A 144,179-nucleotide genomic window follows, 5' to 3' on the forward strand; every position below is an offset into this window, starting at 1 on the left:
AGCCTGCATAATAAAGGTCCATATACAAGTGGCAATATAAAGTGACGTTCTTTCATACTAAGATTTTGTGTATCCAACCCTAAAAGCGCATGACAACCTCTGCTTCCCTCTGTGAAGGGTCTATCTTCTACTTTATGTCTTTTACTTTATGCAAGAGTCAAGGTGATCTTCACCTTTCCCTTTTTCATTTTTATCCTTTGGCAAGCACCTCGTATTGGAAAGATCCTGATGCATATATCCAATTGGATGTTCGTTAGCATGAACTATTATTGTTGACATTACCCTTGAGGTAAAACGTTGGGAGGCAACATTATAAGCCCCTATCTTTCTCAGTGTCCGATTAAAATGTTGGGAGGTCACGTGAGTGTTAGCAATTGTAGAAGACTATATGATAGTTGAGTATGTGGACTTGCTAAAAGGCTCAATTCTTGACTCTTTCTGACATTATGATAAATTGCAATTGCTTCAATGACTGAGATTATAGTTTGTTAGTTCCCAATGAAGTTTATGTTCCATATTTGACATTGTGAATAGATTGTTACTTGAGCATAAGAAATCATATGACAAAATCTACATATGTTGCTGTTATAAGAATGATCATGATGCCCTCATGTCCGTATTTTATTTTTATCGACACCTCTATCTCTAAACATGTGGACATATTTTTCGATTTCGGCTTCCGCTTGAGGCCAAGCGGAGTCTAAGCTTGGGGGAGTTGATACGTCCATTTTGCATCATGCTTTTATATCAATATTTATTGCATTATGGGTTGTTATTACATGTTATGTCACAATACTTATGGCTATTCTCTCTTATTTTACAAGGTTTACCATAAAGAGGGGGAATGCCTGCAGCTGGGATTCTGGCTGGAAAAGGAGCAAATATTGGAAACCTATTCTGCACAGCTCCAAAAGTCCCGCAACTCCATGAAAGTCATTTTTGGATTTAATAAGAATTATTGAGCGAAGAAAGCACAAGAGGGGGCCCACACCCTGGCCAGGAGGGTGGGGGGCGCGCCCCTTGTCTCCTGGGCCCCCTGGTGGCCCTCCGGTGCCCATCTTCTGCTATATGAGGTCTTTCATCCTGGAAAAAAATCAGGAGGAAGCTTACGGGACGAAACTCCGCCACCACGAGGCGGAACCTTGGCGGAACCAATCTAGGACTCCGGTAGAGCTGTTCTGCCGGGAAAACTTCCCTCCGGGCGGGGGAAATTATCACCATCGTCATCACCAATGATCCTCTCATCGGGAGGGGGTCAATCTCCATCAACATCTTCACCAGCACCATCTCCTCTCAAAACCCTAGTTCATCTCTTGTATCCAATCTTGTATCAAAACCACAAATTGGTACTTGTGGGTTGCTAGTAGTGTTGATTACTCCTTGTAGTTGATGCTAATTGGTTTACTTGGTGAAAGATCATATGTTCAGATCCTTAATGCATATTATTACTCCTCTAATTATGAACATGAATATGCTTTGTGAGTAGTTACGTTTGTTCCTGAGGACATGGGTGAAGTCTTACTATTAGTAGTCATGTGAATTTGGTATTCGTTCGATATTTTGATGAGATGTATGTTGTCTTTCCTCTAGTGGTGTTATGTGAACATCGACTACATGACACTTCACCATTATTTAGGCCTAGAGTAAGGCATTAGGAAGTAATAAGTAGATGATGGGTTGCTAGAGTGACAGAAGCTTAAACCCTAGTTTATGCGTTGCTTCGTTAGGGGCTGATTTGGATCCATATGTCTAATGTTGTGGTTAGGTTTACCTTAATACTTCTTTTGTAGTTGCAGATGCTTGCAATAGGGGTTAATCATAAGTGGGTTTCTTGTCCACGTAAGGGCAGTACCCAAGCACCGGTCCACCCACATATCAAATTATCAAAGTACCGAACGCGAATCATATGAGCGTGATGAAAACTAGCTTGACGATAATTCCCATGTGTCCTCGGGAGCTCTTTTCTCATTATAAGAAATTGTCCAAGCTTGTCCTTTGCTACAAAAAGGATTGGGCCACCTTGCTGCACTTTATTTACTTTCATTGCTTGTTACTCGTTACAATTTATCTTATCACAAAACTATCTATTACCTACAATTTCAGTGCTTGCAGAGAAAACCTTATTGAAAACCACTTGTCATTTCCTTGTGCTCCTCGTTGGGTTCGACACTCTTACTTATCGAAAGGACTACGATAGATCCCCTACACTTGCGGGTCATCAATCATTCCCGAAGGTTTCATCCCGTTTGGACTCCGTTTGATATTCCTTTTCTTCGAAACACTGAAATAGGCCAAAAAAACAGCAATTCGGGCTGGGCCTCCGGTTAGTAGGTTAGTCCAAAAAATGATATAAAAGTGTAAAGTAAAGCCGATAAACATCCAAAACAGGTAATATAATAGCATGGAACAATCAATAATTATAGATACGTTGGAGACGTATCATCCCTCCATAAAAAATATAAGAGTGTTTAGATCACTCCAAACGTTCTTATATTTTTTTATTATGGAGGGAGTAGTATAAAAGACCATGCATTTCACAATAAACTATAGTGTAAAGGAATTCCTGGCAAAAAGAAATTCTTTGGGATATTTCTTTCCCAAAAGTTCCTTTGAAATAGTGTTAACGAATCCTTACAGAAATATCGTTCAAAAAAGGAATCTTAGGGACTATCTAGTTCCGAGGATTCTAAAAATGTACTGACAAGAAAAACATAGTATTCCAATGTCATGTCCATTTGAATTCTGTAGGATTTTGGTTTGCTTGATTGCTTAAAAATACAAAAAAAATTTCCAATAAGTTTGAGTGGACACCAAGAGGTTCTTTTATTCAAAGGAATTCCATAGGATTTGTAGAGGATTAGAATCTTTAGAGGTTTTTTTCTATGTTGGTTGTTTGATTTGTGAGATTAAATCATGTAAGACTTCTTCATGTGGAATCATTTGTACTACGTTTCATAGAAAATCTAGCATCCACTCCAACCTTTTTTATATAATTTCTTTGTTTTTCCTATGTCATCAAACACTCTTTACTAATCACGTAGGATTCAAGTGGCAATGCCATGCCAATCCTGTATTTTTCCTGTTCCTGCATTTTGAAATACCTGCGAGATGTGGCCCTAAACTTCCTATGAAATGTAGCGAAGAGGAATCCTCAGGGGGGAAATCTTACAATATCTAATCATGTGAATAGAACAAGCAACATACATTAAATCCTAAGGGTTCCTATCCTCAAAAATTCATGTGAAGATCCTTTGAATTGAAAGGCATTTAGAGACATGGAGTTCTTTGCGAGGATCCCCTCCTCTCCCCCGAATAATTTCTTTGCACTATGTTTTTATAAGAAATTTCCAATGATTCAAACCTTCAAAAAACAACCCTATGTGTTAACCTACACTGTTAAACAAATTTCAATGCACTTTCTTGTAGGATTCATGCGAGCAAGAAATTACAATGTGCTTTTTTTATCGCGTGCATCCAGTAAGCATTTTTTTCCTGTGGACTAATAAACTTAACGTTCCTATAGTTCTAAAAACGTGCATGATATTAAAATTATGTGTGTTTTCTATCACGTAAATCCAATAGGCTTCTTGTTTTCTCCCTGAACTAATATAAACTTAACAGTTCTACGTTTATACGGACGTGCATGATATTACTATTTTTTAATCACTGTGAGCATGATATTTTTTTATTAAGCTTAACATTCCTATATTTCTCGTAATATTGTAGAGAGATCATACACTAGATCATATTTTCTTTGCAATGGTTGTTTACATCCCTTATGAAGTTTTTTATCATGAATGCATGGAAATTTTCGTGGATACGAATTAGGAATGTAACAAGTTTCTTTCACGAACGTGCGTCTAAATGCATGTCGGTGTGTATTTCGATAAAAACTTGTTTCTTACACCCTATCATTTTCCTCGCGGGAAATTATTCTCATCTTCTTCTACTATGCGTGTCTTCCTCCTTGGACATAATTTTCTTTACAATCATGACTTCTCTAGTTCTTATATCCATATATGGTGGGATGTAGATGCCCCCTTCCTCGATGGTGATCTACCTTCCGACGATCTTTCAGACTCACTTCTGTTCTTCGGTACATGAGAATGTGTTTTTGCTTCGTTTCCACCATTGGCATAGGGTTCTTTCTCCAGCTCTTCTAAGCCCAGTGTGCGCACAAGAACTCAATCTCCAACCATAAGCCCCAATAATAAAGCTCTAATGGCACATGTCCAGATATAGTACTCTTAACTCTAACACCGAACCTTCGACATGGATTCTGGCATTGTCTTTACAATCAAGTTATGCCTTCTCATCAACCTCCTTCCACACCTTCGCATTTGATACGTCTCCAATGTATCTATAATTTTTGATTGTTCCATGCTATTATATTATCTGTTTTGGATATTTTATATGCATTAATATGCTATTTTATATTATTTTTGGGACTAACCTATTAACCTAGAGCCCAGTGCCAGTTTCTGTTTTTTTCCTGTTTTAGAGTTTCGCAGAAAAGGAATACCAAACGGAGTCCAAACGAAATGAAACTTTCGCGATGATCTTTCTTGGACCAGAAGCAAACCAGGAGACTTGGAGATGAAGTCGGAGACCCAACGAGACGGCCACGAGGGTGGTGGGCACGCCCCTACCTCGTGGGCCCCTCAAAGCTCTCATGACCTAATTCTTTCGCCTATATATACTCTTATACCCCAAAACCATCAGGGGGGGCAGGAAAACACTTTTCCACCATCGCAACCTTCTGTACCCATGAGATCCCATCTAGGGGCCTTTTCCGGCATCCTGCCGGAGGGGGATTCGATCATGGAGGGCTTCTACATCCACAACATTGCCCTTCCGATGAAGCGTGAGTAGTTTACCACAGACCTACGAGGCCATAGATAGTAGTTAGATGGATTCTTCTCTCTCTTTGATTCTCAATATCATGTTCTCCTCGATGTTCTTGGAGACTTATTCGATGTAATATTCTTTTGCGGTGTGTTTGCCGAGATCCAATGAATTGTGGATTTATGATCAGATTATCTATGAATATTATTTGAGTCTTCTCTGAATTCTTATATGCATGATTTCATATCTTTGCAAGTCTCTTTGAATTGTCGGTTTAGTTTGTCCTACTAGATTGGTTTTTCTTGCAATAGGAGAAGTGCTTAGTTTTGGGTTCAATCTTGCGGTGTCCTTTCCCAGTGACAGTAGGGGCAGGAAGGCACATATTGTATTGTTGCCATCGAGGATAAAAAGATGGGGTTTTCATCATATTACTTGAGTTAATTCCTCTACAACATGTCATATTACTTTATGCGTTACTCTGTTCTTTATGAACTTAATACTCTAGATGCAGACAGGAGTCGGTCGATGTGTAGAGTAATAGTAGTGGATGCAGAATCGTTTTGGTCTACTTGGCACGGATATGGTGCCTATGTTCATGATCATTGCCTTAGATATCGTCATAATTATGCGCTTTTCTATCAATTGTTCGGCAGTAATTTGTTCACCCGCCGTTATTATTTGCTATCTTGAGAGAAGCCACTAGTAAAACCTATGACCCCCGGGTCTCTTTTCCATCATATAAGTTTTATTTTCCATCATTTCCGATCTACTATTTTGCAATCTTTTAATTTTCGATCTATAAACCAAAAATACCAAAAATATTTACTTTACCGTTTATCAATCTCTATCAGATCTCACTTTTGCAAGTAACCATGAAGGGATTGACAACCCTTTTATCGCGTTGGGTGTAAGTTGCTGATTGTTTGTGCAAGTATTCGATGACTTGTGTGTTGTCTCCTACTATATTGATAACTTGGTTCTTAAACTGAGGGAAATACCTACTCTACTTTGTTGTATCACCCTATCCTCTTCAAGGGAAAACCAACGCAAACTCAAGAGGTAGCAACATTCGATCTCGATATTGGAGCAGTCTTAAGGAGGAAGAAAAAGAAACCTGTAGAGGAGGAGGGTCGAAGATGATGGCATACATGTTGTTTGACTCTCCTAATCGGACTACACTTGTGGTTCGTGTCACGAAGGCAATACTTTTCATATATGTGCATGCGTTGTATGGACAGTTGCGTAAGGAGTTGACTAGCATGCAACACCTCTCTAGACTTAGGTCGTGACACTGGGTTGGTTGGAAGTGTGCGATGATACCATTAGGAATCATTAAAACTTCGGGGAAAAATTCTTCTAATGCTTAAAGGGCCCGCTAAGTTCATAATATATTTGTCATAGTGTTTAGAGAACTTACCATCATGCTAGACACAACTACTATGGTTAAGAGAGCTGGAAAAAAACTACTATGATGAAGATGATTCATCTTGCGGTTGGTTGTAAAAGATACCAATTGATGTTAAAACCATGGTATCCGACCATAGCTTTTGAAGTCCTCATCAGTGCAAGGAAGGGGATTTGCCTACTTTTCTTTTGGCTTTTGATTTTCAATCTTTTATATCTTCTGAACAAGAAGTCTAAACTAAGTTTTCTTTGTGCATTCACATTTCTTGTAAAAAAGACTTTCAAATAAAATCCATTTTGAAGAGTTTCTTAGACTCCGTTAAGTTTCAACTCCGGAAACTTGGTGCGAGTGAAAGAAAAAATTGCAAGTTTCAAAAACTAAAAACTAAAAACGGGGTGTGAAAACCCTAAAGCAGAATCCAATGACCTTGCGGATCATGGGGTAATTGGGTGCCTGGGATGGCTGGGCAACTGTGTGCTCCTACAAATTTCTGATCAATGCAAAATACGATTGCCAATCAAACAACGGGCCGAGCTATAAAACATTTTTAGTTTCCTATGTCGATTTGTAAAGTCTTGATGTTTTCATTCTAAGCACTCCCTCTGTTTAAATAAATGTTGTAGTTTTACTTCAAATACCGTCTGCATTTAATTGAGCAACGGCTAGAAACACATCGTGCCTGAGCGAACGTTAACTAACTCTTTGTACTATAATTCTAGATGATGTAATTGCCGTTCGACCACATACCCTGTGAAGTTGACTTTTGCTCTGTGCCTCTGTGTATACTGGATGAGATCCCTTTCATCTCGCCACGCAAAAACAACAACAAAATCCCTTTGATGTCACGGCTGACACATGGCACTAAACTGATGGTAACACGAGCCCCAAATAGCATGAGTACCTTTCAATCCGCTCCAGCTGCTATCTGTAAACTGGACTTTACTTGCTCTCCTCAACTTTCTACTACTAAGAGTGGTGTTGCCTATTTAGTCCCTGAGCTTGTGTCGACGTTACAAAAAGGCCCACCCAGTTAACTTTTAAACGGATAATAACCCGGTACTAGTAGAATAATCGCCGCCGCTAGCTTTGACCATTACGCCCGCCGGCCGCCGGGAGCTTTCGTCGGTTAGGTGGACGGGACCTGGACCTGGACCTGGCGGAGTTAACACGACGAAACTGCCGTGGTACTAGTAGTGGCACAAGGAAAATCTAAAGTGACATAAGGAAAATTGGCAAAATCTATAGTGGCAAAAACAAAAATTTCCCATACACGAACTGCCAACTTCGTTAAAACGCCATGCGTCAGAGTAATTAAACTTTTCCCCCCTGAAACCGTAAATAAAAAAAATCGTCACGTAGTAGTGCTACAGGTATTATGGGCCACTCTCTTAGCAGGAGGATATGCCATTTCGCAGCAACAAGAAAAGCAGGAGGATATGCCGCTTCCCAGGTGCTTTTATCATTGCAAAATTAACAGAACCTAAGCTAGATTAGCATGAATTAACAACCGATCCACTGATTCCAGGCTATAGTTTCACCGAACCTAGGCGCATCCCCTCCGGCCGTGCCGTGACCGGCGTCAGCAGAAAGAGCGTGGCCCCCGATAATTGGAGGGAGCAAAGGCAAAGCAGAGCAGAGCCGGGAACCCGGGGAGGATGGCCACCTACTGCTGCTGCTGCTAATCTCCTGTGCTGGGGCCTCACCAGCTCCATCATCATGCGTCGCCATGTGCTCGCCGCTTAAACTAAGCGCCCCACATGCGATTAAACTAGGTTAGTCTCCTTAATCGGCCCCGTCTGCTCTCCTTTTTCGTTTCTGATTATTATTAAGGGCATCTTTGCCCGGGGAATATTTGGGAGCCGCATGGCATGATTGCCACTTGCCAGGCTAGTCTCTAGGGCAAATCAGCGGTCTACTGGCACCATTTTTTTTCCTATTTGATCGAGGAAACTTGGCAGTAGGTTGTTGGGTCAAAGGAGGGTTGGAGTGCTGTACTAGTTTGGAAGTCGATTCACGGGGTGTTCCTATAATACAGGGAAATTCACAGATGGCTGTGTTTTCTCAGTTTTCATAAAAACATTTCCTGAAAACGGTTTTTGACAGTGGCAACACAATTAAATAAGAGGGAGAGCACTATGATGATCCCAGAAAAAAACAATGCTAAGCACGTGAACCTATGCAAAATGCCTATCAACCAATGCATGAAGAATTTTAATGATTAGAAAAATTAAACGAGAGAAGCTTAGCAACAAAAATTAAGCACCTATGCATTGCAGAGATTAGTTATACTCGGCTTTTTAATGCACTTAACACCTCACATAAGCACCAATGCATTGGAAGAGGCCCGAAGCGGCACTTTTATGTGAAATACCATCTTCTTGTAGATGGAGAAAAGGTTGGGCAAATTATATTGGGCCTGTAGAAAAAATTGCGCTTACGAAACTTTTGGAGCTTCTTCTTCCGGCCAACTTCTTGCAAACCAAACATTTTTAGGATACGGGTGTAAAAGAAATCAAGTTTACAAAAATGTTGGAGCTTTTCTTTTTTGCCAACTTCTTGTAAATCAGATTTTTTTTTACTGAAAAGGCACACCTTGCATTACGAATATCCAAATAGCATTGTTAGAGAACTTCACATATGATTCCCTTATGTAATTTATGAAAAAAAAAATCCTTGTTCCAACTCGGGCCTGAAATTCGGTTGGCAAGATTTTTCAACAAAAAGGTGTATGTTGTTTACATAGTTAATTCAATGTTAGTGAAGCTGAGGTTGAGCATAACAGTTAGATTTGATTAAAAAGTGTAGGTTGTTTACATAGTTAATGAAGGTGTAGGTTGTTTACATAGTTAACAGCATGATGCACGAGCTTGAGTAGGTTCTTTTTAGGACGAACTCCTACAAAATGGTCAATTTTATCAAGTACTCCTTTCGGTCCTTTTTACTCCGCGTTTTAGATTTGTGTTAAGCCGAAGTTTGCAAAGTTTGCCAAATTTATATTAAAAAATAGCAACATCTACAATACCAATTATATATACTATGAAACTCAAATTCACAACGAATCTAACAATGTTGATTTAGCATTATGAATGTTGATATTATTTTCTAAAAAATTGGTCAAAGTAGAGATACTTAACTTCACATAAAACTTATATGCAAACTAAAAAAGGCGACACTACACGCCCGTCGGCAGATAATATAAGAAGATCCGCCGCCTTCGTGGCCATTGGATAGAGCCGTGGATGCCGTCCGATCTACCTACACGATAAGTCATCTTTAGACCCTTTAGTTTAACAGCAACTCAACTATAGTTTGGGTGCATCACCCTAATCGAAAGCACAAAGCAGGCTGCCGCTCATGGGCTCCCGTATCGGGTGAGCGTCTCCGGCGGCGCCGCCCGATCTCCTTCCTCCGGTGCTCTCTCCTGCCGCTGGGACCAGATCCGGAACCACCACGGCACCCTCTCTCTTCTGCCCCTCAAAGGTCCGCCCCCCGCGACGGTTGCGTCGCTGTCTGCTCCGGCGCTCGTGACGGCCCAATGCTCACGGCGGCCGCGCCGTCTTCGGCGTCCTCTCCGACTCCGGCCATCACGCTCGCTGCGGCCTCCCTCACCGCACGCAAGGCCGATCCGACCATTCAAGGATGCTTCGCCGCCTCGCGCAAGCTCCCGTGCACGCCCTCGATGCCGGCCAGTCTGCCTCCTCTGCCAACCGTCCCTGTCCTCCTTGTCGGCGCCTCTTCCGGCCTCCTTTGCTCGTCGCCAAGCTCCCAACCCCCCCGGCCTAATCTGGGTCGGGGGCCTGTGTCCCCGCCGCCGGAGCCACATTTGTGTTTTGAGGACGTCGTCGTGGAGGTGCCGGAGACCATTGATGGGTCACCGACAGCGCTGCCCTGCCTGGACGGTGGCCGGCCGCCTGATGCCCTGTTGAGCTCCAGCCCCATGGTCTTTGATGCAGACGCAGACGCAGACTTCCTCGTCGGGCCGGATGCGTCATGCGTGGGGCTCATGAAGGACGCTGCACGGTGGAAGCTTGTCCAGTCCCGCTGAGGGAGTCCCGGACTAGGGGGTGTCCGGATAGCCGAACTATCATCATCGGCCGGACTCCAAGACTATGAAGATACAAGATTGAAGACTTCGTCCCGTGTCCGGATGGGACTTTCCTTGGTGTGGAAGGCAAGCTTGGTGATACGGATATGTAGATCTCCTAGCATTGTAACCGACTCTGTGTAACCCTAGCCCTCTCCGGTGTCTATATAAACCGGATGGCTTTAGTCCATAGGACGAACAACAATCATACCATAGGCTAGCTTCTAGGGTTTAGCCTCCTTGATCTCGTGGTAGATCTACTCTTGTAACCCACATCATCAATATTAATCAAGCAGGACGTAGGGTTTTACCTCCATCAAGAGGGCCCGAACCTGGGTAAAAACATCGTGTCCCTCGTCTCCTGTTACCATTCGCCTAGACACACAGTTCGGGACCCCCTACCCGAGATCCGCCGGTTTTGACACCGACATTGGTGCTTTCATTGAGAGTTCCTCTGTGTCGTCACCGATAGGCTCGATGGCTTCTTCGATCATCAACGACGATCCAGTCCAGGGTGAGGCCTTCCTCCCCGGACAGATCTTCGTATTCGGCGGCTTCGCGCTGCGGGCCAATTCGCTTGGCCAGCTGGAGCAGATCGAAAGCTACGCCCCTGGCCGTCAGGTCAGATTTGGAAGTTTGAACTTCACGGCTGACATCCGTGGGGACTTGATCCTCGACGGATTTGAGCCACAGCCGAGCGTGCCATACTGTCACGATGGGCATGATTTAGCTCTGCAGTCGGACAGTACCCTGGAGGCCGCACTCGAACCCGCTCCGATCTTCGACTCGGAGCCGGCTGCGCAGACCAAGGATGGATGGCTAGACACCGCCTCGGGGGCTGCAACCTCTATGGCGATAGAGCCGAACACCGATCTTGTCCCCCATGAAGCTCGTGACTCCGAGGTGCCGGACTCCTTGCCGGACTCCGGACCTCCCGCGCCCCCTCCAGTCGAATCCGATTGGGCGCCGATCATGGAGTTCACCGCGGCGAACATCTTTCAACACTCACCTTTTGGCGACATCTTGAGTTCTCTAAAGTACCTCTCGTTATCAGGAGAGGCCTAACCGGACTGCGGCTAGGACGGATGGGATGTGGACGATGAAGAAATTCAGAGCCCACCCACCACCCACTTGGTAGCCACTGTCGACGATCTAACCGACATGCTAGATTACGACTCTGAGGACATTGACGGTATGGACGACGATGCCGGACACGACCAAGAACCAGCGCCCACCGGGCACTGGAAAGCCACCTCTTCATATGACATATACATGGTAGATATCCCAAAGGATGGGAACGGCGAAGGAATAGCGGAGGATGACCCCTCCAAGAAACAGCCCAAGCGCCAGCAAGAATGAGGATGCCGGCACCGGAGACAATAATACACCGGATAGCGCCGAAGACAACCCACTCCAGCAAGATCCAGCACAGGAGGAGGGGGACGCCAGCCCTCATGAGAGAGCGGCCGAAGAAGAGGTAGAGGACTACATGCCTCCCTCCGGAGACGAGGCAAGCCTCGACGACGACGAATTCGTCGTACCTGAGGATCCCGTCGAACAGGAGCGTTTCAAACGCAGGCTTATGGCCACGGCAAACAGCCTCAAGAAAAAGCAGCAGCAGCTTAGAGATGATCAAGATCTGCTAGCCGATAGATGGACCGAAGTCCTCGCGGCCGAAGAGCATGAACTCGAACGCCCCTCCAAAAGCTACCCCAAACGTAAGTTGCTCCCCCGATTAGAGGTGGAGGCATATGATCCCGCTTCACCAGGAGAGAATACGGTTGATCGACCACCCCGTGGTCGCGACGGAGAGGCCTCAAGGCCCTTCACTAGACCCGTACCCCGGCATCGCTCGAAAAGCACAAGGCCACAGGGGAACACTCTGGACCTGCGAGACATATTGCAGGATAAGGCAAGACAATCAAGATCGATCTATGGATCACGTGGGCGCCCCACGATACGTGACGATCACCGTCACCCCGGACACAGTAAGTCCAGCCGGGCCGAACACAACAGACAAAGCTCTTTTGAGCTCCGTCGCGATATCGCCCAGTACAAAGGCGCCGCACACCCACTGTGCTTCACAGATGAGGTAATGGATCATCAAATCCCAGAAGGGTTTAAACCCGTCAATATTGCATCTTATGATGGCACAACAGACCCCGCGGTCTGGATCGAGGACTATCTCCTCCACATCCACATGGCCCGCGGAGACGATCTCCACGCCATCAAATATCTCCCACTCAAACTTAAAGGACCAGCCCGGCACTGGCTTAACAGCTTGCCAGCAGAGTCAATCGGGAGTTGGGAGGACCTGGAAGCCGCATTCCTCGATAACTTCCAAGGCACGTACGTGCGACCACCAGATGCAGATGACCTAAGCCACATAATTCAGCAGCCAGACGAATCGGCCAGACAATTCTGGACACGGTTCTTAACCAAGAAAAACCAAATCGTCGACTGTCCGGATGCCGAGGCCCTCGTGGCCTTCAAGCATAACATCCGCGACGAGTGGCTTGCCCGGCACCTGGGACAGGAAAAGCCGAAATCCATGGCAGCCCTTATATCACTCATGACCCACTTATGTGCGGGTGAGGACAGCTGGCTAGCACGCAGCAACAACCTCAACAAAAATTCTGGCAGTCCGGATATCAAGGACCGTAGTGGCAGGTCGCGTCGCAACAAAAACAAACGCCGCATTAACGGCGATAACAGTGAGGATACGGCAGTCAATGCCGGATTCAGAGGCTCTAAACCCGGTCAACGGAAAAAGCCATTCAAAAGAACAACTCAGGGTCCGTCCAATTTGGACCGAATTCTCGACCGCTTGTGCCAGATACATGGCACCCCTGAAAAGTCAGCTAACCACACCAATAGGGACTGTTGGGTGTTCAAGCAGGCAGGCAAGTTAATTGCCAAAAACAGCGACAAGGGGCTACATAGCAACAACGAGGAAGATACCCGACCGCCGAACAATAGAGGACAAAAGGGTTTCCCCTTATAGGTGCGGACGGTGAACATGATATATGCCACGCACATACCCAAAAGGGAGCGGAAGCGTGCACTCAGGGATGTATACGCGATGGAACCAGTTGCCCCGAAGTTCAATCCATGGTCCTCTTGCCCGATCACCTTTGACCGAAGGGACCACCCCACCAGCATTCGCCATGGTGGGTTCGCCGCATTGGTTCTAGACCCAATCATCGATGGATTTCATCTCACCAGAGTCCTGATGGACGGCGGTAGCAGCCTAAACCTCCTTTATCAGGACACGGTGCGCAAAATGGGCATAGACCCCTCAAGGATTAAACCTACCAAGACGACCTTCAAAGGCGTCATACCAGGTGTAGAAGCCAATTGTACAGGCTCAGTTACACTGGAAGTGGTCTTCGGATCCCCGGATAACTTCCGAAGCGAGGAGTTAATCTTCGACATAGTCCCATTCCGCAGCGGCTATCATGCCTTGCTCGGACGTACCGCGTTCGCAAAGTTCAACGCGGTGCCGCACTACGCATACCTCAAGATCAAGATGCCAGGCCCTAGAGGAGTCATCACGGTCAACGGAAACACCGAACGCTCCCTCCGAACGGAGGAACATACAGCGGCTCTCGTGACAGAAGTACAAAGCAGCCTTTTAAGGCAATTCTCGAGTCCGGCTGCCAAGCGGCCGGACACAGCTAAGCGTGCCCGGAGTAACCTACAACACGACCACCTGGCACGTTCCGAGCACGCGTAGCAATGCGGCCCCAACCCCAGCCCCTGTAAAACATTAAGACAGACCCTTCGCGTACTCCATTACGCTCTGAAGATACCATGGGCATGGGGCAAGGGGCTCGACCACGATAAGCCCAGACTGCGGCTCAACCACACCAGGGGCTCTTAAGAGTGTCGTTTCTTTTTCTTTTCCTTTTATTTTTTACCTACAGGACTCCGTTCGTCAGAGGCCCTGTCCGGCAGCAGACATGTCGAACCCACGATGCAACAGCCAGGGAAGGAGAAAGGCTACAACGAAAATCCAGGTGGTCTCCATCATGAGCATTAAATCTGTTTTATACATTATGTCGTAGCCTACCCCTAGAGGGGGACATGGTAAATAGTCCCATCCCTTGCTTACCGCACCACTTGTATCGTCCTGCACTTACAGCAGTTTTTATTGAATAAAGCAATGCAACACATTTTTGCTTCTAATTGCATTTCTTTCTTACACATATGTTCATCTATGACATGTTGCATCCGTACGTTTTGGTACGGCTAAATACACCAGGGGCTTATGTTTCCCGCGTTATGGTGTGATAAGTCCGAACACTTTCACAAGTGCGGCACCCCGAACTTATAGCATTATATGCATCGGCTCCGAATCATGTTCTTGGGTCAATAGTTGGGTTTGCCCGGCTCCCATGTTTTGGTACCTTACGTTCCGTTTTATCGGCTAAGGTAGCACTGGGAGAACCACTGCGATTGCGCCCCAGTTGAGCTGGTTAACGCCTCAGTGGAGAAAGCTAAAACTGACCGTCATGATGAGGCGAGAGCTGGTCGCTGTTCGAGAGGTTCTTTGCGAGTCCGTAAAGACTTATGACGCTTCGAGCGAGGAGCTGGATTCTGTCCGGCCAAGGCGTGGATAGCGCCCCAAATTTGGCCTTCCGAAAACTAGGGGCTTCGCCGAAATTTAAAATTATAGAATTCTATGCCTAAGTGAGAGTGTTCAAGCATTATAAGTCCGGTTGCCTTGTTCATTGTGTTGAGCGCCTCCCTCGATGGACCCAAATATGGGAACAAGAGTGCCCAAATTTATCCCGAACACCCCAGCACTCGTGGCATGGGGGCTGAAGCCGACGACTTGCCATCTCTCATATTTGATAAACAGCCGCACAGAAGGTAATATTTTAAATTAACAAGTGTTGCTTCGCGCATATGAACTTAGTTTTCAGCGCACAGGATAACAAAACGCGATTCTACTCAAAAACTTCTTCTTTGGAGCACTCACCCGCAATAATGCGGGCGCCCTTCAGCACACTCCTATAATACATCTCGGGCGTGCGATGCTCCTTGCCCTCTGGTGGGGGGTCCGTCACAAGCTTCTGGGCATCCATCTTGCCCCAGTGCACCTTTGCGCGGGCAAGGGCCCGACGCGCACCCTCGATACAGGTGGAGTGCTTGATAACTTCAACCCACGGGCACGCGTCCACCAGCCGCCACACCAGGCGGAAGTAGCTCCCAGGCATAGCCTCCTTAGGCCACAGCCGAACTATGAGGCCCTTCATGGCCTGTTCGGCCACCTTGTGGAGCTCGACCAGCTGCTTCAGCTGGTCGCTAAGGGGCACCGGATGTCCGGCCTCAGCATACTGAGACCAGAATACCTTCTCCATTGAGCTCCCCTCCTCGGCCCGGTAGAATGCGGAAGCATCGGACACGCTACGGGGAAGATCTGCGAACGCTCCTGGAGAGCTCCGAATTCGGGTAAGCGACAGGTAATTAACACTCACATGCTTACTTTGCATGAAAAATGCCTTACCCGCTGCTATTTTCTTCACTGCCTCTATCTCTTGGAGGGCCTTGTAGGCTTCGGCCTTAGCGGCTTTGGCACTCTCAAGAGCCGTTGCAAGCTCAGACTCTCGAGTCTTCGAGTCACGCTCCAGGCTCTCGTGTTTCTTCACGAGATCTTGGAGCTCTTGTTGTACCTCCGCCACCCGCGCCACCTGTTTCTCTCGCTCGGTGCGCTCCGCAGCCGCATTGCGTTCGACCGCGGCCACCGCCTCCTTCAGGGTCGCCACCTCGTTAGTGGCCCTTGCAATACCCCAGTTATCCTTGTCATTTTTCTTGCAACCAAATCCTTTTCTGTAAGGTACAATTTTCATAAGGTATTACTCACCTTCTTTTTCCTCGAGCTGCTTCTTGGCATGGCCGAGCTCGTTCTCGGACCGCTCGAGGTTTTCCTTCAAAGTATTAACCTCCGCAGTCAGTGCGGCAGAGGTCAGCAGCACAGCCTGCAATCCCATATTGACATATTTTCATGACTCTTGCGTTTATCTTTCTAAAGATCCTCAGTCCGGCTTTTCTTTCCGAACACCGAACCGAGCTTCAGGGGCTACTGTCTATGCGGTACCATTTTACATATATTGAAATTCTTACCTCAAAGCCTGTTCGAAGGCTGCTGCAGGCTTCGGTCAGCCGCTCTTGGCGAGCTGAACCTTCTGAATCACCGCACTCATAACAGTACGGTGTTCCTCTTTGATGGAGGCGCCGTTGAGCGCCTCCAGCAAATTATCCGGCACCTCCGGTTGGACGGAGGCAGCCGGCGTCGCGGTCTTGCCCTTCTTACGAAGGGGTCGCCCGCCGGACTCCGGAGCCACTATGGGTTCTGGGGCTGAGTTCGGTGCAAAGTCCGGGAGGTTGTCCTGCGACACCTCCGGGGCCCTCTCCTCCTGGTGTGTCCCTTCCTGGGATCCCACCTCGGCATCGTCCGTATCACGGGGGTGGAGGCAGTCGGAAGAGAATCCATATCCGACGCCCCTAAGGACCCGCTCGACGAAGTGGGGAGATCATCCTTAGGCGGACTGCAGGGTTGTATGCGGCATTAGAAAGACATAACATGGCGGAAAACAAAAACCTTAAAGTTATTCGGGAGTCCGGATACTTACGATCTCGCCAGAGGCTTGGCCCTTGGAGGCCAGTCCTCGTCGTCGTCACTGGCGTTGGCGGAACAGTCCGGGGGAAGAGTTTTTCCCCTCTTGGACCCTTCGGCCTCCCTTGTTGGGGAGGCCTTCCTTTTCTTCCCTCCCCCCGCTGGGGGAGAGGCTTTCTTCTTCTCCTCCTCGCCTTGGTGGGAGGAGTCGGCCTCGGATTCATCGTCCGATAGCACCTGAAAATGGGAACTCTTCCGAGTCCCCGTGGCCTTCTTCTTGGCCTTCTTCTCCGGCACCACGTGGGGTGCCGGAGCCAGCATCCCCGTTAGGCGGGCGTCGGCTGGGTCCTCTGGCAATGGGGCTGGACAGATAGCCTGTGCGGCCTTCTTCAGCCAGTCCTGTCAAAGGAAAGGGAGTTTAGATCCCGCATAGAGTCAAACTATGAATAACAAGCGTCCCGTAAAGGACAATATCACTTACCTCGTCAGCTGGACGCTGCGAGCTGAATCCGCGATCTTCGGTAGAGGATGCGGGAGCCTCGGCGCCTTTGAACGGCACCTTCCAGACCTCTTCGTATGTAGTGTCGAAGATCCCATTCAAAGTCTGGTGTTGCGCCGGATCGAACTCCCACATATTGAAGCCCCGTCGTTGGCATGGGAGAATCTGGCGGATGAGCATGACCTGGACTACGTTGACAAGCTTGAGCTTCTTGTCCACCAGCTTTTTGACGCAGGCTTGGAGTCCGGCCAGCTCCTCCGAATCGCCCCAAATCCGGCCGCTCTCTTTCCAGGAAGTGAGCCGTGTGGGGATGCCGGATCTGAATTAGGGGGCCGCTGCCCATTCGGGATCACGCGGCTCGGTGATGTAGAACCACCCCGATTGCCACCCCTTGATGGTTTCCACAAAGGTGCCCTCCAGCCATGTAACGTGGGACATCCTGCCCACCATGGCGCCTCCGCACTCCGCTTGGCTGCCCTTCACAACCTTCGGCTTGACACTGAAGGTCTTGAGCCACAAGCCGAAGTGGGGCTGGATGCAGAGGAAGGCCTCGCACACGACGATAAACGCCGAGATGTTGAGAATAAAATTCGGCGCCAGATCATGGAAATCTAGGCCGTAGTAGAACATGAGCCCCCGGACAAAGGGATGAAGTGGGAAGCCCAGTCCGCGGAGGAAATGGGGAAGGAATACTACCCTCTCATGGGGCCTGGGGGTGGGGATGAGCTCTCCCTGGTCGGGGAGCCGATGCGCGATGTGTTGGACAAGTATCCGGCGCTGCGCAGCTTCTGGATATGCCCCTCCATGACGGAGGAGGCCATCCATTTGCCTCCTGCTCCGGACATATTTGGAGAAGGTTGAGGTGAGATGTGCGGGCTTGGGCGCTAGAGCTCGAGTTCGCAGAGATGGATAAGCCAAGGAGGAAGAAGGCGCAGGTAAAAAGGTTGGATCTTTATCCCCTTATATGGGCGGACAGAAACACGCGTCCCCACCGGCCTGGTAAAACTCGCTTATCTCCCAAGCGTCACAATCAATGGCGCGGTTGGGTTACCCACGTCCGTATTGATGGGAATCCCGGAATAAGGGGAACACGATCTCTGCTTCGACAAGACGTGCCAAGGAAACCGCCTCGCTAAACGCGCTGAGGTGGAACAATAAAAACAATTTGAGTAAATGCTTGGAAGTGGTGTGACGTTACACCATAGAATACGTCAGCAGATTGATCTTGTGTAATATTATTCTCTCTACGGTGGTATGTGAAATTTATTTTTGCAGAGCCGGACACTATCCTGGTGTTCACAATCTTCTATAAATCATTCGGAGGAGGAACCCGCCTTGCAATGCCGAAGACAATATGAGCGCCGGAGTCGTCGTCATTGAAGCCTGGTTCAGGGGCTACTGAGGGAGTCCCGGACTAGGGGGTGTCCGGATAGCCGAACTATCATCATCGGCCGGACTCCAAGACTATGAAGATACAAGATTGAAGACTTCGTCCCATGTCCGGATGGGACTTTCCTTGGCGTGGAAGGCAAGCTTGGCGACTCTGTGTAGATCTCCTACCATTGTAACCGACTCTGTGTAACCCTAGCCCTCTCCGGTGTCTATATAAACCGGATGGCTTTAGTCCATAGGACGAACAACAATCATACCATAGGCTAGCTTCTAGGGTTTAGCCTCCTTGATCTCGTGGTAGATCTACTCTTGTAACCCACATCATCAATATTAATCAAGCAGGACGTAGGGTTTTACCTCCATCAAGAGGGCCCGAACCTGGGTAAAAACATCTTGTCCCTCGTCTCCTGTTACCATCTTCATGGCATGACTTCCTCACAGATGGAGGAGGCAATTAAGCCGCTTCGCGAGGTCGCTGACTCCTTGCAAGGCTGGATGGTGCGTATTGGGAGCTTTCTGGAGCGCGCGGAGGCTGCTCTACAAAGGCTCCCTCTTGCACAGGCTCCCGTGGTTGAGTCTTCTGTTGGCTTCATGGATGAGGCGGGTGCAGAGCTCTTTGGTAGCTTCTCGCCCCGTGTTGGGTCTAGTTCGACGCCCCTTGTGTTGCCGAACTCCGTGGGTGAGGCATCCGCTGAGGTTGTGTCTCCGGTGCTACAGATCATGCCCGAGTTGCAGGTGTTGTGTGGGGAACATGTTTCGCCTATGTCGATGGAGCAGCTCAAGTTGGACTCTTTCCAGGCTTCGAAGGTGGACCATGTGTCCTCACCACCCCCCGTGGAGCTTTGTCAGGCTTCGGAGGTGGACCTGGTGCCCTCACCACCACCCGTGGATCTTTGTCAGGGGTCAGACAACCTACCTATCGGCGTCTTGGAGCACGGAGTTTTAGATGTTGCTGCCCTTCCCTCGTCTACAACCCTCGGGCAGGTGATGCCTGTGAGTGGCATGACCATTGAGCCAATTGTGTTGGCACCTACTCCAAATCCAAATGCTCTTTTCGCGAAGGAACTTTGTGATTTGCTAGCCAGTGTGGAGGTTGCTAGACCTGGTTTGGGCAGGTCGATTGCTTGCCTCCTGACGGGGACACCAATAAGGGGCAAACAAAAAAGGTGGGCAAAGCCAAAAATGATGCCAAAAGCAAGGTGCCTATCGCTGCTTGATGGATGATCTTCTGTCTCTCGGCTTGTCCTCTTTGTTTGGGTTGTCGTTGTGGGTTGGGAGGTGCTTGATGTCTTGTGTCGAGGTGTTCTTGTGGGGAGTCACTCGGCGTAGTAGCAGTGAAGGGGTTTGTGGATATTGTGTATTTGGAGAGTTTGGCAGGCCGCCTGTGTGGTTGCGGGGTTTCATGTCGTGGGAGTAGTCTGTTCGTGCTTCGTTTGTATTGGTTTTCGCCCGGTTATCCGTAAATTAACTGGGCAATTCTCTTCTTCTTAATTAATCGATGAGGCAAAACTTTTGCCTCCGTTTCGAAAAAAATAAGTCATCTTTGCAACAAGTGCGTTGTTGCAATATTTTCTGCAGCCGAGGTCTTGTTACGGATTTTTTTTGCAACAAAAGGTCTTGTTTCAGAATTATTTTCAAAATAGAGGTCTTGTTGCAGAATCATTTTTATGAGTTTTTCTGCAACAAAGGTCTTGTTGTAGAATTTTTTCGCAATAAAGGTCTTGTTGCAGAATCAATTTTACAAGTTTTTCTGTGAATAGAGGGCTCGTTGTAGAATTTTTTGCAACAAAGGTCTTGTTGCAGAATCATTTTTATGATTTTTTCTGCAACAAAGGTCTCGTTGTAGAACATTTTCGCAACAAAGGACTTGTTACAGAACCATTTTTATGAGTTTTTATGCTGCAATAGGGCCCTTTTGCAAAAGAGCCTTGTTGTAGTTGCAAGAGGCCCTTTGTTGAAAAAATAAATATCTTTTATCTTCTCCTTCTACCATGGCTAGAGCTTGGGTTATTTCTAGAGCCTCGACATTTTTGTTGAAGGTAAGCTTTTGCGGACTAAAAATAACCGGAGAGATTACAAACCGCTTTGTACAAGCAGGGAGACAGGATGACACACTGGACATCATGGCCAGCGATGGGTCCCAAAGCCGTGGTGCCACGTGCCCCCCTCGCTGCAGCTCTCCTGGTCCGCGGCAAATGTAACGCGATCAGTCTGCCCTGCAGAGACCCGTGTGAACGGGGCGCCTATAGCCGAACACATTACTCACACGAGCTCAACCACGGTGGCTTCGCAAATCCCTTTTGTCCTGCCCGCGTGCCCAGAATACCCATGCACTTTCGTCCGTTTTAACGTGCGGTGACTGTGGTTTCTCGTCGAAAGCACCGCGACTTTCCGTTGCAAAGTGCGGAGGCCACAAAAATTTCGAGGCAAGCCAAGCACGCAGAACTCGTTGCGTCAGGAGTGACGGTCACGCGGAACACGCTGACTCGCTTGCCGAAGCTGCGATCGAGCAGATGGATTTGCAGTGCTACTCCAGATTACACCGTCAGATTCAGATAGCAGTACAGGCTGCTGTGCTTAGCCAGCGATGCGGGCGGAATTATCAGGAGGATCAATGACGGTTAAGGCAAGGACGTACGTACGTTGGGAGAGCGACTGGACTCCTAATCCGTACTTTACTTAACCCCCCAAAATGGTGTAGCTAATCCTTGCCACTTGTAAGCACGACCCCTGAAAAACGGCGCACGTAGCACTAGACAATGGTGCCGCTGACGTGTTCACAGCCTGGTGCGTGTCGGGCCTGTGACTGCGACAGGAGAACGCTGCAAGCTTTATTTTCTAAACTTGCTGGGCTGGATCTGTATGGACTTGGCCCACGGTGATAAAAATGAGCACTCCTACTCGATCTTGCGAACGTTATTTCGGGACCGGCAAGAACGGGTATACACATCGGCGCAACCGCTCGCTCGGACAGCGCACGACAACGAACACGCGAGGAAATCAATGGAGCGACGGTGGTGGAAGAACAGACTGCGAAGTTGCGCGCCATGTTTTTATAGACTCGGAATCTTGGCAAGAAGTAGAATATCCAGAGAGGAAAGTCGGCAAATCGTTACACAAGCTGACACGCAGCACCACTTCAGACACACAATCTTTTAACTAAAGAAGAAGATGGGCAGTTTGGAGCAATACCCGCGCTAAAACCGGAATACAAGCATGCAATATGCAATTTATAAGAGCATCTCCGGCAGCTGCCTGGGGACGAGCCGGCGCTAGTTCGGGCTCTGGGGTTCGGTTCGTTCCCAGTCACACGTCCACGGTCGCCGCGGGTTCAACGAAGTTCGTCTGGGTTTTTTTTAAACTGGGCAACTTTTCCATGAACTCTACCATTTTTCATCCGAATTTATACAAAAGCGTAAAACATGCGTGAACCAACTTAAAAACGAACTTAAAGCGCCTAGCTAGTGCCGCCACCGTCGCCGTCGCCACCTTCCACATGCCGAGAAGTCTGTAGAAGCGGGTGTAGTCGCCTCCGTCGTCGTCATCGTAGTCATCGCGCGCCTCGCCCTTGGCGTCCCTGCTGCACCCCTCGCCCGGGTCGGCGACAGTGCACGACGGCCCGGCCTCGACCTCGTCGTCGCTGTCGATGACGATAACGCCGCCCTCCTCGGCGCGGTTGCGGGCCTGGGTCTCCACGTAAGCCCGACGTTGTTGGTGCACCTGCTCGCGGACGTAGTCCTCCCTCGCCCATTTGAGGGCAGACTCGTCGTCGGGTGCCACCATGCCGGCGTGCTCCGGCTTCACGGGGGCCATGTCCGGCTCGGGCTTCGGCCGGACAAGGCGAAGGGAGCGCCTCGACGGTGCAGCCGACGACTCGTTGATGATGAGGGCGTCGCTCAGCGCGCGACGCTCGAGCGGTGTCTCCTCCGGCTCGGGCTTGACGGGGTGGATGGCCGGCGAGCCGGAGCCCGACGAGGAGGACGACCCCGGCTCCATTGGCCGCGGTATCTCTCGGCCATTTGGCTCGTCGACGATGGTGAAAGTGCTAGTTATCGACTAGAGGGGGTGAATAGGCGATTTTTATCAAAGTCTTCAAAACGTGGAAGTCTCAAAGACAAACAATTGAAATGACCTAACTGATATGCAGCGGAAGACAAACTACAACAAGCAAACCATAGTCAAGTATGCAATAATGTGAAAGTACAAAGACTAATAGAAGCTTGGCAGTAAGGATCAGGATGGAAGATAGTATGAAGCCAATCAACGATAGTAGTCAAGCAATGAAGTCAAACAGGTATGACAAATAGGCAATGCCTTCACGAAGACAAACTTAAAGTAAAGGGAGTTAGAGGATAGAACCAGTCACTTGTTGAGGACACATGATTTGTTGGACCAGTTCCAGTTGCTGTGACAACTGTACGTCTGGTTAGGGAGGCTGAGATTTAACTCAGAAGACCGCGTCTTCACCTTATTCCTCTTGAGCTAAGGACACACAGTCCTCGCCCAATCACTTTGGTAAGTCTTCAAGGTAGACTTCCGAACCTTCACAGACTTCGTTCACCGGCGATCCACAATGACTCTTGGATGCTCAGAACGCGACGCCTAACCGGTTGGAGGATACACAGTCCTCAAGTGTAATAAGTCTTCAGGTCACTCAGACAGAAAGACTTCAGTGATGCCTAACACTCTTTGGCTCTGGGTGTTTGGGCTTTGTCCTCGCAAGGATTTCTCTCTCTCAAAGGCTTCAAGGTTGGTTGCTCTCAAAACGACAAAAGCCGTGAGCTAACTCTGAGCAGCCACCAATTTATGGTGTAGGGGGTGGGCTATTTATAGCCACAAGGCAACCCGACCTGATATGTCCGAAATGACCCTGGGTCACTAAGGAACTAACACGTGTTCCAACGGTCAGATTTCAAACACACACGGCAACTTTACTTGGGCTACAAGCAAAGCTGACTCATCCAGCTCTGGATAAGATTTGTTCTCATTGTCTTCGCTCGAAGACATAGGATTTGGGTTGAGCATCACTTCAGTCATTCTGACTTTGTTCACTTGGACCCCACTTAACAGTACGGTGGTTCCTATGACTCAACAAAGAAGAAAGGAAACAACGAAACAATACAGTCTTCGCGCTCCATAGTCTTCACTCATTGTCTTCTCATGTCATAGTCTTCAATATGAATATCTTCACATACCACCATTGTCATCAATGTCTTCATACATTTTTAGGGGTCATCTCCGGTAGGTAAACCGAATCAATGAGGGAAACTACCTGTGTTATCCTGCAATTCTTACAAACGCATTAGTCCCTGAACCAACTTTGTCGTCAATACTCCAAAACCAACTAGGGGTGGCACTAGATGCACTTACAATCTCCCCCTTTTTGGTGATTGATGACAAACTGGTTGAAGTTTTCAACGGGAATGTAGTATGTGAAATTGTAAAGGATAAGGTATTGTCTTCATAAGTGGCAAGGGCTCCCCCTGAAGATGTGCATATAAGTAATTTGCTTTTGGAATGCAAATGCACATGGCAGGTTGTACATGTGGAGATCCTCTTCAACTTATGAAGATAATTCATCATGCATGAAATGATATGACTAAGAGAATGACATGCATAATGAAAAATGGACGTCTACAGAATGATCTAAGTGCGGATGTTATCATCGCACATGGAAAAGCAAATAAGTAGCAGACGACCATCGAGTTTAAGTGTTACAACTCAATGAACGAAATGTATCAAGAGCAAGAGTTGTAAACACTAGGCAAAATATAAAGCAACCGTCCATATGAACCCGCTTGAAGACTATCAAACTCATATGCTTCTCCCCCTTTTGTCAGTAATGACCAAAAAGATTTGAAGACATAGAGCATCTACTCGTCCTCATGAGGACTAGGTGAAGCAGCAGGGTTGTCGTTGTTGTTTGGCAGCGTAGACGAACTTGGCGCAGTGTCGATGCGTGCAGAAGTAGGGGGCGGTGAAGTTGCATCGTCTTCATCATCGATCACTTTGGCATTCACAGTTGTCGCGGAGGAAGAATAGTCAGAGTCTTCAAGGGATGGAGTTCGTCGTAGGACAGCATTCCGGAGAGGAGTGGAGTCAAACTTGAATCTTTCAGTGAAGCCATCATCTTGAAGATCTGCTTCAGCACTGAGCAATGTCAAACTCTTCCATGATCGCCGACAGGTCTCATGAGTGACAAAGGCATTCTTGGTGGCAAGATTTTGAATGCGATTGACGTCCACCAAGAGGCTTTGCATCTGTCGCTTGAGCCAAAAGTGATGCTTGTCTTGTTTCTGATGCAGTGCCACAAGAAGTTCTCGGTCATTTAGGACACGAGAGCGCTTCTTAGGCCTTTGGGAAATTGTGCTCTCAGTAGCTTCAGTTGGCGCACGATGAGGCAGACGAGTGTTCCCAGCCATTGGATAGACACGAGTTACTGCTTGGACTCCTTCCATGGGCTGAGTGAAGCTTTGGTGTTCAGCATTTTGAAGACAAAGAGGCTTCTTAGCTGGCTCAGGGTATATGGCTTCAACTGACATATCAACCTCTGGTAGAAAGATCAAATGATTGCGAGCAGATGGCTGATAGTTGATAGCTGAGTGTAGCTTGATGAGGCGCATGACCCATGGAGCATAGAATTTCAGGCCAAAAAGGTCAGATCCAAATGCAGCCAGTTGCCGGAGGAAGAAATCCTGTGCATTGAAGCTGATGCCATTGAGGATGTAAAAGACCAATGTCTTCATGGCTCCTTCAAGTTTTGCAGCTGATGAATGCCCTTTGATTGGCCATAGAGTCCGCCTGATGATGTGATACATGGTGCGCGACAGATACTCAAGGTCATCAACAAAGAACTCCTTTGGGTATTCAGCGTCATGTGGCAAAGGCTTCATCATGCTCAACATCTGGCTCATGTTGGGTTCTGGCTTGTGGAAGATGCTCTCCAGTGCATTGCGGTGGAGTTGACAATTAGGTTCGTACAGCTCTTCGGGAGTGCATAGCCCTGTAAGCTCAATGATGTCAAGAGCTTTGGCTTCATGATGAACATTTCATGTCATCCACTCGAGAACCCATGTCTTTGTATCCCTGTTGTAGCCACGAATGTGGAGGGTAGCATAGAATTGAAGCAAAAGTTCCTCATTCCAATGTTCTTTGTCTGTCACAAAGCTGAGCAGACCTGCATCACGAAAGCAGTCAAGTGCTTCTTCTAAGCATGGCAATCCAGTAATGGCTTCAATGTCGAGGCGCATATGAGGGAAAATGCGCCCTTGATCATACAGAATGCAGGAGTAATAGCTTCACTGCTGATGGCTCCAGAAATGATCAGATGATATTCTTGGCCTTGAGTAGGGGTTCTTTGAGCTGTCAAAGAAGGTGTTGTGGCTTTTGAAGCCATTTGCATTGAAGGACCCAGTAGAGGTGGCAGTACCTGGGAACCTTGGCAGTCTTGGCTTTGGTTTCTGGACCTGAGGCCTATGCTCAATGTGATAATCAAACTGAGGACCAGAGACATTAGGCGGAGGGACCAGAACGGGCCATCAGATAGTGATTAGCTGGCCATGGTTGTATGCTTGCTCAATTGTATGGGGCCTTGGTGGCGGAACAGGAGCAGTGGCAACAACAGTGGTTTCAGGCTGCACAACAGAAGCTTCAGGAGCAGTTGCAGCATTGACTTCGGGCATGTTGCTTGGTGCAGGCTCCACACTTGCTTCAGCCATGACTACGTCATGGGCTTTATTTGTGTTGGTGGTGGCAGCCTCAGGATTTTCAACCTCCACTTAACGAGCTGGAGGGTCTGGCACTGACACGTTCACTTCAGGAACAGCTTCTTCAGTAATGGGGGGAGTAGGGACACGTTCTTCTTCATGTTCGTCGCCGGCTGATGCAGTCGGATTGTCTTCACCAGCTTTGGCTTCAGACACGGAGACATTCACAGTTGGAGTGGCTTCTGGAAACACTTGACGTGCAACAGATTGGTGGTTCACTTCTCCTTCCGGAACGCTCGGAAGAGGGACTTGAGGCCTTGGTCCTTTGCGAAGCCTTTGTAATACAGGCGACGCCTTTGGAGATGGAGTTGGCCGGGCCTCATCCTCTTCTACTTGCACAGGTGGTGTGACTTGTTGTTGTTGGGGAGTACTGGGGGAGTCTTGTTGTTGTGGGCGATCAGCCCATGATGCATCCTGAGCAATTGGCGTCAGAGGACGACCAATGCTGATGAGTTCGCTGTTCGTGAGAACAGGAGATGATACCAAGTTGTGTTCAATCTGAGGAAGAACTTCATCATCTTCAACATTGTCATGGTGACCAATGTCTTCAGCAGCGATGGGATCAACTGTTGGAATGTCTTCAGCATCATAAGCCTCTGTGGAAGCAGGCTTATGAACAATCATCCGTCGTTCTTGGTGTTCAGATGCAGGGCGAACTACTGAGATAGGTTCAACAACTAGGGGCTCTGTGGGAGCAGCCCGATTCTTCTTGGTTTTGCGCTTCTTCTTGGAGGGAGCATCATCAGAGGCTTCTGTGTTTTTCCTTTTTCTGGCTTCAGCCTCGGCAGCCCTCGTCTTCTTCTGGTCTGAAGTGGTTGACATGACCTTTGGCTTCGAGCCAGTCATGCTGCTTGGGAAGACTATGCGTGGTGCATCCTGCCTTGAAGGAGCAGGTTGGACAGTTAATAGCTTCTTCTTCTTTGCAGCCATTCTAGGGTCAATGCCAGGATGACCAAGAGCCTTGCGCTTCTCAGACTCATTGTAGGCTAGCACACACTTGTCAGCCAGATTCTTCATGCGCTCACGAGAGCCTCGAGCTTCTTCGCGCTTCTTGTGAAAAGCTTCTTTGAGCTCGTGCAGCATGATCTTGAAGTTTTTGACATCTTGCACGCTGAGCTTGGCCACATGCTTCTTGAACTGAGCTTTCTCATAGTCGATCTTGTGCTTCAGTTCAACAATGCGCTGAGCAAGAGCTAGCTCAGAAGCAATGGCGCCATTGAAGGAGACGCTGAGGCCAATTGGAAGTTGCAGATCATCAAAGCTGAGATTTGGGGTGTCAAACTACTCATCAATGAAGTTATGGATGATTGCCACATCAAAGAGAGGCAAATTATTTAAGATCTCTGCTTCTTCCTTGCTCTTGATCAGTTGCTTAAGAGCATCATCTGCAAGATCGTCATCGCTGGACAGATCAATGTGCTCTTCACACAGAATGGCAGCAGGAGTTAATGTCTGATCAGTATTTCTGACGATTTTCTTTTTCTTCTCCGTCTTCTTGGAGATACGTGATAGATCTTCAGACTGCAACTGTCTTCAGGAGGTGCAGTGATCGGTGGCTTTGCACGTGAAGCTTTTGGAGGTGCAGCTGATTGTGAAGCCTTAGCCTTCTTTAGCTTCTGCGGCTTTGGAGGAGGAGCTGGGGCTTCATCAGTGTCAGCATCATTATCAGAATGATCCACTCTGGCATCTTGGACCAAGATGTAAGTGATGAGGCCATCAAGGTTCGAAAAGGGGCCGATGACATTGGGTTCTGCATCACGTGAGCCGTCAGCACGGGGAGCAGAGGGACCAGGGTTGAAGTCTAATCCAAATGACTTCTTGTTTTCCTTGGCCGATGCCTTTGCATACTGGAAGTTGCGCTTGAAGAGATTGTCGTCACGACACCAGAGCAATGATGATGGGTCGGCATTTTCAGGCTGAGGTCCACGGACCATACAAGGATAGAAATCATGTGCAATAGCTTCAGCTCTGTTCTTGGGTGGAAGGCCTCGATAGAGAATATCACCCCAAGGACTTTTGATAGCATTTTTCTCAGCGTACTCCTGGGTCATGAACTTGTACTTGAACCATTGTTCAGCCCAATATCGTCGAATCCATTGGATTCGTGTCTTGCGCTGATTGTAATCCTCTTCAGGATCTGTCTTGTAAATTTCTGCGAGGTCATTAGGCAAATCTTTTGATGTTCCCCCTCGACGTTGTCTGCCACCCTTCCTTACTGATTTCTCTGCAGTCATGAACTTCAAACTGAATGGCTTCAATACGTTCAAAGGCTTCAAAGGCTTTCGCTTGTTGGACAAACAGGAACTAGCTTCAGGAGAGTTAATGTGTTGCTGTAAGAATTCTGCAAACGAATGCAGACTATGAGAACCAAGGGATTCTCCCACGGACATGTACCTGTGACAGCATTAGAGATGCGAGGGAAGGGGAAGAGGTCATATGCATTCTCAGAAGATTTTGAAGATAAATCAGTTTGAAGACATTGACCTCATGATGCGAAGACATTCACTTATATGTTGAGAGTTGGTTCCAGATTTGTACGAATCCGCGAATAAGTACAAGTGAGGAATCTAACTAGATATGAAGCTTAAGTGAATATACTAGGCAGTATGAGATGCAGATAGAATAGATCTAACATTGTATAGGCAGAAACCAATTTTGGTAAATAGGATGAATCATTGAGGATCAAAAAGATGGTAAAAATAGAGTTATATTTACCACACGAAGAACTGCTAGATGGGATGAATAGGAGACCGAGCAGTTCAATCCACCGTGCCCTAACTTGGCGACGGAGGACACCTACGGCGGCGGCGGAGAGGACGATGTCCGCGGCCGGCGTGAGGACGGCGTCGGAGAAGTCACGGCAGCTAAGCGCTTCGTCGCCAGCGTCGTCACGAGCTAGCGGTGGCGCTAGGGTTTTGACGAGGTGGAGAGGTGGAAGAAGGTTTTCTTGACCGCAGGGGACATGTATTTATAAGAAGGTGTGCGGCATAGCGCAATTACGCAGGTGCCCCTGCCTGTTCACATCTGAGGGACACGTGGCAAGCATGCAACATACTCAGAGTTGTCCCACGTTCCCACGCCCGCCAGGTTTGTCGGATGGTTGTTCCGGCTTCTCCGGATTTCAAACAATAAGGATGAATCATTTAAAAACAGACTTAATGTTTGTCTCTGTGCCTTCTGCTGACAAGGATGCAGAGAAGACATTCGACAGTTTCAATAGAATGCATATGATTTGGACAGATAGAGTTTGAGATAGAAAGCATGGAGAGATTAGGGTCCGATCACATTCACTTAGTTCAAAAGATTCAACAAGGAAGACATAGCTATAAGTGAATGCTGTAGAGGACAGAATACTAGTATGTATATCAGAAAGCAATCAAATCATGAAGATAAGTTGAAATATGAAGACAAACCAAATGCGAAGACATTGCAACAATAACGCCATGAGTGAAACACTTCAAACCAAGAAATTTGGTGGTGGCGTTACCCACCGTATAGGAAGTATTAGACCCAGACACGGCGCACAATTATCGTGGCGCTCCGAAGTCAAATTCCACGTTAATGTATTCACACTCAGAATGTAAGTCTTCATTGTTTGAAGATATACTTTACTTCGTGTGTTGCACATCTAAGTCATCAACATGCATAAGTGTTAGGATGTGTGCCTGATTACAGGACATTTGAGGATTCCAAGATATTTAGCTCACACCGTAACTTGCAAAACCTTTTCTCATCCAAGGGCTTTGTGAAGATATCTGCCAGTTGCTCTTCAGTGTTGACGTGAATGATGTCAATATCTTTCTTCATGACATGATCTCTGAGAAAGTGATGACGAATTTCAATGTGCTTTGTCTTCGAGTGCTGGACTGGATTGTTGGCAATCTTGATGGCGCTTTCGTTGTCGCAGAAGAGAGGTACTTGTTTCAGATTGATGCCATAGTCCTTGAGAGTTTGCTTCATCCACAGAAGCTGAGCGCAGCAAGATCCAGCAGCAATGTATTCAGATTCAGCAGTTGAGAGTGATACACAGTTTTGCTTCTTTGAAGACCAACAGACAAGTGATCGTCCCAGAAAGTGACATGTGCCTGATGTAGACTTGCGATCCACCTTGTCTCCAGCATAATCAGCATCCGAGAATCCAACCAGATCAAATCTTGAGCCCTTTGGATACCATAATCCGAGTGTTGGGGTGTAAGCCAAATATCTAAGAATTCGCTTCACAGCTAAGTGATGCGATTCCTTTGGTGCCGCTTGGAATCGAGCACACATGCAAACACTAAGCATAATATCTGGCCTAGATGCACATAGGTAAAGTAAAGAACCAATCATGGAGCGGTATACCTTTTGATCGAACTCTTTACCATTGTCGTCGGGACCAAGATGGTGTTTGGCTGGCATTGGCGTCGTGTAACCTTTGCAATCTTGCATTCCTAATTTCTTCAGACAGTCTTTGAGATATTTTCTTGAGATATGAAGATGCCATTCCTTTGCTGACGAATTTGAAGACCAAGGAAGAACTTCAGCTCACCCATCATGGACATCTGATATTGCTCTTGCATCATGTATCCAAACTCATCACTATACTTCTGGTTGGTGCAGCCGAAGATAATGTCATCCACATATATTTGGCACACAAACAGTTCACCATCATATGTCTTCGTGAAGAGTGTGGGATCGAGGGATCCAGGTTTGAAGCCTTTGCTCTTCAGGAAGTCTTTGATCGTATCATACCAAGCGCGAGGAGCTTGTTTGAGGCCATACAGTGCTTTGTTTAGCTTGTACACCATATCAGGATGTTTTGGATCTTCAAAGCCAGGTGGTTGAGCAACGTACACTTCTTCTTCAATCTTGCCGTTGAGGAATGCACTCTTCACATCCATTTGATATAGTAAGATGTTGTGGTGGTTAGCATAGGCTAGCAGTATGCGAATAGCTTCAAGCCTAGCCACAGGAGCAAATGTTTCATCGAAGTCAATTCCTTCAACTTGAGTATATCCTTGAGCCACAAGACGTGCTTTGTTTCTGACGACTTGACCATGCTCATCTTGCTTGTTTCGATATATCCATTTTGTGCCAATAATGTTATGCTTGCGAGGGTCAGGACGCTTGACAAGTTCCCAAACATTGTTCAACTTGAAATGTTGAAGTTCTTCTTGCATGGCTTGAATCCATTCAGGTTCCATAAAGGCTTCAGCAACTTTCTTGGGTTCTGATATTGACACAAACGAAAAGTGCCCACAGAAATTTGCTAACTGTGTTGCTCTTGAGCGAGTAAGTGGACCAGGTGCATTGATGCTATCAATTATCTTCTCAATTTGTACTTCATTTGCAACACGAGGATGAACTGGACGAAGACCTTGCTCTTGCTGATCATTGTCATCATTGGGAGGATTGTCTTCGGTCTGAGCATTGTCTTCAGGTTGGTTTGGTGCAGAAATGATAAGTTCCTCTTCAGGCTGTGCTTCAGAAGGCATGATTTCACCAGTTCCCATCAGCTTGATAGATTCGCTGGGCGGAGCTTCATCTAGTGTACTTGGCAGGAGCTCTCTTTGTGAACCATTGGTTTCATCAAATCGCACGTCCACAGTTTCAACGATTTTGTAGTGATAGAGGTTGAAGACTCTGTAAGAGTGCGAGTCCTTTCCATAACCGAGCATGAAGCCTTCGTGAGCTTTAGGTGCAAATTTTGACTTGTGATGGGGATCCTTGATCCAGCACCTAGCACCAAATACTCTGAAGTAGCTGACATTTGGCTTCTTGCCAGTAAGGAGCTCATAGGATGTTTTGCTCAGAAGCTTATGGATGTAAACACGGTTGATGATGTGACATGCTGTATCAATAGCTTCAGGCCAGAACTTTCTTGGTGTCTTGTACTCGTCGAGCATTGTTCGAGCCATCTCAATGAGGGTTCTGTTCTTGCGCTCTACAATGCCATTTTGCTGAGGTGTGTATGGAGCAGAAAACTCATGAGTGATTCCCATTGTATCCAGATAAAGATCAAGCCCGGTGTTCTTGAATTCAGTGCCGTTATCACTTCTGATATGCTTGATCTTGACGCCATAATTGTTCATGGCACGATTGGCGAAGCGTCTGAAGACATCTTGTACTTCAGTCTTGTAGAGAATTATGTGCACCCATGTATATCTTGAGTAGTCATCAACAATGACGAAGCCATAGAGACAAGCTGTTGTTGTGAGGGTAGAGTAGTGAGTAGGGCCAAATAAGTCCATGTGTAACAGCTCGAAGGGTTGAGATGTCGTCATGATTGTCTTCGAGGGGTGCTTTGCCCTAGTCATCTTTCCAGCTTCGCAGGCACCACACAAATGATCCTTCTTGAACTTGACACCCTCGATGCCTATGACATGCTTCTTCTTGACGAGTGTGTGTAAGTTCCTCATGCCAGCATGCCCCAGCCTCCGATGCCAGAGCCAGCATTCTGAAGCTTTTGCAAGAAGACATACGGCAAGCTGTGGACCTGCTGAGAAATCTACCATGTATAGATCATCTTTCCGATACCCTTCAAAGACTAGAGACTTGTCAGATTCCATTAGTACAAGGCAACGATATTTTCCGAATAGCACAATCATGTTCAAGTCACAAAGCATTGAGACAGACATTAAGTTGAACCCAAGGGATTCAACAAGCATCACTTTATCCATGTGTTGATCCTTTGAGATTGCAACTCTACCTAGACCCAATACCTTGCTTTTACCAGTGTCAACAAATGTGATGTGACTCTTGTCTGATGGACGTAAGGTTGATTCCATGAGAAGACTTCGATCACCAGTCATATGATTAGTGCATCCGCTGTCCATAATCCATTCTGAAGCATGAGGTGTCATACCCTATAGTGCAGTTAGGAGGATAGGCTTCACAAAGTATGTTGTGAAGCATAAGCATTTGACGCACACAAGGATTATCACAGCTTAGATCAAGGTTAGAACTCATAGTATGACTGGTAAGCGATTCATATGTGAAATACATAGTAAGACCATTTTATCATGCGTCCCTTAATGTGTTTTAGGTCCCCAGCAATAGTATCGGACGCCTTTGATTGCTGGCTGGAGACCTTATTCTGCAAAAGAGAGTTAATTCTTCTTCACCACCCACATCTTCAGGGGTGGCTTAGAAGCAATGAGTCTAAGTGCAGCATCTGAGAACTTTGGCTTTGAAGCCCTAGCAAATAGCCTTGCAGGAGATGAATGATACTCATATGAATAAGCAGAAAAATTCTTAGTTCTATGAACATAGCAGTTTGAGGACACACGCTCATATTCATAAGTCTGAGTATGATTTCCCTGCAAAACATTGGCGTTAGGGTGACTCAGGTGAGTCCTGTATGAAGCCTTTGGACCATATGACGCCTTAGGTCTGGGGTTTGTCTTCTTCCCTGGTGGTGTCATGATGACATTCACTGGAAGATTCTCAAGACAGCTTTTGGGAACCCAGATCTTCTTCATAGGTGGTCCATTCCTGCAGTTAGTACCAATATACCTGGCAAACACTTCACCATTCTGATTTTTGAACAGTTTATAGTTTGCATCAAAGGATTCATCAATGATAATAGGATTAGCACAGGTAAAGCCAGATAAGGTGGATGGATCCACTGAAGGTTCCTTTGCAGCAACCCATGTGGTTTTGGGATACTGCTCAGGCTTCCAGTAGGAACCATCAGCATTCATTTTCCTCTCGAACCCAACACCCTCTTTCCTAGGGTTTCGGTTCAGAATCTGCTTTTTGAGGACATCGCAAAGTGTCTGATGTCCTTTCAGACTTTTATACATCCCTGTTTCAAGCAATGTCTTCAACCTAGCATTTTCATCAGTAATAGTAGTGGTATCCTCAGTAGAGGGGTAAGTTTCCACATCAGTAGTTGAATACAAAGCAACAGTAGCAGCAGTGGAACATTCAGCAACAGAGGGGAGCGTTATCACGCTCAATGCATTTTAGACATGGTGGTTCAAATCCATCCTGAGCGGAACTGATCTGTTGAGCGCGAAGTGACTCATTCTCCTTTTGAAGATCTTCATGAGCCGCTTTCAATTTCTCAAGCTCTTGCTTCCTTTGAAGATAATCATAGGAGAGCTTTTCATAAGTGGTTGAGAGCGTCTCATGAAGACTTTCAAGTTCTTGGTACTTAGCATGAAGATTTTTTATGTCTTCAACTAAGGACTGTGAACGTGTCATTTCCGCGTCCAACAGGTCATCGCTTTTGTCTAACAGTTTTTGAGTATGTTCCATAGCCTTTTGTTGTTCAGTAGCAATTTTAGCAAGTGTTTTGTAGCTGGGTTTGGATTCACAATCAGAGTCATCTTCACTTGATGTTTGAAAGTAAGCATCACGTGATTTTACCTTGGCACCACGTGCCATGAAGCAGTAGGTGGGAGCAGGATCGTCCATGTCATCAGCTTCAGCGTTGGTGTGGAAGTCATTGTCTTCAGTGTTGAAGATGGACTTGGCAACATAGGCTGTGGCTAGAGCCAGACTTGCAACGCCAGGGTCGGACTCTTCTTCAGACTCCACCTCCGCCTCCTCAGAAGCAGACTCCTCCTCTGAATCCATTTCCTTGCCAACAAAAGCACGAGCCTTGCCAGATGAGCTCTTCTTATGTGATGAAGACCTTGATGAGGACTTGGAAGAAGACTTTGAAGATTTCTTCTTCTTCTTGTCATCAGAATCATATTCCTTGCTCTTCTTCTTCTTCTTCTCATTGTCCCACTGTGGACACTCAGAGATATAGTGTCCAGGTTTCTTGCACTTGTGACATGTTCTCTTCTTGTTGTCATGAGTGGAAGCTTCATCATTTCTTGAGCTAGATCGTGAAGACTTTCTGAAGCCCTTCTTCTTGGTGAACTTCTGGAACTTCTTCACAAGCATAGCAAGTTCCTTTCCAATGTCTTCAGGATCATCAGAACCGCAGTTAGATTCTTCTTCAGATGAGGAAACAACTTTTGCCTTCAAAGCGCGAGTTCGGCCATAATTGGGACCATAGATATCTCTTTTCTCAGAAAGCTGGAACTCATGTGTGTTGAGCCTCTCAAGTATATCAGACGGATCGAGTGTCTTGAAGTCAGGGCGTTCTTGTATCATGAGGGCAAGGGTGTCAAAGGAGCTGTCAAGTGATCTCAGTAGTGTCTTGACGATTTCATGCTTGGTAATCTCAGTGGCGCCAAGAGCCTGAAGCTCATTTGTGATGTCGGTGAGGCGATCAAACGTGAGCTGGACATTTTCATTGTCGTTTCTCTTGAAGCGGTTGAAGAGGTTGCGAAGAACACTGATCCTTTGATCTCTCTGAGTTGAGACGCCTTCGTTGACCTTGGATAGCCAGTCCCAGACTAGCTTTGACGTTTCCAGAGCACTCACACGGCCATACTGTCCTTTGGTCAGATGACCACAGATGATGTTCTTTGCAGTGGAGTCCAGTTGAATGAACTTCTTGACATCAGTAGGGGTGACACCTTCACCAGTTTTGGGAACGCCGTTCTTGACGACATACCAGAGGTCGACATCAATGGCTTCAAGATGCATGCGCATCTTATTCTTCCAGTAGGGATATTCAGTTCCATCGAACACGGGACAAGCAGCGGAGACTTTGATTATCCCTGCAGTCGACATAGCTAAACTCCAGGTGGTTAAACCGAATCACACAGAACAAGGGAGTACCTTGCTCTGATACCAATTGAAAGTGCTAGTTATCGACTAGAGGGGGGGTGAATAGGCGATTTTTATCAAAGTCTTCAAAACGTGGAAGTTTCGAAGACAAACAATAGAAATGACCTAATTGATATGCAGCGGAAGATAAACTACAACAAGCAAACCATAGTCAAGTATGCAATAATGTGAAAGTACAAAGACTAATAGCAGCTTGGTAGTAAGGATCAGGATGGAAGATAGTATGAAGCCAATCAACGATAGTAGTCAAGCAATGAAGTCAAACAGGTATGACAAATAGGCAATGACTTCACGAAGACAAACTTAAGGTAAAGGGAGTTAGAGGATAGAACCAGTCACTTGTTGAAGACACAGGATTTGTTGGACCAGTTCCAGTTGCTGTGACAACTGTACGTCTGGTTAGGGAGGCTGAGATTCAACTCAGAAGACCGCGTCTTCACCTTATTCCCCTTGAGCTAAGGACACACAGTCCTCGCCCAATCACTCTGGTAAGTCTTCAAGGTAGACTTCCGAACCTTCACAGACTTCGTTCACCGGCGATCCACAATGACTCTTGGATGCTCAGAACGCGACGCCTAACCGGCTGGAGGATACACAGTCCTCAAGTGTAATAAGTCTTCAGGTCACTCAGACAGAAAGACTTCAGTGATGCCTAACACTCTTTGGCTCTGGGTGTTTGGGCTTTGTCCTCGCAAGGATTTCTCTCTCTCAAAGGCTTCGAGGTGGGTTGCTCTCAAAACGACAAAAGCCGTAAACTAACTCTGAGCAGCCACCAATTTATGGTGTAGGGGGTGGGCTATTTATAGCCACAAGGCAACCCGACCTGATATGTCCGAAATGACCCTGGGTCACTAAGGAACTGACACGTGTTCCAACGGTCAGATTTCAAACACACACGACAACTTTACTTGGGCTACAAGCAAAGCTGACTCATCCAGCTCTGGATAAGATTTGCTCTCATTGTCTTCGCTCGAAGACATAGGATTTGGGTTGAGCATCACTTCAGTCATTCTGACTTTGTTCACTTGGACCCCACTTAACAGTACGGTGGTTCCTATGACTCAACAAAGAAGAAAAGGAAACAACGAAACAACACAGTCTTCGCGCTCCATAGTCTCCACTCATTGTTTTCTCAGGTCATAGTCTTCAATATGAATATCTTCACATACCATCATTGTCATCAATGTCTTCATACATTTTTAGGGGTCATCTCCGGTAGATAAACCGAATCAATGAGGGACACTATCTGCGTTATCCTGCAATTCTTACAAACGCATTAGTCCCCGAACCAACTTTGTCGTCAATACTCCAAAACCAACTAGGGGTGGCACTAGATGCACTTACAGGTGGAAGGCACTGGGGGAGAGCTCGTCGGCGGGAAGAAGGCTTTCGCGGGAGGGGAGAGGGGGAGGGTGTAGTGCTCACCGACGGGGAGGGGCGCCTTTTATAGCCGAAGAGGGGGTGGCGGTGGGCGGCATGCGGGCGGACGCGTGGCGCATGCGAGCGGACGCGCGTCGGCGGCGTCTTCACTGCGCGACATCAATGGAGGTTGACCGGCGCGGCAGCCTTCACATTGATTCTCACGGGAACCGAGGCGATGAGGTCGACGAAGCAGCCGTCTCGCTGACTCAGCGGGCCCGCGGCTGCTTCGCGCCAAATCGCTCGCCCCGGCGCCCCCGAGCGCCACCCGGCGCATCGGTTTTGGCCTGGGTCCGCCGGCGCTGATTTCGGCCCAAGCCGGTGAAAATCGGGCTCTTGGGGGCGTGACTGAGCCGTTTTTTCGGCGCCGACGAAAAAAAACGCCTGGGAAGGCCGTTCTGGGGGCGCGGCTGGAGATGCTCTAATGGGTTAAGAATACGAGCACGTACCCATCACGAAGATCATATGCAGCATGTATTCCCTCCGTTTTTATTTAGTCCGCGTATTAGCTTTGGTCAAAGTTAAGCTTTGTAAACTTTGACGAAGTTTCTAAACAAAAATATTAACCTATACAATAACAAATCAACACTGTTAGATTTGTTATAGAATGTACTTTCACATAATATAAATTCGTTATGATAAATGTTTATATTGTTTTCTATATAGTCGGTTAAGTTTGACTTCAGTCAACTTTAATATGCAGAGTAAATAAAAAGGAAGGGAGTACTATGTAAGAGTGGCGTTGGACGTAGGCCACGGTAGGGGTGCGTCACAGGGGTGTGGCCGTGTAGGTCCCACCTTGGCTTTGGTGTCCCCCGAAACGCGCAGCGTGGGTCCTCTCAGGTTTGACCGGCCGACCCGGACTGCGGGGCAGGCTGACGAAAACTTTTTTGTTTCTCCACCTGCAGATTCGTGTGTGATTGGACGGGGCAGGAACCGTTGTGGTACAGCTTGCAACCAAAACTCTCTCGCCAACCCGTGACGTTGCTGGGTCGGTCAAAACTCAAGAGTGAGTAATTAATTATTACGGTCTCGCTTCCGAATTCCCAGGTCTCCTGTGGTGCGTGCTCGACTACTCCTACTCGAGTGCTGGTGTTGGCTACGTCTTTGACCCTGGTTTCTGCCCGTGACAGACGTAGGACGACCGTATGGCTTGGTTTGGCTGGCTTCGTGTGAGCCACAAATGATTTTTCCGTTGGAAAAATAACCAGCAATAATTCAGCAAGTTGAGAACGCGAGAGGGCAAAACATTCTGTCCCATGTGAAGGATGCCAGCAGAATCCGAGGGCGGTAGATGGCAATGCATGCACATTGTGGCCTCCTCCTCCAAATCACGCGCCGTCCCTTGACTTTTGTTCCGGTCGTTGTACATTCGCGGGGATTCTCGGATCCGAACCACCTGCTAATTATGTTTCTTCTGGTGTGTTGTTTTTTTGGTGCTGTCTGGTCCGGTGTATGCACACCACATCTAGAAAGAGTGGTGAGAGATTTGGTTGGGGATGACACGGTGGCGCTTGGAGGTTCAGGTTTGGGTTGGCCCATCAAGGGTCCAACCCAATCATAACATACTACTACCACCGACCTTGTGGGAAGGAACAGCAGTATCCATACTGAAACTTTGTTACGTGTCCAACATTTTTTCACTTCATTGCTAAAGCTTGAGCCTCGCGTTTACAAAGAGAAGAAAACGAAGCACATTTTAGACTAGCACCAGTGCACCACGTACCAGAGCCAAGCTTTCGTACACTCCAACGCTAGTGCTAAACTAGTCGAAACCATCGAGCTTTACGGCGCCGATCGGCCACAAAGATGAATTTTTTTTGGCATCTTTCCGCGACGGCGCCTTTCCCGTTAGGGGCGTATGGGCAGGCTCGGCTCACTTGGACATCCACGAGAGTCCTTTTCTCGCATGATTATACTGCTCGAAAGCAAATGTTGTTTGCAATTGTTAACCAACCAAAAGAGCATTTGGCGTGCAAAAAGGCGCTGATCACGGGCCTGCGCCGAAGATCCTCTCGCTGTTCTGGCTTCTCCAACTCTTCGTTCGTAGCAAACGGCGGAAGAACGGAGTAGTCCAAGCTGCTGCTGCTGCTGTGTTCGTCATCGAGAGGGAACGTGCCAAAAACAAATGTACAACTAGTGGTACGGCCAGGATTTCAGTTGTGCAAGGACACGAACGATTGAAGGGATGGGAGGTGTGCAGCAGAGCAGCGGAAGCAGGCACAATGGCACTGTGGAGCAGGGTGGCCGGCGGGCGTCACGGGATCGGCATAGCTTTCCCTTCACGCCTTCTCGGGCCCGGGTTGGGGCAGTCGGGGACACCCGCATCGGCATCTGGGCGTCCTGCACCTCGCTTCCTCCGGCAAAATTGATAATTTTAATACGTGAACGTAACCAATTCACAAATGAACTGCCCATAAGGCTAGTCATAGTGCATACTAGTAAGGCTAGCCACAATGGTGAGTAACATACACTAGTAACATACACATATCCCTAGACTATGTTACTACCTTCATAGTGGGTAGTAACATAAGTGTGGTAACATGCAAAGTTTCATTTATTAGGTTATAGACTCATATTGCATTGGGACATGTGATGTTACAGTAACTAGTTAAGTTACTATAACTACCTCTCTCCTTATTAACTCACTGTCACATAAACAAATTTGCTGAGTTGGACTCGATGTTACTGCTGAAGTTACTCCCACTATGGCTAGTCTAACTTAGACTAGTAACATGCATATGTTATTAGTCTATGTTACTACCATCATAGTGGGTAGTAACATAAGTGTAGTGTCATGCAATCCTTTATTTATTATGTTGTAGACTCATTTTGCATTGGGGCGCGTTATGTTATGGTAACATATTATGTTACCACAAGCATCTCTCTCCTCATTAATTTGATGCCACATAAGCATATATGTCTTGGGATGTGCTATATTACTACCTAAGTTACTCTCACTATGTCTAGCCTAAAACTATTTCACGTGACTGATTTTTTTGAGTGGCGCCCGACACGCAGGCGCCACACCCTACGGTGTAGCACCTAGCTTTGGGGCGTTGCACCTCTGTCCATCGTGGGAGCCCCTGGGCCTGCACCCAGCAGTGCAGCGCCTCCGAGCTAGGCGCCACACATGTAATGTGCAGCGCCTAGCCCTTAGGCGCTGCACTGTGACTTAGATGCAGCCACCCGTTCTCCTTCCCCCCACCCCACCCCACCCCATTCGTCCAGTTAGAAGTTACAGAAGCAGCGGCGCCGGTGGCTTCCTCCTCCCCCCTCTCAATCCGTTCTCCCAAATCCTTCAGATCTGACGATTTGGTCCGCAGATTTCTTCACCAATCCATCCTAGAAGGTACTCTCCTCTGATCCCCTTCTTTCTATCCATAGAATGTATGCTATTTTGAAGATTTGGGGAACCCTTGTTTGATTTGATTAGATTAGAATATTGCATGTATTAGAATCTTGCATGTATTAATACCTAATCTTGCAACCCTAGTTTACTTTATTTTATTGAAAAGATATGATTTGGATACATAGATTGACATGTTATTTCTATGGAAAAGATATTTGTATGAAGTAGGTCTAGTTTAGTTTATTTGTATTGAAATAATACTCGTATTGACAAGAATGCTTTGGATACATATGCTTTGAATCTTGCATATAGTAGGCCTACTTTAGTTTATTTGTATTGAAAAGATAGTCGTGTTAACAAGAATGCTTTGTTTGAAATTGTTAGGATGGTTTGGCTTCTCGATGATCAGTGGGACCATCAACACCGGTCGTACGCCTTGTCGGTGGAGCAGCGGGTAATAATGAAAGTGGCCGGTATTATGAATTTCGTGTTTATTTCAAACACAAATGCCCCATATGTAATTTTCTGATTTGCTTGTTTGTAGGAGCTTCAACCTCTGAAGATTCGGTCTCACGGGGTCAATCTTGGGGGGATGCGTTATGATGAGCGATACACACCGTATGTAAGGGAGACATGACTCCTCCCTTTCATTCAATTGGTCAGCCGGTCGACGCCACCTCTCAATGCTGCAGCAATCACCGCGCTTACCGATCGTTGGAGGCCGAAGACACACAGTTTCCATCTTCGGATCCGGGAGATGACCGTGACGCTCCAGGATATTGCTAGGATCGCCGGTCTTCCTATCGAGGGTAATCCTCTATGTATGAGCACCGATTCTGATGGGTGGCGCGAGCAGATGCATGCCCTCATCGGTATGGTTCCTCCGGAGCCTCGGAAACTAGAAGCAGAAGACAAGAAGAAGGAAAGAGTCGCATTTGGTGCTCCTTTCACCTGGATTGCATGGAACTTTGGTAATTGCCCCGAGGATGCTAATGAGGATGAGGTCAAGACATATGCTCGTGTCTACATGTGGTACGTTATATCCATGACTATGTTGGCTGATGGCACAAGCAAGAATGCTCCATGGATGTGGCTGAAGGCGTTGACCGTCTTCGATAGCAATTGGAGTTGGGGTTCGGTGACACTGGCTTACTTGTATAGACAGGTAGAAAGTTGTTTCTTTTTCACTTCATTGCTACATTATCAATGCGATCTTCTTGTTAGTTTAACCATGTTCTCTTTTATCTGTGATTTGATGAAGCCTGTTGTAGGAAATCAGAAGGTATTGGTGGTTGTATGATCACGCTATCTATATGGAGCTGGGAGCGATTTCCGGTTGGACGACCAAAGACCGTGAAGTATGAGGATTGGAACGACCATGACGACTCACTACGGTACCCCACTTGGGCTTACAAGTGGGATGTGGTAAATGAGACGACGGATGACCCCTTGGTCATGTACAAGTTGTACAAGAGCGAGCTGGACATGATCACGGCTGAGCAGGTGACTCGACATTGTATACGTGATTCTCATGCTTCTATCGTAACTCAAAATCAATTTTGCATTCTATGCTATGTTGCAGGTGGAATGGGAGCCGTGCGGAAGAGGGTATAGTTTTGGTAACCCTAGAGAGTTCAAGCTGAATCCGACGTGCACTGGGATAGGAATCTTTGGCATATGCGGTGCCCACTCATATGCAACTGGGTGGTTGAGCTTCACCTGCCACATCGGGTGTACCGCCAGTTCGGTTTGTTCCAGCCACACCCGCGGAGTGGGAGGACACGGACAAGTTGCTACACGTGTAAGATATAATTAACCTTGAGCACTTAGCAGCTTCTCGGCGGTTTCGATGGTGCTAATATTCTGTTTCTAACTTTCAGGTTGGATAGGAGAAGGCGGCGGAAGGTCAAGGATTGGGACAGGCATCACAGTTCGCGCTTAGTGTTGAGCAAACTAAGGCTGGAAAACGAGCCCACCTTCATGAGCACTGCCCGATCGCGTTCAACAACTATCTCACATGGTTTCTTGCAAGTACCCGTGTGGAGGTATGCAAGTTGGCGTATGCTGAGGAGATTTTCAAAGATCCCACCATCTTTGATGAGCTAACCCAGCACCAGTACAACAAATCAAGGAGGAAATACATAGTACTTCACGACACATAGTAGTTAACAACCAAATCGAGAAGGAGTCCAAAATACCTAGTAGTTCATGACACATAGGAGTTCACAATAAAATCGAAGAGCATAGTTTAGAGGATAACACGGTCATAGTGCACAATCCTTATGAAGATGACATAGCTCTATTGCGTAGAGCAAGGCCCCTTTCCCTTCTTCTTCTTCCTCTCTTCTTCCTCTTCCTCCTCCCTTTTCCTTATGTGGTGAGCCTCCTTAACCACCCTCTCCATGAATATATTGTTCTCCCTATCTTTTTTCCAGCTTCGAATGCCCAAAGTTTCAAGGTTCTTTCTTGAAAATCCTTGAGATGCTTCTTCTGTGCCTCCTCACATTTCGTGTGAAATGCTCTCTCCCTAGCGCGACACTCAAAATTTGCTCTCTCTCTTTCCTTCCTCTTCTCTTCGAGATCCTCTTCCTTCTTCTTATTTAGTGCGGCTGCATCCTCCTCTCTCAGCTTCTTCGCAGCCTTCTCCCACCATCCCGCCATCTCATCTTTGCCATCCTCCTTCATTGTTGGTTTGTTGGGTTGAGAAGCCGCCATACCTACAATGAGTGAAACATAATAGTTAGTAATGACAATAAGAACAAATGGAAGAACATGTACATTGCAACCTATTAGTGAATAAGGACAACAAGAACATATGAAAAACAAGAACATATGAAACATTATAGTTAGTGAGCAACATACGGAAATGGTCCATCGAGGTATCCAAACATTCCTCTATAACGACCTTGCCCTTGACCACCACCACGGCCAAGTCCACCACCAAGGCCAAGACCATCACCAAGGCCAAGACCATCACCACGACCAAGACCACCACCACATGCTCTACCACCACCACGGCCTAGACCACCACCACGAGCTCTACCACCACCACAGCCTCTTGTAAGTCCTAGTTGCCTCCCTCTTTGTTGCCTAGATCCTCTTTGGCTACCACTTGGTTGGCTACCACTTGGTTGCCTTGGCACTTGTTGGCTACCACTTGGTTGTCTTGGCACTTGTTGGCTACCACTTGGTTGGTTACCTTGTGTAGCTCCTTGTTGGCTTGTGCTTGCATCATTTTTCTTGGACCTTTTTCTTGGCTTTGTACATTTTCTTCTGTTGTGGCCATGACCTTTGCATTCCCCACAACAGGAGCTCTCACGAGGCTCTTGGAATTGGTCGTTGCCCACTTCGCGGCGGCCACCATGGGCCCATCCGTCCATGTCGCCTCTAAGACGCTTTGTCTTACGTCTACCCCGTTTAACAACCTTCAACTTCGGATCCAGCCATAGTTGAACTCCATGGTACTCCGGCCATTGTGATTGGTCAAAGTATGGGTGAAAGCAGGGAGCTCATGTTTTCTTAACCATCATGATTGAGAACTCTGACTCCCTCACGGTGAGGGAGTGATTAACGTCCACATTCCTAACACGACCGGCGGTATACATGTGTGAGCATGGGAGATGAAGCAACATGGCCTCCCGCAAGAGCAATCACACCGTGGTAACGAGACCTTGAAAGCCCGACCTCCATGTTGGCGGCCATCATTTGTGGTTCCTCCTGGCTCTTTCACTTCATACTTCCACTCTTCCTTGTCATATAGTATAGCTTCTTGTGAGTCCGCCTTCCATAATTGAAATTCCAACCATTCATCAACCTTGTGTGGGAACTTGTACTTGTACTTGCGCTTGTTCTCACCCGCTATCTATGCATCCATTTCCATAGAGTACTTTAGAAAGCATGCATTCATCTTGTCAAATGTGTATTGAACTATTGCCGTCACGGGTAATCCACGTGCACCTTTGAGCACCTTATTGAAGCATTCAGCCATATTGCTTGTCATTTGACCGTATCTCCGGCCATCTTCATCAAAAGCACGTGCCCACTTGTTCCGGTATTCAATGTGCCTATTGAGAAAGTCTTGACCCCCAAGATCAAGTTTTTTGTGTGCGAGCAATTTGTTGAACAAAGTGGCGAACCGCTTGTCAAAGAAAGCGAGACAACAATCTTGAAGATCATTGACCAACTCCTTAAGGCCACATGCCCTATAGAAATTCAAACAAAAGTGCCTCATGCACCATCGATGGTGCAATGGAGCATGCCCCGGAATGCCTCCACCGCGTTAAGAATTCCTGGATGCCGATCCGATATGACACAAATTTCCCTCTGAGCGGGTAACACCTTCGTCCTCAAAAGCCCCAGAAACCAATCCCAGTTGTCATTGTTCTCTACCTCAACCAAAGCAAATGCCAATGGCAACACCCGGTTATTGGCATCACTTGCTATCGCAACCAACAAGGTGCCCTTGTATTGTCCGGTCAAGAACGTGCCATCAATGACAATGACCGGCCTACAGTGTTTGAAAGCCCTCACACATTGCTCGAACGCCCAAAATGCACGGGCAAATACGCGGACTTTCCTTCCGTCATGAAGCATTGGTTTTTCCCCATGAGGCTCGACCACATGAACCATGCCCGGGTTTGTGGCGGCCATGGCTAACAACAACCTAGCGATTTAGTTGTATGCTTCCTCCCAACTACCATCCAACATCTTAAATGCAGCTTGCTTCGCCTTCCATTCCTTGTCCTACTTCACCTTGTAATGAAAGATGGCTTTCACAAGGTCATTGACATGTTGGATGCTCATTGTCGGAAGTGTGGATACTGAGTTGGAGAGCCTGTAAGCGATGAACTCAGATGTGAGTTGTCTGTGGTCTTGGAACAGAACCTTGCCATCCACCCTTTTGCCTCGACACATGTGAGTTGGCACACAACTCACTACGTGCCAAGTGGGACCTCCTTTCCATGGTTTGCACGCACAATCCACAGACATATTTCATCTTCACATGCACATGCAACCGTGTAGCGCACTGATAACTGATACATCTCCGTCGTATCTATAATTTTTGATTGTTCCATGCTAATATTATTCAACTTTCATATTTGGCAACTTTTTATACTATTTTTGGGACTAACATATTGATCCAGTGCCCAGTGCTAGTTCCTGTTTGTTGCATGTTTTATGTTTTGCAGAAACCCAATATCAAACAGAATCCAAACGGGATAAAAGCGGACGGAGAATTATTTTGGAATATTTGGGATTTTTCGAAGGAAGAATCAACGCGAAACGGTGTCTGAGGTGGCCATGAGACAGGGGGGCGTGCCCACACCCCCTGGGCACGCCTGGCACTCTTGTGGGCCACCCGTAAGGCGGTTGATGCCCTTCTTTTGCCGCAATGAAGCTAATTTTATGAGAAAAATCTGGGCGAAAGATTCACCCCAATCGGAGTTACGGATCTCCGGATATTAAAGAAACGGTGAAGGGGTAGAATCTGGAAACGCAGAAACAGAGAGATAGATCCAATCTCGGAGGGGCTCTCGCCCCTCCCATGCCATGGGAGCCAAGGACCAGAGGGGAAACCCTTCTCCCATCTAGGGAGAAGGTCAAGGAAGAAGAAGAAGAAGAAGGGGGGCTCTCTCCCCCTTGCTTCCGGTGGTGCCGGAACGCTGTTGGGGCCATCATCATCACCGCGATCTTCACCAACAACTTCACCGCCTTCATCACCAACTCTTCCCCCTCCATGCAGCGGTGTAACCTCTCTCTTACCCTCTGTAATATCTACTTGAACATGGTGCTCAATGCTATATATTATTTCCCAATGATGTATGGCTATCTTATGATGTTCGAGTAGATCTGTTTTGTCCTATGGGTTAATTGATGATCGTGATTGGTTTGAGTTGCATGTTTTATTATTGGTGCTGTCCTATGGTGCTCTCCATGTCGCGCAGGTGTGAGGGATCCCCGTTGTAGGGTTTCCAATATGTTTATGATTTGCTTATGGTGGGTGGCGTGAGTGAACAGAAGCACAAACCCGAGTAAGTAGGTTGTTTGCGTATGGGATAAAGAGGACTTGATACTTTAATGCTATGGTTGGGTTTTACCTTAATGAATCTTTAGTAGTTGCGGATGCTTGCTAGAGTTCCAATCGTAAGTGCATATGATCCAAGTAGAGAAAGTATGTTAGCTTATGCCTCTCCCTCAAATAGAATTGCAATAGTGATTACCGGTCTACTTATCGATTGCCCAGGGACAAATAACTTTCTCGTGACAAAAAGCTCTCTACTAATATTTAATTTATTGCATCTTTATCTAAACATCCCCTAGTTTATATTTACGTGCTCTTTGTTATCTTGCAAAGCTATCAAACAACACCTACAAAGTACTTATAGTTTCATACTTGTTCTAGGTAAAGCGAACGTCAAGCGTGCATAGAGTCGTATCAGTGGCTGATAGGACTTGAATGAGTATTTGTTCTACCTTTAGCTCCTCGTTGGGTTCGACACTCTTACTTATCGAAAGAGGCTACAACTATCCCGTATACTTGTGGGTCATCAAGACCTTTTTCTGGCGCCGTTGCCGGGGAGTCATAGCGTGGGGTGAATATTCTCGTGTGTGCTTGTTTGTTTTATCACTAAGTAATTTTTATTTGTTCTTAGTTGTTCTTTATCTTTAGTTATGGATATGGAACACGAAATACCAAAAAAATTAGGTGTACTTGCTTCTCATGGAGATGGGGAACCTCCTAAAACCCTCGATGCTCGCTATGTTCGGGATATTATGTACTACTTTGATAATTGCTACGTCTTGAGCTAGCGTTGGTTTTCCCCGAAGAGGAGAGGGTGATGCAGCAAGTGTAGCGTAAGTATTTCCCTCAGTTTTTGAGAACCAAGGTATCAATCCAGTAGGAGGCTCCTCCAAAGTCCCACGCACCTACACAAACAAACTGAGAACTCGCAACCAATGCAATAAAGGGGTTGTCAATCCCTTCACGGCCACTTGCGAAAGTGAGATCTGATAGAGATAGTATGATAAGATAAATATATTTTTGGTATTTTATAATATAGATGCAAAAAGTAAGGATGCAAATAAAAGTAGATTGAAAGAAAATATGATAAGAGGTAGACCCGGGGGCCATAGGTTTCACTAGAGGCTTCTCTCAAGAGCATAAATATTACGGTGGGTGAACAAATTACTATCGAGCAATTGATAGAAAAGCGAATAATTATGACGTTATATAGGCATCACATGCATAATAAGTAGACCGACTCCTGCCCGCATCTACTACTATTACTCCACACATCGACCGCTATCTAGCATGCATCTAGAGTATTAAGTTCATAAGAACAGAGCAACACATTAAGCAAGATGATATGATGTAGAGGGATAAACTCATGCAATATGATATAAACCCCATCTTGTTATCCTTGATGGCAACAATACAATACGTGTCTTGCAACCCTTTCTGTTACTGGGTAAGAACACCGCAAGATTGAACCCAAAGCTAAGCACTTCTCCCATGGCAAGAAAGATCAATCTAGTAGGCCAAACCAAACCGATATTTCGAAGAGACTTGCAAAGATAACTCAATCATACATAAAAGAATTCAGAGAAGATTCAATTAATATCCATAGATAAATCTGATCATAAACTCACAATTCATCGGATCTCGGCAAACACACTGCAAAAAGAGATTACATTGAATAGATCTCCACAAGAGAGGGGGAGAACATTGTATTGAGATCCAAAAAGAGAGAAGAAGCCATCTAGCTAATAACTATGGACCCATAGGTCTATGGTAAACTACTCACAACTCATAGGAGGGGCAAGGATGTTGATGTAGAGGCCCTCCGTGGTCGATTCCCCCTCCGGCAGAGTGCCAGCGAAGGTTCCAAGATGGGATCTCGCGGATACAAAAGGTTACGGTGGTGGAAATTGTGTTTCGTGGTGCCCCCGGATGTTTTCGGGGTCCGTAGGTATATATAGGAGGAAAAGGTACGTTGGTGGACGCCCGAGGGTCCCACGAGACAGGGGGCGCCCTATAGGGGTGGGGGGCGCCCTCCTATCTCGTGGAGGCTCCGGTTGTTTCTTGACTTGCACTCCAAGCTCTCCGGATCTTGTTCGTTCCAAAAATCACGTTCCCGAAGGTTTCATTCCGTTTGGACTATGTTTGATATTCCTTTTCTTTGAAATACTGAAATAGGCAAAAAAACAGCAACATGGGCTGGGCCTCCGGTTAGTAGGTTAGTCCCAAAAATGATAATAATGTATAAAATAAATCCCATAAACATCCAAAACAGGTAATATAATATCATGGAACAATCAAAAATTATAGATACGTCGGAGACGTATCAATAATCCTGAGAAAACCCCATTCAATTATGTTATGGGAAACACGTTGGATCAACATGAATACTTTAGGGATTATCGCTTGACACAACAAGGGAAACTATTATGGGATCAAATTTCTATGTTCTGTTGGTATGCCTGGGATCTATGCTTGAGATATGATATTACTTGTTGCTCTAGGATGAAGGCTCCACACCTTCCCTTTTTATGCAAATTTAATGATAATGAAACCTTAGCTTCTTATGCTATAGGTATATATGATTACTATGATGTTGAACAAATTGAAGAATTTGTTGCTTTTAAGGCTGCTTATGAAATTGAATCTTTGATTGAAAAGTATGAAGCTTTAGATGATGATGTTTATAGGCCTGAAAATTATGCTATATTGAGATATTGCTATGAAAATTATGAATACAATTACAATATTAATGCATTTATTGAGAAAGTCTCCGCTGTCCAAGAAGAGACTAATATTTTGTAGGAAGCTATGGAAGAAGAAATTGATGAAACTGTGAGCTCATTGGATGAAAAAGATGATGAGGAGAGCGAAGAACAAAAGGAGGAAGAGAGGATTGATCATCCATGCCCACCTTCTAATGAGAGTAACTCTTCAACTCATATATTGTTTAGTTCCCCTTCGTGCTTACCGAAGGATGATTGCTATGATCCCGTTGATTCTCTTGAAATATCCCTTTTTGATGATGCTTGCTATGCTTGTGGCCAAGATGCCAATATGAATTATGCTTATGGAGATGAACTTGCTATAGTTCCTTATGTTAAACATGAAATTGTTGCTATTGCACCCACGCATGATAGTCCTATTATCTTTTTGAATTCTCCCTACCACACTATATTGGAGAAGTTTGTGCTTATTAAGGATTACATTGATGGGTTGCTTTTTACCGTTGCACATGATGATTTTGATAGATATAATATGCATGTTCTTGTTACTCCTACTTGCAATTATTATGAGAGAGGAACTAAATTTCCGCCTCTTTATGTTTCCAATATGATAAAATTGCAAGAATCTGCTTATACTATGCATTGGCCTTTACTATGTGTGCATGAATTGTTTCTTTATGACATGCCGATGCATAGGAAGAGAGTTAGACTTCGTTGTTGCATGATATATGTTACTTTGTGCTCACTACTAAATTACAACTCATTGTTAATTAAAATTGGCTTTGATATACCTTGGGATCCGGGTGGATCCATTACTTGAGCACTATATGCCTAGCTTAATGGCTTTAAAGAAAGCGCTTCCAGGGAAACAACCCGGAAGTTTTAGGATTCATTTATTTCTATTGAATGCTTTTATATAGTTTAAAAACAAAAATAAATAAAGAGGGGAACCTAAAAACTTTTCAAAAAGGAAAGTGAAAGTGAGAAAGACAAGCATTGTTGAAGTGGGAGCTAGCCTTGAACTTTGTTCATGCTCACGGAAACTTTGTGAATCTTGATTACAGAAACTTTTCAACAAAAATAATTATCCCCTTGTATAATTCCATTGTATTATAAAAATAATGTGCCAAGGTTTGCCTTTAGGATGTTTACAATGCTTGTTGGTTTGTATGGTGGAGGACAGAAACTTTGGCTGTAGTGCGTGATTTTACATTTTTAACTGGAACGTCAAACGATTCTGATACTCGTTGCACTGTCTTTCAGTACAACTTGTTTATTTTTTCTAATTTTGGTAGAATTGTTGGGGTACGAGAAGTATGGTGGATCTTCAGATTGCTACAGACTGTTCTGTTTTTGACAGATTCTGTTTTTGATGCATAGTTTGCTTGTTTTGATGAATCTATCAATTTATATCAGTGGATTAAGCCATGGAAGAGTTATATTACAGTAGAAACAATGCAAAGACAAAATATGAATTGGTTTGCAACAGTACTTAGAGTAGTGATTTGCTTTATTATACTAACGGATCTTACCGAGTTTTCTGTTGAAGTTTTTTGTGGATGAAGTGTCTAATCGAGGAGGTTTCGATATGAGGAAAATGAAGAGAGGCAAGAGATCAAGCTTGGGGATGCCCAAGGCACCCAAAGTAAATATTCAAGGAGACTCAAGCGTCTAAGCTTGGGGATGCCCCGGAAGGCATCCCCTCTTTCTTCAACAAGTATCAGTATGTTTTTAGATTCATTTTGCTCATGCATTATGTGCAAGTCTTGGAGCGTCTTTTTCATTTAGTTTTCACTTTTCTTTTATGCACCATGCTGGTATGATATAGTCCTTGGTTGATTTATAGAATTCTCATTGCACTTCACTTAAATCTTTTGATTATGGCTTTATAGAATGCTTCATGTGCTTCACGTATATCGTTTGAAGTTTGGATTGCCTGTTTCTCTTCACATAGAAAACCGCCATTTGTAGAATGCTCTTTTGCTTCATTTATATTTGTTAGAGCATGGGCATATCTTTTGTAGAAAGAATTAAACTCTCTTGCTTCACTTATATCTATTTAGAGAGATGACAGGAATTGGTCATTCACATGGTTAGTCATAAAATCCTACATAAACTTGCAGATCGCTGAATATGATATGTTTGATTCCTTGCAATAGTTTTGCGATATAAAGATGGTGATATTAGAGTTATGCTAGTGGGTGGTTGTGGATTGTAGAGACACTTGTGTTGAGGTTTGCAAGTCCCGTAGCATGCACGTATGGTAACTGTTGTGTGACAAATTTGAAGCATGGGGTGTTTCTTTGATTGTCTTCCTTATGAGTGGCAGTCGGGGACGAGCGATGGTCTTTTCCTACCAATCTATCCCCCTAGGGGCATGCGTAGTAGTACTTTGCTTCGAGGGCTAATAAACTTTCGCAACAAGTATATGAGTTCTTTATGACTAATGTGAGTCCATGGATTATACACACTTTTACCTTTCCATCATTGCTAGCCTCTTCGGTACCGTGCATTTCCCTTTCTCACCTCGAGAGTTGGTGCAAATTTCGCCGATGCATCCAAACCCCGTGATACGATACGCTCTATCACACATAAGCCTCATTATATCTTCCTCAAAACAGCCACCTACCTATTATGGCATTTCCATAGCCATTCCGAGATATATTGCCATTCAACTTCCATCATCATCATATACATGACTTGAGCATTCATTCTCATATTGCCTTTCATGATCGTAAGATAGCTAGCATGATGTTTTCATGGTTTGTCCGTTTTTTGATGTCATTGCTACGCTAGATCATTGCACATCCCTGTACACCGCCGGAGGCATTCATATAGAGTCATATCTTTGTTCTAGTATCGAGTTGTAATATTGAGTTGTAAGTAAATAAAAGTGTGATGATCATCATTATAGAGCATTGCCCCATAAAAAAAGAAAAAAGAAAAAAAAGAAAAAAAAGGAAAGGCCAAAGAAGCCCACCCAAAAAGAAAAAAAAAGAAAAAGAAAAGAAGAAAAAGAAAAGAAAAGAAAAGGGGCAATGTTACTATCCTTTTTCCACACTTGTGCTTCAAATTAGCACCATGTTCTTCATATAGATTGTCTCCTATGTTGTCACTTTCATATACTAGTGGGAATTTTTCATTATAGAACTTGGCTTGTATATTCCAACGACGGGCTTCCTCAAATGCCCTAGGTCTTCATGAGCAAGCAAGTTGCATGCACACCCACTTAGTTTTCAGTTTGAGCTTTCATACACTTATAGCTCTAGTGCATCCGTTGCATGGCAATCCCTACTCCTCGCATTGACATCAATTGATGGGCATCTCAATAGCCCGTTGATTAGCCGCGTCGATGTGAGACCTTCTCCTTTTTTGTCTTCTTCACATAACCTCCATCATTATATTCTATTCCACCTATAGTGCTATATCCATGGCTTGCGCTCATGTATTGCGTGAGGGTTGAAAAAGCTGAAGCGCGTTAAAAAGTATGAACCAATTTCTCGATTCGTCATCCGGGTTGTGCATGACGGGAGCATTTTGTGTGACGAAAATGAAGCATGGCCAAACTATATGATTTTGTAGGGATAAGCTTGCTTTGGCCTTGTTGTTTTGAAAAGACATGATTGCTTTATTGGTACGCTCGAAGTATTATTGTTTTTTATGTCAAATGATACACTATTGCTTTGAATCACTCGTGTCTTAATATTCATGCCATGATTAGATATTTGATCAAGATTATGCTAGGTAGCATTCCACATCAAAAATTATCTTTTTTATCATTTACCTCCTCGAGGACGAGCAGGAATTAAGCATGGGGATGCTGATACATCTCCGTCGTATCTATAGTTTTTGATTGTTCCATGCCAATATTATTCAACATTCATATACTTTTGGCAACTTTTTTTGGGACTAACATATTGATCCAGTGTCCAGTGCCCGTTCCTCTTTGTTGCATGTTTTATGTTTCACAGAAACCCAATATCGAACGGAATCCAAACGGGATAAAATCGGACGGAGAATTATTTTGGAATATTTGGGATTTTCCGGAGGAAGAATCAACACGAAACGGTGTCCGAGGTGGCCACGAGACAGGGGGGCGCGCCCACACCCCCTGGGTGTGCCTGGCACTCTCGTGAGCCACCCGTAAGGCAGTTGATGCCCTTCTTTTGCCGCGATAAAGCTAATTTTATGAGAAAAATCTGGGCGAAAGATTCACCCCAATCGGAGTTACGGATCTCCGGATACTAAAGAAACGGTGAAGGGGTAGAATCTGGGAACGCAGAAACAGAGAGATAGATCCAATCTTGGAGGGGCTCTCGCCCCTCCCATGCCATGGGAGCCAAGGACCAGAGGGGAAACCCTTCTCCCATCTAGGGAGGAGGTCAAGGAAGAAGAATAAGAAGGGGGGCTCTCTCCCCCTTGCTTCCGGTGGCGCCGGAACGCTGCCAGGGACCATCATCATCACCGTGATCTTCACCAACAACTTCACCGCCTTCATCACTAACTCTTCCCCCTCTATGTAGCGGTGTAACCTCTCTCTTACCAGCTGTAATATCTGCTTGAACATGGTGCTCAACGCTATATATTATTTCCCAATGATGTATGGCTATCTTATGATGTTTGAGTAGATCCGTTTTGTCCTATGGGTTAATTGATGATCGTGATTGGTTTGAGTTGCATGTTTTATTATTGGTGCTGTCCTATGGTGCTCTCCGTGTCGCGCAAGCGTGAGGGATCCCCGTTGTAGGTTTTGCAATATGTTTATGATTTGCTTATGGTGGGTGGCGTGAGTGAACAGAAGCACATACCCGAGTAAGTAGGTTGTTTGCGTGTGGGATAAAGAGGACTTGATACTTTAATGCTATGGTTGGGTTTTACCTTAATGAATCTTTAGTAGTTGCGGATGCTTGCTAGAGTTCCAATCATAAGTGCATATGATCCAAGTAGAGAAAGTATGTAAGCTTATGCCTCTCCCTCAAATAGAATTGCAATAGTGATTATCGGGTTAGTTATCAATTGCCTAGGGACAAATAACTTTCTCGTGACAAAAAGCTCTCTACTAATATTTACTTTATTGCATGTTTAGCTAAACAGCCCCCAGTTTATATTTACATGCTCTTTATTATCTTGCAAAGCTATCCAATAACACCTACAAAGTACTTATAGTTTCATACTTGTTCTAGGTAAAGCGAACGTCAAGCGTGCATAGAGTCGTATCAGTGGCCGATAGGACTTGAGAGAGTATTTGTTCTACCTTTAGCTCCTCGTTGGGTTCGACACTCTTACTTATCGAAAGAGGCTACAACTATCCCGTATACTTGTGGGTCATCAATAACCCACAAGTGTAGGGGATCACAATAGCTTTCGAGGGTAGAGTATTGAACCCAAATTTATTGATTCGACACAAGGGGAGCCAAAGAATATTCTTAAGTATTAGCAGTTGAGTTGTCAAATCAGCCACACCTGGATAACTTAGTATCTGCAGCAAAGTATTTAGTTGCAAAGTAGTATGATAGTAATGGTAGCAGTATTGTAGTGATTGTAATAGTAGCAACGGTAAAGTAAATAAGCGAAGCACCAGATGTGAAAAGCTCGTAGGCATTGTATCAGTGATGGATAATTATGTCGGATGCGATTCCTCATGTAATAGCTATAACATAGGGTGACACAGTACTAGCTCCAATTCATCAATGTAATGTAGGCATGTATTCCGAATATAGTCATACATGCTTATGGAAAAGAACTTGCATGCCATCTTTTGTCCTACCCTCCCGTGGTAGCGGGGTCCTAGCGGAAACTAAGGGATATTAAGGCCTCCTTTTAGTAGAGAACCAGACCAAAGCATTAACACATAGTGAATACATGAACTCCTCAAACTATGGTCATCACCGAGAAGTATCCCGATTATTGTCACTTCGGGGTTATCGGATCATAACACATAATAGGTGACTATAGACTTGCAAGATAGGATCAAGAACACACATATATTCATGAAAACATAATAAGTTCAGATCTGAAATCATGGCACTCGGGCCCTAGTGACAAGCATTAAGCATAGCAAATTCATAGCAACATCAATCTCAGAACATAGTGGATACTAGGGATCAAACCCTAACAAAACTAACTTGATTACATGGTAAATCTCATCCAACCCATCACCGTCTAGCAAGCCTACGATGGAATTACTCACACACGGCGGTGAGCTTCATGAAATTGGTGATGGAGGATGGTTGATGATGACGACGACGACGACGAATCCCCCTCCCCGGAGCCCCAAATGGACTCCAGATCAGCCCTCTCGAGAGAGATTAGGGCTTGGTGGCGGCTCCTTATCATAAAACGCGATGAAACTTTCTCTCTGATTTTTTTCTCTGCGAGACGGAATATATAGAGTTGGAGTTGAGGTCGGCGGAGCTCTAGGGGGCCCACGAGACAGGGTGGCACGCCCGGGGGGCGGGGGGGGGGGGGGGGGGGGGGGGGGGGGGGTGGGCGCGCCCCCACCCTCGTGGACAGGGTGTGGGACCCCTAGTCTTGATTCTTTCGCCAGTATTTTTTATATTTTCCAAAACTTACCTCCGTGGATTTTCAGGTCATTCCGAGAACTTTTGTTTTCTACACATAAAACAACATCATGGCAGTTCTGCTGAAAACATCGTCAGTCCGGGTTAGTTTCATTGAAATCATGCAAGTTAGAGTCCAAAACAAGGGCAAAAGTGTTTGGTAAAGTAGATACATTGGAGACGTATCAACTCCCGCAAGCTTAAACCTTTGCTTGTCCTCAAGCTATTTAGTTGATAAACTGAAAGTGATAAAGAAAAACTTTTACAAACTCTGTTTGCTCTTGTTGTTGTAAACATGCAAAGCCAGCATTCAGGTTTCAGAAAATATTATGAACTAACCATACTCACAATAACACCTCGGTCTCACAATTACTCATATCAATGGCATAATCAGCTAGCGAGCCATAATAATAAAACTCAGATGACAACACTTTCTTAAAACAATCATAACATGATATAACAAAATGGTATCTCGCTAGCCCTTTCCGAGACCACAAAACATAAATGTAGAGCACCTTTAAAGATCAAGGACTGACTAAACATTGTAATTCATGGTAAAAGAGATCCAGTCAAGTCATACCCAATATAAACCAATAATAATGAATGCAAATGACAGTGTGCTCTCCAACGGGTGCTTTTTTATAAGAAGGATGATGACTCAACATAAAAGTAAATAGACAGGCCCTTCGCAGAGGGAAACAGGGATTTGTAGAGGTGCCAAAGCTCGATTTTAAAATAGAGATTGAATAACATTTTGAGCGGCATACTTTCACTGTCAATGCAACAACTATGAGATAGATGTATCTTCCATACTACATGCATTATAGGCAGTTCCCAAATAGAATGGTAAAAGTTTATACTCCCCCACCACCAACAAGCATCAATCCATGGCTTGCTCGAAACAACGAGTGCCTCCAACTAACAACAGCCCTGGGGGAGTTTTGTTTAATTACATTGATTTGCTTTGATCTTTTTGGATCATGGGACTGGGCATCCCGGTTACCGGCCCTTTCTCGTGAATGAGGAGCGGAGTCCACTCCTCTTGAGAATAACCCACCTAGCATGGAAGATATAGGCAGCCCTAGTTGAAACATGAGCTGCTCGAGCATACAAAACAGAATTTCATTTGAAGGTTTGGAGTTTGGCACATATAAATTTACTTGGAACGGCAGGTAGATACCGCATATAGGAAGGTATGGTGGACTCATTGGAATAACTTTGGGGTTTATCGAGTTTGGATGCACAAGCATTATTCCCGCTTAGTACAGGTGAAGGCTAGCAAAAGACTGGGAAGCGACCAACTGAGAGAGCGACAACAATCATGAACATGCATTAAAATTAATTCACACCGAGTACAAGCATGAGTAGGATATAATCCACCATGAACATAAATATCATGAAGGCTATGTTGATTTGTTTCAACTACATGCGTGAACATGTGCCAAGTCGAGTCACTCAATTCATTCAAAGGAGGATACCATCCCATTATACCACATCGTAATCATTTTAATAGCATGTTGGCACGCAAGGTAAACCATTATAACTCATAGCTAATCAAGCATGGCACAAGATACTATATTGTCTAAATGTCATTGCAAATATGTTTACTTCATAATAAGCTAAATCAGGAACGATGAACTCATCATATTTACAAAAACAAGAGAGGTTGAGTTCATACCAGCTTTTTTCATCTCAATCAGTCCATCATATATCGTCATTATTGCCTTTCACTTGCACGACCGAACGATGCGTATAATAATAATAGTGCATGTGCATTGGACTAAGCTGGAATCTACAAGCATTCAACTCAAGAGAGAAGACAAAGTAATATGGGCTCTAAGTTAAATAAACAATCATGCATACGAGAGCCACTAAACAATTTCAATATGGTCTTCTACTCTTGACCCCCAAAGGAAAGAAAAGAAAATAAAACTATTTACACGGGAAAGCTCCCAACAAGTAAAAGAAGAACGAGAAATCTTTTTGGGTTTTCATTTTTATTTATACTATAAGCATGGAAATTAAACTAACTATTTTTTTGGTTTTTCTTAAGGTTTAACAAACACACAAGAAGAAAACTAGAAAAAGAAAATTAAACTAGCATGGATAATACAATGAAAGAGTATGAGCACCGACGACTAGAATAGTGTGTGAACATGAATGTAAAGTCGGTGAGAAATATGTACTCCCCCAAGCTTAGGCTTTTGGCCTAAGTTGGTATAATGCCACGGGCCGCGGCTACTCTCCCCGGTGTACTGAGAGGTGTAATCAGGATACCACTGGCTGGCCGTCTCCTCTGGATCCCATTGGTAGGATGATGCTCGATAAGGGTCCAGTGCAGGTTCCGGCTCAGGCTCAGGTTCTGGAGCGGATGCTTGGCCTCGATGAGCGTACACTGCTTCCGGTGTGACAAGAAAATTATCTACAATCAAATCAAACAATAGAGGTGCAGGCAAAATAATAGTCTCATTGTGTTTCTTATTAAATCTCAGGTTATACAAGAGCATCTTATCTTCGTTGTCAAGAATGAACTCATGTGCTACCATGCTCTTGTAATCTAAAATGTAAGGAGGCAATTTTGTCTCCTTTTTTTCATGGTGCCTAATAGGTATCTCAAAATGTCTAGCAAGACGTGCAACATAGATACCTCCAAAGATGGGGCCTTTTGTACGATTCAGGCTTAACCGTTTAGCAATAACGGCACCCATACTAAAACTATTATCTCCAAACAAGGCATGGTGAAGAATAATAATATCTGGAACATTGAAGTTTCCACTATTTCTACGGCCAATCAAGCATCTACTAGAAAATATGGCAAAGTAGCGTAAAACAGGAAAGTGTATGCTAGAGATTCTCGCATCAGAACCCTTCTTTGGATCCCCCACAGTGATAGTGTTAAGAAAGCCATCCACATCCCTACGATGTGGTTCCTCTAATTTTACCTCAAAGGGTATCCTACATACTGCGCAAAAATTACGTAAAGATATTTCCCTGAATTCATCATATAAATGAAATGATACTGAAGGCGGTGACTTCTTAGGATAATAATAAAATTTTTGCACGAAAGTATTGGTAAGTAAGAGATACTGATCGATCCGGTCGTGGAGGAAATTGGTGAGGCCTGCATTCTCGATCAAAGAATAAAAATTTTCATAAATTCCAGCTTCTCTCAAGAAATTATCGCATGGCCATTCACACGGCCGTACTTCCGCTATGCGAGGAAGATTATACTTGGCCTTTTCTTTCTCTTTAGCTTGTTTTTTGTGGGAGCCTTGGCTAGAAGAGCCCCTCAAAAATCTCCTTAACATTTTATCAAAATTTCTGAAATTTAATAACTTCAAAATAAAAGTGAATAAAACTAATCAAGATTGATAGCAACTACTCCTACAAGTGCCTAGAGCCTATATCATGCATTAGAATTACTTGGGACCTCATAAATTTAACATGCAAGCTCAAGAACATGGTCACCAAGACAACAAGGTTTTGCAATGAATAAAGCACTAGAACAAAAACTACTTGGATCAATGGACGAGTCACATACCAAGCAACAATCTCCCAAAGCAGTTTTGTGAATGGAGCTTTGAGCAAGGAGATAAAAAATCGCAGCAAAATGAGCTAGAACTCGTGCTTGAGGTGGATGGGGATTTTTTGGGAAGAAGATGGAGTGTGTGGGTGCTGGCATAAGTGGAGAGGGTCTACTAGGGGCCCACGAGACAAGGGGGCGCGCCCAGGGGGTGTGGGCGCGCCCTCCACCCTCGTGGCCTGGTGCTTGCCCCTCGTGGAGTGATTTTAGTGCCTAAAATCCTCAAATATTCCATAAAAAATCATACTAAAGTTGCAGGGCGTATGGAGCACTTTTATTTTCGGGATATTTTTTATTGCACGGATAATTCAGAAAATAGACTGAGAATACTATTTTTGCTTTATTTATCCTAAATAACAGAAAGTAAAAAGAGGGTACAGAAGGTTGTGCCTTCTAGTTTCATCCATCTCATGATCATCAAAATGAATCCACTAACAAGGTTGATCAAGTCTTGTTAACAAACTCATTCCGAATAACACGGAACCGGAGAAATTTCGAATAACACTAAGTTACCTCAACGGGGATATGAACATCCCCAACAATAAGAATATCATACTTTTTCTTGACAGTAGGGATAGGAAATTCAAAACCTCCAATAATGATTTATGGAATTTTCCCAATAGAATTTATGCTGTGAACTTGAGGTTGTTTCCTCGGAAAATATACCGTATGCTCATTTCCATTAACATGAAAGGTGATATTGCCTTTGTTGCAATCAATAACAACACTTGCAGTATTTAAAAAGGGTCTATCGAGGATAATCGACATACTGTCGTCCTCAGGAATATCAAGAATGACGAAGTCTATTAAGATAGTAACATTCGCAACAACAACAGGCACGTCCTCACAAATGCCGACAGGTATAACAGTTGATTTATCAGCCATTTGCAAGGATATCTCAGTGGGTGTCAACTTACTTAATTCAAGTCTACGGTACAAGGAAAGTGGCATAACACTAACACCGGCTCCTAAATCACATAAAGCAGTTTTGACATAATTTCTTTTTATGGAGCATGGTATGGTGGGTACTCCGGGATCACCAAGTTTCTTAGGTATTCCATCCTTAAAGGTATAGTTGGCAAGCATGGTGGAGATTTTAGCTTCGGGTATTTTCCTCTTATTTGTAATGATATCTTTCATATATTTAGCATAAGGGTTTGTTTTAAGCATATCAGTTAAGCGCATGCGTAAGAAAATAGGTCTAATCATTTCAGAAAAACGCTCAAAGTGCTCATCATCCTTTTTCTTGGATGGTTTAGGAGGAAAGGGCATGGGTTTCTGAACCCATGGTTCTCTTTCCCTACCATGTTTCCTAGCAATAAAATCTGTCTTATCATAACGTTGGTTTCTTGATTGTGGGTTATCAAGACCAACAACAGGTTCAATTTCTATATCATTGTTATTACTAGGTTGAGCATCTACATGAACATCATTATTAGCATTATTATCAGGTTCATGATCATCTCCGGATTGTGTTTCAACATTGGAGATAGAAGTGTTATTAGGATTCTCATATTTTTCTACATTAGGTTCACTAGAAGCATGCAAAGTCCTATCACTTTTCTTTTTCTTCTTCTTAGAAGAACTAGGAGCATCTAGATTATTATTCTGAGAATCTTGTTCAATCCTCTTAGGGCGGCCTTCAGGATACAAAGGTTCCTGAGTCATTTTACCAGTTCTAGTAGCCACTCTAACATCAAAGTCATGTTTATTATTTAGTTCATCAAGCAAATCATTTTGAGCTTTAAGTACTTGCTCAGCTTGAGTGGCAACCATAGAAGCATATTTGCTAATGAGTTTAAGTTCACCTTTAACTCTAGCCATATAATCACTCAAGTGTCCTATCTCGAAAGCATTATTCTTTAATGCTCTGCCAACATAAGTATTAAAACTTTCTTGTCTAGCCATAAAGTCATCAAATTCATCTAAGCATGGGCTATGAAATTTAGTAGAGGGAATTTCAACTTTATCATATCTATAGAGAGAATTTACCTTTACTACCTGTGTCGGGTTATCAAGACAATGTGGTTCTTCGACATGTGGTATATTAAGACCATGTATTTCTTCAATAGGTGGTAAATCCTTAACATCTTCAGCTTTTATACCTTTTTCTTTCATTGATTTCTTTGCCTCTTGCATATCTTCAGGACTGAGAAATAGAACACCTCTCTTCTTAGGAGTGGGTTTAGGAATAGGCTCAGGAGTTGGCTCAATTGGTTCATGAATTGCCTCAGGAATTGGCTCAGGAAGAGTCCAATTATTTTCATTTGTCAACATATTGTTCAATAATAATTCAGCTTGGTCGACTGTTCTTTCCTTGAAAACACAACCAGCACAACTATCCAAGTGGTCCTTGGAAGCATCAGTTAGTCCATTATAAAAGATACCAAGTATTTCATTTTTCTTAAGAGGATGATCAGGCAAAGCATTAAGTAATCGGACAAGCCTCCCCCAAGCTTGTGGGAGACTCTCTTCTTTGATTTGCACAAAGTTATATATTTCCCGCAAGGCAGCTTGTTTCTTATGAGCAGGGAAATATTTAGCAGAGAAGTAATAAATCATATCCTGGGGATTACGCACACAACCAGGACCAAGAGAATTAAACCAAGTCTTAGCATCACCCTTTAATGAGAATGGAAATATCTTAAGGATATAATAATAGCGAGACTTCTCATCATTAGTAAACAGGGTGGCTATATCATTTAACTTGGTGAGATGTGCCACAACAGTTTCAGATTCAGTGCCATAGAAAGGATCGGATTCAACTAAAGTAATAATATCAGGATCAACAGAGAATTCATAATCCTTATCAGTAACAAAGATAGGTGAAGTGGCAAAAGCACGGTCATGTTTCATTCTAGCATTTAGAGTCTTTTGTTTCAGCTTAGCTAACAATTTCTTAAGATCTAATCTATCATTGCAAGCAAGAAAATCTCTAGTAGTTTCTTCATCCATAACATAACCCTCAAGGACAACATGCAATTCATAATTAGGAGGAGAACCTTCATCATCACTTTCATCAATAATTTCATTTTCAATAATTTCATTCTCCCTAGCCTTAGTAATTTGTTCATCAAGAAATTCACCTAATGGCATAGTAGTATCAAGCATAGAAGTAGTTTCATCATAAGTATCATGCATAGCAGAAGTGGCATCATCAATAACATGCGACATATCAGAATTCATAGCAGTAGCAGGTTTAGGTGTCGCAAGCTTATTCATAACATAAGGAGAATCTAGTGCAGAGCTAGATGGCAGTTCCTTACCTCCCCTCGTAGTTGAGGGATAAATTTTAGTTCTTTGATCTTTCAAGTTCTTCATAGTGATCAGCAGATATAAATCCCAAGTGACTCAGAGAATAGAGCTATGCTCCCTGGCAACGGCGCCAAAAATTAGTCTTGATAACCCACAAGTGTAGGGGATCGCAACAGCTTTCGAGCGTAGAGTATTCAACTCAAATTTATTGATTAGACACAAGGGGAGCCAAAGAATATTCTTGAGTATTAGCAGTTGAGTTGTCAATTCAACCACACCTAGATAACTTAGTATCTGCAGCAAAGTATTTAGTAGCAAAGTAGTATGATAGTAATGGTATTAGTATTGTAGTGATTGTAACACTAGCAACGGTAAAGTAAATAAGCAAAGCTCAAGATGTGAAAAGCTTGTAGGCATTGGATCAGTGATGGATAATTATGTTGGATGCGATTCCTCATGTAATAACTATAACATAGGGTGACACAGAACTAGCTCCAATTCATCAATGTAATGTAGGCATGTATTCCAAATATAGTCATACGTGCTTATGGAAAAGAACTTGCATGCCATCTTTTTTCCTACCCTCCCGTGGCAGCGGGGTCCTAGCGGAAACTAAGGGATATTAAGGCCTCCTTTTAATAGAGAACTGGACCAAAGCATTAACGCATAGTGAATACATGAACTCCTCAAACTACGGTCATCACCGAGAAGTATCCCGATTATTGTCACTTCGGGTTTGTCGGATCATAACACATAATAGGTGACTATAGACTTGCAAGATAGGATCAAGAACACACATATATTCATGAAAACATAATAGGTTCAGATCTGAAATCATGGCACTCGGGCCTAGTGACAAGCATTAAGCATAGCAAAGTCATAGCAACATGAATCTCAGAACATAGTGGATACTAGGGATCAAACCCTAACAAAACTTACTTGATTACATGGTAAATCTCATCCAACCCATCACCGTCTAGCAAGCCTACGATGTAATTACTCACACACGGCGGTGAGCATCATGAAATTGGTGATGGAGGATGGTTGATGATGACGGCGGTGACGAATCCCCCTCTCCGGAGCCCTGAACGGACTCCAGATCAGCCCTCCTAAGAGAGATTAGGGCTTGGCGGCGGCTCCGTATTGTAAAACGCGATGAAACTTTCTCTTTGATTTTTTTCTCCGCGAGACGGAGTATATAGAGTTGGAGTTGAGGTCGGCGGAGCTCCAGGGGGCCCATGAGACAGGGGGCGCGCCTAGGGGGGTGGGCGCCCCCCCCACCCTCGTGGACAGGGTGTGGGCCCCCCTGGTCTTGATTCTTTCGCCAGTATTTTTTATATTTTCGAAAACTTGCCTCCGTGGATTTTCAGGTCATTCTGAGAACTTTTGTTTTCTACACATAAAACAACATCATGGCAGTTCTGCTGAAAACAGCGTCAGTCCGGGTTAGTTTCATTCAAATCATGCAAGTTAGAGTCCAAAACAATGGCAAAAGTGTTTTGAAAAGTAGATACGTTGGAGACATATCACGCACATTGACGTCCGAGTTCACCACCTTGTGTGGACGATAATGCGTAACCGAGTAGTTGTCGAGCCACATCTTCAATTCCAAGAAGGTTTGGAACTTAGACCCTTTAGCAATCCCGTTCTTGCCATCATCCAAATGACGGTGAGAGCTTGGCCTAACCCCAAGAGATATACCTTGGCCACCATCTACCGCAGCTTCATCCGCGAGACTTACATCCTTGAACAATCTAGTCCAATGATCCCAACCGAATACCTTCTCGAAAGCTTCGGCCTCCTTCACCATGAACCCCTCCTCATCAACTTGTTCATTGGGACCTTCGTCATCTGAATCCGATGCATAGCCACGGGAATAAGGGATGGAATGGTCCATTGTGTCCTGCAAATGATATTTGTCGAGATCACCCACATTGTTGTCATGGAGATCAACTTCATTGTCATCGTCCGCATACTCATCATTCTCCTCTTGTAAAGCTTCATTTTGGTTGTTTGGAAACGGACTCAATGTTGGCCTCACTTCTTGGGTCATAAGAGGTTAAATAATTTCATCTTGGTTCAAGGGTGGGGGGCTACTAGCAACCAAAGGGCAGGGGTTCCAGTTCAAGTCCAAATGCAAACTTGAATCAACCTTCTTCGTTGCATATAACTCAAGAGCCTTGTCTAGTGATTCGGCCACCGTCTCCTTGTATGCAACCCAAAGTTGCTCCAAGTTGATATGCATTGTCTTCCAACGGATATGCATTCCAAAACCAACATTATGCCTTCCCTCCAACTCAACGATATCACTAGGGTCCATCCAATTCAAATCTTTCCTCACTTGTTGCAAGAGCTCTGCATAGCTAGGACTCTTATCAAACACCATGTCAAGCTTATCCGGGTCTGGTTTAATATTGCCTTTCAAGAAGGCATCTTTGTCCCCGTGATGAACAAACACAAATGTTCTTCCTATCCCTACAAGCATTCAAACGACACAACGTAATGTTTCTTCCATGAGTACTAATCCAAAGATTAACACGGAATACAAACCCTAACATATATATGAAACAACAACCATAACCCTAACCCTAGCCCTAGCACCAACATAAGAACACCCATAAGAATATCCCTAACATACTAACAAGCCTAATCATAGGAAATTGGCAAACATACATCTCACATCTCCATGCAAATCTCTAGATCCATACAAAATTAGGGTTTCCCCAAACTAGCAACAAATGAGTAATTTGTTGACATTACTTGGATCAAAATAAGGGGATCGGAGAAGATTACCTTGAGGGAGCGTTTGAGTTCGAAATTCACAAACAAAATCTTCAAATTTGGAAGATTTGGGGAAGGATTTGAGAGGGGGAGAGGGGCAGATCTCGGGTGGGATGGGTTTGGGGGTTGGGGCGTGTGTGGGGGAGGGGGGGGGGCAGCCAACTAGTAACAGACAGTGCAGTGCCTAAGGGCTAGGCGCTGCACAGTACATGTGTGGCGCCTAGCTCGGAGGCGTTGCACTGCTGGGTGCGGGCCCAGGGGCTACCACAATGGACAGAGGTGCAACACCCCAGTGCTAGGCGCTGCACCGTAGGGTGTGGCGCCTGCATGTCGGGCGCCACTCAAAAAGGTCAGCCACGTGAAATAGTTTTAGGGGCTGTTCATTTTGTGAATTGATTGTGCCCACAGGTCAAAATTGTCAAATTTACCGGAGCGGAGCAATAGAGTACAATAATTATTTGCAAAACTGTAACGAGTGGAGCAGTAGTCAGCAGCCACGCCACCGCTCACCACTCCCCGGTATTCACCACGCCTCCACAAGTGCTTGGAGCCGCCCAACGGAGCTATTTTTTTAAAATAATACGTTTTTAATTAATTTTCAGAAGTATTACATCAAATTTTTATTTTTTAAAAATAATACATCATCATCCTATCGATGGATGAGTAGAAGTTATCGTCCGACAGCTGGACGACTCGGTCCCGTCGTCCTATCGGGGGACGACATCTGGCCTCTCGTCCACGTCACGACCGACGAGTGGCTAGGTCACATTACGCGGCGCCCCCCTTTGGCCCGACCGTTGCTGTCGGTGGCTGCGGCCCAGCCGACACGCCTGCCGCCCAGCCGCACGATGACAGGGTGGCGGCCCCCTTCCCGACCCCTTTTCTTCCTCCTCCTCCCCTTCTCTTCCTCTGTTCTTCCAGTTTTTCTTTCCTTCTCTTCCCCACTTGAAAATACTCCCATTTCTACACCAGACTTGCCCATTTATTTTTCCGATTTTCCACCATGGATGCATTGTAGATAGTTGGGGGAGGCAAAGGAGACCTCTATCTACTGATGGGGTAGCTCGTGGTGGTCGAGGTGAGCATTTTCTTGGAGGTTTTTTGAGCATACTGGTGGAGGTTGTGATGGTGGAGGTGGAGGTGGCGGAGGTGTAGCTCAGGCAGTGTGGTGTAGGTGGTGGAGGTGAAGCTCCGACAGTGTGGTCGAGTCTCCGACTCCGGCTCCGGTGATTGAAGGCCACCGTTCATTCTTGCTTCGCATGCTTCAAGGGTATAATTCAATAGACATTTTCTCTGTCGTAGTTGCTCCGTTAGTATTCGACAATATGTTTTGATGTGAAATATATTAGGTGTGCGAATACTGTTATTTGCACCGATAGTATCCATAATATATTTAGATGTCAAATATTTAGTTGTGTGAAATTTTTAGTTGCTCTGGTAATATTCCGTACTATATGTGGATGCCAAATACTTAGGTGTGTCAGTATGTGTAGTTGCTCATGTAATATCCGTAATATATTTAGATGTCAAATATTTAGTTATTTCAATATTTATAGTTGCTCCGGTAATAGCTATAATATATTTAGAGTTAAAAAATCTAGGTGTGTGTGTGTGTGTGTGTGTGTGTGAATATTTTCAGTTTTTCATGCTGCTTAATAGTTGTCTGTTCCTGTTGAAAAAAATAGGTCATCCTATCGCCTTATTGTGTGGGAGCGGTGGTTACAAGGTTGTGAACGCAGGGTGTGCAACCCGGTTGCCTTAGTGCTTCCCGTCTTGAAGGAGGTCACTACACATGAAGGCCAGGGTGGCTACGACCCTGAGCAGAGCAGTGAAGGGATGCAATTATCTATGTCAAATGTTGGAGATGATGTTTACGAATGAAGGCAGAGTAGTCAAGTAGAAGGAGGAAATGTTGATGGTTATTACAGTGGCAAGGCGGACGCGGACAAAGTAGATGGGCACATACCTAACCCCTTTCCTCGACGACATTCTTAACAGTCGCCAAGTGAGTGACTGCGATAGGGAAACCGTCGGGGATAGGCGAGCGGCTACTGATGACCGCCATAGAATAAACGTATGAGAAGTCGCCCCAATCCCACATGTTACGTCTCGACGTTACATTTCTGATCCGAGAGACATCCCAAACGATTACGCTGCTATAGTCGTGTGAAAAAGGTGGACATCAACATTTAATCTACCGATGTGTTTGCGATAGGTACGTTATCACACAGAGTTCAAGAATGTAAAATGTGTGCGGAGCCCCTACTAACGCCAACGTGTCCATTTTCATAACTATGTGCGACAGGTATTCCTATCACACACGCACACAAGTTTGAAACGTTTGCCGTATTACCATGAATCACACACGCATATGAGACGAAACTGTGTGTGCGTCCGTCCGGCGTCGCAAATGTTTCACGTCAAAAAACCGTCTGTTTTCTTTTTTCATCGCACACGCTGTTTTCTTTTTAACCGTGTGCATATTATTTTATTCGGTCCTATATAATTTTATTTTTCCCTACAATTTATTATTCAAATTGGAAATTTTGAAATATGAAACATGGAATTCAAATTCTCAGCACAATGGTTCAACAACGAATCCATAAATAAAATCCTCAGTACAATATGTTCAGTAATTACATGATTAGACATCAATTAACTATGATCAACCACAATATTTAGAGGCAGTAAAGGTGACGATCGCCCGCGCATCCTTCACCGCCTTCAGGAAGACTTGTAGAGCATTATCATGGTAGCATGAATTATATACTTTAACCTTAGTTGCCCCCACTCCGGTCATGTAGTTTGCAAGGTAATCATTAGTAAATAGCTTCGGAAACCACTGAAAAGAGAAAAAGTTCAGATACTCGGGTCTAATAGAGTAACTTGTTGTGGGCACGGGGATAATGCAACACATTACTTACCATCCCAAAGTTCACTGTTGTCTTGGACAAAGTGTAAATAAAGAGCTTAATGCTCATCACCCGTTTCTTTCGCCTAACAATCTTTCTTAGTTTCCTCACTTGACGCTTGTTCATGAATATCTCATTGCCCCGTACGCAAAAGGGATCGAAGTGTGGATCAGTACCGCTCATATATTTAACTACAAGCAACCAGTAAATGTTAGAAGCTAAACTGAGATTGCACAAATGATTTAAAATGCAAGTATCTACGTTTCTAAGTACAAGTATTTTTAGAGATTTCAATATGAACTACATATGGATGTATATAGAATTATAGACATAGTTTAGATTAGAATCTAGACTCACTCATTTTGCTCCGTATGTAGTGTATATTGGAATCTCTAAAAATACCTATATTTAGGAACATATGGTGTATAAGACATGGGATGCAGCTAACCTTGACGGCAAACAACAGCATCGCCCATTGTAGCCCCGTGTAACTACATGGAAAGCCAATGTTAACTACAACAGGGTTAACATCCATCAAAAATAACAAATGGAAATAAAACGACAGCATCTGTAGTGATATCTTCATTGCAAAAGAGTAGCACGATAGCAAAGGGACGGATTAAAAAATGGATAAAAATGTTTACTACAACATACAACCTAGTATAGCCATTGAAACTGGTATAGATAGAAATGAAATTGTCCGAGTTAAACATCACAAGGCATGTGCTACTAGAGCAGAGAATGGCCCTGTTGTCTATAAAAAGGTAGGTAAAATAGATAAATCAGGCCTGACGTGTTTACTACAACATGCTTAATACATGAACCATCCAAAACATGGCCATTGCAACTGGTATTGGTAAGATTCAACTGGTGAGTTTGTACTTGGTAAGTCCTGAGTGGTAGTTGCTGGGCCTCTTCATATGAACAAGTGCTCGCACCAAGTTGGCGTCAGCGGAGGCGAGGTGTTCCTCCGGGTCGAAGAGTGGATAAGTGCCGCCGACATGTGTGTCTACAAGAAGAAAGTAAATGTTAGAAGCCAAACTGCAATTGCACAAATGATGTAAAATACTGTAAGACATGGGATGCAGCTAACCTCTACGGCAAACAATAGCATTGCCTGTTATGGCCTTGTGTAAGTACATGGAAAGGCATGTTAAGTATGATAGGGTTAGCATCCACTAAAAATAGCAAATGGACAACATCTCTAGTATATCTTCATTGTGGAGAGTAGCACGGTAGCAAAGGGGCAGATTAAAATAATGGATACAACTGTTAATTGCAACAGGTTTAACAGCATCCTAAGTCATGTTTTGTAAGTGGAAGATCATGGATGTCGCCTAGAGGGGGGTGAAAAGGCGATTTAAAATAATTACGGTTTAGGCTTGAACAAATGCGGAATAAACCTAGCGGTTAATTTGTCAAGCACAAAACCTAAAACAACTAGGCTCACCTTTGTGCACCAACAACTTATGCTAAGCAATATAAACAACTATGTGATAGCAAGATATATAACCTGAAACACTATGGCTATCACAAAGTAAAGTGCATAAGTAAAGCGCTCGGGTAAGAGATAACCGAGGCACACGGAGACTACGATGTATCCCGAAGTTCACACCCTTGCGGATGCAAATCTCAGTTTGGAGCGGTGTGGAGGCACAATGCTCTGCAAGAAGCCACTAGGGCCACCATAATCTTCTCATGCCCTCGCACAATGCACATGCTGTGATTCCACTAAGGGACCCTTGAGGGCGTTCAGCGAACCCGTACACTTTCGCAACCATTGGGGGCGGTTACCGAACCCGTACACTTTGGCAACCCCTGGGGGGCGGTCACCAGTACCCGTCAAATTGCTCAGGGCGATCTTCACAACCCAATTGGAGACCCCGACGCTTTCCCGAAGCTTTACACCGCAATGATTGAGCTCTAAGCACAACCAACCATCTAGGGCGCCCAAGCACCCAAGAGGAACAAGCTCAAGGGTACCAAGCACCCAAGAGTAATAAGCTTTTCAACTTGTAACTTCCACGTATGACCATGGAGAACTCAAACCTATGCACCAAATGCAATAGCTGAAGGAAATATGACCTATAGGCAATAATAAAGTTATTATTTATTTCCTTAATTCATCATAAATGTTTATTATTCATGCTATAATTGTATTAATTGGAAACTTAGTACATTTGTGAATACATAGACAAAACATATAGTCCCTAGTATGCCTCTACTTGACTAGCTCGTTAACCAAAGATGGTTATATTTCCTAACCATGGACATGTGTTGTCATTTCATGAACGGGATCACATCATTAGGAGAATGATGTGATGGACATGACCCATCCGTTAGCTTAGCATTATGATCGTGTCAGTTTCATTGCTACTGCTTTCTTCATGACTTATACAAGTTCCTCAGACTATGAGATTATGCAACTCCCGAATACCGGAGGAACACTTTGTGTGCTACCAAACGTCACAACGTAAATGGGTGATTATAAAGGTGCTCTACAGGTCTCTCCAAAGGTGTTTGTTGGGTTGGCATATATCGAGATTAGGATTTGTCACTCCGTGTTTCGGAGATGAATCTCTGGGCCCTCTCGGTAGTACTCATCACTATAAGCCTTGCAAGCATTGTGACTAATGAGTTAGTTACAGGATGAAGTATTACGGAACGAGTAAAGAGACTTGTCAGTAACGAGATTGAACTAGGTATGATGATGTTGTAAATATGCTCTAGAGGCAATAATAAAATGATTATTATTATATTTCCTTGTTCATGATAATTGTCTATTATTCATGCTATAATTGTATTAACCGGAAATCGTGATACATGTGTGAATACATAGACCACACCATGTCCCTAGTGAGCCTCTAGTTGACTAGCTCGTTGATCAACAGATGGTCATGGTTTCCTGACTATGGACATTGGATGTCATTGATAACGAGATCACATCATTAGGAGAATGATGTGATGGACAAGACCCAATAGTAAGCATAGCACAAGATCGTGTAGTTTGTCTGCGAAAGCTTTTCTAATGTCAAGTATAATTTCCTTAGACCATGAGATTGTGTAACTCCCGGATACCGTAAGAGTGCTTTGGGTGTACCAAACGTCACAACGTAACTGGGTGACTATAAAGGTGCACTGCAGGTATCTCTGAAAGTGTCTGTTGGGTTGGCATGAGTCGAGACTGGAATTTGTCACTCCGTATGACGGAGAGGAATCTCTGGGCCCACTCGGTAATGCATCATCATAATGAGCTCAATGTGACTAAGTGGTTAGTCACGGGATCATGCATTATGGAACGAGTAAAGTGACTTGTCGGTAACGAGATTGAACGAGGTATTGGGATACCGACGATCGAATCTCGGGCAAGTAACGTACCGATTGACAAAGGGAATTGTATACGGGATTACTTGAATCCTCGACATCGTGGTTCATCCGATGAGATCATCGTGGAACATGTGGGAGCCAACATGGGTATCCAGATCCCGCTGTTGGTTATTGGCCGGAGAGCTGCCTCGGCCATGTCTGCGTGATTCCCGAACCAGTAGGGTCTACACACTTAAGGTTCGATGACGCTAGGGTTATTAGGAAGATTTGTATGTGATTACCGAATGTTGTTCGGAGTCCCGGATGAGATCTCGGACGTCACGAGGAGTTTCAGAATGGTCCGGAGGTGAAGATTTATATATAGGAAGATGTCATACGGTCACCGAAAATATTCGGGGGCTTACCGGTATTGTACCGGGGCCACCGGAGCGGTTCCGGGGGTCCACCAGGAGGGGGCACCTATCTCGGAGGGCCTCATGGGCTGTAGAGCAAAGGGAACCAGCCCCTTGGAGGGTTGGGCGCAACCCCCCTAGGGGCCACGCGCCTAGGGTTGGGGGGAACCCTAAGGGGGGGCGCCTCCCCTTGCTTGGGGGGCAAGTCCCCCCCCCCCCCTTGGCCGCCGCCCCCCTCTAGATCCCATCTAGAGGGGTCGTCCCCCCTTCCCCCTTCTCCTATAAATAGAGGGGCGAGGGGAGGGCTGCAGCACCACATCTAAGGCGCAACCCCTCCCCTCCCCAAGACCTCTCCTCCTCCGCAAGAGCTTGGCGAAGCCCTGCCGGAGTACTGCCACTCCATCACCACCACGCCGTCGTGCTGCTGTTGGAGCCGTGTTCCTCAACCTCTCCCTCCTCCTTGTTGGATCAAGGCACGGAGACGTCACCGGGCTGCACGTGTGTTGAACGCGAAGGTGCTGTTGTTCGGCGCTAAGATCGGAATCCACCGCGATCTGAATCGCTTCGAGTACGACCCCTTCATCCGCGTTCTTGTAACGCTTCCATCTCGCGATCTTAAAGGGTATGAAGATGCACTCCCCTCTCTCTCGTTATAGTTACTCCATAGATTGATCTTGGTGATGCGTAGAATTTTTTTAATTTCTGCAACGATCCCCAACAGTGGCATCATGAGCTAGGTTTATGAGTAGTTTCTATGCACGAGTAGAACACAAGTTTGTTGTGGGCGTCGATTTTGTCAATTTACTTGCCACTACTAGTCTTATCTTGTTTCAGCGGCATCGTGGGATGAAGCGGCCCGGACCAACCTTACACGTACGCTTACGTGAGACAGGTTCCATCGACTGACATGCACTAGTTGCATAAGGTGGCTTGCGGGTGTCCGTCTCTCCCACTTTAGTCGGATCGGATTCGATGAAAAGGGTCCTTATGAAGGGTAAATAGCAATTGGCATATCACGTTGTGGTTTTGGCGTAGGTAAGAAACGTTCTTGCTAGAAACCTATAGCAGCCACGTAAAAACTTGCAACAACAATTAGAGGACGTCTAACTTGTTTTTACAGCATATGCCGTGTGATGTGATATGGCCAAAAAGGATGTGATGGATGAAATATATGTGATGTATGAGATTGATCATATTATTGTAATAGGAATCACGACTTGCATGTCGATGAGTATGAAAACCGGCAGGAGCCATCGGAGTTGTCTTTATTTATTGTATGACATGCGTGTCACTAAATAACGCCATGTAATTACTTTACTTCATTGCTAAACCGTTAGCCATAGTAGTAGAAGTAATAGTTGGCGAGACAACTTCATGGAGACATGATGATGGAGATCATGGTGTCATGCCGGTGACGATGATGATCATGGCGCCCCGAAGATGGAGATCAAAAGGAGCAAAATGATATTGTCCATATCATGTCACTATTTTATTGCGTGTGATGTTTATCATGTTTTTGCATCTTGTTTGCTTAGAACGACGATAGTAAATAAGATGATCCCTCATAATAATTTCAAGAAAGTGTTTCCCCTAACTGTGCGCCGTTGCGAAAGTTTGTTGTTTCGAAGCACCACGTGATGATCTGTGATAGATTCTAACGTTCACATACAATGGGTGTAAGCCAGATTTACACATGCAAAACACTTAGGTTGACTTGATGAGCCTAGCATGTACAGACATGGCCTCGGAACACAAGAGACCGAAAGGTCGAACATGAGTCGTATAGAAGATACGATCAACATGAAGATGTTCACCAATGATGACTAGTCCGTCTCATGTGATGATCGGACACGGCCTAGTTGACTCGGATCATGTATCACTTAGATGACTAGAGGGATGTATATCTGAGTGGGAGTTCATTAAATAATTTGATTAGATGAACTTAATTATCATGAACTTAGTCTAATTTTTTTTGCAAAATGTCTTGTAGATCAAATGGCCCACGCTCATGTCAACCTCAACTTCAACGCGTTCCTAGAGAAAACCAAGCTAAAAGATGATGGTAGCAACTATACGGACTGGGTACGGAACTTGAGGATCATCCTCATAGCTGCCAAGAAAGCATATGTCCTTGAAGCACCGCTAGGTGAAGCACCCGTCCCAGCGAACCAAGACGTTATGAATGCTTGGCAGTCGCGTGTTGATGATTACTCCCTGGTTCAGTGCGACATGCTTTACAACTTAGAACCGGGGATCCAAAAGCGTTTTGAGCAGCACGGAGCATATGAGATGTTCCAAGAGCTGAAAATGGTTTCCAAGCTCATGCCCGGGCCGAGAGATATGAAGTCTCCGACAAGTTCTACAGTTGTAAGATGGAGGAGAATAGTTCTGTCAGCGAGCACATACTCAAAATGTCTGGGTTGCACAACCGCTTGTCTCAACTGGACATTAACCTCCTGGATGAGGCGGTCATTGACAGAATCCTTCAGTCGCTCCCACCTAGCTACAAGAGCTTTGTGATAAACTACAATATGCAAGGGATGGTGAAAACCATTCCTGAGGTATTTTTAATGCTGAAATCAGCGGAGGTGGAGATCAAAAAGGAACATCAAGTGTTGATGGTCAATAAAACCACTAGTTTCAAGAAAGGCAAGGGTAAGAAAAACTTCAAGAAGGACGGCAAGGGAGTTGCCGCGCACGACAAGCAAGCTGCCGGGAAGAAGCCAAAGAATGGACCCAAGCCTGAGACTGAGTGTTTTTATTGCAAGGGAAGTGGTCACTGGAAGCGGAACTGCCCCAAGTACTTAGCGGACAAGAAGGCCGGCAACACCAAAGGGATATGTGATATACATGTGATTGATGTGTACCTTACCAGTACTCGTAGTAGCTCCTAGGTATTTGATACTGGTGCGGTTGCTCATATTTGTAACTCAAAATAGGAGCTGCGGAATAAGCGGAGACTGGCGAAGGACGAGGTGACGATGCGCGTCGGGAATGGTTCCAACGTTGTTGTGATCGCTGTCGGCACGCTACCTCTACATTTTCCTACGGGATTAGTTTTAAACCTCAATAATTGTTATTTAGTGCCAGCTTTGAGCAGGAACATTGTATCTGGATCTCGTTTAATACGAGATGGCTACTCATTTAAATCCGAGAATAATGGTTATTCTATTTATATGAGAGATATGTTTTATGGTCATGCCCCACTGGTCAATTGTTTATTCTTAATGAATCTCAAACGTGATGTTACACATATTCATAGTGTGAATACCAAAAGATGTAAGATTGATAATGATAGTCCCACATACCTGTGGCACTGCCGCCTTGGTCCCATTGGTGTCAAACGCATGAAGAAGCTCCATGCAGATGGACTTTTGGAGTCTCTTGATTATGAATCATTTGACACGTGTGAACCATGCCTCATGGGCAAAATGACCAAGACTCCGTTCTCCGGAACAATGGAGCGAGCAACCAACTTATTGGAAATTATACATACTGATGTGTGCGGTCCAATGAGCGTTGAGGCTCGCGGTGGCTATCGTTATGTTCTCACCCTCACTGATGACTTAAGTAGATATGGGTATGTCTACTTAATGAAACACAAGTCTGAGACCTTTGAAAAGTTCAAGGAATTTCAGAATGAGGTGGAGAATCAACGTGACAGAAATATAAAGTTCTTACGATCAGATCGTGGGGGTGAATATTTAAGTCACGTGTTTGGTACGCACTTAAGGAAATGTGGAATAGTTTCACAACTCACGCTGCCTGGAACACCTCAGCGTAACGGTGTGTCCGAACGTCATAATCAAACTCTATTGGATATGGTGCGGTCTATGATGTCTCTTACCGATTTACCGCTATCATTTTGGGGACACGCTTTAGAGACAGCTACATTCACTTTAAATTGGGCGCCATCTAAATCCGTTGAGACGACACCGTATGAATTATGGTTTAGAAAGAAACCTAAGCTGTCGTTTCTAAAAGTTTGGGGATGCGTACTTATGTCAAGAAACTTCAACCTGAAAAGCTCGAACCCAAGTCAGAAAAATGCGTCTTCATAGGATACCCTAAGGAAACCGTTGGGTATACCTTCTACCTCAGATCCGAAGGCAAGATCTTTGTTGCCAAGAATGGGTCCTTTGTGGAGAAAGAGTTTCTCTCGAAAGAAGTAAGTGGGAGGAAAGTGGAACTTGATGAAGTACTACCTCTTGAACCGGTAAGTAGCGCAGCTCAGGAAGATGTTCCTGTGGTGCCTGCACCGACTAGAGAGGAAGTTAATGATGATAATCAAGGTACTTTGGATCAAGTTACTACTGAACTTCGTAGGTCCACAAGGACACATTCCACACCAGAATGGTATGGCAACCCTGTCCTGGAAATCATGTTGTTAGACAACTGTGAACCTTCGAACTATGAAGAGGCGATGGCGGGCCCAGATTCCAACGAATGGCTTGAAGCCATGCAATCCGAGATAGGATCCATGTATGAAAACAAAGTATGGACTTTGACAAACTTGCCCGATGATCGGCGAGCGATAGAAAATAAATGGATCTTTAAGAAGAAGACGGATGCAGATGGTAATGTTACCATCTATAAAGCTTGACTTGTCGCTAAGGGTTACCGATAAGTTCAAGGGGTTGACTACGATGAGACTTTCTCCCCCGTAGCGAAGCTGAAGTCCATCCGAATCATGTTAGCAATTGCCGCATTCTATGATTATGAGATATGGCAAATGGACGTCAAAACGGCTATCTTAAGGAAGAATTGTATATGATGCAGCCGGAAGGTTTTGTCGATCTTAAGAATGCTAACAAGGTATGCAAGCTCCAGCGATCCATCTATGGGCTGGTGCAAGCATCTCGGAGTTGGAACATTCACTTTGATGAGATGATCAGAGTGTTTGGGTTTATGTAGACTTATGGAGAAGCATGCGTTTACAAGAAAGTGAGTGGGAGCTCTGTAGCATTTCTCATATTATATGTGGATGACATACTTTTGATGGGAAATGATATAGAACTTTTGGACAACATAAAGGCCTACTTGAATAAGTGTTTTTCAATGAAGGACCTTGGAGAAGGTGCTTATATATTAGGCATCAAGATCTATTGAGATAGATCGAGACGCCTCATAGGTCTTTCACAAAGCACATACCTTGATAAGATATTGAAGAAGTTTAATATGGATCAGTCCAAGAAAGGGTTCTTGCCTGTATTGCAAGGTGTGAAATTGAGCACGGCTCAAGGCCGACCACGGCAGAAGATAGAGAAAAGATGAGTGTCATCCCCTATGCCTCGGCCATAGGGTCTATTATGTATGCCATGCTGTGTACCAGACCTGATGTAAACCTTGCCGTAAGTTTGGTAGCAAGGTACCAAAGTAATCCCGGCATGGAACACTGGACAACCGTCAAGAATATCCTGAAGTACCTGAAAAGGACTAAGGATATATTTCTCGTTTATGGAGGTGACGAAGAGCTCGTCGTAAAGGGTTACGCCGATGCTAGCTTCGACACAGATCTGGATGACTTCAAGTCACAAACCGGATACGTGTATATTTTGAATGGTGGGCAGTAAGTTGGTGCAGCAGCAAGCAAAGTGTCGTGGCGGGATCCACATGTGAAGCGGAGTACATGGCAGCCTTGGAGGCAGCACATGAAGCAATCTGGATGAAGGAGTTCATTACCGACCTAGGAGTTATTCCCAATGCGTCGGGGCCGATGACTCACTTCTGTGACAACATTGGAGCTACTGCCCTTGCCAAGGAGCCCAGGTTTCACAAGAAGACCAGGCACATCAAGCGTCGCTTCAACTCCATTCGTGAAAATGTTCAAGATGGAGACATAGATATTTGCAAAGTGCATACGGATCTGAATGTCGCAGATCCGTTGACTAAACCTCTTCCGCGAGCAAAACATGATCAACACCAGAACTCTATGGGTGTTTGATTCATCACCGTGTAACTAGATAATTGACTCTAGTGCAAGTGGGAGACTGTTGGAAATATGCCCTAGAAGCAATAATAAAATGATTATTATTGTATTTCCTTGTTCATGATAATTGTCTATTATTCATGCTATAATTGTATTAACCCGAAACCGTGATACATGTGTGAATACATAGACCACAACATGTCCCTAGGGAGCCTCTAGTCGACTAGCTCGTTGATCAACAGATGGTCATGGTTTCCTGACTATGGACATTGGATGTCATTGATAACGAGATCACATCATTAGGTGAATGATGTGATGGACAAGACCCAATACTAAGCATAGCACAAGATCGTGTAGTTCGTCTGCTAAAGCTTTTCTAATATCAAGTATCATTTCCTTAGACCATGAGATTGTGTAACTCCCGGATACCGTAAGAGTGCTTTGGGTGTACCAAACTTCACAACGTAACTGGGTGACTATAAAGGTGCACTGCAGGTATCTCCGAAAGTGTCTGTTGGGTTGGCACGAATCGAGACTGGAATTTGTCACTCCGTATGACAGAGAGGTATCTCTGGGCCCACTCAGTAATGCATCATCATAATGAGCTCAATGTGACTAAGTGGTTAGTCATGGGATCATGCATTGTGGAACGAGTAAAGTGACTTGCCGGTAACGAGATTGAACGAGGTATTGGGATACCGACGATCGAATCTCGGGCAAGTAACGTACCGATTGACAAAGGGAATTGTATACGTGATTACTTGAATCCTCGACATCGTGGTTCATGCGATGAGATCATTGTGGAACATGTGGGAGCCAACATGGGTATCCAGATCCCACTGTTGGTTATTGGCCGGATAGCTGTCTCGGTCATGTCTGCGTGATTCCCGAACACGTAGGGTCTACACACTTAAGGTTCGATGATGCTAGGGTTATTAGGAAGATTTGTATGTGATTACCAAATGTTGTTCGGAGTCCCGGATGAGATCCCAGTCGTCACGAGGAGTTCTAGAATGGTCCGGAGGTGAAGATTTATATATGGGAAGTTGTCATACAGTCACCGGAAATATTCGGGGGCTTACCGGTATTGTACCGGGACCACCGGAGGGGTTCCGGGGGTTCACCGGGAGGGGCCACCTGTCCCGGAGGGCCTCATGGGCTGTATAGGGAAGGAAACCAGCCCCTTGGAGGGCTGGGTGCCACCCCCCGTAGGGCCCATGCGCCTAGGGTTGGGGGAAACCCTAAGGGGGGCGCCTCCCCTTGCTTGGGGGGCAAGTCCCCTCCCCCCTTGGCCGCCGCCCCCCTCTAGATCCCATCTAGAGGGGCCGGCCCCCTTCCCCCTTCTCCTATAAATAGAGGGGCAAGGGGAGGGCTGTAGCACCACATCCAAAGCGCAGCCCCTCCCCTCCCCAACACCTCTCCTCCTCCGCAAGAGCTTGGCGAAGCCCTGCGGGAGTACTGCCACTCCATCACCACCACGCCGTCGTGCTGCTGTTGGAGCCTTGTTCCTCAACCACTCCCTCCTCCTTGCTGGATCAGGGCGCGGGAGGCGTCACCGGGCTGCACGTGTGTTGAACACGGAGGTGCCGTCGTTCGGCGCTAAGATCGGAATCCACCGCGACCTGACTCGCTTCGAGTACGACTCCTTCATCCGCGTTCTTGTAATGCTTACGTCTCACGATCTTCAAGGGTATGAAGATGCACTCCCCTCTCTCTCGTTGCTAGTTACTCCATAAATTGATCTTGGTGATGCGTAGAATTTTTTCAATTTCTGCAACGATCCCCAACAGATGATACCGACGATCGAATCTCAGGCAAGTAACATACCGATGACAAAGGGAACAACGTATATTGTTATGCAGTTAGACCGATAAAGATCTTCGTAGAATATGTAGGAACCTATATGAGCATCCGGGTTCCGCTATTGGTTATTGAGCACAGACGTGTCTCGATCATGTCTACATGTTGACAATTGTTTTAGCCGTGTGTGGTGCCCCCTCCATAGATTTCCACCTCGGTCATATCGTCATAGTGCTTAGGCGAAGCCCTATGCCGGTAACTTCATCATCACCGTCATTACTCTATCGTGCTAACGAAACTCTCCCTCGACCTCAGCTAGATCTAGAGTTCGTGGTACATCACCGAGCTGAACGTGTGCAGATCGTGGAGGTGCCGTACCTTCGGTGCTAGGATCAATCGAATCATGAAGACGTACGGCTACATCAACCATGTTGTCATAACGCTTCCGCTTTCGTTCTACGAGAGTACGTAGACAACACTCTCCCCTCTTGTTGTTGTGCATCACCTAGATAGATCTTGCGTGATCGTAGGATTATTTTTGAAATTACTGCGTTTCCCAACAGTGGTATCAAAGCCAGGTCTATGCGTAGATGTTATATGCACGAGTAGAACACAAAGAGTTGTGGGCGATAATACTGCTTACCAGCATGTCATACTTTCATTCGGCGGTATTGTTGGATGAAGCGGCTCAGACCGACATTACGCGTACGCATACGCAAGACTGGTTCTACTGACGTGCTTCGCACACAGGTGGCTAGTGACTGTCTATTTCTCCAACTTTAGTTGAATTGAGTGTGGCTACGCCCGGTCCTTGTTGAATGTTAAAACAACACACTTGATGAAAAATCGTTGTGGTCTTTATGCGTAGGTAAGAACGATTCTTGCTAGAAGCCCGTAGCAGCCATGTAAAACTTGCAACAACAGAGTAGAGGACGTCTAACTTGTTGCAGGGCTTGCTGTGATGTGATATGGTCAAGCATGATGTGATATAAATTGTTGTATGAGATGATCATGTTTTGTAACAAAGTTATCAACAACTAGCAGGAGCCATAGGGTTGTCGCTTTATTGTATGCAATGCAATCGCCACGTAATTGTTTTACTTTATTACTAAGTGATAGCTATAGTCGTAGTAACAATAGTTTGCGAGACAACAACGCTGCTACGATGGAGATCAAGGTGTCGTGCCGGTGACAATGGAGATCATGACGATGCTTTGGTGATGGAGATCATGAGCACAAGATGATGATGGCCATATCATGTCACAAACTTTTGATTGCATGTGATGCTTATCTTTTATGCATCTTATTTTGCTTAGTATGGCGGTAGCATTATAAGATGATCCCTTACTAAATTTCAAGACACAAGTGTTCTCCCTGAGTATGCACCGTTGCTACAGTTTGCCATGCCGAGACACCACGTGATGATCGGGTGTGATAATCTCTACGTTCACATACAACACGTGCAAGCCAGGTTTGCACACGCAGAATACTCGGGTTAAACTTGACGAGCCTAGCATATGCAGATATGGCCTCGGAACACTGAGACCGAAAGGTCGAACGTGAATCATATAGTAGATATGATCAACATAGTGATGTTCACCATTGAAAACTACTCCATCTCACATGATGATCGGTCATGGTTTAGTTGATTTGGATCACGTGATCACTTAGATGATTAGAGAGATGTCTGTCTAAGTGGGAGTTCTTAAGTAATATGATTAATTGAACTTTAATTTATCATGAACTTAATACCTGATAGTATTTTGCATGTCTATGTTGTTGTAGATCAATGGCCCGTGCTACCGTTCCTTTGAATTTTAATGCGTTCCTAGAGAAAGCTAAGTTGAAAGATGATGGCAGCAACTACACGGACTAGGTTCATAACTTGAGGATTATCCTCATTGCTGCATAGAAGAATTACGTCCTGGAAGCACCGCTAGGAGCCAGGCCTGCTGTAGATGCTACTGATGACGTTAAGAACATCTGGCAGAGCAAAGCTGATGACTACTCGATAGTTCAGTGTGCCATGCTTTATGGCTTAGAATCGGGACTTCAAAGACAGTTTGAACATCATGGAGCATATGAGATGTTCCAAGAGTTGAAGTTAATATTTCAAGCAAATGCCCGATTTGAGACATATGAAGTCTCCAACAAGTTCTACAACTGCAAAATGGAGGAGAATAGTTCTGTCAATGAACACATACTCAGAATGTCTGGGTACCATAACCACTTGACTCAGCTGAGAGTAGATCTTCCAGTTGATTATGTCATTGACAGAGTTCTTCAATCACTGCCACCAAGCTATAAAGGCTTCGTGATGAACTATAATATTCAAGGGATGAACAAGACTATTCCCGAGCTCTTCGCAATGCTAAAGGCTGCGGAAGTAGAAATCAAAAAGGAGCATCAAGTGTTGATGGTTAACAAGACCACTAGTTTCAAGAAAAAGGGCAAGGGGAAGAAGGGGAACTTCAAAAAGAACGGAAAAAAGGTTGCTGCTCAAGAGAACAAACCCAAGTCCAGACCTAAGCCTAAAACTGAGTGCTTCTACTGCAAAGGGATTGGTCACTAGAAGCGGAACTACCCCAAGTATTTGGCGGATAAGAAGGATGGCAAAGTGAAAGGTATATTTGATATACATGTTATTGATGTGTACTTAACTAATGCTCGCAGTAGCGCCTGGGTATTTGATACTGGTTCTATTGCTCATATTTGCAAGTCGAAACAGGGGCTAAGGATTAAGCGAAGATTGGCTAAGGACGAGGTGACGATGCACATGGAAAATGGTTCCTAGGTCAATGTGATCGCCGTCGGCACGCGACCTCTACATCTACCATCGGGATTAGTTTTAGACCTGAATAATTGTTATTTGGTGCCAGCATTGAGCATGAACATTATATCTGGATCTTGTTTAATGCGAGACGGTTATTCATTTAAATCAGAGAATAATGGTTGTTCTATTTATATGAGTAATATCTTTTATGGTCATGCACCCTTGCTGAGTGGTCTATTTTTGTTGAATCTCGATAGTGATGATACACATATTCATAATATTGAAGCCAAAAGATGCAAAGTTAAAAATGATAGTGCAACTTATTTGTGGCACTGCCGTTTGGGTCATATCGGTGTAAAGCGCATAAAGAAACTCCATGGTGATGGACTTTTGGACTCACTTGATTATGAATCACTTGGTGCTTGCGAACCATGCCTTATGGGCAATATGACTAAAACTCCATTCTCCGGAACAATGGAACGAGCTACTGACTTATTGGAAATAATAGATACTGATGTATGCGGTCCAATGATTGTTGAGGCTCGTGGTGGGCATCGTTATTTTCTTACCTTCACAGATGATTTGAGCAGATATGGTTATATCTACTTGATGAAACCTAAGTTTGAAACATTTCAAAAGTTCAAAGAATTTCAGAGTGAAGTGGAAAATCATCGTAACAAGAAAATAAAGTTTCTACTATCTGATCATGGACGAGAATATTTGAGTTACGAGTTTGGTCTTCATTTGAAACAACATGGGATAGTTTCACAACTAACGCCACCTGGAACACCATAGCGAAATGGTGTGTCCGAACATCGTAACCGTAATTTATTGGGTATGGTGCGATCTATGATGTCTCTTACTGATTTACCGCTATCGTTTTGGGGTTATGCTTTAGAGACGATTGCATTCACTTTAAATAGGGCACCATCAAAATCCGTTGAGACGACGCCTTATGAACTATGGTTTGGCAAGAAACCCAAGTTGTCGTTTCTTAAAGTTTGGGGCTGTGATTCTTATGTGAAAAAGCTTCAACCTGATAAGCTCGAACCCGAATTGGAGAAGTGCGTCTTCATAGGATACCCAAAGGAAACTTTTGGGTACACCTTCTATCACAAATCCGAAGGCAAAATATTTGTTGCTAAGAATGGATCCTTTCTAGAGAAGGATTTTCTCTCGAAAGAAATGAGTGGGAGGAAAGTAGAACTTGATGAGGTAATTGTACCTTCTCCCTTATTGAAAGTAGTTCATCACAGAAATCAGTTCCAGTGATTCCTACACCAATTAGTGAGGAAGCTAATGATGATGATGATGAAACTTCAGATCAAATTACTACCAAACTTCGTAGGTCTTCCAGAGTAAGATCTGCAGGAGAGTGGTATGGTAATTCTGTTTTGGAAGTCATGTTACTAGACCATGATGAATCTATGAACTATGAGGAAGCGATGATGAGCCCAGATTCCGCGAAATGGCTTGAAGCCATGAAATCTGAGATGGGATCCATGTATGAGAACAAAATGTGGACTTTGGTGGACTTGCCCGATGATCGGCAATCCATAGAAAATAAATGGATCTTTAAGAAAAAGACCGAACGCAGACGATAATGTTACCATTTACAAAGCTCGACTTGTTGCGAAAGGTTTTCGACAAGTCCAAGGAGTTGACTATGATGAGACTTTCTCACCCATAGCGATGCTCATGTCTGTCCGAATCATGTTAGCAATTGGTGCATTTTATGATTATGAAATTTGGCAAATGGATGTCAAAACCGCATTCCTGAATGGATTTCTAGAAGAAGAGTTGTATATGATGCAACCAGAAGGTTTTGTCGATCCAAAGGGTGCTAACAAAGTATGCAAGCTCCAGCGATCCATTTATGGACTAATGCAAGCCTCTAGGAGTTGGAATAAATGCTTTGATAGGTGATCAAAGCATATGGTTTTATACACACTTTTGGAGAAGCCTGTATTTACAAGAAAGTGAGTGAGAGCTCTATAGCATTTCTGATATTATATGTGGATGACATATTGTTGATTGGAAATGATATAGAATTTCTGGATAGCATAAAGGGATACATGAATAAGAGTTTTTCCATGAAAGACCTCGGTGAAGCTGCTTACATATTGGGCATCAAGATCTATAGATATAGATCAAGATGCTTAATTGGACTTTCACAAAGCACATACCTTGATAAAGTTTTGAAGAAGTTCAAAATGGATCAGTCAAAGAAAGGGTTCTTGCCTGTGTTATAAGATGTGAAGTTGAGTCAGACTCAATGCCCGACCACTGTAGAAGATAGAGAGAAAATGAGAGTCATTTCCTATGCTTCAGCCATAGGTTCTATCATTTATGCAATGCTATGTACCAGACCTGATGTATGTCTTGCTATAATCATAGCAGGGAGGTACCAAAGTAATCCCAGAGTGGATCACTGGACAACGGTCAAGAACATCCTAAAATACCTGAAAAGGACTAAGGATATGTTCTCATTTATGGAGGTGAAATCGTCGTAAACGGTTACGTCGATGCAAGCTTTGACACTGATCCGGATGACTCTAAGTCACAAACCGGATACATATTTTATTGAATGGAGGAGCTGTCAGTTGGTGCAGTTCCAAGCAGAGCATCGTGGCGGGATCTACATGTGAAGCGGACTATATTGCTGCTTTGGAAGTAGCAAATGAAGTAGTTTTGATGAAGGAGTTCATATCCGATCTAGGTGTCATACCTAGTGCATCGGGTCCAATGAAAATCTTTTGTGATAATGGTGGTGCAATTGCCTTGGCAAAGGAATCCAGATTTCACAAGAGAACCAAGCACATCAAGAAACGCTTGAATTCCATCCGTCATGAAGTGTCGGAGGGGGACATAGAGATTTGCAAGATACACATGAATCTGAATGTTGCAGACCTGTTGACAAAGCCTCTTCCAGGAGAAAAACATGATCAACACCAAAGCTCCATGGGTGTTAGAATCATTACTATGTAATCTAGATTATTGACTCTAGTGCAAGTGGGAGACTGAAGGAAATATGCCCTAGAGGCAATAATAAAATTATTATTTATTTCCTTAATTCATGATAAATGTTTATTATTCATGCTATAATTGTATTAAGCGGAAACTTAGTACATGTGTGAATACATAGACAAAACATATAGTCCCTAGTATGCCTCTACTTGACTAGCTCGTTAACCAAAGATGGTTATGTTTTCTAACCATGGACATGTGTTGTCATTTGATGAACGGGATCACATCATTAGGAGAATGATGTGATGGACATGACCCATCTGTTAGCTTAGCATTATGATCATGTCAGTTTCATTGCTACTGCTTTCTTCATGACTTATACAAGTTCCTCAGACTATGAGATTATGCAACTACCGAATACCGGAGGAACACTTTGTGTGCTACCAAATGTCACAACGTTAATGGGTGATTACAAAGGTGCTCTACAGGTGTCTCCGAAGGTGTTTGTTGGGTTGGCATAGATCGAGATTAGGATTTGTCACTCCATGTCTCGGGGAGGTATCTCTGGGCCCTCTCAGTAATACTCATCACTATAAGCCTTGCAAGCATTGTGACTAATGAGTTAGTTACGGGATGAAATATTACGGAACGAGTAAAGAGACTTGCCAGTAACGAGATTGAACTAGGTATGATGATACCAACGATCGAATCTCGGGCAAGTAACATACCGATGACAAAGGGAACAACGTATGTTGTTATGCGGTTAGACCGATAATGATCTTCGTAGTATATGTAGGAATCAACATGAGCATCCAGGTTCCGCTATTGGTTATTGACCGGAGACGTGTCTTGGTCATGTCTACATAGTTCTCGAACCCGTAGGGTCCACACGCTTAATGTTCGATGACGATTGGTATTATGAGTTTATGTGTTTTGATGTACCGAAGGTTGTTCGGAGTCCCGGATGTGATCACGGACATGAAGAGGAGTCTCGAAATGGTCGAGAGATAAAGATTGATATATTGGAAGGCTATGTTTGGACATCGGAAAGGTTCTGAGTGGTTTGGGCATTTTTCCGGAGTACCGGGAGGTTACTGGAACCCCGTGGGGGGTCAATGGGCCATAATGGGCCATGGTGGAAGAGAGGAGGAAGCGACCAAGGTGTGGGCGCGCCCCCCACCCCCAAGTCCAATCCGAATTGGGAAGGGGGCGACCCCCCTTTCCTTCTCTCCCTCTCGCTTTTCCTTCTTCTCCCACTCCAACTAGGGAATGGGGAAACCTACTCCTACTGGTAGTAGGACTCCCCCCCCTTGGGCGCACCATAGAGAGGGCCGGCCCTCCCCTTCTCCACTCTTTCATATACGGGGTAGGGGGTACCCCATAGAGACACAATTTGATCAAATTGATAGTTTAGCCATGTGCGGTGCCCCCTCCACAGATTCCTACCTCGGTCATATCATTGTAGTGCTTAGGCGAAGCCCTCCGTCGGTAACTTCATCATCACCGTCACCATGCCGTCGTGCTGGTGAAACTCTCCCTTGACCTCAGCTGGATCTAGAGTTCGTGGGATGTCACCGAGCTGAACGTGTGCAGATCATAGAGGTGTCGTACCTTCTGTGCTAGGATCGGTCGGATCGTGAAGACATACGACTACATCAACCGTGTTGTCATAACGCTTCCGCTTTCGGTCTAGGAGGGTACGTAGACAACACTCTCCCCTCTCGTTGCTATGCATCACCTAGATAGATCTTGCGTGATCGTAGGAATTTTTTTGAAATTATTGTGTTTCCCAACAATAGCAAGGGCACACAGAGTGCCCAAGTCTCTCACTCTCAAATCCCACCAAAGAAACGAAAGCTATGCAGGAAAATGAGAGGAAGAACAAGAAGGAGAACACCAAGAACTCCAAGATCAACATCCTAGGGGTTCCCCTCACATAGAGGAGAAAGTGATTGGTGGAAACATAGATATATATCTCCTCTCTCTTTTCCCCCCAAAACTAGCAAGAATCCATGGACGGATGGAGAGATAACAAGCTCAAATAAGGTCAACAATGGGGGGTAAATACGAGCTCAAAGGATAAGGTTCAATGGGGAATAATACCGCCTTTTATAGGCACCCCCAAATCTAACCGTTATGCACTCAAGTTGTGCACAAGCGGTACTACCGCTCGGAGGAGCGGTACTACCGCTTAGCACTGTCAAAGTAGCCCAACGAGACAGGAAAACATGAGCTGTAGTTCTGCTGAGAGGTAGTACCGCTCAGGGGAGAGGTAGTACTGCCTCGAGAGGTAGTACCTCTTATAAGAGGTACTATCACTTGGAGGGGTAGTACCGCTTATTAGAGGTACTACCGCTCGGAGAGGTACTACCGCTTATAAGAGGTAATACCGCTCGGAGAGGTACTACCGCTTATAACAGGCACTACCGCTTGCTACTACCGCTCTACTACCGCGAAACCCGACACGAAAAATCTCCTCCCGAGAAGTAGAGGTACTACGCGCGGTACTACCGCTCGAGAGAGCAGTACTACCGCTTGAGGATTTCAGGAACACAACAGAGAAAACAAACCTTGCAATAAAGCCTAAGCTACCACAACTTCTGCAAATGAACTCCGAATTGAGAAAACTCAAGTTTCTTGGATAGATGACGTCGAGAAGCATCCAAATAGCAACTAGTTATATTGAGAAGAGGCAGGGAGGTATGCCTAAGATATATAGGAGTGAAACCTCCAATAGAGAAGAACCGACATAACCTCCAACATCGAAAACAACATAGAAGATGCATGTGAACTCCGTTTTCGATGAACTCGAGCTTGTCATGAAGATCACCAAAAGCTCCAAATCTCACAAGTAGAAAAAGCAAACAAGAAGCAAGAAAGATGATGCATGGATGCAATGGTTTGAGCTCTCTACGAACGATATGATCAAGCTACTCACTTGAGAGCACCCCTTGATAGTACGGAAATTGATCCTATAACCCGGCCTCCCAAACCACGAGACCAGTAAAATAGAAAATCTATCAAGGGCAAACCTTTGTCTTGCACATAGCCCACTTGTGATGGATGATGACGATCTTGACTTCCTCATGTTGGACCACCTTCCTTGATTGTGTTGGCTCGATGAAGACTAGTTGATTGCTCCCCATACTTCACTGTGAGTGAGGCACTCTTTGGCACATCTTCACAAGTCTATTGTCACCACAATGGATGGCAAGCTTCAAGCACTTGATCTCTTCGTGATGCTCCACTTGAACTTGCACACCGCAATCTTGATGACGATCACCACTTGATGACATGCTCTCTATGGGTTATGATATCTTCCTCTTGAAACATGCCCATGGAAACATACCTAACCCCACATATAACTCTCACGTATACCATGGGTTAGTACACAAAGCATAATGGACAATGCATACCATACCATGGGACCACTTGATCCCTCTCGGTGCATCTTCTACGCTTTGTGAGTTGATCAACTTGATTCACTCGTTGATCTAGTCTTGATCAACCTTGAACCATGACCAATTTTTAGATAATTCCTTGAATAGCACCTTGGTCAACACATAAAATCCTTGAAACCAACTCATGGACTCCAAGAAATTCCTATGGACAAATCCTTCAAATATAACTCAAGGCAACCATTAGTCCATAGAGATTGTCATTTATTACCAAAACCAAAAATGGGGGCGCCGCATGTTCTTTTAGTAAGTTTGTAGCCATTGAAATACAACTGTTTAAAAATGGATACAACTATTAACTGCAACAGGCTTAATAGCCATTGAAACCAGTACAGATAAAAATGCAATTGGCAGAGTTAAACATCGCAAGGAAGGTGCTGCCAGAGCAGAGAATGACCCAGTTGTCTATAAAAAAGGTAGGGAAAATAGCTAAAACGTGTTAGGCATGTTTACTACAACATGCTTAATACATCAAATGTACAAAACATAGACATTAATCGTAATCGGTATTGGTAAGGTTGAACTGGTGAGTTTATACTTGGTATGTCCTGAGAGGTAGTTGGTGGGGCACTTCATCTTGGCCAGAGCCCGCCCAAAGTCAGCGGCGGCGGAGGCGAGTTGTTCCTCCGGGTTGAAGCGTGGATCATTGTCGCTGACATGTGTACCTACAGGCAACCAGTAAATGTTAGAATTTAAACTCCAATTGCACAAATGATGTGAAATACTGTAAGACATGTGATGCAGCTAACCTCGACGGCAAACAACAACATCGCCCATTATGACCCTGTGTAAGTATATGGACATGCATGTTAACTACAACAGGGTTAACATCCACCAAAAATAGCAAATGGACAGCATCTCTGGTGATATCCCGAGTCATGTGTTATAAGTTTGTTACTGGTATTGGTGAAATTGAGCTGGACAGTTAATACTTGAACATCACACAGTGTGCAGTACTGAAATAACCAAGGCTCGAACATGCTTAATACATCAACCATACAAAATATAGCTATTGCAAGTGGTAATCATAAGATTGAGCTGGTCATATCATACCTGGTAAGTCATGAGAGGTAGTCGCTGGGGCACTTCATCTGGGCCAGAGACTGCACCAAGTTGGCGGCGAAAGTGAGGTGTTCCTCCGGGTCAACACACATAGCGGCCATCGCACCATCAACCGCCATCAGCTCCTCGACCTCCACATCATATGTGGTTGGGCTTGCGTGGTGATGCTCTGGAGATAGGGGCAATTGGGATTTGGAGGCATGAGGATGTTTCGCAGGTGCCATTCAAGCAATCAGGCCGAGGCCGTGATAGAGATCGGTGGGTTACCTGACTGGATCGATGATGCTCGGGCAGAACATAGATATGGTTGAAGTTTTGGTAGCAGCGGTGGCGTTTTGAGCTGCCGGTAGGGGGGAGGAGGGGGGAGATACTTAGGAAATTTGATGGGCGGGGATGTGGTGGGAGGAATAAATTCTGAAATCGAGCGCGGGGGAACGTGTGCGGGAAAAGAGAAAATTGGAAGATCCTATCTCCAAAAGAATGTACACGTGTACTTGATTTTTTTGGTCAATGGTATGCTTGCTTTATTTGGCATCACATAGGTAACTGACTTATGGATCATTAACGCAAAAAACACACACGGGTACCCCATAGAAAGCATGTGTTTTGTGATCTTCTAATAATTCTTATATCTATCATCATCTCCGACCGCACCTAATTTCAAAAACCTCTTTCATTGTATCAGGTTTATTCAATGTACATGAACGAGGCAAGGTCACACCAGATGAACAATCATCGGTTTACGAAATGCAATCAAGTGTCAACATGTCTCGCTCGTATAGCCAGATTTGATCCTATGCAACAAGAGAGAAGCTTGCTACCACCCGTCGACGCGACAATTTAAGCCGGTGTGCGGTCAACTCGCAGCAAGGTGGGACTAAAAACCAGTTGCGACCAGCTCTAGTCTCGGTGGCTGCGGGCAAACGTTTTGGAAGTATTTAGGGCTGGGGTACGACTACAAAGCTTTAGTGAACACATGCTAATAAATGCCCAAAGCCCTCAATCGATGCACTTACTGACATTGTACGTTAATAATCGATAGTACCAACTTAAAGTACTACTGGTAATTTGCTCTAAAACTACTATGTATGTAGTACTAGTAGATGCTCGTAATTAATTACACAAACTTACGGGTGACACACGCACTAACTACTTCCCACATGCTGGCATCAGGGCATACTGGCCAGGCGTCATCGTTCTCCGTCTCGGCCTTGTTGGCGGCAGGCCACAGTGCTTTGATCTCCGTCGAGCTCTCCTCAGCATGGCGTGCGGCCTCTTCTTTTGTGCGGTGACAGGGCTCTCTTTTCTTGACTGCTTTCTGCCTTTTTCATTCCTTCTCTGTGGCTTTGGCCGCATCTAGATCCACCGCCCATTCGGTCATGGCAACATCAAAGTCCACCCACGTACTTGTGCGGCTGCCGGCGGCGATGAACTCGGCGCAACAGGATGCCATCGTTTCCTTACCATGTGTGCGGTCGCGGGCGGTGAGGAAAGCGGCACGGCGGGATGCCATCGCTTCCTTACCAGTTACAGTGCGCTGCGGTGCCATTAACGATGCTTATAGAGAGCTCTGGGATGGAGTGGCTGTACATCCGTACAGTGCGGTGGTCTTTAAGAGCTCAACTATAAATGATGAAGGAAATTTGGCTTCCCTTACAATCTTGTTCATTCATTATCGCACACGGTTCATCTCCGTCGCATCCGGAAACAGTGTGCGCTGAGCCTATTGTGTGTTGCGTTATCATTGGCCGGAACCCCAGCAACGCAGATCGCGCGTGTGCAACGTAGGATGCGCCACGATCAAACGGCAATCCACGCCCCTCACATCACACCCATGCAACTATAACTGGATTGGATTTATATGCGCTAAATGCCTAGAAAATGCACAGAATCCCCTAAATATGGTAAATGAGCCCGGAAAAGTGCCAAATTTGAACACGGTGATTTGCAGGGTTATGTTCATCATAGAAAAAACATTCAAGGGCAAAGAACAAAGAAAATTTAGATTGCCCTTCAATCTTGGTGATTTCCCTCTCAAAAGCATGAAACTTCCTCGGTGATGGTTCGAATTATGAAGGGCGTGCATGACAACATAAGCCAAACCTTCTCAAATTTTTACGAGGGCATGGTGAGGCCATACCATGGCACTATGCCAGGCATCATGTTTTTCAAGCACATATTTCATTTTTCTATAGTTGATAACCCGGCAAACTGACGTGTTTGTGGTTGACTATTGCGACACATTCCCTTGAAATATTTGCCCATTCCTGGTAAAAGGCATGGGAATTTACTAAATACCATGGGCATGGTTTTCCAGACCGTTCTTGTGCACCTTTTCATGCACCAATTTTTCAAATTTGAATTATGTGGATTAATGCCTAGAAAATACACATAATCCCCTAAATATGGTAACTGAGCCCGAAAAAAATGCCAAATTTGAACACGTTGCATTGGAGGGGGTATGTTGATCGTAGAAAAAACTGAATGACAAACTAGGAAGGAAATTTGGATTCCTTGCATCTTCAATCTTGGTGATTTCCCCCTCAAAACCATGAAACTTCCTCGATGATGGTTCAATTTATGAAGGGCGTGCACGACGAGATAAGCCAAACGTTCTCAAATTTTTCCCAGGGCACGGTGAGGCCATACCATGGCACCATTCCAGCCGTGATGTTTTTCAAGCATGTATTCCATTTTTCGACAGTTGAAAAACCAATGAATGACATGTTTGTGGTTGACTATTGCCACGCATTTCTGTGAAATCTCTGCCCATTCCTTGTAAAAGGCATGAGAATTTACTAAATAGCACGAGCATGGTTTTCCATGCCGTTCTCGTGCACCTTTTCATGCACCGATTGTTTGAGTTTGAATTATGTGCATTAATGCCTACAAAATGCACATAATCTCCTAAATATGGTAAATGAACCAAGAAAAGTGCCAAATTTGAACACGGTGATTTTCAGGGTTTATGTTCATCGTAGAAAAAAACTCATGGACAAAGGACAAAGGAAATTTGGATTGCCCTTCAATCTCGGTGATTTACTATCGCACACGATTCATCTTCGTCGCCTCTGTGAACCGTGTGTGTTCAGTCACACATGCAAAAGGAAAAAGAAAACCCTCGCCCACTTCGTCCCCACCCACTCGCCGCAGACTCCTCCGCAACTCTACAACTCATCAACTTCTATTGCGGCGGCCACCCTAAGCTCGACGACACTCGTCGGCTGGCGGAGGTCGCGCTCCAAACGGCACGGGATTTTGCCCCTACCAGTTGCCGCCGCCTATTTGCACTGACTTGCACTGACATTCTAGACTCTGGTCGATTGGGGTTTTGTGCAGGATTGGCCTGGGGATTTTTCTCATGGAGAAGGTAATCAATTTAGTGAAATATTCACTCATCTTTTATCGTAGTCCATCCGTCGCTGTTAATCAACCGGCGGAAATCGCCGTGGATTCATTTTTCTTCTAGCTGATTCGAGGGATTTCATTCATGTGTCCACAGTGCGAGCACAAATCGGGCAAGTGTGGTCATGGCCAGTCAGAAACGAAGTTCTATATCACCATTCCGGATGACTTTAGGGATCGCTCGGTATGTTCAATCTCACCCTAACACGGTCAGCATGGCCTAAATGTGTGAAAATATACCATCTATTGCTACATTTGGATAAAAGGTACGGTGCCACGTGCAACCTAGATATCGAAGCCGATTCCCCACCCCCTACATTAGGCAAATTTATGATGTATTGTTCATTCAGCTACTCGCATATGTGCATCAAATCTTTTTTTCGAACCTGAAACAGTAGGAGCACCTCCTACTGCAATTAAATTAAAAGAATAAAAGTCTTACAATTACATGGTAATTTACATTCACCCCGTTTTGGGGTGAGGGGGGTGGGGGGTGGGTGGGTGTTGGAGGTGATGGTTTATTACAAGGTGTCTAAGAGGGCAGGGATGAGATGTTTGTGTTTCTCGTTAACCCTATAAGTTAGGAGAGAGTAGTCTTCCTTGAATATTTTCAGCCAGGAATCCTTGGATGGTGCTATACCTCTGAAATGTTTATTGTTTCGTTCCTTCCAAATGCTCCACGCTGCTAGAAGAAAAGCTTCCATAAACAGTGGCCGAGCCCATGTCTCTTTGGCAACCTCAATATTTTCGAGTCTGGTCCCTCCTTGTTGCCACGACAAGCCCAAGCTCGCCCAACAAAGTTGAGAGATTTGCATCAAATCTTTGTTACATTATCTATTTTTAATTATATATTTTTGTACTTTGCTTTCAGCTATATATTGATCTGTTCTATCAGTTACTCCCATATTTGCATCTTGCTCTATTATCTCAATATATCTAATTTACGATCTTAATTTTCATTTCAAGTAGTACATCCCTTGGTTTGCAAGAACATTAGTAGAAGGAAATCTTGGGCTTTACTTTGTTGATGACTCCATGGATGTCATATTGACAACCCAACATGTATTTACAGTGACAGTTAGCGTAAAACTTGATAAATATGGTCACTCCTATTTTGATGCGGACCTTTGCAGAAAAATGTTTAAGTGTTATGAACTGAAAGTTGGCAATAAAATTCTAGTTCGTGCACCACATCCTAGTCTAATTAACATGGATGTTTACTCCCCCAATGTCATCAGCCTTTCAAAGTCTGATCGGGGTTAGTGTCCTTTCAACTTTCTCAATGCTGACATATTACTTTGCAAAATTTGGGTATTTATTCTGACTAATTCATCACTATTTAAGCAACCAATTGTGATTTCATTTTTTGACTCCGTTCCTAGGCAGTAATAAATTTTATTTACCAATCTATGCACACTATATACTCTTCTGCCGTGTTTTAAATATATAAGACCTTTCCACCTTTTAAGCAGGATATGTTGGATGTATAGTTAACAATCTGTATGTTACTAATCATACCAAATATCACTGGAAGGACTTGAAACATGTCATATTTTTTTGATAATCTGACAGAGATAGCATAGCATATGAACGCTAGATTTTGGATGGCATTAATTATACCTATGGTGCACACATTGAACAAGACCAATTGTGTGCACAAAACGCTAGTACAAAGTCTTATTTTTATGTTGATGCTCATAAACTATATATAACTCCAACGATATGTTACATTTGGTTTTTATTCTACATTTCAACAGAAATTGTCCGATGTAGCTGTTCCTGGATCGATTTCCCGGCGTGGTCGAATTACACTTGTGCCTGTTAATAACGCCAAAGTGATTGCCAGGTACTGAATTTACCGGAGAAATGGAACCATTTAAATTAACAAGTTCTTGCTTGTCGTGGCAATGCACCATATTGAAAAATTGGAGACACTGTTCTACTCATGCTCTACCAAGGCACAGGAGGGTTCTTCCTTTTCATTTTTGATATGCCGAGTCGCCGTGATGAAGCTGCTTCCAGCGGATTGATCTGGTTGTTGGCCCTCAACCTCTTAAAATGTGCTAGCTGTTACTATGTTAAGTATGTAGATACAGACTATATGGTTGTTGGCCCTCAACCTCTTAAAATGTGATAGTTGTTACTATGTTAAGTATGTAGATATGGACCATATGGTTGTCAAAACCGTGTTTCGAAGATCCTCCTTTTGTCGAATAGTGTAACCACTATATATATGTTACTCAAATGTTGTTAGCAAAGTTCTTAAATTTTCATGGAAAGTATTAGTATCGTAGACAGTCCATTGAGTTTGAGCTTGTGCTCGCTAGAGCGGTAGAGTAGAGGACTCCATGTTTTGGACGTGGCGATCATCACCGATGTCCAGAAGATATTTGCATATTAATTGTCCATATTGTAAATTCACACACGTATTAACATAAGGAAACATATATGTAACTTACTAATCATCGCACACGAGTACTCACAGACACATCGTGTGCGATACTCCTAGCCGCCGCAAGCAGCTAGTTTGCATTTTTCAAAGTTTTTTGTACACACAGAATCACACACGAATTAACTGTAGTAACCGTTTGTGTTATAATTTCTCATCGCAAAAAGTTCATCTGAGTGGGTTATTTGCCACATATCACACACATCTTGTTTACATGAATCGTTTGTGTTCTTTTGGCTCATCACAAACAGTTTATCTATGTGAACTGTATGCCGCATATCACATACATCTTGTTAAGTTGAACTATTTCTGTTGTGTTCCCTAATCGAAAATAGTTTGTCCGAGTGAACCGTATGTCGTATATCACACACACCTTGATCTGGCTAACAATTTCTGTTGTATTCTCTCATAGCATATAGTTCATCGGAGCGAACTGTATGTAGTATATCGCACACACCTTGATATGGCTGCCCGTTTCTGTTGTTCTATCTCATCGCAAATAGTTCATATGGATCAATCGTATGCCCTGTATCGCACACGCAACTAAAATCTGAACCGTGTATGATGTATCCTTCATCGCAAACATTTTGCATATTTTGGCGGGTTTTTTATAGCACCGTTTGCGATTAATGCATCGCACACAATTTCGTCAAAGTTCTCTGATCGTAGTGCCGCGTTAGCAGCATCCTGCAGTAGTGCAATGATCGTGAATGATGGGCACAATTCTGCCGGGCAATATCACCAGAACAACATTGCGACGGGTGCTATGTATTCCAACAAGGAAGCTTTGAAGGATGCATTAATAGACTAGCCAATGTCCATGCAAAGGGTTTTAAGAGCTAAGGTGTCACGTCAGAAATACTTCACAATGGTATGCACGAATGCATATTGTTTCGCGAGGGTGCATGGCTATCTCCCGAAGTATGGCTCAAGTTGGGTGATCAGTTAGTTAATCACAGTTGTCTTATTTCCTGCATCCCTCATGATCATGCCAACCTTTCATCCACGTTTATTGCGAGGTCGTTTGACAGTGAGATAGTGGAGAACAAAGTGATGGAAGTGAAGGCAATCCAGAGAAAAGTCTTCATCAGGTTCAACTACAGAATTTCTTACGGCGAGGTTTGGAGGGCTAAGCATAGGGCCCTTGAGAGGAGATTTGGTTCTTGTTTTGATGCATATGACTCTGTTGTCTGACTCCTCCACACACTGTAGCAGTGGAATCCGGGTAAACATGTCGATATCCAAGACCTCTTCATGCGAGAGTTCCTAACTATGAGGGTGCTGCATCGGCTCTTCTTCTCTTTCGGTGTATGCATCGAAGCTTTCACGCATTGCCGACCGGTGATATGTGTAGATGGCACATTTCTCACTGGCAAGTACAAGGGTCAGATCCTGACAACCATTGGTCAAGACGGACAAAATCAAATAGTCCTACTCGCATTTGCGTTTGTTGAGAGTGAGAACATTGACAGTTGGACATGATTCTTTAGGAAACTGAAAATATCAGTTGTAAAGGATAAGCCCAATGTGTGCATCCTTCATGACATGCATGCAGGTATACTCAGTGTGATAAAGACACTGTCAAACCCTGACCCTGAAGAACAAACTCCATGGCAGGACTTGCAGAGCCGTTGGTGCTTGTGCCAACTGGGGGCTAATTTCTTCTCGCAGTTTAGAAATAAGAATCTGATGAATCTACTCAAAAACCTCTACAAGCAGAACCAGCTATGGAAGTACAATTGGATACGTGACAGACTTAATGTGTGCACGCAGAGAAATGTTAGGGAGAGGAAAGCTGCAAGATATGCAGCGGTGACGGCACATGTTGAAGCAGTAGCTGCACAGTGAGCAACAGGAACAACGACCGTGGAGGAGGAGCCTATTGGGCTATGTGACTTGCCAGGATTTGATCCACCTGGTACTAGGAGAAGGCTGGGGAGGTCGATTAAAACCTTCTAGCAGTGGATAGAGCATGAGTCTCTAGAGAGGTGGTCTTTGCTGCATGACACACATGGACCAAGGTACAGTGTCATGACTACCAACCTCGCAGGAACATACAACTTTGTCCATAGAGGAAACCAGACATTCCCACTTAGAGCCATCGTTGAGGGGATTTTCTATGGCACCGTCAAGTATTTCAGACATATACGTAAAAAACAGAGCAACATATCTTGAACAACCCGAACACAACGTACTGTGAAAGAGTCATGAAGTACATGCATGAAAAGACGAAAAAAGCTAGGTCACACAATGTTGTCGCCATCGGTAATCAAGAAAGAAAGTTTGAGGTCCGCTTAGCTAACAACAAATTTGGATGTGCAAATGAGTTGAGGGGCCAAGAGGCGGGAATCGTAGGGTTGAGAAAATGAAGCATGCACCTATGGGCTTACAAGAAGTCAATTGGGACTAACCATCATGTGAAAAGACAATTAGAGCTAATCGTCCTACGGAAAGACAATTAGATCTTATCGTACTACGGTAAGACAATTGGAGTTTATCGTCCTACTGGAAGACAATTAGTGCCACAACCAGTAGCCGATAGGAGGCGAGAGCCCAATCAGCGTCCGTATAGCCGATAGGATACCAATCGGCTTCCTACCAGACGACTGGAGTCGGCTACCAGTTGGCCGACGATGTATTATTTTAAAAAAATCGCCGTAATATTTCTGCAAATTAATAAAAAATTATTATTTTAAAAAAATAGCCGCGACGGATATCCACACGGAAAGGTGGCGTGCTCGAACGAAATGTAGGGAAATTCTGTCGTCCATAATATGTAATACCACTACTACTCGTGTGAGATGAGATACACAAACAGCGAAAGTGCCTTTTTGCTCCCGAGCTCATTTGAGCTCAGTGAACAGTAAAATCGAAAGAAATTCAAAAAATTTCAATTTTTTTGGGAGAAACATTGACAAAAGTTCTAAGTGCTTGCAAAAATTCATCATGAAATCACATTCCTGTAAGGCGTGGCAAAAATTACAAATTCAAGCTCCAAAATGCTTTTGAAAGTAGCATTTTCAAAGTACCGATTTTGTTTTTTTCCACGCCTTCTAGAAATGTGATTTCATGACGACTTTTACAAGCACTTAAAACTTTTGTCAATATTTTTCCCAATTTTTTTTTGAAATTTTTTAAAAAATTTCGATTTTTTCAATCTTACTGTTCACCCGAGCTCAAATGAGCTCGGGTGCAGAAACTCCACATCCCACAAACAGTCCATACTCGAGTACTCGTGCATACTTCGTACCTATCCCAATAGCACAAGCAGCATGCAACAGTATCACCGACATGCATGCATGCGTGCTGCGTGCAAAGTTGCAGACACGCACAAGCCCAGGAGCAGCAGCAGAGGCTGTACTACTGTTGAGTTGTGACGTGTACAGTATTACTCCGAGTGGAAGCACAAATGACAGGGCTCCAGCCTCAGCGTGTACCTGACGCTGGCGTGTGAGGGAACACTTGGATTTGTCATGTCTTCTTGCGCTCAGACACGCTTTTGTTGTTTTGACCTTTTTGTTTGACAGCCCAGTTAAGGGCCGATTTTCATGCTTTGACCCTTTGCCTATAGTTTAGCTAGATCTGACCTCGGTTCAAACTTTTTTTCAGATTTTGACCTTTTTCAACCGCCGGAGAGGCTGACGGTAGGGTAGAACAAGCTACCGCCGGAGTCCTCTGCGGTAGAACTTGACTGCGCCGTCACATCCTTTTAAGATGAAAAATACCCTGCCGCCAAAGCTCTTGGCGGTAGGCTATGCAACATGCACCAGTCGTGCAGGCTTTGCTTTTTGTAATTTAGCTCGTGTTTAGCTGGTACTATTACTATATAGTACTTCCTCCGTTCCTAAATATAAGTCTTTCTAGAAATTTTAATAAGGGACTACATACGGAGAAAAATGAGTGAATCTACGCTCTAAAATATATATATACATCTGTATGTTGTAGTCCATTTGAAACTTTTAAAAAGACTTATATTTAGAAATAGAGGGGGTACTATATGTTCTGAGCCAACTATCCATCATGGAGCCTGCCACTCAGTTCTTTCTGCACGATGCAGCTTTATATGCTTGCTTGGGGTAAAGAGAGAAGATGGAGACATGCTACAGCTTGACCTCACACGCAACATGCATGCATCGGTGTTATCACTAGAAGTAGTACCACTACTGCTAGCTTCCTGTTTCACTACTGGCTTTCTGTTTCACGGATTTGTGGCATGCCTATCGGTATTGCTCTTTGACGGTAGGACGTGTTGCTCTTTGGCGGTAGGGTTGCACGTCATACTGCCAAGGACCCTGGTGGTAGGTTATTTTTCATGTTAAAAATGCATAACGATACAGTTAAGTCCTACCGTCAGATGCCTCGGCGGTAGTCTGTTCTACCCTATAGCCAGCCACTATGACGGTAGTAAAAGGGTCAGATCCTCAAATATTTTTGAACCCGGACCAGATCCTGCTAAACTATACGCAAAGGGTCAAAACACGAAAATCAGCCCAGTTAAGTACTATTGCCATTGACATCGGTGATAGGTGGTGTAATCCTATCGCCACCACGGACGATGGCAGTAGGAAAAAGGGTAAGATCCGAAATTTTTATGAAATAGGATCAAATTGGGCTAAACTTTGACAAGAGGGTCAAACCAGCAAATTTAGACTACTCTCGTCGCTCACGTGCTCTCCAACCGAGAGAGCACATGTTTTCACCAGACCTGATCGATCGGCGATGGCAAAACGAATACAAATAACCTCAAGACGCAAATATTTCACAAAGTGGACCGTGGACGAAACTATTTCACTCAGTTGACCCTTTAATATAGTGTCTGACGCGTCGACACTACACTACACTGCGTAGCGCCTGACTGACAGGCGCTACACGCATGAGCAGTGTGCCACCCCAGTTGAGTGAAAATTGCTAAGTCAGCATGTAGCGCCTAAGAGTTAGACGCTACACTATACAATGCTGCGCCTAACATCTAGGCATTGCACCGTTGATCAGCTCTGCCCGCAGACACAGCTCCGCTCGAGCAACTCCAACCGGCCCATCCAAACGGACAACGATTTTGTCCGCGTGGGTCGGCCCGGCGGACATCCATGTCCGCGTTCGCCTTTGGATCGGCGCTTGCGCTCAACGCCGACCCGACTAATTTTGAGGTCGCGCGAAAGAAAAAGACCGCAAACATTTTGAAAATAAAAAACGTTAATTAAACATTACTGCCGGGCACAAAGGCCAGCGAAAGTCCACGAGTCCACTTTTACATTAAGTTAAAACATTAAATAAAAACTGAAAACTAGGAGGAGAAGTGCTGCCCTAGGCGTCCTCGTCCTTGTTGTCGGGGCCGATGAGGCCGATAAGCATCGGCGCCAGCCCAGCCCAGGGGAACATTGTCACCCAGGTAGTTGCGATATCCCCTGCCGCTGGCTGTATCGCTGCCGGCTGGGCTAGCCCACCGCGGGCAAGGCGTTCCTCCTACTCCGCCTTGCGGCGCTACTCCTACGCATCGCGCTCCAGCTGCTCGAGCCGCTCGCCCTCATGGTGCTCCTCCGCCAGCCTTTGCTGCCGCCATTGCTCCAGGTAGATCTAGTCCTGCGCTGGCATTGCCCAAAATCAGATTGGTGGCGCACTGACTCACTCGTGCACCACCCCGTCCCATGAGTAGCGCTCCAGATCGATTGGGGTCGGCGCCAACTCGGGCTTGACGGGGGAAGGCGGCATTAATGGCTGCACAACATAGTCGCCGGCAGTTGAAGGCGTCATGGCCTCCGCCATGCGCGCCCGGTACGCCGCCTCCTCCTCCTCCACCTTGCGCCGCTCGTCCTCCTTGCTTTCATGGAGGGCAGCGGCCAGCGCCGCCTGGTAGCGCCCTCCGCCTCCTGGTCCTCGTCGCGCACGACGAGGGACGGTGGCACGTAGCCAGGCCACACATCACGAACGCTGCACCGACGCTGCTCCACGTGCTCGAACACAAACCATACCTCCCAATCGTGAGAGTCTGATGCGTAGACGGTGTTGAGGCGTTGCTCCAACGTCAGCAGCTGCCTCCGGTGCCACACCTCCTCTGTGTGCACCCGCGCTGACCACGGAACATCCGGCACTAGGATCCTCTTCGGATCCAAGTGCCAGTCATGTGGCAGCGTGACGTCGAGATAAGGGAGGGGTGCGGTGCTCCCAGTGCCACTTCGCCTGGTGCACCGGGACGCTATTCTACTATCGAGGCTGGTGGGAAGACACTAGCAGAGGCGGGCGGGGGGGGGGGGAGGGCGGGCGGGGGCCTTGCCTTTGTTCTTGCCGGAGAAGAAGCCCATGGTGGCTAGGGCTTGTCTTTGTCGGGGGAGCACAGGGGGTGACTAGATGGGGACGGGTGTGTGGAAGAGCATGAGGACGGCCCCGCCCACTACACGCTCGGATTAAAAAAGGCCGACCGTCGTCGCTGATGCATGGGGCCGCGGTCGGCGGTTGAAACTGCAACTATTCCCCTGGTGGTTTGGGTAATTCATAACAACATATAGCTCATTGAACTAATATCCATTCAAGATAAATATTCCAGGATGTTCAATGATTGGCATGACATAGACTAGAGATGTAGACCCCTCAAGATGATAAGGACAAAGATTGTCAAAAGCTCAAGACTCTACATTTCTATTTAAGTGGTCCAAGATCACACTGAGTCCATAGGAAAGCCAATACTATTAAAAAGGGATGAGATGTTGCTTAATGGTGCACTTGCTCAAATGCTTAGTGATATTGCTCCAAAACCTCAGCCACTTTCTCCATCCAAATATGTCCAAACCCTTATTCCAAACTCGGCCCCACCGATTCTTTCTACTCGGAGCCGCCGAGTTCATTTGACATAGCCCTAATGATTCAGTCACACAGATACAGATCTCGGTCCAACCGAGATGGCCTTGCAAACTCTTTGTTGACTTCTTGTAATTGTTTCGGTCGCACCGAGATGTTGCAATCGATCTCACCGAGTTAGCTTGACAGACTCACAATTGCTTATTGCTTCACTTTGGTCCCGCCGACTTGACGCAATTGGCGCCACCAAGATGATGTTTACCCTAAGCCCTAGCACATCGGTCCCATCGAGTTGTTCCAGTCGGTCCCACCGAGATTCCTAACATTCATATTTTAGAACAGATCGGTGCCACCGAGTTTCCTAATCGGTGCCACCGAGATGAGTCAAAAGTGTGTAACAGTTGGATTTTGTGCGGAGGCTATATATACCCCTCCACCCCTTCTTCCTCATTGAGGAGAGCCATCAGAACGTGCCTACACTTACACCATTCATTTTCTGAGAGAGAGCCACCTACTCATGTGTTGAGATCAAGATATTCCATTCCAACCTTTAGAACCTTGATTTCTAGCCACCCCCAAGTTGCTTTCCACTCAAATCCCTCTTCCACCATAGCCAAATCTGTGAGAGAGTTGAGTGTTGGGAGACTATCATTGGAAGCACAAGAGCAAGGAGTTCATCATCTACACACTATCTATTACCTTCTGGAGAGTGGTGTCACCTAGATTGGTTAGGTGTCGCTTGGGAGCCTCTGTTGTGATGTGGAGTTGAACAAAAAATGTTTGTAAGGACAAGGAGATCGCCTACTTCGTGAAGATCTACCCGAGTGAGGCAAGTCCTTGTAACGCCCGGATAATTAGGCTAGAGTAAAACTCTCTTGATGATGCCATGTCATCTATGTTACTGTTGCTAATTAAGTGGTAGTTCAAAAACATAGCAAATTCAAAAAATAAATTAGCGACAAACACCCAAAGTTTTCAAAAGTCAACACAAAAATGTTCGGGGGTTGCCAAATATTGCATCGGTAATTATGGTGAAGTAAACACATTTTTATAAAATGCCTAAATACTTTTAAATAAATTTAAACAGAAAAGAAATAATAAGGAAAATACAAAAGGGAAAAAAGAAGAAACCCCCCCTTCCCCCCTGGGCCGAAAGGCCCAGCTAGCCACATCCCCTGCCACCTGGCCCATCCGGCCGAACCGGCCCGCCTCCCCCTGCCGCCTCCTTTCCCTGTTCCCCCGACCCGGGTCGCAACAGGGGCGCGTCCCCGCCGCACCCTCTCACCGGCGACGACGGGGGGATAAGATCGCCAGCACCCCCCCGCCTCCTCGATCCCGCCTCCCACTCGCCCCCACGCTCGCCCTCGGCCCCCGCACCTCTCCCTCTCCACTCCAGATCCATCTCCCCCTCGTTCCCCACTGCAACCGAGCGCTGCCATGGCCTCGCCGCCGTGAATCGTGCAGCCACAGTCACCGCCTCGCCGCGCCTGCGTGTCCGTCGACGCCTCCATCGTCTTCCTCGTCCACCGGAGGCCTCAGCTGGAGCGGGGGAGCCCCGAATCACCGGATCCCCTTCGTCCACATCTCCGGCTGCCACGTTCTTCACTAACTCCGGCGACACCCCTCTGCTGCTACTAAGCCACCCAAGGGCCATCTTGCGTGCCGCACGGTGAGCTCCCCATCTCCCGGCCATCTTCGTTAGCCCCCTCGCGCACAGTAGCTGCCCCGTCGCCGTTGCCGTGAGCATGTCGCCGCGGATCGCCTCGCCGCCGTGGCCATGATCTCCGTCGTGCTCGCGCGAGCACGACATCGTGTTCCTTGTGCTTTCAGGAACCCAACGCACACACGCACACACCTCCCCGTGCCTCCTAGCGTAGTTTCCATCGACGTCCCGAGCGCGCTGCCGCCAAAGCTCGTCGCCGGCCGTGTTTCCGGTAGCCATTTGGTCCAGCGCCACCGCCAAACGACGCAGAATGCCTCTGCGGTTCGAACGCAAGTTGTTGCGCGCGGTTTGGTGCTTCCTAGCGCGATCCCGATGTTGTCCCGAACGACGCCGCCGCCTCTGCTCGTCGCCGGTGCCAATTCCGGCCAAGTCCGGCCATACCACCACCCCCACTCGACGCGACATCGAGTGGCCGTTCGATTAGGCCAAGCTGCGCGCCGAACGACGCCGTGTAGCGAAATCCCGACGAGGCCCGGGTGCCCCCGCCGCGTTCTGACATCGCCGGCGGCTAAACGCCGGCCGTCGCCTACGTGGTTGGCCTGGGGCCACCCCAGGGCCACTGCCAGTGGGCCTTGCGGGTCCAAGTTGACTGGGTTGACCCAGTCAACTGCTGACGTGGCAGCTACTGCCACTGACATGCGGGCCCCATGTCATAAAACAAATAAAAACAATTAGAGAAACTGCTAATTAATTAAATAAATTAATTAAAACCTAATCTCTCACTGACTACTGGGCCCTACCTGCTAATTAACCTATTTAGTTAGTTTTAAAAACTCTCTTAGTACCCTGTCAATGACATGTGGGTCCCACTGGACCCACCTGTCTGGTTTGACTGGTCAACCGACCAGTTGACATGCTGACATCACTCTGATGTCATGCTGACGTCATCATTTACTATTCTGGATAATGTTAGATTTAAATAATTAACTAAATTCCTGAAAATGATTTAAATCTTTTTGAAAATCATATCTTTTAATCCGTAACTCGGATGAAAATACTTTCTACACGAAAGTTGATCAGAACGACGAGACGAACCCGGATACGCAGCCCGTTCGTCCACCACACACTTGTAACATATCAAACACGCAACTTCCCCCCTCCGGTTCATCTGTCCGAAAACGCGAAACACCGGGAATACTTTCCCGGATGTTTCCCCCCTTCGTCGGTATCACCTACTATCGCGATTGGGCACACCTAGCATCGTTACTTGACATATCATGCATTGATATGCATTTGTTTGCATTGTATTCATTGTTTCTTCCCCCTCTTCTCTCCGGTAGACTACGAGACCGACGCTGCTGCTGCACAGTTCGACTACGGAGTTGACGACCCCTCCTTCTTGCCAGAGCAACCAGGCAAGCCCCCCCCCCCTTGATCACCAGATATCGCCTATTCTCCTCTATACTGCTTGCATTAGAGTAGTGCAGCATGTTACTGCTTTCCGTTAATCCTATTATGATGCATAGCCTGTCATTGTTGCTACAGTCATTGATACCTTACCCGCAATCCTAAATGCTTAGTATAGGATGCTAGTTTATCATCATTGGCCCTACATTCTTGTCAGTCTGCCTTGCTATACTATTGGGCCGTGATCACTCGAGAGTTGATCACGGGTATATATTATACATACTTACATACTATACAGATGGTGACTAAAGTCGGGTCGGCTCGAGGATTACCCGCGAGTGATTCATGGATTGGGGGCTGAAAGGACCTTTGTCCCGACGTCCCTCTGTGTGGATCTTTGTGGCGGAGCGACAGGGCAGGTTGAGACCGCCTAGGAGAGAGGTGGGCCTGGCCCTGTTCGGCGTTCGCGGATACTTAACACGCTTAACGAGATCTTGGTATTTGATCTGAGTTGGCTACGAGCCTATACGCACTAACCATCTACGCGGGAGTAGTTATGGGTATCCCGACGTCGTGGTATCAGCCGAAGCACTTCGTGACGCCAGCGACTGAGTGGTGCGCGCCAGATTGGAATGTAAGCCTGCTCTTGTATTAAGGGGGCTAGTTCTGCTTTCGGCCGCGTACGCAGCGTGCAGGTGTGCTATGGGCGATGGGCCCAGACCCCTATGCGCTTAGGTTTAGACCGGCGTGCTGGCTTCTCTGTTGAGCCTAGGTGGGGCTGCGACGTGTTGATCTTTCGCGGCCGGGCATGACCCGGGAAAGTGTGTCCGGCCAAATGGGATCAAGCGTGTTGGGTAAGTTGGTGCACCCCTGCAGGGAAGTTAATCTATTCGAATAGCCGTGATCTTCGGTAACAGGACGACTTGGAGTTGTACCTCGACCTTATGACAACTAGAACCGGATACTTAATAAAACACACCCTTCCAAGTGCCAGATACAACCCGGTGATCACTCTCTAACAGGGCGACGAGGAGAGGATCGCCGGGTAGGATTATGCTATGCGATGCTACTGGAGATGTTACTTGGAGATGCTACTTGGAGATGCTACTTGGAGGACTTCAATCTACTCTCTTCTACATGCTGCAAGACGGAGGCTGCCAGAAGCGTAGTCTTCGACAGGATTAGCTATCCCCTTTTTATTCTGGCATTCTGCAGTTCAGTCCACCGATATGGCCCTTTACACATATACCCATGCATATGTAGTGTAGCTCCTTACTTGCGAGTACTTTGGATGAGTACTCACGGTTGCTTTTCTCCCTCTTTTCCCCTTTCCCTTCTATCTGGTTGTCGCAACCAGATGCTGGAGTCCAGGAGCCAGACGCCACCGTCGGCGATGATTCCTACTACACTGGAGGTGCCTACTACTACGTGCAGGCCGCTGACGACGACCAGGAGTAGTTAGGAGGATCCCAGGCAGGAGGCCTACGCCTCTTTCGATCTGTATCCCAGTTTGTGCTAGCCTTCTTAAGGCAAACTTGTTTAACTTATGTCTGTACTCAGATGTTGTTGCTTCCGCTGACTCGTCTATGATCAAGCACTTGTATTCGAGCCCTCGAGGCCCCTGGCTTGTATTATGATGCTTGTATGACTTATTTATGTTTTTAGAGTTGTGTTGTGATATCTTCCCGTGAGTCCCTGATCTTGATCGTACACATTTGCGTGCATGATTAGTGTACGATTGAATCTGGGGCATCACAAGTTGGTATCAGAGCCGACTGCCTGTAGGAATCCCCCTTCGACACTCCTTGGCCGAAGTCGAGTCTAGACATTGCAAGAACTTTTACTAACATGGCTGTGTGCCTTATGGGCCCATGTCGCCATTGGGTGGTATTAGGATCTTTTACTTCTCGACCTTTACTCTGGGGCTCTGAACTCTCTCCTACTCAGGTTAAACAAATTTACTAACTCTGACATTAGGATCCCGTTACCACGTTCACCCCAAAGTTGGATAAGCCATAGTTATTCTGTAGGATAGCATTTCAAATAGTGCCCATATTGTCATTTGACTCCATTGAAACATCTTTGTTTTCAGATGGAACCCACGAGGCAGGTCGTGCGCCACACTGCGGCCATTGGTGCCCCAGGATCACCTGCTGTGCTAGCTGAGATGATGACCTATCTGGGTTATCGCTGGCACCCTGAGTACACCGTCTACGAGGAGTACCAGGACTTTAACCAGGAGCAGTACCGTGCCATCGTCCACCTCTACTCTCGGGAGTATGAGTCCACTACCGTGCTGCACACCGCTCATGGTGTTGGAGTGACCATCGAGATGGCAGTCCACGATGCTGCTCATGCTGCTCTAACACGTCTTCGTGGAGAGTATCAGGCGTTGGACACTTCCCCTTTCAGACACATTCCTATCGCATCTGACGTTGGTGCGGAGGGATACTACACTGCCGCCTACTCCACCGTCACCCGAGAGCCCTTCCACCATCAGCGCCTGGTTCTGCATGCTGATGGGCTGGACCGAGCTAACAGAGCTCTTCGCCACGAGTTGTACACCACTCGTCAGCACCTTTACAGGGCTCTGACGCTGCTGCACCCCTTTGTTCGGTCTGGACAGCTGCCGCGTTCTGCGATCTACCCAGCCAGGACCGTGATGCCCCATGGTGTCGGATGGCCAGAGGTGGGAGGCTACTCTCCCGCACTTGGTCCTCTTCTGCCACCTGAGCGTCGGGTTCTACACCAGAGTATCCGCGGCCCCCAGGCCACTGACGTGGAGGACTATCCGTTGCCTCACTACCAGCTGTCAGGCTACAGCTACCTTCACAGTACCTCCTGGGACTGATGTAGTCTTGCTCATTAGTATTAGATGCATTCGCGAGCCTGCGTGCCGCCTATGATGACTTAGTCTATGTACTGAACTCTGTGCATTGAACTCTGTGTACTGAACTCTATGTCCGACCCCTTTTGTAAGTTATGCCGACTAGCTATGTGGTATCTGTCGTGCTCTTTTCATTATGCATGTTTCATCATGAATGATTCTTGTCTATGCAAATTTCTCAATACTGAACTACCCCTGTTATATATTAGCAGGATGGTTAGACCAGCTGGTCGTGGTCGTGGCGGCAACGCCCCACCACCGCCTGAGTACATGGCTGGTATGGTCCAAGAACTCGAGATGAATCGCCAGTTCATAGAGAATGTGATGGCTCAGTTCCCTCGTCCCAATATGAACGAGCAACCAGCCCAAGTGACTCTGCAGGATTTCATGCGCCTCAACCCAACCGTGTACCGCAGCTCAACTCAGCCGCTGGATGCTGATGACTGGCTCCGTGACATCACCTATGAGATGGAGTCTGCTGAAGTAGCCCCTGCCCGCTATGTCACCTTTGCTTCCTTCTTTCTGAAGGGACCCGCAGCTCAATGGTGGGACAGCCACATGCGTACTCTGCCAGTTGGGACAATCATCACCTGGCCAGACTTTCAAGCTGCCTTCCGTGCCCGCTTCATTCCTCAGGGGATCATGGACAGGAAGAAGCGTGAGTTCCGCAACCTCACCCAGGGCAACAAAACTGTGGAAGCTTATCAGCGGGAGTTTCTGGACTTATCCCGCTATGGTGAAGAAGACATTGCAACTGATGCTCGCAGACATGAGAAGTTCCGTGACGACCTTCAAGCTGACATCAAGCTCGCACTTCTAGTACATGACTTTGCCGATTTCGCCACCTTGGTGAATAAGGCCATCAATGTCGAGACTGGTCTACAGGAACACCAGAGCTCTCATAGGCGCAACCGTGAAACGGGCTCATCTTCGGGCCCGCCCTCGCAGAAGCGTAAGATATGGACCCCGAACAGCATGTACCGTCCAAATGCACCTGCCCCAAGGCAGTCTTATGCTGCACCTTGTCTGCCTACTGCTCCAACTAGGCAGCCAAGGCTTCCAGCTCCGCCACCCCAAGCTCCTGTTCCCACTCCCAATAATGGCCTGTGCTACAAGTGTGGTCAACCAGGTCACCGTGCTAGGGATTGCATTCAGAATCAGAATCAACTGGCCCTTCCAGCTACTGGCCGTGGAAACAACCAGGCCCGCAACAACAATGCCAAGTCTTATGGCCGTGTTCATGCCAACCACATTGATCTGAATGAAGCTCAAGACCAGCCTGCTACTGTGATGGGTACACTCCTCATAAATTCAGTACCAGCATCCGTTTTATTTGATACAGGTGCATCGCATTCATTCATGTCAGAAGATTTTGCATACAAGCACGATGTTAAATGTGAGCAGATGAACACTTCGATAGTGGTAAAAACCCCCGCGGGACAATGTCAGACCTCCATGGTTGGCATTGATGTCCCTATGGAAATCGAAGGGTTGGAATTTCGTGCCTCGCCCATTATCCTGAAGTCGTCTAACATTGACCTCATTCTGGGAATGGATTGGTTAAAGGCGCATACTGCTTCTATCGTTTGCGCCACTAAGACCGTCCATCTGCTACACCCTTCTGATGAAATAATTAGCTACGATGCTCATCTGGTTCGGAATGCCGAGGCCAGGCTTTATGCCTTAAACGCATTGAACGCTGCACCACTCGAGGGAATTGAAAACATTCCCGTCGTGCGTGAATTCCTAGACGTCTTTCCTGAAGAACTCCCAGGGATTCCCCCAGCTAGAGCTGTCGAATTCGTCATCGACTTGAAACCAGGCACCACTCCTATAGCCAAGCGACCCTACAAGATGCCGCCGCATGAACTCCTTGAGCTTAAAGAGGAAATCGATAAGTCTCTTCGCAGTGGTTTCATTCGCCCAAGTTGCTCTCCTTGGGGAGCACCTTCTCTCTTTGTCAAGAAGAAGGATGGGACAAACCGATTGGTCCAAGACTACCGTCCTATAAACCAAGCTACAATTCAGAATAAGTATCCTCTGCCTCGGATCAATGATCTGTATGATCAACTGGCTGGTTCATCAGTGTTCTCTAAACTCGACTTGAGGTTGGGTTACCACCAGATCCGTGTTCGTGAGGAGGATATCCCCAAGACCGCATTCGTGACTCGATATGGATCTTACGAGTACACCGTCATGTCTTTCGGCTTAACCAATGCTCCAGCCACCTTCTCTCGCCTGATGAACTATATATTCATGGATTACCTCGACAAGTTCGTCGTGGTTTATCTGGATGATATTCTGGTATTTTCCAAGAACGAAGAGGAACATGCTGAACATCTTCGCCTCGTGCTGGAAAAGCTACGAGAGCATCAACTTTATGCCAAGTTCTCCAAATGTGAATTCTGGCTTCCCGAAGTAACCTATCTGGGGCATGTCATCTCTAAGGATGGTATTGCCGTCAACCTTGAACGAGTCCAGGCTATTCTTGATTGGACTCCTCCGAAGAACGTTAAGCAAGTCAGAAGTTTTCTCGGTCTCGCCAGCTATTGCCGTTGATTCGTCGAGAACTTCTCCAAGATCGCTAGACCTCTGACTAACCTGCTTCATAAGGGCGTCAAGTTTCAGTGGATAGATAAGTGTCAAGAAAGTTTCCAGGCGCTCAAAGACAAGTTGACTTCTGCCCCAGTGCTTGCTCCTCCAGATACTAAGAAGGACTTTGTCATTTATTGTGATGCTTCACGTCAAGGCCTAGGCGCTGTCCTAATGCAGGAGCGCAAAGTGATTGCCTATGCCTCTCGACAATTGCGCCCTCACGAAGAGAACTACCCAGTTCACGACCTCGAGCTTGCTGCTGTTATCCATTCACTAAAACAGTGGCGACATTACCTTCTCGGTAATCGTTGCGAGATCTTCACCGACCACCAAAGTCTGAAGTATCTGTTTACTCAGCCAGACCTGAACCTCCGTCAGCAGAGATGGATGGAGATTGTTGCAGACTTTGACTTGGGTATTTCCTATACACCAGGCAAGGCTAATGTAATGGCTGATGCCTTGAGCCGCGAGTCTTACTGCAACCACCTCCAGGTTCACAAAGTTCAGCCCTCACTTGTTGAGGAATTCAGGAAGCTGAACCTCCATATTGTTCCTCCTGGTGCTCTCACTCCCCCTCCTCCTGAGAGCCGCAAGATGAATCTCCGTGTTGTTTCCCAGGGTTCCCTCTATACCCTGGCTGTCGAACCCGATCTCGTGAGCTCCATCAAGACATTACAGGGATATGACTCTGAAGTCCACAAGATTAAGCGCGACCTCAAAGAAGGAAAACCATCATTCTTCACTATTGCTGATGATGGCGCCTTGTACTTCAAAGGCCGCCTAGTGGTGCCGTGTAAGAAGGAAAACCTAAATATGACTCAGGAGGTTATGAAAGAAGCTCATGATACGCCTCTATGTATCCATCCTGGTAGTACAAAGATGTACCAAGACATCCGCCAGAGATTCTGGTGGTCTAACATGAAGCAAGACATTGCTCGTTATGTTGCTGAATGTGACATTTGCCGTCGTATCAAAGCAGAACATCAAAGGCCTGCTGGAACTCTGCAACCTATATCTATTCCTGAATGGAAATGGGACCATGTCGAGATGGACTTCGTTACTGGATTTCCCAAATCGCAAAAAGGTAATGATGCTATTCTTGTCGTCATTGACTGACTTTCTAAGGTTGCACATTTTCTGGCGGTCAAAGAAACGATCACTGCTAGTCAGCTTGCAACTCTCTACATGTCCAGAATTGTTTCGCTTCACGGTATTCCACTGGTTATCAGTTCAGACCGTGGCAGTTTATTCACTTCAAGATTCTGGGCAAGTTTCCAAGAAGCTATGGGAACTCATCTGTCATTCAGTACTGCGTTTCATCCGCAGTCGCAAGGGCAAGTTGAACGTGTCAACCAAATTCTCGAAGACATGCTTCGAGCTTGTGTTATTTCCTTCGGCAAGAAATGGGAGGAATCTCTCCCGTATGCCGAGTTCTCTTATAATAATAGCTATCAAGCTAGTCTGAAGATGGCCCCCTTTGAAGTGTTATATGGATGAAAGTGCCGAACCCCTCTGAACTGGTCAGAAACTGGGGAACGTCCTCTCTTTGGTCCGGATATTATCCAACATGCCGAAGAACAAGTCCGCATTATTCGGGAGAATCTCAAGACTGCTCAGTCGCGTCAGAAGAGTCAGTATGACCGTAAAGATAAGGACATGGTCTATCAAACTGGCGAAAAGGCCTATCTTCGAGTTACACCAATGAAGGGTGCTCGTCGCTTCGGGATCAAGGGCAAACTAGCTCCTCGCTATATTGGCCCATTCACTATTATCGAAAGGCGTGGAAAGGTGGCATACCAACTGGAACTTCCGCCAAACCTTTCTCAGGTTCACGATGTGTTCCACGTGTCACAGCTTCGCCATTGCTTCAAGGACCCAATCCGAGGAGTGGATCATGAAGTGCTCGAATTGCAACAGGACCTCTCCTATAAAGAGCATTCGGTCCACATTCTCGACCAAGCTGAACGCCGCACACGTCAGAAGGCGATCAAGTTCCTCAAAGTTCAGTGGTCGCACCATTATGAAGATGAAGCCACTTGGGAACAAGAGGATCGTCTGCGTGATGAATACCCCGCACTCTTTCCTTCTACCTCCTAAATCTCGGGACGAGATTTCTTATAGTGGAGGAGATTTGTAACGCCCAGATAATTAGGCTACAGTAAAACTCTCTTGATGATGCCATGTCATCTATGTTACTGTTGCTAATTAAGTGGTAGTTCAAAAACATAGCAAATTCAAAAAATGAATTAGCGACAAACACCCAAAGTTTTCAAAAGTCAACACAAAAATGTTCGGGGGTTGCCAAATATTGCATCGGTAATTATGGTGAAGTAAACACATTTTTATAAAATGCCTAAATACTTTTAAATAAATTTAAACAGAAAAGAAATAATAAGGAAAATACAAAAGGGAAAAAAGAAGAAACCCCCCCTTCCCCCCTGGGCCGAAAGGCCCAGCTAGCCACAGCCCCTGCCACCTGGCCCATCCGGCCGAACCGGCCCGCCTCCCCCTGCCGCCTCCTTTCCCTGTTCCCCCGACCCGGGTCGGAACAGGGGCGCGTCCCCGCCGCACCCTCTTGCCGCCGACGACGGGGGGATAAGATCGCCAGCACCCCGCCCGCCTCCTTGATCCCGCCTCCCACTCGCCCCCACGCTCTCCCACGGCCCCCGCGCCTCTCCCTCTCCACTCCAGATCCATCCCCCCCTTGTTCCCCACTGCAACCGAGCGCTGCCATGGCCTCGCCGCCGTGAATCGCGCGGCCACAGTCACCGCCTCGCCGCGCCTGCGTGTCCGTCGACGCCTCCATCGTCTTCCTCGTCCACCGGAGGCCTCAGCTGGAGCGGGGGAGCCCTGAATCACCGGATCCCCTTCGTCCACATCTCCGGCTGCCGCGTTCTTCACCAACTTCGGCGACACCCCTCTGCTGCTACTAAGCCACCCAAGGGCCACCTTGCGTGCCACACGGTGAGCTCCCCATCTCCCGGCCATCTTCGTTAGCCCCCTCGCGCACAGTAGCTGCCCCGTCGCCGTTGCCGTGAGCACGTCGCCGCGGATCGCCTCGCCACCGTGGCCATGATCTCCGTCGTGCTCGCGTGAGCATGACATCGTGTTCCTTGTGCTTTCAGGAACCCAACGCACACACGCACACACCTCCCCGTGCCTCCTAGCGTAGTTTCCATCGACGTCCCGAGCGCGCTGCCGCCAAAGCTCCTCGCTGGCCGTGTTTCCGGTAGCCATTTGGTCCAGCGCCACCGCCAAACGACGCAGAATGCCTCTGCGGTTCGAACGCAAGTTGTTGCGCGCGGTTTGGTGCTTCCTAGCGCGATCCCGATGTTGTCCCGAACGACGCCGCCGCCTCTGCTCGTTGCCGGTGCCGATTCCGGCCAAGTCTGGCCATACCACCACCCCCACTCGACGCGGCATCGAGTGGCCGTTCGATTAGGCCAAGCTGCGCGCCGAACGACGCCGTGTAGCGAAATCCTGACGAGGCCCGGGTGCCCCCGCCGCGTTCTGACGTCGCCGGCGGCTAAACGCCGGCCGTCGCCTACGTGGTTGGCCTGGGGCCACCCCAGGGCCACTGCCAGTGGGCCCTGCGGGTCCAAGTTGACTGGGTTGACCCAGTCAACTGCTGACGTGGCAGCTACTGCCACTGACATGCGTGCCCCATGTCATAAAACAAATAAAAACAATTAGATAAACTGCTAATTAATTAAATAAATTAATTAAAACCTAATCTCTCACTGACTACTGGGCCCTACCTGCTAATTAACCTATTTAGTTAGTTTTAAAAACTCTGTTAGTACCCTGTCAATGACATGTGGGTCCCACTGGACCCACCTGTCTGGTTTGACTGGTCAACCGACCAGTTGACATGCTGACATCACTCTGATGTCATGCTGACGTCATCATTTACTATTCTGGATAATGTTGGATTTAAATAATTAACTAAATTCCTGAAAATGATTTAAATCTTTTAGAAAATCATATCTTTTAATCCGTAACTCGGATGAAAATACTTTCTACATGAAAGTTGATCAGAACGACGAGACGAACCCGGATATGCAACCCGTTCGTCCACCACACACCTCTAACATATCAAACACGCAACTTTCCCCCTCCGGTTCATCTGTCCGAAAACGCGAAACACCGGGAATACTTTCCCGGATGTTTCCCCCCTTCGTCGGTATCACCTACTACCGCGATTGGGCACACCTAGCATCGTTACTTGACATATCATGCATTGATATGCATTTGTTTGCATTGTATTCATTGTTTCTTCCACCTCTTCTCTCCGGTAGACTACGAGACCGACGCTGCTGCTGCCCAGTTCGACTACGGAGTTGACGACCCCTCCTTCTTGCCAGAGCAACCAGGCAAGCCCCCCCCTTGATCACCAGATATCGCCTATTCTCCTCTATACTGCTTGCATTAGAGTAGTGCAGCATGTTACTGCTTTCCGTTAATCCTATTCTGATGCATAGCCTGTCATTGTTGCTACAGTCATTGATACCTTACCCGCAATCCTAAATGCTTAGTATAGGATGCTAGTTTATCATCATTGGCCCTACATTCTTGTCAGTCTGCCTTGCTATACTATTGGGCCGTGATCACTCGGGAGTTGATCACGGGTATATATTATACATACTTACATACTATACAGATGGTGACTAAAGTCGGGTCGGCTCGAGGAGTACCCGCGAGTGATTCACGGATTGGGGGCTGAAAGGACCTTTGTCCCGACGGCCCTCTGTGTGGATCTTTGTGGCGGAGCGACAGGGCAGGTTGAGACCGCCTAGGAGAGAGGTGGGCCTGGCCCTGTTCGGCGTTCGCGGATACTTAACACGCTTAACGAGATCTTGGTATTTGATCTGAGTTGGCTACGAGCCTATATGCACTAACCATCTACGCGGGAGTAGTTATGGGTATCCCGACGTCGTGGTATCAGCCGAAGCACTTCGTGACGCCAGCGACTGAGTGGCGCGCGCCGGATTGGAACGTAAGCCTGCTCTTGTATTAAGGGGGCTAGTTCTACTTTCGGCCGCGTACGCAACATGCAGGTGTGCTATGGGCGATGGGCCCAGACCCCTGTGCGCTTAGGTTTAGACCGGCGTGCTGGCCTCTCTGTTGAGCCTAGGTGGGGCTGCGACGTGTTGATCTTTCGCGGCCGGGCATGACCCGGGAAAGTGTATCCGGCCAAATGGGATCAAGCGTGTTGGATAAGTTGGTGCACCCCTGCAGGGAAGTTAATCTATTCGAATAGCCGTGATCTTCGGTAACAGGACGACTTGGAGTTGTACCTCGACCTTATGACAACTAGAACCGGATACTTAATAAAACACACCCTTCCAAGTGCCAGATACAACCCGGTGATCGCTCTCTAATAGGGCGACGAGGAGAGGATCGCCGGGTAGGATTATACCATGCGATGCTACTGGAGATGTTACTTGGAGATGCTACTTGGAGATGCTACTTGGAGATGCTACTTGGAGGACTTCAATCTATTCTCTTCTACATGCTGCAAGACAGAGGCTGCCAGAAGCGTAGTCTTCGACAGGATTAGCTATCCCCTTTTTATTCTGGCATTCTGCAGTTCAGTCCACCGATATGGCCCTTTACACATATACCCATGCATATGTAGTGTAGCTCCTTGCTTGCGAGTACTTTGGATGAGTACTCACGGTTGCTTTTCTCCCTCTTTTCCCCTTTCCCTTGTATCTGGTTGTCGCAACCAGATGCTGGAGTCCAGGAGCCAGACGCCACCATCAACGATGATTCCTACTACACTGGAGGTGCCTACTACTACGTGCAGGCCGCTGACGACGACCAGGAGTAGTTAGGAGGATCCCAGGCAGGAGGCCTACGCCTCTTTCGATCTGTATCCCAGTTTGTGCTAGCCTTCTTAAGGCAAACTTGTTTAACTTATGTCTGTACTCAGATGTTGTTGCTTCTGCTGACTCGTCTATGATCGAGCACTTGTATTCGAGCCCTCGAGGCCCCTGGCTTGTATTATGATGCTTGTATGACTTATTTATGTTTTTAGAGTTGTGTTGTGATATCTTCCCGTGAGTCCCTGATCTTCATCGTACACATTTGCGTGCATGATTAGTGTACGATTGAATCAGGGGCGTCACAGTCCTTCATGGGCGATGACCATGGTGGGATAGACAAGGTTGCTTATTCGTGGACCCTTCATGGTGGAGCCCTACATGGACTCGCACAATAGTTACCCTTCGTGGGTTGAAGCCTCCATAAACATGGACGTACGATAGCACCACCTATCGAAAACATGCCAAAATCTCCATTCCTCCATTGCGTTTACCTTCTCCAAACTTTTCCCTTTACCTCCATATGCAATGTTTTACTCTCCGCTGTGATGTCTACTACACAACCTTCTTCTTGTAGACGTTGTTGGGGATCCAAGTGTAGAGGTTTGTAGGACAATAGCAATTTCCTTCAATTGGATGACCTAAGGTTTATCAATCCGTGGGAGGCATCGGATGATGATGGTCTCTCTCAAGCAACCCTGCAACCAAATAACAAAGAGTCTCTTGTGTCCCAACACACCCAGTACAATGGTAAATTGTATAGGTGCACTAGTTCGGCGAAGAGATGGTGATACAAGTGCAATATGAATGGTAGATATAGGTTTTTGTAATCTGAAAATATAAAAACAGCGAGGTAACTAATGATAAAAGTGAGCACAAACGATATTGCAATGCTAGGAACAAGGCCTAGGGTTAATACTTTCACTAGTGCAAGTTCTGTCAACAATAATAACATAACTGGATCATATAACTATCCCTCAACATGCAACAAAGAGTCACTCCAAAGTCACTAATAGCGGAGAACAAACGAAAAAATTATTGTAGGGTATGAAACCACCTCAAAGTTATCCTTTCTGATCGATCTATTCATGAGTCCGTAGTAAAATAACACGAAGCTATTCTTTCCATTCGATCTATCATAGAGTTCGTACTAGAATAACACCTTAAGACACAAATCAACAAAAGCCCTAATGTCACCTAGATACTCCAATGTCACCTCAAGTATCCATGGGCATGATTATACGATATGCATCACACAATCTCAGATTCATCTATTCAACCAACACAAAGTACTTCAAAGAGTGCCCCAAAGTTTCTACCAGAGAGTCAAGACGAAAACGTGTGCCAACCCCTATGCATAAGTTCACAAGGTCACTGAACCCGCAAGTTGATCACCAAAATGTACATCAAGTAGATCACGTGAATATCCCATTGTCACCACAAATAAACACATGCAAGACATACATCAAGTGTTCTCAAATCCTTAAAGACTCAATCTGATAAGATAACTTCAAAGGGAAAACTCAATGCATTAGAAGAGAGTAGAGGGGGAGAAACATCATAAGATCCAACTATAATAGCAAAGGTCACGATACATCAAGATCGTGCCAAATCAAGAACACGAGAGAGAGAGATCGAACACATAGCTACTGGTACATACCATCAGCCCCGAGGGTGAACTACTCCCTCCTCATCATGGAGAGCGTCGGGATGATGAAGATGGCCACCGGTGAGGGATCCCCCCTCCGGCAGGGTGCCGGAACAGGGTCCCGATTTGGTTTTGGTGGTTACAGAGGCTTGCGGCGGCGGAACTCACGATCTATGGTGCCCCTGGATGTTTTTGGGGAATATCACTACTAGGGAAAACACTAGCAGCAGCGCGGCTTTTGGGCCTCTGAGAAGCGCGGGGACAGGCGCTATTAATAAGGCGCTATAGCTAACGTATAGCAGTAGCGCATGTTGTCCCATGCTACTGCTATACATGAATAGCTGTAGCGCTGTTTAGAAAAGGGCGCTGCTGATATTATCTGCAGCGATGTTTACCGGGAAGCGCTACTGGTAATGCGGCGCTACTGCTAAATTCCCCCCCCCTCGCTACTACTAGTTTTATTAGTTTTTTTCCTGCATATTTGTTTTTGTATTTCTTTTGTATTTGAATAGGCTTTATACAATAATCTTTAGCATATCATACACATACAAATATAATCATAGCATATACATACAATTAGTCTCTTCAAATCATGTCATCATCATAATCATCATCCAACACAAAGTGGTCTCTCGTCATCATCTCGAAAATAGCGATACAAGTCCTCGATTACTTGCAAATACATCGTCATCCATCTAAACAATGGTATACGCGAGAAGAGTTATCACTTTGAGCTATCTTCATAATCCTTCTAATTCCGGCCCGGGAACAAGAATATCTGGTGAAACTTCTTTAGGAGGGAGGTCCTCATATTTTCTATCTTCTGTAGTTTCTCATCATTGATGGTGGCGGTTGTCCGTACGATATAGCCTATTTGATTGCCGTAGCATCGACGCGCTTCCTCGGGCACCTTTGGCTCAAAAATGCCGTCGTCCACCTCCGTGACCACCAGTTTAGTAGTCCTGAGTTTGTTAGGAAGTCGTTGCCTCTTTGCTTTCGGTTCTACACCGGCTACGCTCCCCGAGGCAGCACCGCTCTCAGTCTCAGCGCCGGTCTCGATGCCGGTCTGAGTCTCAGCGCCGGTCTCAGTCTCAGCACCGGTCTGCGTGTCGGTCTCAGTCCCCGATGCCACCAGTGGGCCCAGCAACAACATCGGTTGATCGTTGGTAAGGCCAAAAAATTCGTCTGCCGCCCGATAGACATCATCGCAATCACCAGAACCCTGTCCTTCATCGTTGCTAGCCATGTTTCCTATGATTAAATCTAGTCAATTAATTCTAGACCTAATAAAATGAATAATGACATAAAAAAGGCCTATTGTTTTGCAGGAATGTTGACTCCTTCCTGGTGCGGCAAATCCCGGGCACTCGATATGTCCTAATTTGTAGCACAAGTCATGCCGAAATTCACGGAAAATTTCGGCATGACCTTTGCTAAAAAGTGGACAAATCGAGAACCTGAAATTTACCGGAACAGAAATGAATCAACATTGCGGCAAAACATAGGCCACTCAACATCATTCCCTAGAAATAGTGTTCAAATATCCCTCTTCGACACCGCAACACATGTCCAAATATACACGAGCAATCACATGTCCAAATTTCACAAGCTAATTCAAAAAAAAGTGTAGAAGAAAATTCATTTCACTACTAATAGAACAAAATTCAGTTAACTTTAGTGCTCTATAATGATGAAAGGAAAAATATTCAGTTAACTACTAATTTCATTCATTTAGGTTATTCATTTAACAACACCTAATTAACCTACTTTACCACTACTACTAGCAGCACTACTAACCTAATTAACCAAGCAAAACTCTAGTGCCCAAACTGAAAAACATCTAATTAACATCTATTAGTACCACTATTGACCTAACCTAATTAACATCTACTAGTATCACTATATACTATACAAGCAGCATCTACCCTAATTAAACCCTACTGCCCTAACTAACTTATGTTGTAAACCAAATTTTTTGCTCTAAACTATTTTTTGCTCTAACATCTACTACTTAACATCCTTTGCTCTAAACTAAATTTTTTGCTATAAACAAACTTTTGCTCTACTAATTTTTTCTCTAAAATGCAGAGAGAGAGGAGTCGGGGGGAGGGGCTGGGGGACTTACAGAGAGGGGAGAGACGGTGGTGGGGAGGTGCTCGGTGCGGAGGCAGGGGCGGAGAGGGCGGGCTCGGGCACGAGCAACGACGGTCCTGGGCGGGCTCGGGCGGTGGTGAGGTGGAGGGCGCCGACGGTGACGTCGAGGGTGGCCTCGGGCGGCGGCGGTGAGGCTGAGGGCGGCCTCGGGCGGCAGCGGTGAGGATGACGGCGGCCTCGGGGGGAGACAGTGAGGTTGCGGGCGTCCACGCCGGCAGGAGACGGCGGCGAAGTGGGGCGACAGCGAATTAGGGAGATGGCAGCGAGGGCGTGGGATTTGGGGAAGAAATGTGGTGGTCGGGGGGGGGGGGGGGGGGGGAACCGCTGTTTAAGTGAAACGTAACGGTAGCGCATTTCCGAAACGCGCTATAGCTAAGTTAGCTACAGTGCATTTCCTGAAACCCGCTACTGCTATTCCTTTCTCCTTTTTTCCCCTTTTTCTTTTATTTTTCTTTAAATTTTATTTTTTTCCTTTCTCCTTTTTCTATTTCTTTCATTTTCATTAATTTTCTACTTTTTTTTCACTTTATTTTATTTCCGTTAGCAGCAGCGCCTTACACGTAAGCGCGCTGCAGCTAAGGAGAGTAGCAGTAGCGTTGGGCCAGTATACGCGCTTCTGCTAGGTTGGGCTAGCCATGTGCGCCCACTTCAAACATAGCAGCAGCGCATTTCGCTTTTACGCGCTACTGCTAAAGTCATAGCAGTAGCGCGGTTTATTTATGCGCGCTGCTACTAAGTAGCAGTAGCGTTTGATTTTGTACATCGCTATTGGTAACATTATGTGTATAAGGTTTTCCCTAGTAGTGTATGGGTATATATAGGAGGAAGGAGTAGGTCGGTGGAGCTGCGAGGGGCCCACGAGGGTGGGGGGGGGGGGGGTGGGCGCCCAGGGGGTAGGGCGCGCCCTAGACCCTCGTGGCCACCTCGTTGCTTCCCCGACGCCCACTCCAAGTCTCCTGGATTGCGTTTGTTCTAAAAATAACTCTCCCGAAGGTTTCATTCCATTTGGACTCCGTTTGATATTCCTTTTCCGCGAAACAATGAAATAGGCAAAAAACAACAATTTGGACCGGGCCTCCGGTTAATAGGTTAGTTCCAAAAATGATATAAAAGTGTACCGTAAAGCCCATTAAACATCAAAAACAGGTAATATAATAGCATGGAACAATGAAAAATTATAGATACGTTGGAGACGTATCAAGCATCCCCAAGGTTAATTCCTACTCGTCCTCGAGTAGGTAAATGATAAAAACAAAATTTTTGATGTGGAATACTACCTAGCATAATCCTCTTTATTGTGGCATGAATGTTCAGATCCAAAAGATTCAAGGCAAAATTTTAATATTTACATAAAAATAAGAATACTTCAATTATACTAACAAAGTAATCATGTCTTCTCAAAATAACATGGCCAAAGAAAGCTATCCCTACAAAATCATATAGTCTGGCTATGCTCTATCTTCATCACACAAAGTATTTAATCATGCCCAACCCCGATGACAAGCCAAGAAATTGTTTCATACTTTTAATGTTCTCAAACTTTTTCAATCTTCACGCAATATATGAGCGTGAGCCATGGACATATCACTATATGTGGAATAGAATGGTGGTTGTGGAGAAGACAAAAAGGAGGAGAAGATAGTCTCACATCAACTAGGCGTATCAACGGGCTATGGAGATACCCATTAATAGATATCAATGTGAGTGAGTAGGGATTGCCATGCAACGGATGCACTAGAGCTATAAGTGTATGAAAGCTCATCAAAAGAAACTAAGTGGGTGTGCATCCAACTTGCTTGCTCACGAAGACCTAGGGCAATTTGAGGAAGCCCATCATTGGAATATGCAAGCCAAATTCTATAATGAAAGATTCCCACTAGTATATGAAAGTGACAACATAGGATACTCTCTATTATGAAGATCATGGTGCTACTTTGAAGCACAAGTGTGGTAAAAGGATAGTAACATTGTCCCTTGTCTCTTTTTCTCTCATTTTTTTCTTTTTTTGGTGGGCTTCTTTGGCCTCTTTTTTTATTTGGGCTTCTTTGGCCTCTTTTATTTTTCATAAAGTCCGGAGACTCATCCCGACTTGTGGGGGAATCATAGTTTCCGTCACCCTTTCCTCACTTGGACAATGCTCTATTAATGAAGATCATCACACTTTTATTTACTTACAACTCAAGAATTACAACTCGATACTTAGGACAAAATATGACTCTATGTGAATGCCTCCGGCGGTATACCGGGATATGCAATGACTTAAGAGCGACATGTATGGAAGAATTATAAAGTTGGCTTTGCCACAAATACGATGTCAACTACATGATCATGCAAAAGCAATATGACAATGATAGAGCGTGTCATAATAAACGGAACGGTGGAAAGTTGCATGGCAATATATCTCAGAATGGCTATGGAAATGCCATAATAGGTAGGTATGGTGGCTGTTTTGAGGAAGGTATATGGTGGTTGTATGATACCGGCGAAAGTTGCGCGGCACAAGAGAGGCTAGAAATGATGGAAGGGTGAGAGTGCGTATAATCCATGGACTCAACATTAGTCATAAAGAACTCACATACTTATTTGCAAAAATTTATTAGTTATCGAAATGAAGTACTATGCGCATGCTCCTAGGGGGATAGATTGGTAGGAAAAGACCATCGCTCATCCCCGACCGCCACTCATAAGGAAGACAATCAATAAATAAATCATGCTCCGACTTCATCACATAACAGTTCACCATACGCGCATGCTACGGGAATCACAAACTTTAGAACCAGTATTTCTCAAATCCACAACTACTCAACTAGCATGACTCTAATATCACCATCTTCATATCTCAAAACAATCATAAGGAATCAAACTTCTCATAGTATTCAATGCACTTTCTACGAAGGTTTTTATTATATCCCTCTGGATACCCATCATATTAGGACTAATTTTATAGCCAAAGCAAATTACCATGCTGTTCTAAAGATTCTCAAAATAATATAAGTGACACATGAGAGTTCATCTATTTCTTCAAAATAAAACCACCGCCGTGCTCTAAAAAGGTATAAGTGAAGCACTAGAGCAAAAGACAAACTACTCCAAAAGATATAAGTGAAGATCAATGAGTAGTTGAATAATTATGCAACTATGTGAAGACTCTCTAACATTTAAGAATTTAAGATCTTGGTATTTTATTCAAACAGCAAGCAAAACAAAACAAAATTACATTTCAAGGATAGCACACATCATGTGAAGAAGCAAAAACTTAGGTTCAACTGATACTAACCGATAATTGTTGAAGAAGAAAGGTGGGATGCCTACCGGGGCATCCCCAAGCTTGGATGCTTGAGACTTCTTGAAATTTTATCTTGGGGTGCCTTGGGCATCCCCAAGCTTGAGCTTTTGTGTCTCCTTAATTCCCTTTATATCTCGGTTTCCTAAATCTCGAAAGCTTCATCCACACCAAACTCAACAAGAACTTGTGAGATAAGTTAGTATAAACCAATGCAAAAACCTTATCATTTTCTAATGTATCAAATCACAAAAAATATTATTCAACATTGCATACTAAATGTCTCTGTATATTTAATACTCCTATCCTCAAATAGAATCATTAAACAAGTTTATATGCAAACAATGCAAACATAACAGCAATCTGCCAAAACAGTATAGTCTGTAAAGAATGCAAGATTCATCATACTTCCCTAACTCTAAAAATTATGAGAAAAATACTACAATGTATAAGATTTATCAGAGCTCAATATGCAAAACTTTTCAATATTATATCATTCTCTGACTTTTGTAGGGAATTTTTGCAACAGCTGTAAACTTTCTGTTTTGAAACAACAACATGTATATTTGCAAAATAAGCATGGTAAAGGCTATCCTTGACATTTTTATTGAACATATAGATGCAAAACATTACTATAAATAACATCAAGCAAATACTAACAAAATAAAATGAGCTCCAGGAAAAACACATATCATGTGGTGAATAAAAATGTAGCTCCAAGTAAAGTTACCGATGAACGAAGACGAAAGAGGGGATGCCATCTGGGGCATCCCCAAGCTTAGGCTCTTGGTTGTCCTTGAATATTACCTTGGGGTTCCTTGGGAATCCCCAACTTTAGGCTCTTGCCACTCCTTATTCCATAGTCCATCGAATCTTTACCCAAAACTTGAAAACTTCACAACACAAAACTCAACAGAAAATCTCATGAGCCCCGTTAGTATAAGAAAATAAAACCACCACTTAGGTACTGTTGTGAACTCATTCTAAATTCATATTGGTGTAATATCTACTGTATTCCAACTTCTCTATGGTTCATACCCTATGATACTACTCATAGATTCATCAAAATAAGCAAACAACACATAGAAAACAGAATCTGTCAAAAAACAGAACAGTCTGTAGTAATCTGTACAATTCGAATACTTCTGTAACTCCAAATATTCTGAAATAAATTGGTGGACATGAGGAATTTTCCTATTAATCATCTGAAAAAAAGAATCAACCTAAAATCACTCTCCAGTAAACAATGGAAGCTAATCTCGTGAGCACAAAAGTTTGTGGTTTTTACAGCAAGATCGCATAGACTTCAACCAAGTCTTCCCAAAGGTTCTACTTTGCACAAACACTAATTAAAACATAAAAACACATCTAACCATAGGATTGATGAATTATTTATTACTAAACAGGAACAAAAATCAAAGAACAATAATAAAATCGGGTTGCCTCCCAACAAGCGCTAACATTCAACGCCCCTAGCTAGGCATGATAATTTCAATGATGCTCAGATAAAAGATAAGAATTGAAACATAAAGAGAGCATCATGAAAAATATGACTAGCATATTTAAGTCTAACCCACTTCATATGCATAGGGATTTTGTGAGCAAACAACTTATAGGAACAATAATCAACTAACATAGGAAGGAAAAACAAGCATAACTTCAAAACTTTAAGCACATAGAGAGGAAACTTGATATTATTGCAATTCCTATAAGCATATATTCCTCCCTCATAACAATTTTCAGTAGCATAATGAATGAATTCAACAATATAACCATCACATTTAAGCATTCTTTTCATGATCTACTTGCATAGAAATTTTACTACTCTCCACATAAGCAAATTTATTCTCATGAATAGTAGTGGGAGCAAACTCAATAAAATAAATATCATGTGAAGCATAATCCAATTGAAAATTAAGTTCAAGATGACAAGTTTCATGGTTATCTTTATTCTTTATAGCATACATGTCATCACAATAATCATCATAAATAGGAGGCATGCTTTCATCATAATAAATTTGCTCATCAAAACTTGGGGGGACAAAACATATCATCTTCGTCAAACATAGCATCCCCAGGCTTGTGGCTTTGCATATCATTAGCATCATGGGTTTTCAAAGAATTCATACTAACAACATTGCAAACATGCTCATCACTCACATATTTTATGCCAAGCATTCTATGTAATTCTTCTTCTAGTACTTGAGCACAATTTTCCTTCCCATCATTTTCACGAAAGACATTAAAAAGATGAATCATATGAGGAACCCTCAATTCCATTTTTAGTACTTTTATTTTATAGACTAAACTAGTGATAAAACAAGAAACTAAAAGATTCGATTGCAAGATCTAAAGATATACCTTCAAGCACTCACCTCCCCAGAGATGGCGCCAGAAAAGAGCTTGATGTCTACTACACAACCTTCTTCTTGTAGACGTTGTTGGGCCTCCAAGTGCAGAGGTTTGTAGGATAGTAGCAAATTTCCCTCAAGTGGATGACCTAAGGTTTATCAATCCGTGGGAGGCATAGGATGAAGATGGTCTCTCTCAAGCAACCCTGCAACCAAATAACAAAGAGTCTCTTGTGTCCCCAACACACCCAATACAATGGTAAATTATATAGGTGCACTAGTTCGGCGAAGAGATGGTGATACAAGTGCAATATGGATGGTAGATATAGGTTTTTGTAATCTGAAAATATAAAAATAGCAAGGTAAATAATGATAAAAGTGAGCACAAACGATATTGCAATGCTAGGAAACAAGGCCTAGGGTTCATACTTTCACTAGTGCAAGTTCTATCAACAATAATAACATAACTGGATCATATAACTATCCCTCAACATGCAACAAAGAGTCACTCCAAAGACACTAATAGCGGAGAATAAACAAAGAAATTATTGTAGGGTACGAAACCACCTCAAAGTTATCCTTTCTGATCGATCTATTCAGGAGTCCATAGTAAAATAACACGAAGCTATTCTTTCCGTTCGATCTATCATAGAGTTCGTACTAGAATAACACCTTAAGACACAAATCAACCAAAACACTAATGTCACCTAGATACTCCAATGTCACCTCAAGTATCCGTGGGCATGATTATACGATATGCATCACACAATCTCAGATTCATCTATTCAACCAACACAAAGTACTTCAAAGAGTGCCCCAAAGTTTCTACCGGAGAGTCAAGACGAAAACGTGTGCCAACCCCTATGCATAAGTTCACAAGGTCACCGAACCCGCAAGTTGATCACAAAAACATACATCAAGTAGATCACGTGAATATCCCATTGTCACCACAGATAAGCACATGAAAGACATACATCAAGTGTTCCCAAATCCTTAAAGACTCAATCCGATAAGATAACTTCAAAGGGAAAACTCAATCCATTACAAGAGAGTAGAGGGGAAGAAACATCATAAGATCCAACTATAATAGAAAAGCTCGCGATACGTCAAGATCGTGCCAAATCAAGAACACAAGAGAGAGAGAGATCAAACACATAGCTACTGGTACATACCCTTAGCCCCGAGGGTGAAGTACTCCCTCCTCATCATGGAGGGCGCCGGGATGATGAAGATGGCCATCGGTGAGGGATCCCCCCTCCGACAGGGTGCCGGAACAGGGTCCCGATTGGTTTTTGGTGGCTATAGAGGCTTGCGGCGGCGGAACTCCCGATCTATGGTGCCCCTGGATGTTTTTGGGGTATATGGGTATATATAGGAGGAAGGAGTAGGTCGGCGGAGCTGCGAGGGCCCCACGAGGGTGGGGGGGGGGCGCCTAGGGGGTAGGGCGTGCCCTGGACCCTCGTGGTCACCTTGTTGCTTCCCTGACGTCCACTCCAAGTCTCCTGGATTGCGTTTGTTCCAAAAACAACTCTCCCGAAGGTTTCATTCCGTTTGGACTCCATTTGATATTCCTTTTCTGCAAAACACTGAAATAGGCAAAAAACAACAATTTGGACTGGGCCTCCGGTTAATAGGTTAGTCCCAAAAATGATATAAAAGTGTCTAGTAAAGCCTATTAGACATCCAAAACAGGTAATATAATATCATGGAACAATCAAAAATTATAGATACGTTGGAGACGTATCACGCTGCTATATTCTTATAAATGCATGTGTTGATTGATTGCTTGACTTGTGCTAATTGCTAAAATCTGCCCAGAACTAATATTGGGAAAAAGATGGATTTTTATTTGGTCAAGTAGTCTAGTCACCCCCCTCTAGACATACTTTTGATCCTACAAGTGGTATCAGAGCTTTGGTCTACATTAGCCTTGATTTCCATAGTTTTGGTGATCATAGCTTTGGTTTCACAACTTAGGAGAGTATGGCGTCTAGCAAGGGTAACTATCACCATAGAGGTCCGTACTTTGATGGTACTAATTTTGTTAGTTGGATGCATAAGATGAGAATGCATATTCTTGGTCATAACCCCGCAGTTTGGGCTGTTGTGCATGTTGGCTTGCAAGGTTAGTTCTTCAAAGATGGTAAAGAATAGAATCGTGAAGCAACCATGGAATGCATATTCCATGGTTAGTTCTTCAAAGATGGTACTAATTTTGTTAGTTGGACGCATAAGATGAGAATGCATATTCTTGGTCATAACCCCGCAGTTTGGGCTGTTATGCATGTTGGCTTGCAAGGTTAGTTCTTCAAAGATGGTAAAGAATAGAATCGTGAAGCAACCATGGTACAATTGAGGATGTTACACTACTGCAGGATGCTGCTAACGCGACACTACGATCAAAGACCCATCGACAAAACTGTGTGTGATGCAATAATCGCAAACAGTGATGTAAAAACCGTAAAAAAGGTGTAAAACGTTTGTGATGAGGATGCATCAAACATGGTTCAGATTTTAGTTGCGTGTGTGATGTAGGGCATACAGTTCAGTTAAATGAACTATTTGCGATGAGGCAGAAGAACAGAAATGGGCAGCCAGATGAAGGTGTGTGCAATATACGACATACGGTTCACTCGGATGAACTGTTTGTGATTAGGAGGAACAAAAGAAACGGTCAGCCAGATCAAGGTATGTGCAATAGAGGGTAAATAGTTCACTTGGATGAACTGCTTGCGTTGAGCCAAGATAACAGAAACGGTTCAATATAACAAGATGTGTGTGATATGCGACAAACAGGTCTGTAATCAGAAATGTGTGCAAAGACCAATAATAACACAAACAGTTGCTTCTAATAAGACGTATGTGATATGCTCTGTCTACACAACATCTATTGGCCATTGGGCGACGGGCGGTCATCCGGGTACGCCATAAGGATGCGAAGAGGCATCCTATATCAGGAAGGACTAGTTGTTCCACCAATAGCTCATCTAGGAGAACTCTCAAGTTAACTGTGCTCAGGCTGGAGTAGCCATTAGATGGGTGACTGGATGGGAAGTTGTCTTGATGTTAAATTAACTTATGGGATGTGTCATAGAGGTCAAATCAAGAGGTCAAATTAAATGACCTCTATGATCCATCCCATTAGTTAAATTAACATCGAGGTCCTTGTTTTTTAACACATGTTAAAGAAGGTTTACCGCATTACTTTTTGACAATGTGTGATACGTGGCATACAGTTGATCCATCAGAGTTGTTTGTGATGGAATAAGAATTGTGTGTTGTGGGCAAACGCTTGCTGGTATACAACCGTTTGCGATTGATGAAATCATCACCGACGGGTTCCCTAGTGTGGTCCGTGTTCATCTAATCATCATCTACTTCTTGTGCTAGCTCGATGTTCCTTCTATGCTAAGTTTCCATTAATTGATGGTGTTTTATGAACACGCTACCATTTCCCGCCATTTCCTCACATGTTTCCCGCTGATACGTCTCCGTCGTATCTATAATTTTTGATTGTTCCATGCCAATATTATTCAACTTTCATATACTTTTGGCAACTTGTTATACTATTTTTGGGACTAACATATTGATCTAGTGCCTAGTGCCAGTTCCTATTTGTTGCATGTTTTATCTTTCGCAGAAACCCCATATCAAACGGAGTCCAAACGGGATAAAAATGGACGGAGAATATTTTTGTAATATTTGTGATATTTGGGAAGAAGAATCAACGCGAGACGGTGCCTGAGGGGGCCAAGAGGCAGGGGGCGCGCCCCAGGGGGGTGGGGGCGCCCCTGACCCTTGTGGGCACCCCGTAAGGTAGTTGCTGCTCTTCTTTGGCTGCAAGAAAGCTAATTTTCAGAAAACAAAATCTTGGCGAAGGTTTCAATCCAATCGGAGTTACGAATCTCCGGATATATAAGAAACGGTGAAAGGGCAGAATACAAGAATACAGAAACAGCGATAGACAGAGAGACATATCCAATCTTGGAGGGGCTCTCGCCCCTCCCAAGCCATGGAGGCCATGGACCAGAGGGGAAACCCTTCTCCCATCTAGGGAGAAGGTCAAGGAAGAAGAAGAAGGGGGGCTCTCTCCCCCTCGCTTCCGGTGGCGCCGGAACGCTGTCAGGGGCCATCATCATCACCGCGATCTACACCAACACCGCCGTCATCTTCACCAACATCTCCATCACCTTCCACCTTCTATATTCAGCGGTCCACTCTCCCACAACCCACTGTACCCTCTACTTGAACATGGTGCTTTAAGCTCTATATTATTATCCAATGATGTGTTGCCATCCTATGATGTCTGAGTAGATTTTCGTTATCCTATCAGTAATTGGTGAATTGCTATGATTGGTTTAATTTGCTTGTGATTATGTTGAAATCCTATTGTGCCCTCCGTGTCGCGCAAGCGTGAGGGATTCCCTCTATAGGGTGTTGCAATACGTTCATGATTCACTTATAGTGGGTTGCTTGAGTGATAGAAGCATAAACCCGAGTAAGGGGGTTGTGGCGTATGGGAATAAAGAGGACTTGATGCTTTAATGCTATGGTTGGGTTTTACCTTAATGATCTTTAGTAGTAGTGGATGCTTGCTAGAGTTCCAATTATAAGTGCATATTATCCAAGAAAGAAAGTATGTTAGCTTATGCCTCTCCCACATAAAACTTGCTATCGGTCTAGGAAAGTAGTCAATTGCTTAGGGACAATTTCACAACTCCTACCACCACTTTTCCACACTCGCTATATTTACTTTATTGCTTCTTTATCTAAACAGCCCCTACTTTTTATTTACGTGCTCTTTATTACCTTACAAGTCTATCCAACAACACCTACAAAGTACTTCTAGTTTCATACTTATTCTAGGTAAAGCAAACGTCAAGCGTGCTAGAGTTGTATCGGTGGTCGATAGAACCTGAGGGAATATTTGTTTTACCTTTAGCCCCTCATTGGGTTCGACACTCTTACTTATGGAAAGAGGCTACAATTGATCCCCTATACTTGTGGGTTATCACCCGCCATCCAATGATATTGCGCATAAACCTAGGCCGCACGCGACACACAGAGGCAACAAGCACAACCTATAGCACATCCACCTTTCCAAGCATGTCAACCCACCAAAGTGCCGCCTCTGCAATCAACCTCGTCGAGGAGGAAAACAAGAAGGCGCCATAGCCCGTCGAGGCCGAGGCGTGATACGTCTCCAACATATCTATAATTTTTTATTATTCCATGCTATTTTATTATCAATCTTGGATGTTTTATAATCTTTTATAGTCATGTTTTTTACATCACAGGAAATCAATATCAGACGGAGTCCAAATGCCACGAAACTTTACGATGATTTTTTATGGACCAAAAGGAAGAAGTTGGGCCTTGGTTGCACCTGGGGGAGTCCCGAGGAGGGGACAACCCACCAAGGCGCGCCAGGAGGCCCAGGCACGCCCTGGTGGGTTGTTTCGACCTCGGGTACCCCCCGGACCGCCTCTTTACTCTATAAATACCCCAATATTCCAGAAACCCTAGGGGAGTCGACACAATATTCATCTATTTGTCGCAAAGTCCAGAACCACCAGATCCAATCTAGACACCATCGCCGAGGGGTTCACCACTTCCATTGGTGCCTCTCCGATGATGCGTGAATAGTTCTCTGTAGACCTTTGGGTCCGTAGTTAGTAGTTAGATGGCTTTCTCTCTCTCGCTGAATTCTCAATGCAATGGTCTCTTGGAGATCCACATGATGTAACTCTTTTTGCATTGTGTTTGTTGGGATCCGATGAACTTCGAGTTTATGACCAGTTATATCTTTTTATATCCATGAAAGTTATTTGAGTTTCTTTGATCTCTTATATGCATGATCTCTTATAGCCTCATATTTCTTCTCTGATACTTGGTTTTTGTTTGGCCAACCCGATCTATTTATCTTGCAATGGGAAGAGGTGCCCGGTAGTGGGTTCGATCTTACGGTGATTGATCCCAGTGACAGAAAGGGAACCGACACGTATGTATCGTTGCTAATAAGGATAAAAATATGGTATCTATATCTACCCAATAGATAAATGAATCTTATCTACATCATGTCATCGTTCTAATTTCATTACCCCGTTTTCTCATGAACTTAGTACACTAGATGCATGCTGGATAGCGGTCGATGTGTGGAGTAATAGTAGTAGATGCAGGCAGGAGTCGGTCTACTAATCTTGGACGTGATGCCTATGTAATGATCATTGCCTGGATATCATCATAGTTATTTGAAGTTCTATCAATTGCCCAATAGTAATTTGTTTACCCACTGTTTGCTATCTTTCTCGAGAGAATCCACTAGTGAAATCTACGGTCCCCGTGTCTTCTTTCTCATATATTTGCCTTGCGATCTACTTTTTCCTTGCGTTTATTTTCAGATCTATTAAACCAAAAATACAAAAATACCTTGCTGCAATTTATTCTTATTTATTTTATTTGGCGTTCAATCTATCAATCTACTACAAATTTACCTCACGTCTTTTGCCTATCTTGAGGTGTCGTACCCCGAAAGGGATTGACAACCCCTTTAACACGTCGGGTTGCGGGGTGTTGTTATTTGTGTGCAGGGGCTGTTTATGTTGTGTTGCTTGGTTCTCCTACTGGTTCGATAACCTTGGTTTCATATCTAAGGGAAATACCTACCGCAGCCTGTGCTGCATTACCCCTTCCTCTTTGGGGAAATACCGACGTAGCTTCAAGCGACATCAAAAGGAATTTCTGGCGCCGTTCCCGAGGAGGATCTTCAACATAACCAGGTTCCTAATCACAAATCTCATGTCCTTGCAATTTACATTATTCTCCATTAGCCTCTTGTTTTCCTCTCCCCCACTTCACAATTTTTTTTTGTTTTATTCGCCTCTCTTTCTCCGTTCACCATTTTCTTGCCCGTTCTGTTTTTGAGTGCAATCTTGTTGTGTGGTGATCATGAATCAAGAGAACACCAAACTATGTGACTTCTCAAATACCAACAACAATGATTTTATTGGCACTCCTCTTGCTCCTCCCGCCACTAGTGTGTAGACTTGTGATATTTATACTGCTTTGCTGAATCTTGTCATGAAAGACCAATTTTCTAGTACTCCTAATCAGGATGCCGCGTCCCCTCTTAATACCTTCGTGGAATTATGCGATATGCAAAAGAAAAAAGATGTGGACAATGATGTGGTCAAGATGAAATTATTTCTGTTTTCTTTGCGTGATTCTGCAAAAATTTGGTTCTCTTCTTTGCCTCGCAATAGTATCAATTCCGAATAAGTGCAAAGATTCTTTTATCACTAAGTATTTTCCTCTCGCAATAATTATTTCCCTTAGAACCCAGATCATGAATTTCAAGCAACTTGAACATGAGCATGTTGCACAATCTTGTGAAAGGTTGAAAATGATGCTAAGGAATTGCCGAACTCATGGGTTAAATCTTTGGATGGTCATACAAATTTTTTATGCGGGATTAAATTCTATTTCTCGTAATCTTTTAGATTCCGCCACGGGTGCTACTTTTATGGAAATTACCTTGGGTTAATCCACCATATGAATCAATCATGAGGGCATCTTATGGATCTAGCACCAAAGATGACAAAACTTAGATCCTTGCTTTATGCCTAGCTAAGGGCGTAAAACTATAGTGCTTGTTGGAAGGCAACCCAATGAATAAAATTTAATTTTGCTTTCTGCTTTCTATTCTTTGTGTTAACACAATTATGCTACTGGTATGATTGTGTTTTTTGTGTTTTAATTAGTGTTTGTGCCAAGTAAAGCTTTAGGATCTTCTGGGGTGATAGTTGTTTGACCTTGCTGAAAAAGACAGAAACTTTGTGCTCACAAAAATAATTTCCATAAATCACATAAAAGATCTTTTGTCCTGATTATTTTCGCAGAAGATTAATATACAAATTACTCTGGTTGTCCTAATTTGGTAGAATATTTGGAGTTCCAGAAGTATTCGAAAGTTCCATACTACTACAGACTGTTCTGTTTTGACAGATTCTATTTTTTTTGTGTTGTGTGCTTCTTTTGATGGCTCTATGGTTTTCTTTGATGAGTTTTTGCCATAGAAAAGTTGGAATATAGTAGATATAATACAGAAAGAAAATAAGAGTTGGTTTTACACAGCCCTTATAGTAGTGGTTTGATTTCTTTTACTAACGAATCTCATAAGGGTTTTGTTGAATTTCGTGTGATTGAAGTTTTCAAGTTTTGGGTTATCTTATGATGGATGAAAGAAGGATAGAAGAGCCTAAGCTTGGGGATGCCCCAGCATCCCAAGATATTATCTAAGAATGAGCAACCAACTAAGCTTGGGGATGCCTCCGAGTGGCATCCCCTCTTCCTTCTAACGACCATCGGTATTTTATTCAAGGCTATATTTTTATTCGTCACATGATATGTGTTTTGCTTGGAGCGTCTTGTATGATATGTGTCTTTGCCTGTTTTATTTTGTGCTTTAAGTCATCAATCCTTGCTGGACACACATATTTGAGAGAGCCAAAATTATGTCATGACTTGTTAGAATTGCTCTATATGCTTCACTTAAATTTTTATGAGCAATGTACTTCCTCTAGTGCTTCACTTATATCTTTTTTAGCATGGTGTGCATAGTATTTTTGAAGAAATGCTCTCTTGATTCACTTAGATTAATTTGAGAGTTAGTAAAAATTTCAAGAAATTCTCTCTTGCTTCACTTAATTTATTTTGAGAGAAAGAAAATATGTTATGCTCATGATCTTCACTTATATTTGTTTGAGCTTATGAAAAGCAACACATGAAAATTTGTCCCAAAGTGATAGATATCCAAGAAGGATAAAGAAAGAAATAAATATATGTCATGAAGATCATTGGACAAAATAACTTGATTCTTAGTAATAGTTTTGAGATATGATGATGTGATATGTGAGTTATGTTGATGAGTAAGTGTGCTCTAGTAAGAATATTGGTCTTAAGGTTTGTGATTCCCTATGCATGCACAAAAGTCAATAATCATGCAATGAAAATTATATCCTACTTGTAGTGCCTTATTCAGTGTTAATTATGCTTAATGCTTGCTTATGAGATTATATGTTTCTTGGTTGGTCGCTTCTCAATCTTTTTGCTAGCCTTCATTTTGCACCAAGTATGACCTCTACTTGTGCATCCAAAATCCTTTAAACCAGTTTTGCCACATGAGTCCACTATATCTACCTATATGCGGTATTCTTTTGCCGTTCTAAGCAAATTTGCATGTGCCATCTCTAATTTTCAAAATAAACTTCTCTTTTGTGTGTTTGTTTCGCTCGCGGAATGGTAACAGATGGCTAATATTTTCCCTGCTGGATGTGTTAGTGTTTATTCACTTGTCATTGCACGAGAGTAAGGCAAAGGTTTTAGGGATCACTACTGCAGGATGCTGCTAACGTGACACTACGATCAGAGATCCTTCGAGAAACTATGTGCGATGCAATCGCAAACGGTGGTGTCAGAGAATCGTCAAAAATGTCCAAAACGTTTGCGATGACGGATGCATCAAACACGGTTCAGATTTTAGTTGTGTGTGCGATGAAGGGCATACAGTTGATCCAGCAGAACTGTTTGCGATGAGGAAGAACAACATCCGATGAACTGTGTGTGCAATATATGGCATACAGTTCTCTCTGATGAACTGTGTGCTATTAGGGAATGCAACAGAAACGGTCAGCCAGATCAAAGTGTGTGTGATATACAGCATACGGTTCACTCGGACAAATTGTTTTCGATTAGCCAAGAGAATGGAAATGGTTCATCTTAACAAGATGTGTGTGATATGCGGCATTTGCGATCAGCCAAAAGAACACAAATGATTCGTGTAAACCAGATGTGTGTGACATGCAGCAAACAGCCCACTCAGATGAACTGTTTGCGACAAGAAATTATAACATTATTATAGATGTGGTGGAACTGTACAACGTACTTAAAATTAGCCAGTATATAAAGTAGAACTAGCTAGTTAAGTACGTGGTTGGCAACAATTGGGAAAAGTTTGGTCGGTTCAGCTGTCGAGTTGAACTGTTTGTATAAATTAAGCACGACTACTTAATCTATGAATGAAATCGATGCTTAATTACTGAATTCTAGTTGCAAAAATTAGATAGTGCTAGTGATTTTTAGCTGCATATTTTGACAAATCGCAGTGTTACAAGGTTGACAAATGGCAATGTTACTAGATCAACAAATGTCAATCTTTCAAATTTGACAGATGGTAACATACCCAATATGACAGATGCAAATCTTACCAAATTGTTTGTAAGTGGTTGCACACGGGTCATCCAAAACAACCATTTGCATTGAAGAGATGCACAAATCGTGCTCTCTCTTTGCATACGGGTGTTCTATCTAAAATGTTTGCGATCAAGAGCTGCACAAATCCTGCTCGACACATTTTCCCTTGGCTTCTTGGGGAAGCTGTCGGTTTGCATACGGATGTTCTAACTAAAAAGTTTGCGATGGATATACAATATTAAACCCAGGAAAAAAACTATTTCCTGCAGTGGCGAAGGCAGCGTGTCGCGCCGTCCTTGTCGTTGTCGTGCTCCGGGACGCCGTTGTTGAAGTCTTCAAGGCAGCTCAGAATGTTCTTCACTTGTAAATCAAATATCATGTCATCGCGCGATCGACAGGCGGGGCGCGGGAGGACGGCAGCTGGCGGCGCTGAGAGGTAGCGGTCGACGGCGGCGTCCCTTGCTTGTGAGGGAGGCGCGCGCACGGGCATGGGCATGGCATGTGCCACCAAATGCACGGGGATCGGCGCCACGATGGGTGGAGGGCGCGCACACGCACGGGCACGGGCACGGGCGCTGGCATGTACACGAGCTCGCGCGGGTCCGCGGAGACCTCGGTGACGCCCGCGGCTTCCAGCTCTACGATAGTTCTCGATGACCAGCCCGTCAATTCTACGGGGATGGTCTCTGGCGCAGGCGCGGGGATGGGCGCTGGGACGGGAGTGGGGGCAGCAACACCCGCGGCCAGCTCATTCTTGGCCATGTCCATGAGGCCCCATTCCTCCTTATTTTCTATCTCCTCCGGCTCGGAGTCGACTTCACCAAACTTGAAGACTAGTGGCACATGGTCCTTCTACACCATGGTGTTGGTGGAGGTCTACGGGAGAGAGGGGAAAGGGAGGCGAACAGTAAGGCCGCCCGTATTAAGCAGCGGCTCGGGCACCATTGATGGAGAGGAAGGCAGGTGGCCATGGAAGTCAAAGGGCTTGATTCCGAGTGAGCATGCACAGTGTACAGCTCGCACGCTTCTTGGTGAGCCTGCGCATTGGAGGATAGCTTGCATGCCTCTGAGTCAGCCTGCGCACCAGACCGCGCTCGCATGCCTCCCGTTCAGTCAAGCAGCTGTCCGCACGTCACCTCCTATAGTCATTAGAATGAAGACACGTGGCGTCATGTGAATGGTTAACATAACACACACGATTTGAATTATACAAACGTTTGCGAGGTTAGAGTGGCAGCTATTTGTTTGAAAATGCCTTTGTTGGCAGTTATTCGAGTGCTTCTTCTCTCAAATGGACACGAAAAATACCACAGCATGTCGGATGCCATTCTATGTTAGCATGCCAAGTTTCATGAATTTCAGACGAGTTTTGGATTTGCTAGAATTTAAAAACCAAGTATCTCAATGTTTTGCCGGCAATCAATAGTGCCTTGGTGTTTGAAATTCATTCCCATTTCTTGCATGGGACCTAAGCATGCACCCAAGGACAAAGATTTGATTTTTGAACCAATTTATATGCACTAGAGCATGTGCATTTAGTTCAAATTTGAATTATGCACATAAAATGCCTAGAAAACCCACTTAATGTATAAAAATGTCCAAACGAACCTCTAAAAGTTTAACACAACACTGCTGTTGTTCTATGTTGACACTAGATTTTTTTAAAAACAATAAGAGGCAACGGATATCATTTCGTCCCCGAAGGTGGGACATTCCCTACCGAAACCATCAGGCTTGTTGTGAGAGCCTTTGGTTTGTGAGAAGCTTATACCCAAACCTGCCCCAAATGGGACAATAAATTTACCACAGGATGTCGATGCTTCTCCATGATAGCATGCCAAGTTTCATGAATTTCAGACGAGTTTTGAATTTACTAGAATTTTAAACCAAGAATATCAATGTTTGCGGCCGAGTGACGGTGGCAGGGTGTTTGACATTCATTCCCATTTCTTGCATGGGACCTAAGCATGCAACCAAGGACACACATTTGAATTTTCAACCAATTTATATGCATTAGAGCATGTGCATGTAGTTCAAATTTGAATTATGCACATAAATGCATCGAAAACTCAATTAATGCATAAAAATGTCCAAACGAACCCCGAAAAACCGCAAAAATTGACACAACACTCCTATTGTTCTATGCTGACAATAGAAATTTTTTGAAAGCAATAAGAGGCAGCGGATATCGTTTCGTCCTCAAAGGTGGGACGCCCCTACCGAAACGATCAGGCTTGTTGTGAGAACCTTTGGTTTGTGAGAAGCATATCCCCAAACCTGTCCCAAATGGGACAATATTTTTACCACGGCATTTTGATGCCACTCCATGATAGCATGCCAAGTTTCATGAATTTCAGACGAGTTTTGGATTTACTAGAATTTAAAAACCAGGAATCTCAATGTTTGCAGCCGAGTGACAATGGCAGGGTGTTTGACATTCATTCCCATTTCTTGCATGGGACCTAAGCATGCAACTAAGGACACATATTTGAATTTCTAACCAATTTATATGCATTGGAGCATGTGCATGATGTTCAAATTTGAATTGTGCTCATAAATGCATTGAAAACACAATTAATGCATGAAAATGTCCAAACAAACCCTGGAAAATCCCAAAAATTGACACAACACTCGTGTTGTTCTATGTTGACACTAGAAAATTTTGAAAGCAATAAGAGGGAGTGGATATCGTTTTGTCCCCAAAGGTGGGATGTACCCTACCGAAAACATCAGGCTTGTTGTGAGAGCCTTTGGTTTGTGAGAAGCATATCCCCAAACCTGCCCCAAATGGGACAATATTTTAACCACGGCATGTTGATGTCGCTCCATGATAGCATACCAAGTTTCATGAATTTCAGACGAGTTTTGGATTTACTAGAATTTAAAAAACAACAATATCAATGTTTGCGGCCGAGTGATGGTGGCAGGGTGTTTGACATTCATTCCCATTTCTTGCATGGGACCTAAGCATGCAACCAAGGACACATATTTGAATTTTCAACCAATTTATATGCATTAGAGCATGTGCATGTAGTTCAAATTTGAATTATGCTCATAAATGCATTGAAAACGCAATTAATGCATAAAAATGTCCAAACGAACCCCGGAAAATCCCAAAAATTGACACAACACTCCTGTTGTTCTATGTTGACATTTTTGGAAGCAATAAGAGACAACGGATATCTTTTCGTCCCCAAAGGTGGGACGTACCCTACCGAAACCATCAGGCTTGTTGTGAGAGCCTTTGGTTTGTGAGAAGCATATCCCCAAACCTGCCCCAAACGGGACAATATTTTTACCACGACATGTTGATGCTGCTCCATGATAGCACGCTAAGTTTCATGAAATTCACATGAGTTTTGGATTTACTAGAATTTAAAAAACAGGAATCTCAAGGTGTTGCGGCCGAGTAACGGTGGCAGGGTGTTTGACATTCATTCCCATTTCTTGCATGGGACCTAAGCATGCAACCAAGGAAACATATTTGAATTTTCAACCAATTTATATGCATTAGAGCATGTGCATGTAGTTCAATTTTGAATTGTGCTCATAAATGCATTGAAAACACAATTAATGCATGAAAATGTCAAAAACAAACCCCGAAAAATCCCAAAAATTGACACAAAACTCGTGTTGTTCTATGTTGACATGAGAAACATTTTGAAAGTAAGAAGAGGCAACATATATCATTTCGTCCCCCAAGGTGGCACGTACCCTACTGAAACCATCGGGCTTGTTGAGAGAAGCTCTATTTTGCGAGAAGCTTATACCCGCAGCTGCCCCAAATGGGACAATATTTTTACCACGGCATGTCGCTGCCGTTCCATGATATCATATCACGTTTCATGAATTTCAGACGAGTTTTCGATTTACTAGAATGTTAAAAGCATGCATATCAATGTTAGCGGTTGAGCGACAGTGTTAAGGTGTTTGACATTCATTCTCATTTCTTGCATGTGACCTAAGCTTGCAACCAAGGACAAACATTTGATTTTGCAACCCATTTTTATGGACTGGAGCATGTGGATTAATTTAGAATTGTGTACTTGAAATGCCTAGAAAACCAAGTTACCGTATAAAAATGTCCAAAGGAACCCTGAACAATTCCAATTTTTTACGACACACATATAGTTGCATGTTCACTGCAGATAAAAGGTCTAGCAATTCAAACACCTTCCATTGCCGTTGTGACCCCATTGTGTAATTCAAATCAAAATTAAAAATCAATTAGATCCCACACAGTTTATTATCACCAACCGTGTGAGATGCAGTACAAAATATCCTGGAGCACCGTCGGTGTATAGTACGCCTATGGGTTACGCGAGAAGGTGTGTCGGCTGCAGCCCACAGCCGGCGTGTCAAGCACACTAGCTTGCTCCCCAAATACCATTTCACTTTTTAATTCTCGCCGGTGAAAGATGGGGACGTGGACCCGCGTCGTGAGGGAAACTTTGGCGGCCCACTCAGGCGAGAGTGTGGCCGCAACCGCCATGCACGTGCTAACAAGGTGCATGAGCACGACCGCAATCTGCGACCGGGCGGCAATGGCAGCCCAAACAGCTGCTATTGCTTCTTAGGTGGCGGCAGCAATATCTGCCTCGGGGATAGGAGCTGGCGAGAGCAGCACAATAGTTGTCCATTACAAAGCGGCGGCCTTAGCCCTGATGGAGGCTGCCCACGACCATGTCGAGGCCGCTCACGCCCAGCTCATGGTGGTCACCGCACAAATCGAATGAAGCTTCCCTGACAACGGTCGACAACCCATGGCCGAAGAGTTGGCAATCGCCGAGAGCGTTCGAGCAGCCGTCCGTTCCTCCGCCGCATATCTTGCAATGACGGAGCCCGTCCAAGCCTAGATCGCGGCCTCCCGTGCCCAGCTCGTGGCGGCCTTTTCTAAAGAGATGGCGGATGTGGATGGCAAGATGCTTGCTGAATATGGTGCGATGGATGAGGCGGCGGGCGTGAGCTGGACATGGAGGAGGCGGCGGAGATCAACGAGCACCAGCCGTAGTTGTACTCTTTGTTTTGTTTAATTAAGAGCATCGGTCTTTAATTTTTTAGAGTAATGTTTAGGCCAGCTAACTCTCTTTAATTGCTGAACTTGCTTGATTAAGAAGTGTGTGTGTGATGTAGTCTCCTTTGTGTACCCAAATTATGCATTGACGTGGATGAGCACTGTAACCAGGGAAAGTGGAACCAAAATTTTTGACGTTCAAACTCATCGCACAAGGGTTAAACTATCTCAACCGTTTGTGATGTTCACATAATGTACACAGTTCTGAATAAGGGACCGTGTCTGATGACAATTTGCGCGCCAGTTTTTCGCTGAAGCGATTCCAAATTTTTGGCTTCCGCGGAAATATCTACCTCCCCGCCCCCTCCCCCTTACCAAAAGCCACATTTCCCCTATTTCTGCCTTCCTTTCCAAGTTGAAACCTTCACTCCTTGCTTGCAGCGGCGCCCCCTGTCGTGGTTCTAAGTCTGACAGTAGAGTGGGGGGTAGGTATGGAGAGGCAAGGTCCTAGCTATGGAGAGGTTGTAAACACAAGAGATGTACGAGTTCAGGCCCTTCTCGGAGGAAGTAAAAGCCCTACGTCTCGGAGCCCGGAGGCGGTCGAGTGGATTATGCGTATATGAGTTACAGAGTGCCGAACCCTTCTACCTGTGGAGGGGGGTGGCTTATATAGAGTGTGCCAGGACCCCAGCCAGCCCACGTAATGAAGGGTTCAAGGTGCATTAAGTCCGGGACGTTACAGGTAACGCCCCACATAAAGTGTCTTAACGATCATAAAGACTACTTAGTTACAGAACGTTGCAGTGCAGAGTGCCTCTTGACCTTCTGGTGGTCGAGTGAGTCTTCATGGTCGAGTCCTTCAAGTCAGTCGAGTGAGGCCCTTGTAGGTCGACTGGAAGGTGATCTCTTCTAAGGGTGTCCTCGGGAAGGATACTTAGATCAGGTCCTGTGACCCTACCCTAGGTACATGACCCCATCATTAGCCCCCGAATGGATTGAGGCTTGAGTGATGAAGGAGTTGATGTTGTTTCTGATTAGCCTTCGCATACTGGTCGTGCGTTGCTTTGAACCAAAAAATCTCTTTGTTGATAGTGAGCAACTTTTCTTCAGTCAACTCGATCCAATATTTTCCTTCGTCGAGTGATCTTTTGGACTTCGCCGATTTCCGAGCGATGGATCGCAGGAAATCCCGCGTCCGGCAGACTGATCTGCTGTTCGCGGATTCCGCGGGATGCGAAATTTGGAGAAGCGCGCGAAGCGGGGCGGACCGCAGCGCTCGGATGGGATTGGGCAGAGATGCCTCGATCCCCGCGCCGCTTTTTTCGCCACGTATCATGCCCGCGTAACTGTTTCAGGATATGATTAGATCGACCGGGCCCACTTGTCATCCACTTGGAAGGGATCTTATAAATGCGCCCGGCGAGGGTTTTTTGAACAGTGCCTCAGCATTCTCTCTCTGCTCCCTTCGTCTCCGCCCAACGCGCTTGCTCTCGCCTCCGCACAACTTCTCCTCGCGCGCCTCGCCGGAAGCCATGGTTAAGGAGAAGACGGCAGCGCTGGAACGCGCGAAGAAGGCGTCGGCGACGGAGAAGGCGAAGGGGAGATCCACCAGTCATGGCGGGTCTTCGTCTAGATCTCGCCTGCCGAAAGGCTGGGTCCAGCGAGATTGGATCCAGTCGACCATCACGGAGAAGGACCTCCTCGACATGGCCAACGAGGGCCTGATCCCTCATGGAGCTGCGAGGCTTCCGGGGAAAGAGTGGCAGCCCCAGCCGGAAGAGGGTGAGTGCGTGCTTCTGGCTACCCATGTCGACCGTGGATTCTCTTTGCCGCCGAGCATTTTCTTCCGTGGTTT

The sequence above is a fragment of the Triticum aestivum genome, chromosome 7B (assembly GCF_018294505.1).
Source record: "Triticum aestivum cultivar Chinese Spring chromosome 7B, IWGSC CS RefSeq v2.1, whole genome shotgun sequence".
NCBI classification, from domain to species: Eukaryota; Viridiplantae; Streptophyta; class Magnoliopsida; order Poales; family Poaceae; genus Triticum; species Triticum aestivum.